At 33.7% G+C, this 144,179-nt stretch overlaps 12 protein-coding genes, 1 long non-coding RNA gene, 1 other non-coding gene and 1 pseudogene across 23 annotated transcripts; 9 read left to right on the forward strand and 6 right to left on the reverse strand.

Annotated features, from left to right (window-relative positions):
* Positions 1-20,387: 20,387 nt before the first annotated feature.
* Positions 20,388-22,315, forward strand: LOC112758419 (uncharacterized). The gene is made up of 2 exons (XM_025807091.3): positions 20,388-21,243; positions 21,903-22,315. The coding sequence occupies exons 1-2, from the start codon at positions 20,628-20,630 to the stop codon at positions 22,106-22,108; spliced, it is 822 nt and encodes a 273-aa protein (XP_025662876.1). The 5' UTR covers positions 20,388-20,627; the 3' UTR covers positions 22,109-22,315.
* Positions 22,316-22,885: 570 nt separating this feature from the next.
* Positions 22,886-30,696, reverse strand: LOC112754935 (uncharacterized). The gene is made up of 8 exons (XM_025802766.3): positions 30,156-30,696; positions 28,663-29,031; positions 28,115-28,374; positions 26,675-26,816; positions 26,145-26,516; positions 25,885-26,016; positions 25,683-25,811; positions 22,886-25,561 (listed from the first exon to the last, which is right to left on the reverse strand). Exons 1-8 carry the CDS (start codon positions 30,288-30,290, stop codon positions 23,282-23,284), a joined length of 3,819 nt encoding a protein of 1,272 aa, XP_025658551.1. The 5' UTR covers positions 30,291-30,696; the 3' UTR covers positions 22,886-23,281.
* Positions 30,697-39,338: 8,642 nt separating this feature from the next.
* Positions 39,339-40,044, reverse strand: LOC140179693 (large ribosomal subunit protein mL43-like; annotated as a pseudogene).
* A 16,951-nt stretch (positions 40,045-56,995) lies between these two features.
* LOC140179677 (uncharacterized) lies at positions 56,996-61,693 on the forward strand. Its single transcript, XR_011873441.1, has 3 exons — positions 56,996-57,621; positions 57,817-57,889; positions 61,165-61,693. It is a non-coding gene; the product is annotated as an uncharacterized lncRNA (long non-coding RNA).
* LOC112754946 (probable protein kinase At2g41970) lies at positions 60,297-62,954 on the reverse strand. Of its 2 annotated transcripts, XM_025802779.3 has the most exons (8): positions 62,818-62,954; positions 62,522-62,693; positions 61,839-62,092; positions 61,625-61,751; positions 61,195-61,468; positions 60,909-61,041; positions 60,702-60,788; positions 60,297-60,586 (listed from the first exon to the last, which is right to left on the reverse strand). In XM_025802779.3, the coding sequence occupies exons 2-8, from the start codon at positions 62,619-62,621 to the stop codon at positions 60,464-60,466; spliced, it is 1,098 nt and encodes a 365-aa protein (XP_025658564.1). In that variant the 5' UTR covers positions 62,622-62,693; positions 62,818-62,954; the 3' UTR covers positions 60,297-60,463. The 2 variants fall into 2 exon arrangements, with proteins under 2 accessions (XP_025658564.1, XP_025658565.1); XM_025802780.2 differs by lacking the exons at positions 62,522-62,693; positions 62,818-62,954 and having other exon boundaries at positions 60,315-60,586; positions 61,625-61,734; positions 61,839-61,912.
* A 1,638-nt stretch (positions 62,955-64,592) lies between these two features.
* LOC112758029 (E3 ubiquitin-protein ligase SINAT2) lies at positions 64,593-68,831 on the reverse strand. 2 transcript variants are annotated; one of them, XM_025806588.3, is made up of 4 exons: positions 68,546-68,831; positions 66,750-67,086; positions 65,803-66,189; positions 64,593-65,057 (listed from the first exon to the last, which is right to left on the reverse strand). In XM_025806588.3, the coding sequence occupies exons 2-4, from the start codon at positions 66,969-66,971 to the stop codon at positions 64,737-64,739; spliced, it is 930 nt and encodes a 309-aa protein (XP_025662373.1). In that variant the 5' UTR covers positions 66,972-67,086; positions 68,546-68,831; the 3' UTR covers positions 64,593-64,736. The 2 variants fall into 2 exon arrangements, with proteins under 2 accessions (XP_025662373.1, XP_072075325.1); XM_072219224.1 differs by having other exon boundaries at positions 66,750-68,085; positions 68,546-68,701.
* Positions 68,832-73,862: 5,031 nt separating this feature from the next.
* LOC112754953 (gamma-tubulin complex component 3) lies at positions 73,863-77,909 on the forward strand. 8 transcript variants are annotated; one of them, XM_025802789.3, is made up of 4 exons: positions 73,863-76,374; positions 76,476-76,907; positions 76,978-77,074; positions 77,258-77,909. In XM_025802789.3, exons 1-2 carry the CDS (start codon positions 74,069-74,071, stop codon positions 76,726-76,728), a joined length of 2,559 nt encoding a protein of 852 aa, XP_025658574.1. In that variant the 5' UTR covers positions 73,863-74,068; the 3' UTR covers positions 76,729-76,907; positions 76,978-77,074; positions 77,258-77,909. The 8 variants fall into 8 exon arrangements, with proteins under 8 accessions (XP_025658574.1, XP_029149322.1, XP_029149323.1 ...); XM_029293489.2 differs by having other exon boundaries at positions 77,690-77,909; XM_029293490.2 differs by having other exon boundaries at positions 77,693-77,909.
* A 264-nt stretch (positions 77,910-78,173) lies between these two features.
* On the reverse strand, positions 78,174-81,064 carry LOC112758851 (DNA-3-methyladenine glycosylase). Its single transcript, XM_025807627.3, has 6 exons — positions 80,641-81,064; positions 80,411-80,482; positions 80,106-80,229; positions 79,441-79,511; positions 78,727-78,784; positions 78,174-78,527 (listed from the first exon to the last, which is right to left on the reverse strand). Exons 1-6 carry the CDS (start codon positions 80,956-80,958, stop codon positions 78,361-78,363), a joined length of 810 nt encoding a protein of 269 aa, XP_025663412.1. The 5' UTR covers positions 80,959-81,064; the 3' UTR covers positions 78,174-78,360.
* Positions 81,065-82,366: 1,302 nt separating this feature from the next.
* LOC112756549 (uncharacterized protein At4g02000-like) lies at positions 82,367-82,885 on the forward strand. The gene has a single exon (XM_025805170.1). It carries the CDS (start codon positions 82,367-82,369, stop codon positions 82,883-82,885), a length of 519 nt encoding a protein of 172 aa, XP_025660955.1.
* Positions 82,886-87,384: 4,499 nt separating this feature from the next.
* Positions 87,385-88,149, forward strand: LOC140179959 (uncharacterized). Its single transcript, XM_072220329.1, has 2 exons — positions 87,385-87,777; positions 87,877-88,149. Exons 1-2 carry the CDS (start codon positions 87,385-87,387, stop codon positions 88,147-88,149), a joined length of 666 nt encoding a protein of 221 aa, XP_072076430.1.
* A 7,346-nt stretch (positions 88,150-95,495) lies between these two features.
* Positions 95,496-97,259, forward strand: LOC112754958 (uncharacterized). Its single transcript, XM_025802796.3, has 3 exons — positions 95,496-96,676; positions 96,768-96,847; positions 96,942-97,259. The coding sequence occupies exons 1-3, from the start codon at positions 95,771-95,773 to the stop codon at positions 97,033-97,035; spliced, it is 1,080 nt and encodes a 359-aa protein (XP_025658581.1). The 5' UTR covers positions 95,496-95,770; the 3' UTR covers positions 97,036-97,259.
* Positions 97,260-97,403: 144 nt separating this feature from the next.
* LOC112754959 (thioredoxin-like 3-1, chloroplastic) lies at positions 97,404-99,980 on the forward strand. The gene is made up of 4 exons (XM_025802797.3): positions 97,404-99,142; positions 99,365-99,439; positions 99,545-99,611; positions 99,698-99,980. Exons 1-4 carry the CDS (start codon positions 98,814-98,816, stop codon positions 99,812-99,814), a joined length of 588 nt encoding a protein of 195 aa, XP_025658582.1. The 5' UTR covers positions 97,404-98,813; the 3' UTR covers positions 99,815-99,980.
* Positions 99,981-100,032: 52 nt separating this feature from the next.
* TRNAS-GCU (transfer RNA serine (anticodon GCU)) lies at positions 100,033-100,114 on the forward strand. Its single transcript has one exon. It is a non-coding gene; the product is annotated as a tRNA-Ser (tRNA).
* A 33,522-nt stretch (positions 100,115-133,636) lies between these two features.
* On the forward strand, positions 133,637-136,746 carry LOC112754976 (protein trichome birefringence). Its single transcript, XM_025802822.3, has 5 exons — positions 133,637-134,884; positions 135,104-135,296; positions 135,398-135,591; positions 135,704-135,862; positions 135,965-136,746. The coding sequence occupies exons 1-5, from the start codon at positions 133,905-133,907 to the stop codon at positions 136,317-136,319; spliced, it is 1,881 nt and encodes a 626-aa protein (XP_025658607.1). The 5' UTR covers positions 133,637-133,904; the 3' UTR covers positions 136,320-136,746.
* A 5,110-nt stretch (positions 136,747-141,856) lies between these two features.
* Positions 141,857-143,915, reverse strand: LOC112758322 (homeobox-leucine zipper protein HAT14). Its single transcript, XM_025806960.3, has 4 exons — positions 143,136-143,915; positions 142,693-143,045; positions 142,526-142,605; positions 141,857-142,445 (listed from the first exon to the last, which is right to left on the reverse strand). Exons 1-4 carry the CDS (start codon positions 143,395-143,397, stop codon positions 142,127-142,129), a joined length of 1,014 nt encoding a protein of 337 aa, XP_025662745.1. The 5' UTR covers positions 143,398-143,915; the 3' UTR covers positions 141,857-142,126.
* Positions 143,916-144,179: the final 264 nt, after the last annotated feature.

A 144,179-nucleotide genomic window follows, 5' to 3' on the forward strand; every position in this document is an offset into this window, starting at 1 on the left:
GGGAAAAGTGTCACTTCATGGTGACTGAAGGAATTGTTCTTGGGCATAAAATCTTAAACAAGGGAATAGAGGTGGATCAAGCAAAAATAGAGGTAATTGAAAAATTACCACCACCTGCCAATGTTAAGGCAATCAGAAGCTTTCTGGGGCATGCAGGATTCTATAGGAGGTTTATAAAGGATTTTTCAAAAATCGCAAAACCTCTAAGCAATCTGCTAGCTGCTGACACGCCATTTGTGTTTGACGCAGCATGCCTGCAGGCGTTTGAAACGCTGAAAGCTAAGCTGGTCACAGCACCAGTCATTTCTGCACCAGACTGGACATTGCCATTTGAGTTAATGTGTGATGCCAGTGATCATGCCATTGGTGCAGTACTGGGACAGAGGCATGACAAGCTTCTGCATGTCATTTATTATGCCAGTCGCGTTTTAAATGATGCCCAGAAAAATTACACAACCACAGAAAAGGAATTACTTGCAGTGGTTTACGCCATTGACAAGTTCAGATCCTACTTAGTAGGATCAAAGGTGATTGTGTACACTGACCATGCTGCTCTTAAGTATCTACTCACAAAGCAGGATTCAAAACCCAGGCTCATTAGATGGGTATTGCTTCTGCAAGAGTTTGATATAGAAATAAGAGACAGAAAAGGGACAGAGAACCAAGTAGCTGATCATCTGTCCCGGATAGAGCCAGTGGAAGGGACGTCACTCCCCTTCCTTGAGATCTCTGAGACATTCCCTGATGAGCATCTATTTGCCATTCAGGAAGCACCATGGTTTGCCGATATTGCAAACTATAAAGCTGCAAGGTTCATACCCAAGGAGTACAATAGAATACAAAAAAAGAAACTAATTACTGATGCAAAGTACTACTTGTGGGATGAACCCTATCTCTTTAAGAGATGTGCAGACGGAATTATCCGTAGGTGTGTCCCCAGAGAGGAAGCACAGAGAATCCTATGGCATTGCCATGGATCTTAGTATGGAGGCCATTTCGGAGGTGAGCGAACAGCCACCAAGGTCCTCCAATGTGGCTTCTATTGGCCCACACTCTATAAAGATTCCCGAGAATTTGTACGTAATTGTGACAGTTGCCAAAGAGCTGGTAATCTGCCTCATGGTTACGCCATGCCTCAACAAGGAATCTTGGAAATAGAGTTGTTTGATGTATGGGAAATTGACTTCATGGGACCTTTTCCACCATCATACTCAAACGCTTATATTCTGGTGGCAGTTGACTATGTATCAAAATGGGTTGAGGCTATTGCCACACCCACCAATGATACTAAAACAGTGCTAAAGTTCCTCCAGAAACACATCTTTAGCAGGTTCGGTGTCCCTAGAGTGTTAATCAGTGATGGGGGCACTCACTTCTGCAATAAACAGCTTTACTCTGCCATGGTTCGGTATGGAATTCGCCACAAAGTGGCCACTCCATATCATCCACAAACCAACGGGCAAGCTGAAGTCTCTAACAGAGAATTAAAGAGAATCCTGGAACGGACAGTAAATACCCGTAGAAAGGATTGGGCAAGGAGCTTGGATGATGCTCTGTGGGCTTACAGAACAGCATTCAAGACCCCTATAGGGACCTCTCCATACCAACTTGTGTATGGTAAGGCATGTCACCTGCCCGTGGAACTGGAACATAAAGCTTATTGGGCAACCAGATTCCTAAACTTAGATGCCAAATTAGCAGGAGAAAAACGATTGCTCCAGCTAAATGAGCTAGAGGAATTCAGATTCACAGCTTTCGAAAATGCCAAACTTTATAAAGAAAAATAAAAAAAATGGCATGACAGAAAGCTGTCATCTAGAATCTTTGAACCAGGACAGAAGGTCCTGTTGTTTAACTCTAGACTTAGGCTATTCCCCGGGAAACTGAAATCCCGGTGGAGGGGACCATACGTGATTACAAGTGTGTCACCATATGGTTATGTGGAGCTTCAAGATATTGATTCTGATAAGAAGTTCATTGTCAATGGACAGAGAATCAAGCATTATCTTGAAGGCAACACTGAGCAAGAATGCTCAAGGCTGCAGCTAGATTAAAAGCTCAGCAAGGTCCAGCTAAAGACAATAAAGAAGCGCTTGCTGGGAGGCAACCCAGCCATGGGGCAACAATCCTCTAAGCATTTTGCCCTATTTCTATCTTTATTTTTTATATATAGTTCATTGACAACAAGGTAAATAATCATTTACAGAAGACCTCGGCACACAAAACAGAGTAAAAGAGCTCAATGGCAAGAAAACGCCAGTAAAGGGGCATTTTGGGCGTTCAGCGCCCAAAATGGGCATCCACTGGGCGCTGAACGCCAGTAATGGCAGCATTTGGGCGTTCAATGCCAGAAATGGCCACCCACTGGGCGTTGAACGCCAGGAATGGCAGCAACTGGGCGCTGAACGCCCAGGAGATCAGCATTTGGGCGCTGAACGCCCAAAACAGGCAGTGTTTGGGCGTTCAAACGCCAGGAGGACAGGGAGGAGCCAAATCCAAGCAATCCCACACGTATTTCCATTTTAATTTCAAATTTTATGCTTCAATGCATGATTTTTACATGAACATATCAAGAACCCTGATTTCTAAAAACCTTAATTTCTAAAAATCTATCTTTCCAAATGCAATCCAACTCTTTTCAAAATCTTTTCTGAAAAATCTATCTTTTTCAAAATCTATCTTTTTCACTCAAAAATCTTTTCAACTAATCCATATCTTTTTCAATATCTTTTTCATATTATCTTTTTCAAAATCCAGAATTATCTTTTTCAAAAATCTATCCTATCTTTTCAAAATTAAACTATATCTTCTATCTTATCTTTTTCAACTCAATCTTTTTATCTTATCTCCTCCAATTTTTCGAAAATTCACCCCTCCCCCCCCCCCTTTAAATTGGGTTCGGCCTTCCCCCTCCTTCATCAACAAGTGCTACTCAATATCCTTCTATCCCTCTCCTTTCTTTTCTTTTGCTTGAGGACAAGCAAACCTCTAAGTTTGGTGTGTTTTTCCGAAATCACTAAGATCATGGCTCCCAAAGGGAAACAATACACTCCTAGAGACAAGAAAGAGAGCGTTCCAAAACCACTTTGGAATCAAGGGAAGTTCTTATCTAAAGAACATTCAGACCATTATCTTAAAGTAATGGGTCTGAGATCAGTGATCCCGGAAGTTAGATTCGATCTGAAAGAAGATGAATATCCAGAGATCCAGGAGCAAATTCGAATCAGGAACTGGGAAGTCCTAGCTAATCCTGAAACGAAAGTAGGAAGGAACATGGTCCAGGAGTTCTATGCTAATATGTGGCAGACTGACAAGCAAAGACTATCTGGAACAGCCTGCTACGAATTTCGGACCATGGTCAGGGGAAAAATTGTTCATATCACCCCTGACAAGATCAGAGAGATACTAAAGCTACCTCAGCTAAAGGATGATCCAGACTCCTTCAACAGGAGGATGATGAGAGCAGACATTGGCCTGGATAAAATTGGGGAGGACATCTGTATTCCTGGAGCCAGGTGGACCACCAACACAAAGGGCGTCCCAAATCAACTCAAGAGGGAGGATCTCAAACCAGTTGCCAGAGGATGGCTGGATTTCATTGGGCGTTCTCTGTTGCCCACCAGCAACCGTTCTGAAGTCACAGTTAAAAGAGCAGTGATGATTCATTGCATCATGATGGGAAAGGAAGTGGAGGTTCACCAGCTGATTTCAACAGAGCTCTATAAGATTGCTAACAAAAATTCAAGAGAGGCCAGGTTGGCTTATCCAAGCGTGATTTCTCTGCTCTGCAAGGACGCTGGAGTCAAGATGGGAATAACTGAATATATCCTAATTGAAAAGTCAATCACCAAAGCATCAATGGAGAGACAACAAGCACAGGAGGATCCTATAAAGAAAAGAGCACAGGAATTCCTCCCAGAGATTCCTCAAGCAGAATATTGGGAACATCTTGAGACGTCTGTCACCAAGATACAGGAGACTATGGAGCAAATAATAAAACAACAGAAGGAACACAGTCAAATGCTGACCCATATGCTTAAAGAACAAGAGGAGCAGGGACGTGACTTAAGGGAACTGAAGCGCCAAAAGTCTCCTGTGATACCAAGTCTCCCAAGGATCAGAGGAACTCCCATACCTCCAGAATAAAGGTTGTTAATTTCCAATTTCTGCCGTAACTCTGTGACAGTGTCCTAAAAAAAAAAGGGTTTACCTTAGAAGTCATATAATAGTAATTAGTATCTATTTGATTTTATCTCCAATTAAGCTATAGTTTATTTTTCTCATCATCATTAGACATGAATAAAATAGTAGATCTTTTGAATAAGAAGCAATAAAATCTCGAGTTTAAATAAAACAAATTCTAATTGGTTAAATGTGGTGGCAATGCTTTCTGTCTTCTGAATGAATGCTTGAACAGTGCATATGTCTTTTGAATTTGTTGCTTAAGACTGTTAAATATGTTGGCTCTTGAAAGAATGATGAACATGAGACATGTTATTGATAATCTGAAAAATCATAAAAATGATTCTTGAAGCAAGAAAAAGCAGCAAAGAACAAAGCTTGCAGAAAAAAAAAAGTAGCGAAAAAAAAAATATAGAAAGAAAAAGAAAAAGCAAGCAGAAAAAGCCAAAAGCTCTTAAAACCAAGAGGCAAGAGCAAAGAGCCAATAGCCCTTAAAACCAAAAGGCAAGGGTAATGAAAAGGATCCCAAGGCTTTGAGCATCAGTGGATAGGAGGGCCACAAAGGAATAAAATCCTGGCCTAAGCGGCTAAACCAAGCTGTCCCTAACCATGTGCTTGTGGCGTGAAGGTGTCAAGTGAAAACTTGAGACTGAGCGGTTAAAGTCAAGGTCCAAGCAAAAAGAAGAGTGTGCTTAAGAACTCTGGACACCTCTAACTGGGGACTTTAGCAAAGCTGAGTCACAATCTGAAAAGGTTCACCCAGTTATGTGTTTGTGGCATTTATGTATCCGGTAGTAATACTGGAAAACAAAGTGCTTAGGGCCACGGCCAAGACTCATAAAGAAGCTGTGTTCAAGAATCATCACACTGAACTAAGAGAATCAATAACACTATCTGAATTCTGAGTTCCTATAGATGCCAATCACTCTGAGCTTCAATGGATAAAGTGAGATGCCAAAACTGTTCAGAAGCAAAAAGCTACTAGTCCCGCTCATCTAATTAGAATCTGAGCTTCAATCAAAAACTCTGAGATATTATTGCTTCTCAACCTATTAGTCTTCTATTTTATTTGTCTAGTTGCTTGAGAACAAGCAACAGTTCAAGTTTGGTGTTGTGATGAGCGGATATTTTATACACTTTTTGGGGATAATTTCATATAGTTTAGAGTATGTTTTAGTTAGTTTTTAGTCTATTTCTAGTAGTTTTTAGGAAAAATTTATATTTCTGGACTTTACTATGAGTTGTGTGTTTTTCTGTAATTTCAGGTATTTTTCTGGCTGAAATTGAAGGAGCTGAGCAAAAATCTGATTCAGGCTGAAAAAGGACTGCTGATGCTGTTGGATTCTGACCTCCCTGCACTCAAAGTGGATTTTCTGGAGCTACAGAACTCGAAATGGCATGCTTCCAATTGCGTTGGAAAGTTGACATCCAGGGCTTTCCAGCAATATATAATAGTCCATACTTTGCACAAGGATAGACGACGTAAACTGGCGTTCAACGCCAGTTCTCTGCCCAATTTTGGCGTTCAGCGCCAAAAAAAGGATAAAAAACTGGAGTTGAACGCCCAAACTGGCATAAAAACTGGCGTTCAACTCCACAAATGGCCTCTGCACGAAATCTCAGCCCCAGCACACACCAAGTGGGCCCCAGAAGTGGATCTCTGCATCATCCATCATAGTCCACTCATATTTTGTAACCCTAGGCTACTAGTTTAGTATTTAAACAACTTTTAGAGACTTATTTTGATCTCATGACATTTTCAGATCTAAACTTTGTATTCTCTGACGGCATGAGTCTCTAAACCCCATTGTTGGGGGTGAGGAGCTCTGCTGTGTCTCAATGAATTAATGCAAGTATTCCTGTTTTCCATTCAAACACGCTTGTTCCTATCTAAGATGTTCATTCGCGCTTAACTGTGATGAAGGTGATGATCTGTGACATTCATCACCTTCCTCAAACCATGAACGTGTGCCTGACAACCACCTCCGTTCTATATCCGATTGAATGAGTATCTCTTAGATTCCTTAATCAGAATCTCCGTGGTATAAGCTAGAACTGATGGCGGCATTCATGAGGATCCGGAAAGTCTAAACCTTGTCTGTGGTATTCCGAGTAGGATTCAAGGATTGAATGACTGTGACGAGCTTCAAACTCTTGAAGGCTGGGCGTTAGTGACAGACGCAAAAGGATAGTAAATCCTATTCCAACTGGATCGAGAACCAACCGGTGATTAGCCGTGCTGTGACAGAGCGCGTGAGCGTAGTTTTCACTGGGAGGACGGAAGGTAGCCATTGACAACGGTGATCCACCAACACACAGCTTGCCATAGGGGGACGTGCGTGCGTGAACAAGAAGACAGAGGAAAGCAGAGATTCAAAAGACAAAGCATCTCCAAAACTCCAACATATTCTCCATTACTGCACAACAAGTAACTTTTAATTTATGCTCTACTGGTTATTCACAATTCAACTAATAAACATAATTGACTTCCTGACTAAGATTTACAAGATAACCATAGATTGCTTCAAACCAACAATCTCCGTGGGATTCGACCCTTACTCACGTAAGGTATTACTTGGACGACCCAGTGCACTTGCTGGTTAGTGGTACGCGTTGTGAAAAGTGTGATTCACAATTCGTGCACCAGATTACTTGCTAAAATCCTTACTAAGTAAACACCAACAATCTATTAGCTTCCATGCCTTTACGAAACTGAGGCAGACCAGTGACGGGTAGCACGCACACATACCAGAAACAGAACAAGGCTAGAAGGGCTGAAGGGAAGCACAATGAAGGGAAGTTAATTTAGACTACACATATGCTCATTATTCCTGCCAAAATAGCCATCAACCTAGCATCACAAGCATCCCCAACAATCTCCAATATATTTGAAAACAATGCATTCAAATAGAAAGAGGAAGAAGCAGATAATATACGGACAAACCAGAAGACAAGAAAACACTAATGTGATTTAGATTTTCCTATCACTAATCTGGCATTTTCAACATTATTCAAGTCAATGTGCTGAAATTCTTAAACTCAACAAACATAACATTTTTAATCCATAATCTTATCTATCCAATGCTAAGACCAGCCAGTTAATTTTCAGATTATTTATTTCTCACCCTAACCAACAAACAGAAATCTGCTAACCAACAAACAGATTATTTATTTCTCATGCTAACCAGCAAACAGATTTTTTTATAGTCATGCTAACCAACAAACAGAGGAAATTCACAATTAAACTGAAATCTGAGTTCACAGAGGAAGTCGAAGTTCACAGAGGAAGTTCACAGAGGCGAAGAACAAAGAAGATGAGCAAAGGACGAGTCACTCACCTGGGGTCGATGGAGGGCTACTGGTCTTGACTGTTGAGGACCACACGACGATGAAGACGATGAGAGGGCTACTGCCTGCTGGTGTTGAGAAGATGAAGACGATGGAGATGGAGGGCTACTGGGCAGGGAATCAGGCGAAGATGGAGGGTTACTTGGGCTGAGGACCAGGCGACGCGGTGCTGCTGATGACCTGAGACCGCGACGACGAAGGAGGGCGACTGGGCGGCTAGGGTTCACGGCGGCTAGGGTTCACTCTTCTCTCACTGTGAGATGATTCAGAATTAGATGAATCATGAATGAATGGGATCGGGGGAAGAAAGTGGGGTTGGGGTGCTCCACGAGCGGGTCGGGTCGGGTTAAGGGTTTTTTTCTAAAAAAACAATAAAACGGCGTCGTTTATGCAGAATCGGCCGGTTCACCGGTTCTTCAGCGGTTCTTCCCAAAACGGTTTCTACAGGAGGACCGGACCGTTTGTATCGCCGGTTTGCAGTTAAACCGGTCGAACCAGCCGGTCCGGTCCGGTTATCAAAACCTTGGTAAAAAGATAAGATAAAGAGAAAAGGTTAACATGCCGCTTTTGTGTTAGTGCCTATGAATCTATGCTTACTACTACCTTAATCGCCCCTATCTTGTGAAAGATTTGGTGAGTAGTTTAATTTCTAAGTCTTGCTAGGGAGCCAATGGACTATTTGAGTACTAGGGATAATAAACATCTTTTCAAAAATTTAAACTAATTTTGGGGTTTACCAAGGATTGAACTCTTGAATTTTCAGATCTAAAGCTCTAATACCATGTCATAATACCACTCACCCCAAAAGTTTCAGCTGATGGAAAAAGGTAACACTAATGGTTATATCTCTAATACTTCCTAAACCTCCATTATACACATTGTACAAATATTCCATTGGCTCCTCATACTTTTCCTTAATTTATTTCATCCGGAACTACTAACTCTAACAAACAACACCACCTCAAAAGTAAAATAATCATTGAAATAGTAATGTTTAAAAAAAAAATAATTGAAAAAATAACAACATCAACAAGAACAATAATATTCGTATTAAACTATCTAATAATGTAAAAGTTATTAATTTTTTATAAATATAGTTATTAACACATACACACTCTTTATCATCAAAACACACACAAAAAAGTGTCTTTACCATCAAAATTGATAGTATAGATAAATATATATATCAAGTAATAATAAGCACATGAAATTATCAGTATTTGTTTCTCATAAAATTATGTCATTTTTGAAAATCTCAAAATTAATTTATTTAGTCCATAACATGCAAAATTATAATTATTTGTATAAAAATCATTTCATGCCATATAAAATTGACAAGATTAAAACTATACTAAAGTTTAACATCGGTGTTTAATTTCTTTATAGTTGTGTTTTGCATTTTGGGCGTTCAGCCCCAATATTAATAAAAAAAACATGAGTATTTAGTAAAATTCAAATCTTTACAACTAGGACAGTAACACAAAAACGTTTAGTTAATTGCATTGGATTACTGAAACACTTTACAAAATCTACTTGAATATACACTAGAATTTTATCCAAGTAGTATACTTTGATACAAAATAATATTTATAATAATAATAATCTTTTTTATGCGATACATATTGATTTAAATATTTAATGAGTAATGATAAGAACACTAGATTTTTTATATACTCACTTAAAACTGGCCACTTATTAACCAAATGATTGAAGTGGCTCCTAATCCATTTTAGGATATATACATTATGCATGGAGTAAAATATTGTTTTTGTCCTCAATGTTTGGGGTAAGTCTTATTTGTGTCTCTAACATTTAAATCGTCTTATTTGTATCACTAACGTTTATAAAAGTAATTCAATGTTATCCTACTATCAATTATACTAACAAATCAGATTATATTTTTCAATTATTCTCACTTAGATGTATTCAATCTCAATTAGATCTCACTTGGATGTGTTCGATTTTAATATTATACCTACTATTTGTGTTTAGATTCAATTATGTCCCTAAAAAAGTGAATTATGTAAATATTGTAGGAATTAATTTCAACTTTTGATGAGCTAGTTTTCGGAGTGGATCATCGATTTTATCCCAGACATTTGTATTTTAACTTCAAGAAGAAATTTTTAAAACTCAAACTAAATCATTCATGATGTGTAATTGACGGCAGGATAACATTGAATCACTTTTACAAACGTTAGGGATACAAATAGGACGATTTAAACGTTAAGAACACAAATAGAATTAACCCCAAAGAACAAAAATAATACTTTACTCTTATGCATGTTATCGTTCTTACAGCAGCCATTTTCCATGTCTAACATGTTGACGATGATATAGCACTTCGAAGATGGTTATGTTGTTGGTAAAATAATGAATAGTAGACAATAACAACTAGAATTTGTTATAGTTTCAACAATCAGATTATTGTTTGAGTTTAATTTTAATAAACTTACTATATAAATTTACACAATCATGTAATCACAATTATTCTTTTAGATATTTACGTAATCAATGTAAATGATAATTATTTTTGATAATGCAACATTATACGATTGAATGCACGTGTAAAACGGTTTTACACAATTCTTATTATTTTAGAAACATATTCGTCTCAAATAGAATTGTTATTGAGTTAATAACAATACTTTTTCAATTTTCATGGTGAAATTAAAAGTCATGTTAGTGAACCATTGCAACATTGCAACCAACGTTTTATTTGATGGATACTAACCAACTCAATGGTCACACATTTGCAACAAATGCAATGTTAGAGGATGATTGCATTCTCTTTTCTTTTATTAATGACAACTTCTGATAACTATAATACAACATTTGAAATTTGAAATTTATAAAATATTCGACATATATGCGGGTATTGATCACTTTATTATTCTTTATCTAAGCTCATTATGTTACTAACAAGCTAAGCAACTGAAACAAATTTAAACACTAATACTATAAAGGAGAAACAGATAAAATTTAAAAGGATTAAATATTAACATATATATCTCTATAGCATGGTGTTTTGGCTTATCGCTGTGGCTTAAATAATGTACAAAAATGAACTAATAATCAGTACGGTAAAGGAATAACATGCAGAAAAGAACGGATGGATACTTAAGTCGAAACCCCTACAAACTCTATTTATCCTTTAATTTAAGAGAATACAGATAATAATAAGGTTGAGCTCTAAACTTTGTTTATACAAATTTTGATAGGGAAAGTACGAAGAGCTAATGGAATATTTATATAATATGTACAATGGAGGTTTAGGGAGTATTAGAGATATAATTATTAGTGTTACCTTTTCTCATTAGCTGAAACTTTTGGGATGAGTGGTATCATGACATGGTATTAGAGACCTAGATCTGAAAGGTCAAGAGTTTAGTCATTAGTGAACTCCAAAATCAGTTTAAGTTTTTTGGAAGATATTTATTATCCCTAGTACTCAGATGGTTATTCTAAATAGTATGGGGATGTTCATTTTGTAACTCAATAGTCATTATACACATTGTACAAATAGTCCATTGTCTCCCTAGCGAAATCCATTTTGATATTATGTTATGAATAGTCAATTTTAAAATTTTAATTTATTAAAAAGTTACAAAGGTTCATCAATAATTATATATTTAAGCAATGATAATGTCAAGGTGATTAAACGAGAAAGAAAAACTAGATATACACAAGATTAAACAACACAAGAGATGGAATGATAACTAAGTAACGATGAAACTAGAAAGACACCCTTACATTTATAATATGTAAGAACCGGACAAACTAAACTAAATGAAAACTCAAATACTGGGAGTTAATAGTTGAAAATCGTTAAACGATGATGACTTAGTCAAATTTATTAAATCATTTAACAATTTTTAAATATTAGCTTCACAGAAATATAATAATATAAAACGCAAACTAAAATTACAAAGCATGACTCCAACAAAGACAGGACCAAATTCAACAGTAAAAGCAACGAATAACAAACACAAAAGACACCACACAAAAAGAAATTTGGATCCTCTAAATTTTAAATTTGTACTTTAGGGGGTAAAGTGTGATCTTCTACCCTTGAATAGTTTCTCTCTCATATCTATTATTGGTCCCACCTATAAAATAAATGGTGAGAGATCACACTTTATTCTCTAAAATAAAATTCAAACTTTAGAGAATCCAAATCCCACAAAAAGTCCCAATCATCCACAATCCAAACTCATTGATAAAACCCTAGATCTTCAATTCCAAATCAAGTTCCTCCTTTCCATTAGAACGAGCACCCGCCACCATTGCAGCACCACCGGCACCACCATATCTGACACCGTAAGCACTTGGTTGAGGAAACAGGAGTGACCTAGCCCATGCCCTAGAAGCATAGCCAGGGTCCATTAGGGACAAAAAGTCCCTTGTTTTCGCAGTAGCAGGTTCGTAATGTCTAAAACCACCGAGAATATCGTTCATTCCAACCCCGACTCGTTGAAAAGCTGAAGTGTTGCTATTGAGAGTGCGTGCAAGAGGCATGGGTGAGGGAGGTGTTAGGTTCATGAGATATGGATGATAATAATAAGACCTTGGTGAAGGTAATGGTTGAACAGGTGCATAATTAGGTTTTGTAGGTAGTGGGAGCCTCAACCTTTCAGAGATGTTACGGGGTTTCACGGCGAATCTGCATGATTCCGATTGGTGTTGGATCAATGATCTGTTGGAAGGAAACAATTTGTAACACTTGGAGCATTTGTACCAAACGGTTCTCGGAACAGGAGTGGCTGCACCGGTACTCACACTACTTGACCTACCGGTGCTGCTCTCGCTGTCCGAGACCGCAGGCAAATTAGATTGCATTTCTTGATGAAAAACTAGAACACCTAAGGATGTGAAGAAGAAATTGTATAGTGTGGTTGAGAGGGAAATGAAAGACTCAATTTATATTGATTTTGAAGGGTTTTGGACATGGGATACAATGGTTGATATGCTTTGTATCTAAATTTTTGCTTTATTTTATTCCTTTTTTTCTCTTTTTAATATTAATGGCTGGAGATTTATCATGTGAACAATTGTATCTAATTATTTATGATAATGCTGTCTATGAATTCAGGCTTTAGTGTAACAATAAATATGAGAGAGAGAAAATAGATGCAAAATGTTATTTTTCCATTGTTTAAATATTATGTATCTTTGATTTTTACCCAAAACAGGCATCCCTCAATTTGGAAGTTATTAATGGTTTGGGATTTTAGTAGCAAGGCCGAATAATAATGGAGTCACATACTCATATAAAGGCAAATTAAAGGCAGTGGTTTTGTTAATGACCACATACAGAAATTAATTAAAGGTGATGTGGCTTTGTTGTAGATTAAATAATTAATTAAATAGCTACCCTAAATGTCAAAAAAATAACCACTAAAATAGTCGTTCGTATAAAATATATGTTAAATATAAAATAATATTAAAATATATGTGATAACATATATTTTTATATATAAATATTTAATAATTAATTTTTTAGTATATATATAATATTTTTTATAATAAAAAATGTAAATAAATAATTTACTTTTAAAGATTTTTAAAAATATTCTGAAAATTTTAAATTATTTTAATTTTATTTTTAAATTAATTCTAAATGTTAAAATAAAATTGAAATTATTAAGTAAAAAAATAAAAAATGATATAACTTATATGCACACAAAAAAATAATCACTATATATTTAATTATATATAAATATACATATTATTTTATATATTTTTAATAAATATTTTTTTATTTTAATATGTATTCTATAGATGAGTGATTTTTGTGTTTACGCGTAACATTATTATAGGTAATATATCTTTACATATAGCCTATATTAATTGTGGTTTCCTCAACAAATATATCAAGAGTATGGTTCAAACAAGGCTAAAATTTTTATATATGAATAATTTTAATATGAAATATAAAAATATTTGATTATTTTAATATTTTAATTTATACGGTTGTGATGGTAGCACAAAATGTCATTAACGTTTTATAATAAAAGAAAGAGTAAAGTATTGTTTTTGTTTTCAACGTTTGGGGTAATTAAGTCTCAAAGTTGTCCTTAAGGTAGCGTTTGGTGGAGAGACAGAGACTGAAAGACTGAGACTGAGAGACAAAGACTAAGAGACAGAGACAGAAATAAATCTCAGTATTCTGTTTGGCGCAAAGTGGGAGACAGAAATTAAAACAAGAATGAAACTCTAATTTAATTTGTACAAAAGATAAAATTAGAATTAATTAATTGAAATGAGGGTATTTTAGGTATAAAATGTTATTAAAGTTTCAGTCTTTGTCTCTAAAAATTTCAGTCTCCTGTGTTCTCACTTTTTGGAGGTACTGAAATACTGAAATTTTAGGAACAGAGACAGAAATTTTAGTACCAGTTTCTGAGCCAACAAACATGATACTGAATCTCAGTCTCTTAGTCTCTCTCTCAATACCTCAAAACAAATGCTACCTAATATTTCAATCGTCCTATTTAAGTCCCTAACATTTTAAAATTGGCTCAATGTTGTCCTGCCATTAAGAATCTGTTAACAGAATTGACGGCGGGACAAAATTGAGACGATTTTGAAGCGTTAGGAACTTAAATAGAATCAAAATATTGGGGACAAAAACAATACATAGAAATAAATTTTAATTTTATCCTTCAATAATATCAATTTTTAACTGTACATAGTATTCAATTATTTTTTAATCACATCTAAGTAAATTACACTTAATCACATTACTTTCATTCTAAATAAATTTATTTTTTTATAATTTTACACTTAAAAATTTTTAGTCATCATGAAATATTCGTAGAATGACTAGTACATAAACTTGCGAAAAAAATGATATATATACAATAAAATATAAATTGTACCTTTTATCTCTAATGTATTAAAACTTTTTAATGTTTAATTTAGTTAAACTTTATTTTTAATTTTATTCTTTAATAATATCAAATTTTTACGATAAATAATTATTCAATTATTTTTTAATTTTATTCTTAATCACATTATTTCTAAGTAAATTTATTTTTTATTAAGAACAAAATTAGAAAATAAATTAAGTAACCGAATCATAATAATTACACGACGTAATTTAATTAGTTGTTATTATTACCATAATTATTTTTCCAAGTTTATTAAAAATTAAAGTTATTGAAATTATTTAATTTTACTCTTAATAAAAAATAAATTCACTTTAAAAAATAATGTGATTAAAAATAAATTTTAAAAAATAATTAAATAATTATCTACAGTAAAAAATATGATATTATTGAAGAATAAAATTAAAAATAAAGTTTAACTAAATTAAACATTAAAGAATTTTGATATATTAAAGACAAAAAAGTACAATTTATATTTTATTATATATATATATATATATATATATATTTTTTTTTTTTTTTTTTTGTCTACAAGTTTATGTACTAGTCATCCTACAAATATTTCATGATAACTAAAAATCTTTAAGAGTAAAATTATAAAAAAAATTATTTATTTAAAATGAAAGTAATGTGATTAAATGTAATTTACTTAGATGTGATTAAAAAATAATTGAATACTATATGTACAGTAAAAAATTGATATTATTAAAGGATAAAATTAAAATTTATTTTTATGTATTGTTTTTGTCTCCAACGTTTTCGTCCTATTTAAGTTCCTAACGTTTCAAAATCGTCTCAATTTTGTCCCGCCGTCAATTCTGTTAACGGATTCCTAACGACAGGACAAAATTGAGTCAATTTCGAAACGTAATAGGACAATTAAAACGTTAGAGACAATTTTGGAACTTACCCCAAATATTAGGGACAAAAATAATATTTTACTCTAAAAAAATTAATTATAAAAGAACAAAACGTCATTTGTAATAAAAAATATTATTTTAATTATTAAAACACAAAATATTACTGATGTTTTATAATAAAAAATATTATTTTAACGGTAAAAACACAAAATATTACTGACATTTTATAAATGATCATAGCAGTATTTATTAAAACATAATTTGGTTTATGAGAAAGATTATTTCACACCTAATAATACAATATAAAAAAGAAAAAGTTCCCCAAACGAATGAATCATTTCAGGTTTTTTTTTTTCCCATAGCTTGTCATTTGTATTTCTTCATGGGTTTTGTCACAGTAGGCATGATTTCGTTTGTTAAATATGTGAACAACGATGTTAAGATACAAAATTATGATATTTGGGTATACGAAAATTGGTATGTTAAAAGGCAAAGTTTGATGTCATTTGGTGCTATAACTTTAACATAAATGATAAAAGAAGTATGTCATATATATGAACCAACAAATTTTGTATGACAAAAAAGGTGTAAAAGCATAATATTAAGGTTATCCAACAAATTTCATTATTCACCTTATTGAATAATTTAAAATCAACCAAAATCTACAAAAGTGCGGTTAGTTTATTACAATAAATAATTTAGGGGGTTTAGATCAGAGCTACGTGATAGATTGATAATAATTCATTAAAAATTTCCCAAACTAGAATTAGTTGAAATTTTTTTATCAGCTTTGTTACGTATTTAAATTTTTTTGGTAACTAAATTTAATTAAGTTGGCCCAAACTCAACAAAAATAATTTTTATTACATTAACATGTACATACGCGCTTCATCCTTCTTTGTCTTCGCGTTTCTTCTTCTTCTTGTTCTTTATTTGCATTCCTCCTTCTTTGTCTTTGCGCGCGTTCTTCCTTCTTCTTCTTCGCATTCCTCCTCCTTCTTCATCGCGTCCTTCTTCTTCTCCGCATCTTTTCTCTCAATCGTTGTTCTTTTATTGCTATTGTTGTTGCTGCGTTTTTTCTTTTCCTCCTTAGTTTAATTGAGGTTCATATGGATTCAAAAATAAATTCGATATATTTTTGTTGATGATTGAATCTTTTTTATTGCTTGTTCAAAACTGAACTAATTTCGGTTCATTTGTGCGCGTTAATTGAGATTTACCTAATACTGCTGATAAGTATTGATCAAATTTTTTATTCCTTAAGTAATTTCAGTTCATTTCTCAGTTTAATTGAAGTTTATTTGGATCCTGAAATAGATTGGATGTGTTTTTATTGATAATTGAGTCTTTTTGACTACTTGTTCAAAACTGAACTAATTTCGGTTCATTTGTGTATTAATTGAGGTTCACTACTTGATGCTGCTGTTAAGTATTGACCAAATTTTTTATTCATTGAGTAATTTCGATTCATTTCTTAGTTTATTTGATGATCATTTGGATTCAGAAATGAATTCGATGTATTTTTGTTGATGATTGAGTCCTTTGACTGCTTGTTCAAAACTAAACTAATTGAATGGAATGGAGTGAAATCTAATGCAATTGAATAAAGTGATAATGAATAATTTCATTCTTCTTTGCAAAAAAATTTAGTCAATACTTATCAGTAGCATCAAGTGGACCTCAATTAACACACAAATGAACCGAAATCAGTTCAATTTTGAACAAGTAGTCAAAAAGACTCAATCATCAACAAAATACACATCGAATTTATTTCTGGATCCAAATAAACCTCAATTAAACTAATAAATGAATTGAAATTACTTAAAAAAAATAAAAAATTTAGTCAATACTTATCAGCAGTATTAAGTGAACCGCCTCAATTAATACACAAATAAACCGAAATAAACTAAAAAATAAACCGAAATTATTTAATAATGGCATCAGAGAAAATTAGAACTAATAAAAATGTTAGTAAAATATTGATGTTGTTGGTGATGACGATAACAAAAGAGAATAAAAAAAAGAAAAATTAGAAAAAGAACCTGCATGCAAAAATAAGGGAAGAAAACGTTAAAAAAAAAAAAAAAAAAAAAAAGAGAGGAGGAGGAGAAGGAAGACGAGAAAATCAAAAAGAAAAAAGAGAAAAAAAAAAACGCATGATTTAAAAAATAATTATAACAACTTAGTTACTAAATATTTTGTTTGGATGTGAGATTTATTCTTTCTCTATGGTTGTGACCATTATCCGTGTAGTATCTAATTATCTATATGGATACTGACAATAAAAAGTTGTAAAATTTTACCAAATACTAAAAAGTTAGTTCATGAATCTAACCGAATATTATTAATAATTAACATATCCTACTAGTTAGTTCTTTCTTAAAATTTTATTGGAATTGTCCAGTTCATCCTTTGAAACTATATTTCATTTCGAATATGATGAAATAAGATGAATTGAGACAGTATTTTATAAATACATAATTATCTTGAATATATTAATTATTTTTTTTATTTTGTAATCGCCCAGAAAGAACAAAGAATATATGTATGTATAGAATAAAATACACATAGTTATACCCGACCAAAAAAAAAAACCTTAATGCTAATGGAAAATGTTATGGAGTCAAATATTTTTAATGAAAAAAAAAAGAGAAATGTTGATTTTAACATAAAGCCAAATACAAGGAAAAAAAACCTCCACAATATTTGTGAATAATTAATAGGAGTCGCAAAAGGTTTCATCATGTGCCAAAGAATAATAATTTACGAGAATTTCTTAAATAATATTCTAAGAATAAATGAGAGGTTTTACTCTATTCTATATATATTCACGTTGTAACACACATTATTATTATTATTATTATTATTATTATTATTATTATTGTTGTTGTTGTTGTTGTTGTTGTTGTTGTTGTTGTTAAGTTTAGAATTATTATTGTACGTACAAATAGCCAATCCTATAGTAGCATTGTATTAGTAAAAATAATTATATTTAATATTTAAATAAACATCTAATATAAACTAACAAATTCAATTAAATAATACTATAAAAATCATTTATACTATTAGTATATTAAAATAAAATTTATTAATATTTGATAGCGAAAAAACTCATTAATTTAATTGCATAAGTTTGACTTACTCGTACTATAGAGAAAGCAATCTTTTTTTTTCTATATTTTAAGAGTGCAGAGAAAGAAAAAAAGAGTGCTTTTTTTTTTGGGGTTTAGCTAGTTAATTAAAATTTAAAAATATGTTTACCATAACGTGCAAATGGAGTTTTCGATAGAGCGGCCTTATTACCTTTTTTATGGTGTCTTTATAAATATTAAAATTTTTTACTATAGTAGTTTAACGTTTTTATTCTATTACAATATAATACTTTTGAGTTTTGATTAATAACCGAACCAGAAATAAAATATTAAAATAAAAATAAAATAGGCCAAAATCCAAAATAAAAGTAGAGGAAATTTCTTCTTCATTTAAAATATATATATATATATATATTTGTATAACCGAATGCTTTTTTTTTTGCCTTTGATAATTAATCCTATTAACTAATTTGGTTCAAGAAATGAATTAACTGTATCTTTAAGATTTTTATTTGTGTAATGTTCAAGTTTGAGAACATTTAGAATTTCACCAATTTAATATTAGTATTAAGAAAAAAATACTAAAAAATTATTAAAATTTATTATTAATTAATTATCAATGTTTAAATAAAATAATTAAGAAATTGAATATGTTTCAACTTTTTACTGAAAATTTACTGTAATTGTTACCGTAAATTAGAATTGATTAGATTTGAATCTTGTAATAATTATGTAAATCGCTACGTTTAAATAGGTTTAGTAATTTCTATGTAAATCTCTCTAATTAATTGCGTATTATATTGAAACATGAAAAAGTCATAAATCACTACCTATTAGTACAGTTTATGCATAAATACTTTTAAAATCATCAAATTACATATGAAAGAAAAAAATATAGTTTATTTATAGGAGATAATAACATCACTTATATTTTGATAATGTCACTCATTTTTAGTTTTACAAATTCATTACAAAATGTAATAAATAAAAATCATATAAAGAATGACATTATCAAAAATAAGAATGAATTGATCATTAATTTTTTTTATATATAATTTTAAATGAGTAATAGATAAATAGATAGTGGACATACTAATAACAATTTTAAATGCAGCAGTAATTCAATAGTAATCATCTTTATAAACCGTGCTAATGTGTAATCAGAGGGACACGAAGCTTAGTATACATGAAGAGGAGATAATAATTCCTATCAAATAAACAAATTTTATTTATAAAGTTTTCTAATTTTATGATTTAGCCCCTTTTTAATTTTATTTTTTATTTTTTATTTAGTTATATTTTTCATGTTAGTCCTTTTCTAAAAAGAATTCAAACTTCGCTCTTGCGTGTAGTAGTTTATGGGTTCTTTATACTTCAATGTAATCTGTGATTGACTAGAAAAATTTATATAGAAATTGATAAATTTCTAGATGCTATAGTAGTTTACATTCAATTATTATACAACCCAAATGTATCAATCCTTATTTATTGCATTTGTTTTTTTTTTATTTTATTTTATTTAAATATATGATTATCTTAAAAAAATATATGGTCCAAAATCTTTTCATAATTCTAAAAAGTTTGATTATAAATATTTTAAATTATCCAAGACCAAATTATAAATTTTTATTAAATGAGTAATTTAAATTAGTCTTCAATAAATTTAAATTAGAGATAGATTAGTTTTTCTACCGTTTTCAATAAAAGAAAATTTACTATGTATATAGAGTAAATAAATTTTATTATAAAATAATTTAAATAAAAAATTATCATAAGATAAGTTAATTTTTTACAATTTTGTTAGAACAAAAATATCGAATGTAAAATTTTTTTTGAGAATTATTTTTAATTTTCTGTAATTTGATTAAAAAAGGCTAGCCACAATATTTTTTTTTTTTTACTAAAGATATGAGACTCGAACCCACAACCTCTTAATTGAGTATGAGGAGACTATGTCATTTGAGCTATTATTCATTGGTTAGGCTAGAGACAATACTTGAATTAAAATAAAAAATTAATAATATCAATTTAAATGTAAGATAAAATTGTTAATGATCTGATGTTTTTCTTAAATCAATGAAAATTGCAGCACCTGCCACGAATATCCTGTCTTCTCTGAGTAAAACCTCTTTCGGCAAGTCTTCATATCCAAACCCAAGCTCTAACCTCTATTCTCTACTTCCAAGACACTAATTTGAGCATCAGGATCCGGTTTTAAGAGCAAACTCACCTGTAAAAATCAGTTCTTTCTTCCCATGAATTCTGTTTCCGTAGGTTCCTTCCACCCCATAACCCCACCACTATGCAAATTCCACCAAAACCTTCAATTGAAGCATCAACGTGTTTATCTCTGTGGCAGTGCTTTCAAATTTTCATCAAATTCGCTAAAATCAAAACCCACTAAGCCTATTTCAACTTTGCTGCAAGCCACTGAGTCAGACACAGATGCCCCAGTTTCAATCCCTGAGGGTTCTGCATCCGTTGTTTACATTGAAGAAGTTGTTGAAAAGGACTGGTCTATACTTGATTCTGTTGAGTCAAATTCTAATGTAGAATTCAAGAGAAGCATTGAACGTATTGTATCTGCTGGGAATGTTGAAGAGGATTCAAGGGTCTTAGTCTCAACTGGGTCTGAAGAGTTTGTGGATACATTGGTGGGTTTGTGTAAGTCTCTTTTTGTGGTGCACGATTCACTTCTAATATTGGCTCTTATTAAAGAGAAATATGATAAGGTTAAGTGTTGGCAAGGCGAGATTGTGTATGTTCCAGAGAAATGGGCTCCTCTTGATGTTGTTTTTCTCTATTTTCTTCCTGCTTTGCCCTTCAAACTTGATGAGATTTTGGGGTCTTTGGCTAAGAAATGTTCACCTGGTAAGTTTTTCTCTTGTGGTTGAAGTTTGCTCTTTTCCTTGTTACTTTGCATTGCTCTGCAAATTGTGTATTTGAAAATGAACTTGATTTTTATGCACCATGTTTTACACACATTTCTTAAAAATCATTCAAAAGAATCAATTTATCTGGATGACGAAAAGTTAGATAGTGCCAAAATTGGTTAAAAGAAGGATGATAGTGTGGATATAGTTTGGTTATTAATGATGTATTATGAGGTAGAAATTAAAACGTTTTGCAATTTTAACTGTACCATCTACACTTCTTCACACATCTTGTCTTTCATCAAGTTTTGAATAATGTTTTGCCCCATTAAATGAAATTGCTCTGGAGAGAATGCTATTTGCATTCCAGGATTTCTACACCTATTACCAAAGTCTGGCTCTTAATTTGCTTGAACTGAAGTTTGAATAAGAGGATGGATTAAAAATGTCAAATTTCTAATACTCCTTAGGTACTACTTTGGTATGGAAGCTAAAATTTTCTAGTGTATTAGAACAGTGCACCAAACATAGTAGCAAACTTGATAGATTTTCTTATTGCACATATATTTTAGCTCAATTGTTGTTCCCTCTTTTGAAACTTAGGTCAGAGCTCTGGATACTTCTTATTCTTTCTGTAATTTTGGATCTGACCTGTAGGTGGACGGGTGATTATCAGTCATCCGCAAGGGAGACTAGTGTTAGAACAGCAACGAAAGCAGTATCCGGAAGTTGTAGTTTCAGAGCTACCTGATAGGACAAGTTTACAAATTGTTGCGGATGCCCATTCTTTTGATTTGGCTGAATTTGTAGATGAACCTGGCTTTTATTTGGCTGTTCTAATTGCCCAGGAGCTTAAAAACTAGAGTAGAGATTCATAGCAGTAGACAATTTAGTTGGACTTTCTTTTTTATGGTTTTTGGCTTTATGATTGTTACCTTTGAATTTTTGGATGAAAAGTGAAACTATAGATCAATTCAATGTTGCTGGTACAAGAGGCTTCTCTTTCTTTTCTAAAATACATTGTCCATAATTTTGGAATTGTATACTAATATATTTATCCTTGTAAGTAACTTTGGTTTAGCACCTCCCCACTACTGCATATTAAGTTCTTAGTTCTATATACTATTATGAAACTATAACTCCAAATCAGAGTATTTGCCCCCTATACACTGGCTTACTAAATTGAAGATTGGAACTAAGTAAATGAGGATCACAAAGAGGTAGAGCAAAATATGACCTACAACTACCAGCTCCCCATAGGAATAGGATTGCAAACTTTGCATTCTCTTCATGTACTTAACACAATCTTGTAAGGATCTTTATTCAGCTTTTGATCTTGTGCGATGATACCATGTGAACTAACATAATGTGTGGATCAGAGAAAAGAGATTGAAGAAGAGAAGAGAAAGGAGAGAAGTTTCGTAATCATCAAGCAACTAAATTGGTTAGACATTCTACTTTATATTGAAAGAGTGCACATGTGATGGATATGTAGCATTTGTTAGCTGTGCATTGATGTTAGTAATTTTTATATATTAAAATTCTAAAATAATATAGTAATATCAACACATTTTAAATAATTGAACATTTTTCAAAATTCATAGCAATAAATAAAAAAGTTGTTCAGTTTAGAATGCATATTTCTAAAAAGAGAAATACTTTTAACTTGAATCAAACAAACACTTCAATAAAAAAATATATATCCACTCAAAAATCCCGATACAGCTTTCGCTATGAAGACTACTTGGCTAAAAAGAATTGCAAAGGAAAAAGCTTCATTTAAAATTGGAGGGTGATATGATCTCACACCAAGAAAACAAAAACCTTCAAAATACCAGCACTCTCAATCTTTCTCTACATCGACGGAAAAAACAAGACAAATTTGGCAACAATTGACTAATCAAATCTATAGGGTAAAATTGAAAATTGCTGAAGGAAGCTTATTGTTTACCAAATTACAAGGTACTCAAACCTTCATTTACTATGACAGGACTGGACTCCACAACAGCCACCTTATACTTCTCACTTTTATCATGCTAGAAAATTGAAAACCTTAAGTTATTACTTGCCGCAAACAAGTTGTATTCCTCCATGGCGGTTGTCTCTTTCTTATTGCAAGTATTGACTTCTTCGACAGGATCTACTGAACCTTTCAAGCTAAAATCCCCCGCAGTACTTCCTTGTGCAGATGCAAGACTCGATTTACAACCTGTTGAGACATCTACAGGCCCACCAAAATGAAACAAGGAAAAGCCACCGTTGTTCTCTCGCATCTTGGCAGGGTTATCAGGCCTCACCTCTCCACTCAATGCTGCTTTTTTGGAATTAGCTCCAGCTGGAACAGTCCTTTCTGGAATAGATCCAGCAAGATGCTCTTGAATGGATGCTGGCTTCGAAACTCGTGTCTGCTCCTCTGCATTCAAGACATTAGCTCTGGCAACCGGCTGATATACTGGCACAGCAGGGTTAAACATGGGAGTCGGCTGCTGCAAGGCACCATACTGCAAGCAGAAGTGCGGATCCTCATTCAAACCATATCCAAGAGGGCCAGCATATAAATAATGATTCGGGTGTGGGTAGGGCATCAAGCCATTTGTAGGAGCTGCCGGCCATGAAACTGGATTTTGATGGAAGTAACTCATTGTTGTAGGACCTTGGAACATTGGAAATTGCATATTCTGGTTTGACATGAGTGGAAGGATATTTTGAGGCTGAGAACACACATTAATGGTGGAAAAACCATTTTCAAAATTGTGGCCAGTTTCCACCGCAAGATTCCCCAATTTATCACTTCCTGTGCCATCCAAGGACCGACTATACAGTGTACATGACCTTGCCAAACCGTCACCATTTGCATCCTTCTCCCCAGCTTCATGACAGCCAGACAAGTCATTTTCGACACAAGTTGAACTATCTCTTACTTCAGATTGTAGACTAACATCTTCTGAATCTGATGTTGATGATGATTCAGTATTTTCACGAATTGAAGAGGTTGTATTATTATCACCCTCACTTAGGCACGAGGAGCAGTTGTCAGAACTGAAACTGCTACTCTGATTAGGATCAGAAGAACTATTCAAGGGAGAGCCTCCAGTCGTGCATATTCCAGTCTCTTCAGAAGCAACTTCTGTAGATCTACAAGAACCTTCAGCTTCCACTTGAAAACCATTGTTACACCCTTCATCTGCACTTAATCTCTTTGAATTACAATCCTCATAATAACGATCACCAGTGTGAACAGCTTCCCCAATTGACGGCTTGATTATATCAGACTGAAGTCCTTGATTCTCAGAAGACCTCAATATAACATCAGAGTCTGGAGTGCTACCACGATATTTCTTTTGAGATTCCATAGGCTCCCAAACTTTCTTTGATTGAAACAAATCCCTGCCGGCATAGTTCCCCAAGGTGACTTTGCTTTTGGGTCTCCCATTACTATCATGCATATATTCTACCTGAGAATGCTTACTACCACGAGAATACTGTTTAGATGTATCTCCTGCAGTTTCAGACTTACTTGCAGGTTTTGTCTCCCGGCTAACTCTTGTCAAAGAAGAATGTTGTTCAACCCTTGTCCTATATTCATGATTTAGGCTACAACTGCAAGAATGAAAATCACATCTCTCATTTACCCGGTTGCTGGAACAATGGAACTTCTCATTATACTTAGGACCAGCATTTCGACCATTGTGCTTTGTTGGAACATTTAATCTTGATTGCCTATTCAATCCATTAACTACCCTAGAAGATGCCACAAAACTTTCTCCATAATGTCTTAGATCAGATCTGCCAACCACCACACCATTTTCTGAAACAACTGCATGACGCCGTCTGTCAGACCATTTCATTGGCATATCAAGTTGGAATTCTTTTCTAAATCTTGGCCTTTGACGAGAAGGTGTTGATTGTTCAACTGTAAACTGACCTCCCCCATCTTTTGTACTGGAAATTTCTTCTTCACAGTCATTATAAGAGTGATCTTGTGTTCTCAAAGTACTGCACTCATCAGTGAACTCTTCGTGTAGGATATTAGGAGAATCATCCCTGGAAAGATTAGCTTCATCCGTTTCAATTACTGAACTCCTGCAGCTGATAGAATCATTTTGCTCCATATCATCAAGCAGAGACATTTCTTCTTTTGATTCAGGAGGACCAAGAGGATCATTTGATTCGGAACTCCTTTTTTCTTTATCCTTGTCTTTTCCTTTTAGTCTTTCCTTCCTCCTAAGTTTTTTCTCCCTTTCCTTTGTTCTTCTCCTCTCCTTGCGCTCCTCTTCTTCACGTTTTTCCTTTTCTTCTTCTTCAAGAAGTTTCATCTGCAGATAAAAACAAAATCATACAATTCAGGTATAGAAAATGGACATCCCATATGGAAGCAGAGGTACACCTTTTTTTAATCCCAAAACGTCTTCTTCATAACAATATAATAATTTATACCTGCTTTTCTAAGGTAATGATTTCTTTGCATGCTACATGCAGTCGTTCCTCCAGCAATTTCAGTGCAAGACATACAAATATGCTATGTGCATTTTGGCGTGCAGTTCCTTCTCTAAATGCCTTTTCAACCTGAAAGGATAACACAGTCAGCAGTTGAACAAGACAAACAAATACAGCAAAACAATGTTAATAATAAACCTACCTGTTCTTTAAAAATAACAGTGGCAGCATCTAAAAGAAATTCTCGAGCAAGTTCAGGGCTTTTTGCATGCTTTTGGGGACGAGAGCACTCTCCATCAAGATCATTTCCATCCTTGTCCATTGAATCATCATCCTGAAGGCAACATTTTACCATAACATATGAGGCTTATTCTGACTAATGCCTCATAAATGATTATCAAAATCTCATGATATATGGGCAACTAGCAAAGAAGGTTATTTCCTTGGTGAAACTCATGTTACCTCTTCTTCCTCTGCCTCTTCAGCATGCTCAAAAAATCTTCTAATACTTTCCCCTTTTGTGATTGTAACGTAACCATCTCCTACAATTAGCCTGCAATGTACACACTGTTGACCCTTCAACGAATGAGCTTTAACAGAAAGTTCAGTGCAGCGCCCATCTAGTTTCCAAGCTCGGAGGGTTATGAAACATGCACTTAAACCACCAAGATCCAGTCCATTGACTTGAACACATGCATTCATTCCAACATTTTCAAACTCCAAAATGTCACATTTTCCTTCAGTCGTCCCCACAGCCCACTCAAAGTGATGATAGGAACCCAAAGTCTCAGCAAATGTTTGACGCCAATCAGCTTGAATTGAGTCATCAGATACCTGATAAAAAAGCACAATGGATGCATGTTATGTGAAGCAAACATCGCCTTGTGGTAAGGCATGCATATTTTTCAATGAAATCACCTTGTGCCGCTCTAGAATATTACAATGAAATCCCAATCACGATATTTTACAGTTTATAAATACAAATGTCACACCTCATACTGAAAGGCTGTGTCAGCAACACAAAACCAGCTAGTGCAACGGGGATCTTTGCGCATGCGCTTCAGTTCTTTTAGTTCCTTGAATTCTCGAATAACATTTCTTCTACAATCTCTGCAAAATCTCTTGCTGTCAAACCTGGTAAATAAATGAAAACTCGTTAGTAAAACGGAAAACATAAGATATCTTTGTCATAGATCTTGACAAATAACCTTACCTTGAAGCAAGGGTTCGTGCCCAGTTTCAAACAATAAAAGATAAATAAATCACGCAATAAATTAAGCCATACACATTGTTTTATGTATTTCAATGAGCATAGAACAAAATGTTGAAAATACATGACTAAAGGATCGGAATAATTTCATTCTCTTAGTCTAATAATTGCATTAAGAGTTATTGAAGCCCCTACAACATGTCAGCCCGCCAGAAACAATGTGGGAAACTTTAAATAAACAGAATAAAGCTAAAGCTGCGCTTGATATCTTTTCTAGCACATCATGTAACTCCAGAGACAAAAACACGGGTAGAAAGCATAAAATAATGGGTAATAGCATGCAAAGAGCAAAATAACTATTCATATTACGTCCTTCCCATTTATATAAGAAAGTTAAAAGGAAATGTTAATATTCTTATCCACCACTATCAAGGTGCCTAGATCAAAATCACTTTGAAGATGCACAAGCTGAGTTCATTACTCCATAGTTATATATCCAATAAAATGTCATTCGGATTCTTTTCTAGTTTCTGTGTCTTTCATAACTCAAGTTCCATTCGACAATTCTCCTTACAAACAAGATCATTATGCTGTCCAGAAAAGGTCAGCGGGCATAAACCTCAATAAGAAACAATAATCACCGTTCAAGACAAGTGCGGTAAAGCTTCCATCTTCAGTTAATTTATCTTCTCAGGAAATTCATGAACATATCTCGACAACATCATTTCTTGTATAATTATCCGTACAACTCCTCAAAAGATCTCTAAGTACCAAACAGTATGCAACAAAGCCATACCTTATAATCTAATTAACCACAAATAGGTCCACAACTCCACAGCCTTACGTCATGCCAGAACTCATAACTGAATGCTATCCTATTAGTTATTATAATCTGAATCATTCTGTTTCTCTAGGTTTTAAAGATACTCATGAATTCAACAATTCTTTAAATCCATGCCTATCTAGAGTCTTAATGTCAATTGTCAAGCCAGCCGCTCAAGTGTCCTACAATCTGACAGATAGCTAGTCAATTAAAAATGACTCGCATATAAATGATATCATCTTTTTAATGGGGGGATACAGAAAAATGGGATCCCAATTATATACATGCTTAATTGTATATCAGTCTCAACTGTATAACTGCTTTTAGTATCAGATTTTATATTGTTATCCATTCTATCACTAACAGGTGTGACTGTGTGAGCATTATACAAATAGTCACCTGTACATAAGTCTTTCAATAAAATCCTCTTCCTTCATCCTTAGAAGAGAGAGACGAGTCTCCTCTCCCAATGCTGACCAGAAGTCCACCAGTGTATCACATGAAAGTCGTGCAGTGTGCAATGCACATGTTTCTCTTGTCCCATGTCCTCTGCCATAACTCACTATGCCTTGGCTTATCCATCCACGGCCTCCGCCGCCACAAGCATCAGGATATAGTAGTTCTCTTTCCCGTTCCCTTGCGCGTGCCCCATCAAAGACCTGATATATAATCAAAAGTTTAGCTAGCTAATAAAGAAAAAATTGCATCAGGACCCAAGTCCCCCAACTTAATGAAATTATGTCCTACGAAAAGAAAAGTTGTCGCTCTGTATCATGCAACATTTACCACCTCAGTTATATGTTCGTTACTTCTATCTCCCACTTTATCTACATTTTTAATGTTATTCCTGGGATGATGAATGTTGATATAGAGCAACACATTTTTCACACTACGGGGACATTAAAGAATTTCTTTTTTTTTACTTGGCATAAATGTGATGGGCTTACAATTTGAAGTCCTTTCAGAGACTTTGAATACAAATAGCAGTTCATAAGTGTCAAAGACCCATCGCGCGTTGTGGTCAAACCTCCCCATGGATGAACAGAAGGGTCTTGAATTTCATCTTGGCAGCCATTGGTAATGTTCAATCCACCATTATTTTGTTTTTTCAAACCTCCAAGTCTGTTGCAAATAAAGTGAGCACCCACCCCTTCGTGCTGCAGAGATTTCCCATACATAACAATCTGTAAGAAACCTTCAAGAAGCAACCCATTGCATCTGGAGCAGTACATGTTTTTACGAGCCTGCTCAAAAAGAGATTGTTTATCTATCCTCAATAGTTCTTGTCGTGCTTGAGGTGACAATTCACTCCAGAACTGCAACACAGGAATGTAAAACACCCAGTGAGAGGAATTTTAAGCATGTCGTGGGTTGCAGTTTTATCAAGAGAACAAGGTCACATGTGCCACATGTCCTCAGCTCAGAACTCAATCTCTACTATGCAAAATCAATTCCAATGGATTCTCATTGCATTTCTGCCTCCAAACATACCCATAATTGAGAGTTGCTTGCAATCCTTGAACAGCTAAGAAGCACGTATGTGAAGGGGGGCACAAATACAAAGCAAAATGAACAGATAACCCCCCAACATAGCAAAGGTGCAACATATAATATCAAGAAGACCAAAAAAAAAAACCTGAATTAACATGTCAAAGGTCCACATTAGCTTTACATGCACAATAAAGTGACATAATATTCCTCATTATTGTAGTATCCAATCCATAACGGTACAAATTGTGAAAACACATAAGTTAAAGCCAGGCAAATCATCGTCAGCAGCAACCAATGGTGTTTGCTTGCAGGCTAAGTGCCCAACATCAGCATGCATCCAACAAAGACTGGCATGTTAACCACATTCCCGCTAATATGGCATTCATTTTGTAATTCAGTGCCCCAGCAAGAAAATTACTCCCCCTCTATTTTAATATAATTGTCATTTGCAGATACGTTACATTGAAAAAGTTATTTAAGACTTTCTTCAAATTTCCTATTATTTTGAAACAGAGGTAGTGACAGTTAATCTCAGTCTCATACAACAGCACAGCATGCAAAAATGGTAACTATATTTCAGTGGACAATTAAAAATAAACATAAATATTAGAATCGACATGTAACATCATTCTTTTAATAGCCTTTACCAGGCACTGATGTGGAGATGGAATAGTGTACACTGAATCTCATCTACCAAGCACAAAAACACTGAATTAGAAATAGAAAACAAAATAACATAATTCTCATAACAATGATACATCCGAAAACCCTGTAAAGCAATCCAACAATCATTCCAACTGTAAGATCCAATACAGAATTCAATCAAACCATCAGTTGTAACACAAAAATCAATACAAAACAGTGATCTATCCACAATCCAAAAGCTAATAACAAAAAATACAAACAAATAAATAAACAAAGACAATTAAAACCGGAAACAATCCAGTACCTTCTGTAGCTGATTGTAGCCTACGTCATCCCGATTCTTAGACCAGAATCCATTTGGCGACAAGTGCGTGGTTGTCGCGGTGGCAGAGGAGCCATTAGTGAATTGCTCGTTCCGTTGCGCTGCTAACCCGGGCATTTTCAAACCCTGCGAGATTCATTCACCAATGCTTCCACTCCTCCTTAATTCTAATCGATTCTGAGAAATTCATATGAATCGGATGAGAAAGTAAAAGAAGCATGAATGAATAAAATCGAAAGCAGATACACCTAGCAGATCGAATCGGCAGCGGCGATCGGTGGTTCCGGATTGGAAGTGGATTCGTAAGTGGAAAAGATGGCGAAGATGAAAGAGCGATCGAAGAAGGAGCGAGAATTGGTAGATGGATAGAGAGAGAAAGGGTTTTGGTGCGAAGAGAGAGAAAAGGAGATGAAGGAGGAAACGATGAGAAAATGAGATTTGGAGCTGTGTGCGACTGCGTGTGTGAATGTGTATTTAATTGTGGAGAAAAAAGGATGAAATGAGGCCACGAGGAGGATTATGTGATGGAAATGGCAATGCTTTTTAGTTTTTGCTCCTTCTTACGACCCGCTGTTAAATTCCACAAAACCAAGCCCATTGCTGTAACTTCACTAACTTCATCAACTTTTTACATTTTCCACTCACTCCATCTCTGCATAAGGGTACAAATGACATTATAAATAAGGTGGAAACTCAGGTGCAGTCGACTTCATGTGAAGTTGATACCTGAGGGCCGTTAGATGATTTGACTGATTTGATTAAATTTTCATTTAACGGTTCTGAGGTATCAACTTCACGTGAAGTCGACTTCACCTGAGTTTTCACCTATAAATAATAATAATAATCTATCTATCTATTCTATCAATTAATCTCTACCTACAAGCAATTTAAACAAACAAGTTAATTTGACCTAATTCAACTCACGTGCCAGTTTCTCTAACAAACTTTTCATCCAACGCACCAATATATAACTTTCTTTTTCATGCGGATTTCGTTTCCTTTTTGAATTTTCTCAGCGTTATCTGTGTCTCTACGTTCCGTTCCATCTCCGTGTTCTCTGCATTTCTCCTCCTTCACTATGTTCTTTTCGTTCTCTACATTCTCTTCGTTTAAGTCCAATGTTCTTTGCTCATGTTTTTGAAATCAAACTGTGAAATTAGGTTTGAACAGGTATTTTATTATGGAAGATAATGAATGATTCAAGCTTAGACTGTCAATTGAATCAGAGCGAAGTGGATTATTGTTTTGAATCGAATGAAGCAGCTGAGGTGTGGTTCCATTCTAGTTTAATGTTTGTTAGTAGTTTATGATTCTGTAGGTGAATAATGATGTTTTTCTTTGTGAAAGTTGTTGTTCATGATTGATGGTTTGAATTGAATGTAACGTACTAGTTATGAATCTGATTCTATTATTTTAATGAATTTGTTTTCTCCCCCCATTTCGGTATATTTCGATTATAAATTAGTGTATTTTGGAACTCTTCTTTCGTTGTATTTGTAGGTTCAGGCTTTCAATTGAATCGAAGCGAATTCTATTATTGTTTTGAATCGAATCAAGTGGTGAGGTATGGTTTGAATCTAGTTAATATAGTTTGTTAGTAGTTTATGATTCTGAAGTTGAATCGTTTTGTTTTTTGTTTTTTTTGTGAAATTTATTGTGCATGGTTAATGATTTGTATTTGATTATAATGTACCAGTTCTGAATTGGATTCTATTATTTTGATGAATTTGTTTTCTCCTCGTTTTCGTGTATTTCAGTTACTTATATGGTTTATTTTGCACCAATTTCGGTTTATCTTCAGTTTCTATACAATGTTGATGAGCAACTTGTTCCAAAAGTTGGGATGACTTTTAACACGTTTGAAGAAGTTGAAAAATTCTACAAAGATTATTCTAAACTTGCAGATTTTTCTACGAAAATTTGGAGCACAAAGAAGAAGAAAAATGAAATTAAGAACCAATTCATTACATGTATTAGAGAGAAAAAATGGAAATCGAACATATCTTCAACTGAGAAGACAAATCTCTCAGCTAGATTTAATTGTCCTACAAGAATTTATATACATATATTGGTGTTTGGATCATTTCAAAGGTGTTGCATCATTCACATCCATGATGTCCAAATTAAGTAGAGATGCTTAAATAACAAAGGCAATTAAGCATGTCTATACAACATATAACAGAGAATAACGAGGAAGCCAGAATCAGACCAAGCAAGACTTATCAATCATTTGTCGCAGCAGCAGGGGGTCATCGTAAATTAAGTTTTATTGAAAAAGATGTGAGAAATTACATCACGAAAGAAATGTAAAATATTTCGGAATTAGAGGATGCAAAAGAATTTAGGAAATACTTATTAAGGATGAAAGAGAATAATCAAAATTTTTTTTCGAGCTTGAACTTGAGGTTGATCAGTCAATTAAGATTGTTTTTTAGGCTGACGCAAGAAGTAGGGCTGTTTGTGAGTATTTTGGAGATGCTATTTCATTTGATACCACTTACAATATAAACAGGTAATATGATGTTCTGGTTTATGTGTATTTTGATATTACTTTCAGTGTACTTAGATAGATTTTTGGTGTATATATGATTTTGTTTCTGTATCGTTATATTTAGGTATAATCTAGTTTTTGGTTCTTTTATTGGGGTGAATCACCACGGTCAGTCAACAGTTCTGGAGTGTGTTTTGATGAAAAACGAAGATATTCAATCATTCAAATGATTATTTTAATGTTGGCTTTGTTGCATGGGAGGAAATGCTCCGAAAGGCAATCTTACCGATTAATGCGCATCGATGCAAAGGACTATTGAGGCTTTTATGCCCATAAAAATTCACTAGTGGTGTATTTGGCTTATCATGAAGAAGATTCCAAGTAAATTAAATGGCTACAATCAACACGAAGAATTTGAACATGAGATGAGTCATGTTGTTTGGAACTCTTTTACAAAAGAATCATTTGATAAGAATTGGAATGATTTTCTGATGAAGTATAGTGTTGGGGACAACAAGTGGCTTTCAGGTAATTGTATCTTTATTAGGAATAAGTGGTGTTGTTACTTTTAGTGTGTGGATATTTATATATTTTTCTTCTGCAGTAGAAGTGTCAAACTGTACGTCTTTCGGTGAATTTTGGTTCTGATTGGTATTTTTCTAATTTTTCCAGAACTTTTCGAAGATCGTCATTTATGGATCCCGATTTATCTCGATCACCACTTCTGGGCCGGGATGAGAAGCACACAAAGGAGCGAGAGCATGCATGCTTTTTTTTAACAAGTTTATTACGTGCAACAGCTCCCTTATCTAATTCGTCAAATAGTACGATAATTGCCTAGGAAGTAGAGAGCAGAGAGAGAGAATTAGATGCTGTAGATTTTCATACCGTCATACCTTGTGCAACAAAATCCTCAATAGAATCTCAATTTCAGCATGTGTATACTCACGAGAAGTTCAGGGAAGTCCAAGCACAATTTAGATGAAAGGTAAATTGCATCACAAGATCAACGCAATCCGCTCTGGGTTATACGGTATATGAAGTTGTAGAACAAGTTTCTAACTCAACTTTTAACAAGTTTGTAGTTACGTATGACACGATACCATCTCAAGTTAAATGTCAGTGCTTATTATTTGAGTCAAGAGGGATATTGTGCCGTCATTCTCTGAGCGTGTTAAGCTTTGAGCGAGTAGATAAAGTGTCACCAAGATATATATTGGAATAGTGGAGTAAGAACATAAAGAAGATGCACACACATATCAAGAACAGCCATGACAAGCCTCTTTTGGAGCCAAGAAGTAGGAGATTTAATGATTTGGTGTTTCAATCACAAAATATTTGTGAATTTGCATCAAAATCTGAGGATTTGACTACGATTCTGCACTGCGCATATGACAATATTATGGTTGAGATGCAAGAATACAAAGCTAACAGCAAAAGAAAATATTCGTTATCTCACGAAGATGTTTCGTTGGAAGATATTAATGAGCTTCAAAGCCCTCCATGGGTGAGAACAAAAGGACGTCCAAAAAATAGATTGAGATCAAATACACAAAAACAGATTGCAAATGCTGCAAAGAAAAAGAAAAAGAAAGTTCTAACTGAGGTGAAACTCATGTTCTTTAAACAGTGGAAATTGAGTTTGTGCATGTTAATAGTTTTGCTAATATATGATTTACTTTTTGCAGTTGAACATTTTTTATGATGGTTCAGTAGTGCAGTCAAATTTCAGCCATTATCATGGACATATTATGAATTATAATTTCATAGATTCAAGAGAATAAGATAGATTTTCAGTGTTTTTATGAATCTATTTCGTTGTTATTTGACACAATTTTGGTGTAATCTACTTAATATTTTTTTTGTGTGTGAAAATGAGGTTTAGTGTTTATATTTTCTTGTTTTGTTATTTTTTATGATGTTTTAGGATTTATTTCTTTTAAATATACAGTACACAAACAATTCAATACTTAAGTAGTGTAGAAATTCAATATAGAGAATTCAGTATTTATCTGAATAATTTTCGGTGTATTCAAAAAGTAATTCGGCGTAGTACAGAATTTATTCTTCTTTTCCTACATTTTTTTTAACCTAGATTCATTTAGACTAACAGTATTTCAATACAGTATAAACATGTTTATAGAAGTTTAATTTTGTAAAGAAAATTATGTACTATCAACACAAAGATACAATTTATAATATCAAACTATCTACTATCAATGTCTAATGATTTCAATGTACAGTACGGACTTAGTAGTGCAGCAGATGAGTTGGATAGTCTGATTGCTTCACATTCTTCAATGGCTTTATCTCTGAGTTGATTTATTTCGTCAAGTAGAATGGTAGCATATTCCACTCTAAAATGATCAACTTCATCTTACAATTTAAAGAAATTTTTTTATTAAAGTTCCTTAATTTAGTAATAGAGAGTTATTTATTTTTAAAGATAGTTACCTGTTTCCAATTCTTCCACAAATATTTTCTCTTTTTGATCTTTTTTGGATCAATTAACTCCAGCCATTTCATAACATATATTGCGCAATCATAGCTAAAAACGAGAATAAAACACAATAAATTTATTAAATAGAAAGATTTGATACCTTGTCTACTGCCCACTGATGTTGATGTATGGTGCTTCGACATCCTCATCCTTGTCTATCAAAGGTTCTCTTACAGCAAACACTCTCATTTTTTAAATGACGAAGCCCTAAAAACCAAAACAAGGCAAGTATAATTTCAACCTTCAGAAATTGATGATTATTTTAATATTTCTCGGTGTATTTGCGAAGCAATTCGGTATATTATAGTATTTATTTTTCTTTTTTCATAGAACTACAAGTGCTCCTTATTTCAAAGAGACAGAAATAATAGAATTTATAGAGAAAACAGAAATTTGTATCAAATAAACAACTTATGACAAATTTGTTAATTGTTGTTCTCTCTTTTGTAGGAGCTTTTTTGTTTATTGGGTCGAGGACGTAAAATTTCTTCTTTTCAACGTCCACTATCCATAATTACCAATGCTGCACATAGCAAATTGGGACAAATATCTGAAGTTTAGCCAGAGAGAACAATTGTTTAGCTTAATTGCCACATAATGTAAGAATTATTTAATAAACTTTATAAATGAAAGCTTACAAATAGATGGGATACAAGCTTCTTCTCGTCCAAAAATGGGAGGTAGTCCTGATAGTCTTCAACCTGGAAGGGCTTCTTAGTTTTTGGATGAAGGAAGTTGCCTTCGTGACTCGACAATGTGTAATTCTTCAAAATTTGTATAACACCGAAAGAAAGTTATAGTAAACAATATATTTTAAAAATACACTGAAATTTTAATGTATTACAACTTACAACAATATCAAGGGGCAGACAATATACGAGTTTTTGAAATCTTTCAATTTTTCTGGTGTTTAGAATTTGGCACATTGCCAGACAACCTATGAAAATTAAAAACCCAAACTTAATACATATATGGCACAACAACTGATAAGAAAATCATTAACGTTATTCTAGGATTACCAGATTTTCGACATCTGATTCAGCTTTTAAGGATTCAAAATGCATTCTTCTTATTTCCAATAGTTTTTCATGCTTCAGTATAAAAATTGTCTCCCACTCATTAGTGTTTTCATCTTCATAAGTCTTGATATTTGTCACCCAATAAAAGTGTTTCTCCTTAAGTTCATCTGTTATTTGCTTCTGCCTCACAGGAGTTTGGAATTTGTCGAGAAAGCTCATTGTAGGCTGCACCTTTTCCAGAGAGGGACCTTTCTCTCTACCAAAATTTAATGCTGCTGCAATCCCAGTATCTATGACAGCTTCCACCAACTCTTTCAAATCTTCTACTAATATTGGGTTGTCCTGAGATTTTTCTTGACAGTTTGTGGTTCATCCTCTTGAGAAAGTGTAGCCTCCTCACTTGATTGAGTGAATCCAAGGCTAAATGAGGGTGCAGGAAAGTCATTCTTCAATACAACATTGGCAATCATCATTATTGCATCAGTCACTGTTTGAAGGAGTGGATAACTGCATGGTGACACATAAAATATCTTAAGATTACATATAAAATATTGAAAAAAATTTAAGAAGTAAAGCTTACACTTTAGTAGGAGATACTTCTTCATGAGATTCTTGTGGTAGTTGTTGAGGTTCTTCTTCGGTACATTTCTTTATTGGAGACTTTGCAGTAACTTGTTGAGGTTGTGTGGGACTTCAGAATTATAGCAAAGAAATTTAATTAATACAATCAAACCAAGTGCACCTCAATTCACATGAAATATACAGAAATACAAACTAAATACACAGAAATTTAAAAAGATACGCAACTCAATAAAACAAGCACAAAATGACAGCAGAAATACTACAACAAATTTCTATGGGCTAGTTACAACAAATGCATCAACTAAGTTCGTCAAAATGGACAAAATCAATATTCTTTTTCCTTAATTACAACAAAAAGAGGACAACAACACCAAGTGCACCTCAAATAACAAGAAATATGCCGAAATACAAACCAAATAACTGAAACTATTAGAAAAAGAATTTAAGTAATACTTACACATTAATAGTTTCTTCTTCTATATCCTCCTCTCCGAGTGACGTTGCAGTAGTTTGTTGAGTTTGATGAGGGCTTGAAGCAGGAGCAAATACTTGAAGTGGGATTCTAAGGAAAAGAAAAATGAAAAATTTAATATGGCATAAACATTCAGGTACAAATGGTTAACTCAATGAAATAGAACATTGAAAGTGAGTTGGAAAACTCACATGTCTAGTTGTTCTCATTGAGAATGAGTTTGTTTTGGAAAAACAATTATTTGTTCTGTAGGATTATCATTTATTATTCCTTCCTGAACAGGAGCTGGTTCATTCAATGATTCCTTTTATTCTGTGAACTTGAAATACAACGAAATCACATCACAATTACACCACAAGCATTCAATAAAAACACAACTTCTGTTGCATGAGAACTTACATAGTTACAAAATTTTCTTTTTTCTTCTTGCCTTTCTTGCATAAAATCTTAAAGGACTTTTTCTTTCTTAAAAAAATATATGAAATCAGAAGCAGAATATGGTAGCGCAAGAATAAAAGAAATAGTAAGAGAAAAAAATTACATTTTATCAATTGGTTGATTTACACTACTCTAATTGCTTGTCTGTGTTAGAAACATAGCATAATTTTTACTTGCCAAATTTACATGTGGCATTCTAAGGATAAAATAAACATTATTCAAAAATATTAGAGTAATTACATCAGGTTTAAACATTACAAGAAACACCATTAAAATCGACGGCCAAATCGACGGCTAGGTCGTCAATAATATTAAAAATCGACGGCAAAATCAACGGTGGATGAAGTCGCTATTAAACTTGTCGATTTTTCAAAATTCTAATAAAATCGATGGCTTACCAGGCCGTCAATAATAATTCATTAAAATTAACAATCTTCCCGTTTATAATATGAGTTTGAGGATTTCCCCTGCTCAATAAAATCGACAGTTTTGCCGTCGATATTATTATACAAAATCGACACTGTTTCCATCGATATTTGATTCGATAAAATCGACAAATGCCGTCGATATTATTATACAGAATCGACACCGTTTCCATCGATATTTGATTCAATAAAATCGATAAAAGAGCCGTCGATTTAATTATTAAAATATCGACAAGTTCGTCGTCTATATTTTGTTTTCGTTTGTCTATTTTAAATTTAAAAAGCGACAACTTTACCGTCGATTTTAATAGCCACATTTTTTAAATTTTTTTTCTATTTGAAAAATAGTAGACAATTAATGCAAATAAAATATTAAATATCAAAATAAAATTACAAAATATTAGATAACAAGACAAATAAACTTTTAAATATAATTTATACTAAATATTAGATAATGAGTTTACAAACTTATCAAAATAATAAATAATCCTCTAACATAAAAAACTCAAGACAAGATAAATAACTAAACTCGGACTTATATTCGTTTAAATTACAATCTACAAATAATACAAAATATTCAAAGCAATACTTGCTAATTCCCTTGGAACTTCCATTCCTATAAAGAACAAAATAAACAGTTGTCATGTCTGATCTTAATAATGGAAATTCATGATATGATGATTGTTACATCATCACAAGTTCTTACTTGTTTTTTGGATTTCTTGAGCCACGAGAAGAAGAAAATCAGCATTGATGGACTTGGCTTCCTCAGCTAAACCTCCACCCACTATGGAACTAAATGCCACTCTTGCCTCTATTAAAATATTAAATATTGTAGTTTAGCAGTAGTTGAATGCACTAAAAATGAAAAATGATTAGGATCCTAACTTATCTTTCTAATTTTTAAAGAATGTAAGAGTATCCATCAGGCTAAGAGCGACCAACCTCTTCAGGAAAATGAACACCATTTGCCCTTTTTATGGCTTCAACCCTGTAGAACAGAAACATATTATTAAAAGAGCTTCATAATTGGATTGTCTTAATAAATGCTTTGATTTCACTTCCTCAAACACTTGAGTTCAGTGTGAATCATGACTTACATATCTCCTCCTTCGCAATAACTTAAGATAATAGATACAAAATAACCCTGCAAGGAAGAATATGGTTTACACAACATTGGTAAATTGATCAGAAAGTAAATAACAAGTTTCGAACACTACACTCTGGACTTATTATTCTTAAAATCGAAGAGCGGTTGTCCATGTACCTTGCACACTAGGGCGCTTGGTTACGTGCCTTGTCCTCAGTTTGATCACCTTTCTTCCTGACGCATTCCTTAGCCTCATTGCGTGGTGAATACATATTCTGGATCCATGTCCTTCACGCATATAACTCGCTCATTTTTGTTCTCTGTAATTCCCATCACAATCACTCATTCAAATTCTAGTAATTAGCTAAGATAAGATCCCCATAGTGAGTTGTACAATCCAACTTTTGTTAACTAATTAAGAAAGAAGAAATTTTACTATAAAAGGCCTTCAATGTGGATGCTGACTATGAATGAGTCCAGTAACAATCTCTAATTGAGGATTCTTCTCCTTAAATACAGGCAATTCCGGCTCCATAAAATCCCTATTATTATTTAAAACAAAAGTAAGAATCGGCTCTGTAACCTAACAGTTATACAGTGATAGGAATCAGGGATTTTCGATTAGGAACGACGAAAGAAAGCAACATGTTAGTAAATGCAGCATAGAAAGAAGAAGAAGGACGAAATGAAGGGTACCTTATACCTCTACTGCTTCCGCCCCAATTGCAATAGCTAACAATGAGCTTCTGAAGTTGCCATACTCCTCCCAGAGCCATCACACAAAAACTGGAATGAACATAGCTATGAGATTATCAGAGCTTAGTCCTAGTGTGTCTCTCTCTGTGCAAGGGATGTATATTATGAAAAGTGAAAATAGCCAACTTAGAGGGAGCTTGTGATTGACTATCAATATTGGAATCTGGAGAATTATCAACCAAATTATTACAAGATGCAATGTTATCCACATGTGCTTCTTGTTAATATTGTCCATAACCGAAAAAGAAAATGATAACTAAATCTAATTCTAATAACCAACAATAAGAACAACTAACATAGCAACAATAACAGCATAGCAAAATTTCACTTAGATATTGAATAATATTTAGATGATATTATATAAATTACATCTCATAATATAAATCAGTCACAAAATAATCTGATAATTTAAACTATACTAATTTTAAGTTAATTGTTGAGATGAGAGGCAGCAATCAGCATAAGAGTAAAAGTAATGATTCACACACCAATTATTTAGTAGCATTTCTAGTTGAAAGTAAGTAGTAACACATAATTGTGCCAAAAACTCAAATTATAAGACGAGCAATATGAACATAGCAAATAAATTAAAAACCCAAAACTCAGCACCCACAACACAGCAAGGGATCAAAGAGGAGTAGAGGACCTACCTCAGGAACACGAGAAGGTGACGGCGATGACAAAGGGAAGCTCCCCTGGAGAAACCACTACTTCTCCTACAACAAGGAGGAACAACTACATAGGTTTACTTGCTTGCTGCATTAAAATGTATTTAAATATGTATAACAGGCCAACTCAGGCATAGTAAAACCTTCGTAGTGATGTAATAAATTCAAGCTTCCCCACATCTTTCATTCAAGTAAAAGACTATTATTTTTAAGTACAGGTGTTGCATATAAAAGGTGAAAAAGGCTATCATACTAGCACAAGACACAAGTCCAGCTAAGCATGGCCATCTCTATATACTAATTCTACCTATTGAATATGAGTTGTTTGAAAGCTTTGAAGAAGCAGATAGTTTGTACCCTAAATTAAGTATTAACTCGTGCTTACTCACGCTTTTCTTTTTTTTTTTTTGAAGAAAAAAATAGCAAACTTTTATCACCTTAAGTTAGTTGAAAGTATTGTGAACAAATTAAACAAAATCATGAAAAAATGAGGAAGCTTGACATACTTGCAGAAGTTCTTTCTCTCTAGAAGTTTTCCATTGCCGAAACTATTCTCATTCTTGTTTCTAGATTCCATATTAACAAAAGCAAAATAAACAACAAGCGCAAGAAGAATTGATTATGCTAAACTAGGTTTCAATAATATTGATGCGATTGTTATTAACAAACGTAAATTCAGAATTTTATGATAAAAATAGCATATACAAAACTGAAAAAATAAATATAATTATCAGAGAGAGATAGGGAGTGTAACATCCTAACTTTTTGAATCAAGTCATTATTCAATAACTAATTAATTAATTAAAATGGTAAGGATTTAAGATTTAAATTCAAAATAAAAAAATTAGAAAATAATTTATTTGAAAAACTAACATATCTAATTTAAAATTTAAATATATGAGAACACTAGTGGTAGTGAATCTCTAACCGACAATAAACAACCTTTTAAGATATAGTCATAGTTAATTCTATATTTATTAGATTTAAATGATCTTTAATTACATGAAAATATAAGAAAATTAGCTTTATTATTTAAGTTCAGTACAAAATCAAATTCAAATTAAATTATGTAGATAAATCTGTTACAAGTCCATAGTAGAAAATCGTGCTCTTATCAGCCAGCCTGATATACTAACAGTATTTTGAGAATATCTCAATCTGTTGTTATCCGATTGACTTTGTTTAAGATTTGTTTTAAAACTAACTCAATTCTCTATAAATTTGTATCTAATAGCTATCTCCAAATTCCAAACATAGAAAATATTATAGGGCTTGCAAAGGGATGATTCAGATTGGAGATTTCACCTAAACGCGAATTAGATTCTTCTAACACAATATGTACATACCTAAGGGCTATTTGAGTCCTTCCTTTTCCATTCTATTCCTTTTTTTCTATACAAAATATTCTAGCCAAAGTATTCACAAAGTCCACTCATATATTATTCAAGAAAATATCCTTTAGAATTATGCGAACTACGGAATATGAAAATTCTTTCTATCCAGTCAAGGATTCATACCTACATCAAAATACACACAAAGTATAGTCATGAAATAAAATTTTCTTCGCTAACAAATCGCGTCTATTTGCATTAGAATACATATAGGAACTTCATTCGAGGTAGGGGGTTTTATACTAATTCTTATGTGTCGTATCTTAAATGTTTTTTAATATAGATGTTAGCATTGCATGTCATGATATAATGTCTATTTCCTCATATGTATCATGCATTATAATAATCTTATGTGCATTAAAGAACTGAAAAAATGATCCTTCGATAAGGGAAGGTGACCCTTAAAGACAAGATAATCGATATGATCATTCGGTAAGAGAAGGTGATCGAATCGAGATGATCTTTCGGTAAGAAAAGGTGATCGGCAAACTTTTGGGAACCTTCGGTAAGGGAAGGGGACTCCCATCAATTTTATAATAATATATCTTTGTTAACATAACTCCCTTCTTGTGTATGTCTAAATAACCTTGATTGTAACTTGAACTGAGGGAATGATCATTCGGTAAGGGAAGGTGACCCCCAAAGACAAGATATCGATATGATTTTTCGGTAAGGGAAGGTGATCGATCGAGATGATCCTTCGGTAAGGGAAGGTGATTGCCAAAACGTTTGGGATAAGAACCTTCAGTAAGGGAAGGGGACTCCTACCTTTTATACCGGTTTGAGTTCAATACCTTCCATAAAAGCTACGAGAAAAAATAATGAAATGTACAATGAAAAGTGTGATCATGATTGTTTTTCTTTTATCCTTTTTTGATTTATGATTATGTTTATTATTGCATTCAAAGATCCTTCTTTTATCCAAGGTTCCTCTTTGTTTGATTTATGATATTGGTTAAGATCTTTATTTTATTCAGATCTATTTTGTTTGACTTATCTATGCCAACGTTACTATTTTTTTTCTTATTTATTATTTATTTTGCATTGCTTTATGGCCTATGAGAATATCAAACCAAGGTTTATGAGTTTACATTTATATGTTTTAACGCTATAGGCATTTTGTATGCATCACACATGTCATAAAATAAGTAAGTGAAAAGCATCTAAAAGTCACACCACTCCAACTAACAAAGACTTTTGAAAATAATAATTAAACAATATTGCATCATCACTGTTTTTATTTAAAACTCGGAGTGACTGGAGATGGATACGATGACACCATATAGATAAACTACTGAGAAATTTTTGTTTCTCACCCCTCTCTCCGTACCATCTTCAGGAACGATGCAGCACAAAGCAATACACTGCTCAATTGAGGTGAAAAGACAAGTACACTATTAGGAGCGAGCTATCAAGGACGTAGATACGAAACATTAAGCGTTTACCTTAAGAAGGAAGAATAGGCGATTGTTTCAGTCATATTTAAACAAATCAAGAGAATTAGGATTTTCCATGTGTCTTGTTTTATCCTTATTGAGTGATTGCAATTGTGATTATGATGTTTCTTTTTTCATGATTATTTGACATGAGTAAAATTTGTCATTGTTTGTATCTTTATAGATTAGCACGCCCGTTTTTTATGTTAGTATTTCTAGATCCACTTTATTTTTCAACTAGTAACAATTATAATAAAAACTAGTTATTCAATATTTTTACACATGTAAATTATTTTATCAAAAGATTTCATATTATTTTAAAAATTTTGCAAGGTTTTTGAATATCAACGAATAATATAATCCAAATAAGGCGTAACCAAGTTTAAAAGCATTAGGGTGTTACGGGGAGGAACTTACAAGAAGCCGCGACAGCAACGGGCTCATTACGACGGCGACCAGCAAAGATGTTGCAACGACGAATCTGTGAAAGAAGAAGAACTTACATGCAGATTCACAAATCACAATGCGACAGAGTTATATATATATATATATATATATATATATATATATATATATATATATATATATATAGAGAGAGAGAGAGAGAGAGAGAGAGAGAGAGAGAGAGAGAGAAACTTACATGAAGAGGATGGTACGGCAGCGGACTCGACGGCGGAGAAGAAGAAGAAGAAGAAGAAGAAGAAGAAGAAGAAGAAGAAGAAGAAGAAGAAGAAGAAGAAGAAGAAGAAGAAGAAGAAGAAGAAGAATCACAATGTGACAGAGTGATAGAGAGAGAGCGCGCGAGAGAGAGAGGAACTTACATGAAGAGGATGGCGTGGCAGCGGCAGAAGAAGCTCTGCTCTCCGGCGGCTCTCTGCCTCTCTCTGTGACCATGACTTCGTCTATGGCCTCTACTCTTGGGCATTGGAGAAGAAGAAGCAGCTTCACTGAGATTTTGGGGTTAATTAGTGTATTTTCTGAATCTCTTAAGGTGTGGGATTAATTTTGGGGACATTGAGTGATACAGTGGACGCGGGAAGTAAACGCAGGGATGATTTTTTGTTGATAAAAATCGATGGTAGTTTTGTCGATTTTAATTAAAATAAAAATCAACACTTTAGCCGTCTATTTTATTTAATAAATTTACACTATCCATCCAATTTTGAAAAGAAATCTCAATCGTCTAAATTTATCGACAGTAAAAGTTGTCGATATTATCATTATTAAAATAGACAATTAGTCTGTCGATTTAAAAAAAATTCACCCACTATTTCGTCGATAATGTGACGATAAAATTAAGGGGTTAAAAAGTTACTAAAATAATAGACAACATGGTCGTCGATTTTAATATTTTATTTCTAATAATTTCTTTTTCATTTTATCGGTGACAAGCCATAAAAAATTATCGACGGAAAATCTGGCCGTCAATTTTTAGTGTCGATAATTACACTATTTCTTGTAGTGAAGGAAAATTTAACAAAGAAAGAACTTCAAACAATAAATCTTACGTTGGTGAAGAATCATAGTGAGCTTCCATGGAGTGAAGTCCAATTTCTAGAATGTCAGTGGTTTTTTACTGCATCTTGGAAAAGAAATCAATCATCAGGCAAAAAAATAGTAAAATTACTAAAATACACCGAAAATTGACAAGCATAGCATTTTACAATGATAATTTCTTAATCTTATTCATTATCAGATTCAATTTCTTTTTGTGAGGATGAGTCCTCAACAACTTGTTTCCTTTTCTTGGATTCAGTTCTGCAAAAGCGAACAATCCTTAGGCAAATGAACACAATAAAGAAAGCATGACAAAAGCATGACAATGATAGTTTTGGAATCTTACTCATTCTCAGATTTGGTTTCTTTTTCGGAGGATGAATCCTCAATAATCTGTTTCTTTTTTTTGGATTGCATCCTGGAAAAGCAAACAATCATCAGGCAAATAAATACAATAAAATTGATAAAATAACTGAAAAATAATACTTACTTTTTTGCAGGCTTGTGAATTTTTTTTTAAATCTTTGTTTTCATAATTCCTCACTTTCTTCACCAAAAAATTCTATTAGTAAATAAATTTTTGACGAAAAAGCAAAACATAGTATTTTCAATTATAGTTTTTGAATCTTATGCATTATCAGATTCACTTTCTTTTTTGGAAGATGAATCCTCAGTAACGTGCTTTAATTTCCTGGACTCCATCCTGAAAAAGGAAACAATCATCAAGCAAGAAAACATAATAAAATGGTAAAAAATACACCAAAAAAATACTTGCTTCTTTGCCGTTCTTTTAGGTTGTTTTCTTGTTTTTGGTGTATCCTCCGAGTCATCTTCAGAATTGGACTCGGATTCCATAAGACTTTCACTTTCTGAAGAAATAGTTTTCTTCTTCTTTTCCTTCTTTCCTTCCTTATTTTTTCCCTTATTTTTTCCTTCTTTTAATTGTTTTTTCAGCTGTTCCATTTTCACGATTTTTTAAAACAGAAAAAAATATTTGTTTATACAATATATTTAAAAAAAATACACTGAAAATAAAGAAAAAATTCTGTTGAGTTACCATCTCATCATTGATCTCAGCATTTATTCTTTGTACCAGCAACTTCTTGGTCCAATGTTGGACCTAAAGTGGTCCAAAAATTTCATCCACCAGGCTATATTTGTATGTCGATTCGTGAAAATATACAATCATCAGAGCATAGAGGCAACCATTAACAACATATTTCTTTTCTAATATGTGCTATTTAATGCCCTTTATTAGGAAGTTGAGCACATGATCAGCCCAATTCCGTTGATGTATTACGTCCACGTGAAGAATGGACGACATGTGAACAGAAGAAATTTTGTTTACAGTTGTCGGTAACAAGAAGGACATCTAAATGTATAGGATGAATGTCCTCTTGAATTTCATTCGATTTTTCTCCCCATCGACATTCATATCCATCACAGAGGTTGATAATTGCGACAAGGTCTTGCTTTGGAAGCTTCTAACAACTTTCTTATTCTCCTCACTAAGTTTTTGAAAGTTAATTTTTGCTAGATAGTGTGGCCCTACAAAAGCAGCAAGAAATATTTCAATGACACATAAATGATTTGATAATATACCGAAATTTGATTCACAAATATATTAGGAAATTGATTTTTATCAGCTATACTCAAGCCAAGGGCAATTGCTATATTTTCTTGGGTGATGTTGATTATACCATACCATGTGTTCAGTCTGTAATGGGACAGATTAAATGAATATGTCAATTGTTTCAATAGCTTATGTGGCACATTCATTAGAGGGATATGCATCAAACCACCAAATCCCAATTCTCGGACAATTACTTTCTTGTCCTCGCTCATATTCTTAAATTTATCATGAATTGATCTTGTGGAGCATCTCAAATCATAGATTTTTTGTAAATAAATGAGAATCATGTAAATAAACTATATTTAAACAAAATAAATTGAGTTGTTCAAACATATATATGATTACACTATATTTTGGTGCCTTTGGTGCCATTTTTTCTGTAAAGAATAAAAAAAAGTTAATACACAGAAAGACAAACCAAATACACCAAAAAAATACAAATCAAATACACTGCTATTGTTTTTTTATTACATCATACAATATGAGATAAAAAAGACATGCAACTGAATCAAACATGCATAAAATGATACTAGAAATACTAGAATAAAATTCTATGGTTTGTTACAAGAAATCGATGAGCAAAATTCCTGATAAATGGACAAAAATAGTTGCGAATTACTCAAACATGTACATAATAACATCAGAAGCACAAAAACAATATTTTGTTGTCTAGTTACAATATAAAGAGTACAACACTATCAAGCACACCTCAATTCTGATTAAATACACATAACGGCAGACCAAATACATCGAAAGACAAACCAAATAGACCGAAACACAAACATGAATACAATGATACCAGAAGCACTACAGGCACTCATTTCGAAACATGCAAAACTCAAACATACACAAAAACACATTCAAATCCCTCAAACGCACGCAAATATAGGTTAAACTACACAACAAATACTACATAGTATTTTTACACCGGCCTAATATAGTCATCACCAAATGAAACGTATAATGAGAATAGTAACGCAAGAACACAAAATAAACTGCAATATTACTGCGTAGCATTTTGCGATTAGAATGAGAAAGAGAAAAGTGAGAAAATTGCAAGATTAGTGAATATTACCTTCAATAATCTTTCGTCTTTTCTTTTTGTGTTTGTTGGTGAATTGACTTTTTGCGACGATTTTGAGAGATTTTTGAGAGGTTTTGATCGTTGTTTGAATTTTGAGCGTTACGTGTAAACCCTGGGTAATTAGTAAATAATTAACTAATAAATTAATTGTTATTTAAAAAAATAAGAAATTTAAATTTTATAGTTTAATGAAGTAGACATAATTAAAACATGAGTTTTGACACTAATTTTAAAGATTTTGGACCAAAAACGGGTCAACAGACCGAACCGATTGGACCGGACCCAAGGCCCGCTTATATAATCATGACTCAGCCCCTTTTCTTCCTCATTACTTCAGTAGAAGCACGCCAAAGAAGAGATTTAACGTGCGTAACCCACTTCCAATTTTCAATCCATCATAACTTTCAATCCGAAGCTCCAATTGACAAGCTATCAGCGACCACGCGTTCGTGTCGGAATTCTCTACAAAATCCATTGAACAATTTGTTAAGAAAATCACGTTTTCTCATCCAGTTCTCTCATTTTTAGTTTGTAATTTGGGTTTTGGTAATTGAGAGATTTTGTGATTTTGATATTTTATGGGTACTCAAGCAGTAGTTAATCACTGAATTTTATCAATTTGACTCGTGGATAATGGTAAGAAAACTCTAACTCTTGTGAATTAGTGATTTAGTAAGCTCAATGTTGATTATTGTGATATTGTATGAGTTAGATTGTGTATCTTGTTGAATTAGAGTTAAATTAGTGGATATTGGAAGCTTGAAATTGAATCTTGGGAGCTGAAAATTCAATTGGTGAGGAGTTGGAGCTTTGGAGCTTAAGAAACGGTGGATAATTGAGGTGTTCCGGGCTTAGGGAGGAATTAGCCAAGGTATGATTTTGGTTTCTTGTAGTTAATGTTTAATGTCACGTGAAAACTTATGCTAGAAGGCCTTAAGATAGGAATGAACTGAATGAATTATTGATGGATTGTGTATATGGTATGTGATGTGTGATTCAATTTCGTAAACGGTTTGCTATTGGAGTTGGTTGATTTTTTGAAAAGATTTAATATTAGAATTGGTTTGATTTTGAAATAATTTGATACTGAAAATGATTTGAATGACCGAGAGGTATTTCGTTTGGTGGTTGGAACCCTTGAGGGGTGGCAAATGTCCAAGTTTTAGAGATGCTGACGAAATTTTTATGAAAATAGGAGCCTTCTTTTGAAGTGATTATTTAGAAAGATTTGAATTTTTAAGGATTTTATAATTTGATTTTGAGTTAATAAAAAAAATTACGTTTGAGTTTGCTTTATTTAGAAAAGAATGAATTGTGTTTTGAGTATGAATTGTTGATGAACGAAATGGGAGGTGTGATAACAAGGAATGAAGGATGATAAGTTTTTAAGTCTAATTGTTGAATGAATATGAATGAATTTTAATCATAATGAGATATATGTGACTGAGTAAGAGGCAGTGGCGTTGTCCACTTGCTCCGAGTATATGTTGAGAAAGTCAGGTAAAAGGCAGTGGCGTTGGTTACTTGCTCTGGATAAGAGTTCGAGACTTCGGGTAAGATGCAAGGGTTGAGTTCTGTCGCCGCTTGCTCCGGGTTGAGAACTGTAACACTACCTGGGTAAGAGGCAAGGGTGAAGTTGTCCCCTTGCTCCGGGTATGTGGGTAAGATACAAGGATTGCGGCGTTGTCCCACTTGCTCCGTGTTTGGTGTTCTGTCCATGGTTAGCTACCAGGACATGTCAGATTGACTATATAACCGACAGATGATATCATCAGCCATAGGGCAGGCATACATCATATGCATATGTGCATTTTGTTTAATTGTGCATTAATTGGCCTTGCCTATGAGATTATTATACTTACCTGCTATATTTGCTACCTGCTGTATCTGTATTCTACTTGTGTTTATTTTGTTTGTAGTTGCTTGTCTGTGCACCGGAGTTTTGGAGGAATGGAAGAAACGAAAAGTGAAGGATTGGATCACAATTAGATTGGAGGAAACATATAGTGAATTGTACGGTTAGAGTTTAATGAGATAGAAAGTGAATTGTAGAATTAGAGTTAGATTGAGACTTGGATACCTTAGAGGACTTTACCAAATTTATATTTTAGTTTATTCCTTTAAATTTTAATCTAAGTGTCGGAGTTATAGGATTCCTTCTTGCTTTTTCGGGACCTTATATATTATCTATGCGGGTACCTTTACCATACTTAGAACCCCTGGTTCTCATTCCATACATATATTGTTGTTTTCAGATGCAGGACGCGAAGCACTGCATTGAGCATTCTGAAGACTCTTGGAAGCGAAGAACTATCTTGGGACTTGGTGTTTGTATTTAGTTTATGTTTAAATATGTTTATAGATTCTCCATCTTGTATACATTATGTTTTGTCCCTCTTAGAGGTTGACTTTGAGAAACAGGATTTAATGTTTGTTTGGACACCATTATCTTGATAAAAAAAGATTTTTTTTTATTTTTATTTTTAGTGTATTTGGCAAATTTCTAGTAGTAAAAGTAAAAGCACTAGAAAAAAATATCTTTTTTGATAAGCTATAATTTACATCTTTTTTTAAATATCTTTTTTTCTAAAAAAAAAGATATTTTTCATGTAATAAATAATTAAAAAAGTACTTTTATATTGTTATACCCAAACATAATTAATAGATAAAAAGACCTTTTTGCATGAGATACTCAAAGATAAAATTACTTTTACTTTTTTATAAAATCTTAAAAAAAAAGATAACTCGAAAAAAGATCTTTTCTTAGAAACTCATCCAAATAAGCCCTTATATATATATATATATATATATTCTAGCCGACCTTTGCTTCGCAGGTCGAGTTTAGAGCTTGCTTATGTATCTATCTTTTGACATTCTGTTTATATACTTGTCTCTTTGGTTTTCTGTATAAGCCTTCTATCCAATCTCGTTTTGAGTGTGACGCACTTTCGGTCTTGTTTTGTTCAACCTTTTTTCCAAAGCTCCTAGTTAAACTATTCTTCATATATATCTATTTACGTATTTTTTATTTTAGAGGTCGTAGCGCCTCACTACCTTTGATTTATGTCCTATGCGTAAAGCTTTCTGTAGTTGGGTGTTACATATCACGTGACCTGACATGTCAACCAATCATCTTATAACACGTGACATTAACCTTTCATGTCATCATATTACGTGGTACTTAATACGTCATCATCTAACTAATGGAAGGATCAATTTGATTTACGTTTTATCTTTTAAGGACTAATATGACTAAAAAATCATTTAAGAACTAATTTAAAAAATAAATAATCTTTCATAGATAAATTTGACTATTAATCCATGTTATGCATACAAAAATGAAATTTAAGTTCTATACGAAAATCCAATAGTTAAGTTGTTTATGAAACTAATTTAATTTGAATAGTTATGCTTTTTATACCCAGGCCAAACGAGTTCTTCTATAGTGCCTAGAAGATGAAAGTGAGAATATTAAATGTTACAGCTAATTAATTAAGTTCCAAGGTACTTCTGTTTCAATTTGATCTTCTAGTCACTTAATCAGATATCATATTTATACAATTATATTAAATACACGTAAAAAAATTATTAAATTAATTATTTATATAAAATATATATTAAAATATAAAATATATATTAAAAATAAATTAAATAATATATATTTATATATAAATATATAATAATTAATTTAATAATTAAAATTTTTATGTGTATCTAGTATTTTTTATATTTATACTTTTATCAAGATATATTTTTTAATTTCATTATTATTTTATAGCCGATATTTTAGATTTATTCGTTTTGGGTTTATTTCTTTAGAGTGGCATCCGTATAGCATCTCATCAAAAGAAGAAACTAAGATTCAACCACAAAGTCTATTTTCTTAAAAGTAGGAATGGTCCAACAAATTTTTAAAAAATGCAGACTCTAAATTCTAGCTTTTTAATATAAATAAATAAAAAATCACATTTATTCTCTAAATATGTGGGAATTAAAAGTGTTCTAAAAATACGCATGACATTTTCCAACCCTCCGCTGAACACGAATTTGGTCAATGGGACCAAGATATTATGGGTGCCCACTAAATGAGCAATTAAAGGGGGACAAACACGAAATGGGATCCAATTTATGGGTACTAAACACGAAATGAAATAACTAAGGTGTACCGCATGTGAAATGGATTCTGGATTTGTTTCTCTGTGCCACTCACTGCATCATGATGCTGAGCAATTGCTAAAGCTTCTGCTAGCAAATTAGTATTTGGTCTAGATGTGTTCCTCCCTTTGAAAAATTCTAATTGTCTTGCTGTCTAAATGTCAACAAGAAAGTAACAAATGTTCTAAGAAGGAAGTATGAGAGAGCTCACAAAGATGACAACAGACTAACTTACAGGTAAAAAATGAGCATAAGATTTTACCTGATAGTAACCACTCATCACTCTCACATAACCCTTTAAAGCTATCCTACTTGTAAAATAGGCAGTCCAATATGCATTCGATTTATCAGTATATCTGAAATTATGTATCTTGAATTAAAACTGATCTATTTCAATAATGTATAGAAATTTTAGGAGAAAAAGAAATTATGGAAAGTGACAGAATGGTAGTGGTGATGAACTGCCTTCCTCCTGTTTGCAAGTTAAAGTAGAGGAAACGACTGTTTATTACGTTATTTGAATTATAAGGTTATCAGTGTAGATAGATGGTGTTGAATATAATGCATTGACGCGTCCATCCTGAGTGTATGACCCAATTCGTGTGTGCCGCCTCTGTATTGGTCCATTTCGTTGCTGCCGAGCCTGAGCTGCCCCATTTCGCAGGCGCCTGTCATGAGGATGTCCATTTCGCGTCTGCCGTCATTGGGGTGGTTGGTCAACCCATGTCAGCACCATTTCATGGGTGCCATCCTTGAGTTGGAGGCAAAATCTATTTCGCGGGGCGCCTAACTTAAAATGGCCATGCGTATTTTTATAACACTTTTTATCCCTACGTATTTAGGGAATAAATATATTTTCTTTATTTATTTATATAAAAAAGCCATAAATTCTTGTATCTCCATCAATGATGTACAGATACTGATATAAACACAAAATACGGCACGATACAGAATATACAAATTTTAAAATCTTATAAGACACAAGGATACGTCATATATAGAAAGCGTAAAGTATTTTTTAGATAAATTACAATGATATTTTAATATTTTATTAATATTAAAATAAAAAATTATTTTTTAACTATTTTTAATGTTTTTTAATTATATAAAGTATTTAAAATATTTTTTATTTTAATAAATAATAATATATATTATTTTTAAATTTATTTCAAGAATACGTGTTAAGAATAAGACTTGACATGTTGACACGTGATTGTATTTAGATATGTCCAAGCGTGTTCGAAAAAGAATTTTTATTTTTTATCTAGACATTGTTGGATACAGCAGACATGCGTGTCAGACGAATGTCAATGAGTGTCGTATTCAAAATGTATCCGACACGTGGACATGATAACTCAACGAAGTGTCCGTGCTTCATAACTCTCCACAATCCCACTTAAATTTACAAATGTTTTTCATGCAATATTAAAAAAAAAATATTAAAATAAAATAGAATTTAAATGATAAAAAATTAAAATAAAACAAAATGACATGAATTGAAATAAGAAAGTTACATTAAAATTGAAATAGAAAATAAAAGAGATAGATTGACATTGAATATAAAGAAAATTACTATACTTTCTATCAAATTTCTTGATACAACAAGAAAGGGACTTCTCAACCTTCTATCCAACTTTCCGATACAACAAGAGATGAACTCACTCAACCTTACTTGGACACACCATGGCTTCATCATAAAACCAAAAGGGGGGGGAGGGGGTTCACACCTCTAATCATGCGGCTACAATAGTTTATGAGGTATTTATAAGGTCTAATTAGGTTAAAACAAAGAAAATCCTTAACTCACAAGTCACAACATATAAAGTCCAATCTATTAACTAAATAAACAAAATCAAAATACACCAAATTAAATTGAATATTCTAAAAATATAAACTAATAAAATCTTTTAAATACTATTTGAACTCTTTATATCACGAATATTTGAAGCACGTATCATTAAATATTTTTAATTTCTTGATTTTTTTAATCAATAAATTATTTTTTACTTAATTAATATTTAAAAAGAATATTAAATATTAAGAGTATATTGCGTCTATTATATTATTGGTCACTTAAAAATAGTAGTATGAAGATTTTATATTGTAAATTAATTTGAAATACTAACAATATTTTTTTATTTTTTATAGAGACTAATATAAATTAGGATAATTTACAAAACTAAATAATTTAAAATTTAATATTACACAAATACAATAAATAAAAATTAAAAAATAGTTACATTCGAGTCATGTTTTCTAATTTATAAAAGCCGCTACAACTTTTAAAGTTTTAAAGTTTTAAGAAATTATATGTAAACCACAAACTCTAAATTATTTAAGGCCATTTTAATAAAAATACTAAAAATATTTTTTTAAAAAATGTTTATATGATCATATTATTATTGGACGTCTTTATTAAACTGGTTAATAATTTATTTTTTAATAAATCAGAACAAAATTGATTTATTATGGCAACAATAATAAATCCAATTGTCCATATTATACTTAATAGACTCGACTCGATCCGATCGATTTACATAATTTGAACCAAATTATGCTTAAATTTTTGAAAAAAAAAGATAAATATATTCCTAATTTTTTGTTTCGCGGACATTTAAATTCCTAAAATTTTAAAAATACAATTAGGTCATTGGAAAAAAAACACCCTAACCCTAACACTTTGTTTGGATGTTTGATGGAAAATAAGAGGAAAGAAAATGAAAAGAAAGAAAATGAAAGGAAAAATGGATTTCTTTGTATGTTGTTTGGATGTAGAGAAAATGGATAAAAAGAAAATAAGAGAGAAAATTATAATAGAGTAAAATTACTTTATTACCCTTACATATATTATATATAAATTATAATTTATTAATATATTTAAATTATTTTTTCAATAAAAAAATCTTTCAAATTATTTTTCAAAATTTTAAATGTCATAAACAAAAAGTTATATATTTATTTTTCAAACAAATACATATATTAAAACACCAATTAGAAGAAAAAATTAGAGTGAGTTAGGAATTTTATTTTTTGTTATTGAAAGGGTAAATATGAAATTTAACATTGTTTTCCATCCCTTTTCAGTTTTCATCGCAGGAATAAGAAGAAAAAATTTATATGGACCCCACATCTACTTTTTTATTTTCCACCCATTTTCCACTCTAATTCAAACAAAGAAAAATGGACTTTTCTATCCATTTTTCTCCCCTTTCATTTTTCTTCCTTTCAAAATCTGCTGTTCCAAACATAGTGTAAGCACAAGTCCAATCTCTCACTAATCTCCCAATTTGACTCAGAAAAAGAGGAAAAAAAAAAAACTTAGCCCTTAATAGACAAGACAATTTCTCCGTTGGAAACGAATTGGGGAACAAAATCTTCTTGCAGAAGATGAGGACGGAGACCCGAAAAACAAAAAGGACCAAGACGGAAATAGAGGTCCTCACCTCGTAGGAACCCATATAATCTTCGTCATAACAAAGGACCAAAATGTCCTTCATATACATATATTAGTTTCTGTAACCCAGAAATAGAAATAGTAAGAGTACTCGAATTCGCAGATATCACCCCATCCCTTATCCGGTCGGGATAGGGATGGCAACGGGTCCCCATGGGGGCGGGGACATGCCCCCCGCCCCCCGCCCCCGCCTCCATTATTCGTCCCCGTCCCCGCCCCATCCCCGTGACGGGTAACGGGGGCCCCATATCCGCCGGGGACCCGGGTCTCCGCGGATTTTTATAAAAAAATAATAAAAATTGAAAAAAATTAGAAAAAAATTTAAAAAATAGTGTATTGTATATAATTTAGTATTTTACTTACATCAATATCTACTTCAATATTATGAATTACATGTATAGCACTCAAATGCTTAACCAAAAATTCAAAATCAGTAAAATAATAAAAATTTTAGAATAATTATAACAAATGTTTATCCAAATCACAGTAATTATAATAGAAAAAGCAAACAAAGATAATGAAAATGATAACAAATGCTTAATTATAATCATATAAATTATATTTAACTTAATTCAATAATTATAACAAATGCTTAACAAAATCATAGTACACACAAATGGGGTATTCTAGTCTTTTTACATAAACGGAGTTTAAACGGGTCTCCACGGGGCGGGGACCTCTATCCCCGCCCCCGCCCCGTTTAATATACGGGGCCCCGTCCCCCGTCCCCGCGGGTACAAAATCGTCCCCATATCCGCCCCGTGACGGGTAAATCCCCGCGGATATCCGCCCCGCTGGGGATTTTTGCCATCCCTAGGTCGGGACGAGTTAAGATCGAGGCGGGGTGTGTTAGCGGGACGGGGCGACCTCGACCCGGTATATATATATATATATATATGAAAATTAATAAATATTAATACTATATAAATAATTTTTTTGAAGTAATTTTAGAGTTTTACCCTAAATCCCTAAGAGCACCTCCAACGGTGAGTCCCTTATTTACTTTTTTCTGACACACAGGGACTGAAATCATTGGAGAGTAAATGAGTCCTTGCACAAGTCTCAAAAAGAAGGAGTTTTTCTTTAGAGAGACTCTATATCACTAATAATAACTTGTCACGTGGCAAGTTATTTTTAAATAATAATTAATTAATTAATTATATTAAATAATTATTAATTAATTAATTATAATTTAATTATTTAATATAATTATTATTTAATTAATAATTTATATTAATAATTTAAATCATAATTAATATAAAAAATTATATTAAATTATAATTAATTAAATTTATTTATATAAAAAATAATTTAATTTTTTACACATTATAAAATAATTTTTAATAAATTATTTATTTTTATTTATAAAATTTAAAATGCTAACTACATTACAAAATTATAGAATTTAACTATGTTTTTTTATATTAAATAATTTTATAAATTAATGTAATCTTATTATATTATATATTATTTTTTATATATAATTTTTTAATATTAATATTTTTAATAATAAATTATTTTTAAATTTATAAATTTAAAAAATATTATTATAAAAAAATAATAATTATATTAATTTTAATTATTTTAATTAATTAATTAAGTGAAACTACAGTAAAAATTAAAATTAATTCTTTCTAATAGAAATGAGAAAAATGTTGAATTTTTATTTTTATTTATAGTTTATGATGTAAAAACTGATTTGGATTTACTTTTTAACCATAAATAAAGATTGAGATGATTTCTCTAAACGGAGATGGTCTAATCTTCCTGAAATGGTGAGAGGCGGAGAGCACAGAGCATTGAGAGCAGAGCTTCTTCTCCAAGACTCCAACGCCGGAATTAACCCGTCAGCTGCCGTCAGAAGAGCTTCTTCTTCTTCACTATGTGAGTGAGTGAGACGGTGAGACCAGATACCAGAGCACCAAAGCTTCTTCTTCTCCAACGCCTGAACTTACCCGTCGTCCTCCCGTCATCGTCGCAGCTTCCATTGACAGCATCGCTGTCTTCCGTTGACCGCTTCATTTCTGGGCCAGAAACCCTTGCCTCCTCTATTATTCGTTCTTTTCTTCAGTCACATGAAAGTGTTGAAACCCTAACCTCTCTACTCTCCAGAAGTCCACCTCTCTTCTTCCAAATCTCACCGCCGGCCGCCGCCTCCCAAAACCCCTTCACCGTCGCACTCTCCCAAAACCCCGTCAACGTTGTCGCTGTCTTCACGCGTCATAGATGTTGTAGCAGGACTGCAGGAGCGTCGCGTCGTCGCCATTCCGTGAGCAGCGCTGTGAGCAGCAAGAGCGTCGCGCTGTCGCCGTTCAGTGAGCGTCACCATTTTCGTCGTTCTGCTTCTTTGTCGTTCAGTGAGCGTTGTTCTTCTTCGTCTCCTATGGTTTCCATTTAACTTAAAAATTTGTTAATTTCTGTGATCTCTGTAAGATCTGTGATTCATGTGATTTTTGCGATTTTCTGTAATTCCTGTGATTTACCTTGAAGCATTTGTTAATTTAATTTCTGTCATATCTATGATTTTTTGCAATTTCTGTGATTTTTTGCAGAAGTAGCCGGTCCCGAGGCTGATTGTTGGAACCAAATAGAGATGGGCATGTCTCCCTTGACAATTTCAAAATGGTTATCTACTACTTTACTATTAACTCTTGCAAGTGTTGTTATGATTGATAATGTGGAGTTATATTTGTGTGTTGTGTGTGATGATCATATCCTTCAGTAATCTTGCTAGCTTCTGCATATTTTTAACCATAGATATCAACATGAACATGTACTTTGAAAGGTCGTGGTCAATTGGTCATGCATTCCTCCCATCATTTCTTTAGGACTTTTTCCGTCGTTGATTAAGTTTAAATTTGAAATTTGTAGGCTCTTGCACCTCATGCCACTGATGCCATGAGGGAGTCAAGGGTTCTCGAAATCATACATGCCGTGAGCTATTCCCATTGCTTTAAGAGGGTGTTAAGGTGTTAACAACTTTGATTGATAAGAGAAAGGAAAGGAATGAAAAAGTTTAACTTTTAAAAGAGATTTATTCGAAGAGTTTTTAATATTCTCATTTCATAATTCCTCCACATCAGTAAGTTGTTTAAATGCCAAAATGCTAATTAATTAATTAGCTAATTATTAACCAGATTTCAAATGATACACCTATATGTTTCACTTAGTTTAAATTGTGATTAGCTTGCTTTAAATTGTAGCCTGGACTAGATAGATTAGAAGCCTAAGCTATGATTGAATTATAGAGCACTAGCCGACACTAAAATTGGAGAGTATTGTTTAAATAAATTGACTAAGTTAAATTTAAAATTCGAAGGTAGCTAAAATTTAAATCACTGCACTTTGATTTTAATTTGTTGAAATTCGTTGCTGAAAATATCACTGAACTAGTTTTTTTGGCTGAAAATAATCATTTACATGAATTTGTTCCCAATTATCACCACTGAACCTTGAATAATTTGTTGAGCTAGTTTCTTTGTTGCTTAAAATCATCACTAAGATGAATTTTTTACTGATTATCACCAGTGAACTTTGAATTTGTTGCTGGCATGCTCAAATAATTACTTAGCTAAATATTGGTCGTTCTTACCAAGTTGACCCTGTTTCTGATGGTGAGGAACCATACAATGAATTGGCAAAAAATAATTTCAAATTAATTCACGAATGGAGTGATTGAAAAATTTCAAACCTACTTAATTAAATAGCAGAAGTGGAATGAAGTCATTGAAAATGTCAAAGTGGGAGTTGGTTTTTAGATTTTTTTTTTATCTATATTACTTTTTTTCAGTCAGATTGCTTATAGTTTGAAGCTAAATTAAATTAATTTTTTGTTATTTGAAACATTGATATCATGTTGATCAGTTGTAAATGCACCTCATTGTGGGAAAATTGTTCGTTTTTTCACATGGTGGTCAACTTAGCGAGAGAGACTATGCTACTGTTGATTGATGCAGAGGAGAATTGGTGTATGGAATATTTTTGAAAGAATGGTTTCCTAAGTCAGATCTTATGAAGGCTGAAGAAACAGTGAAAAAAATTAAGAAGTTGAAAATTCCGGTTTTAATTTCAGTTTTGAATGCATTTGTTTGGATGTACGGAGGCAATATGGAAGTAGAAGGGGTTGTCATTATCAGAATTGACAAACAAGAATCTCAAATTGACTGAAAAATGTAGTCCAAATATTCCGTGAATTAATTTAAGATTTTTTCTTGTCAATTCCGATAACCATAATCCCTTCTACTTCCGTGTTAGCCTCTCGTACATCCAAACAAATGTATTCAAATCCGAAATTAAAATTGGGATTTTTAACTTCTTCATTTTTTTTTTTTCACTATTTCTTCGGCCTTCATAAGGTTTGAATTAGAGAAACATTCTTTCAAGAATGCCCCGTACACTAATTCTCCTTGGTATGATTTCGGGATTCCATCTATATATAGTTCTGCATCAATCTAGCGAAACCTTGGACAATTGTGACATGGTCTTTTTCGCTTGTCAAAAAACAACGAACAATAATATGAATGTTCCAAATGACATGTATAGAAATTAATTTAATTTATTTTTAAACTAGAAGCAGCCTTGACTGAAAAAGGTAATCTAGATGAAAAAGGTCTAAAAACCAACTCTCACTTTGACATTTTCAATGACTATTTCACTTCCGTGATTTGATTGAGTAGGTTTGAAATTCTTCAATTACTCAACTATTCCTTCGTTTCATTGTGTGATTCCTCACCATCAAAAGTGGGAGGATATGTTATGATTCAGTTAAACTTTTGTGAACACTATTTTTTATGTTTGCACTCCTGTTTATGTCATCATACATGTTAAGACTTAAATAGTTACATAAGCAACACCATAAGAAGAAAAAAAATAAATAAATTATAGTTTAATGATGTTGTCATTTGCTAGTATATATTATAACCTCTCATTCAATCAAAGAAACAAATGCAATTTCTACAAAATATATACTTTCACAGTTGATTATTTTAGGCCAAAGGATGATGATGTATTAGATGCGATTACAACACGTATGTTTCGGAATATCTGGATATATGTAGAAGCAGACTAAAAATCATCATTTGCAATTTTTCATAGATTAATACAATCTCTACTAGAACAATGAAAACGAGATTAGAAATAATTTAGAGTCACAAATTGCAAAAAAGAAGAAAAAATGGTCACTCTTGGTAATTGTAATTATCAAGCATTTGCTTCAGGACCAGGTTTTGCATTCAGAAGTGGCTGGAGAGCTTTGACTACAATAGTCATGTTTGGCCTGAAATCTGCTTCATACTGAACACAAAGTGCTGCAACCGCTGCCAACTACATATATCCACATAAATAATCACTTAGTCTCAAATGCAGTTATATGAAATATTTTGGACATTTATGAATCTATATGAACTTAAGTGAAAGACTAAAAACTAAAGGAACTAACCTTAGCAACTGCCTTTGGGGGATAGTCATCGTTTAGCTTAGGATCCACACATTGTTTCACTTTGTCCTCACTCAACCTTGGAGTTGCCTGAATTTTTTTTTTTTAATTTTCCAATTTTTTTAAAGAAAAATCATATTAGTTCAAGAATATACAATATATATGGAACAATAACACAAGATAATTTAATCCTTAAATTTGCATGCATACCCAAGTTACAAGACTTTGTTGCCCTTTGGGCATTGTGTGATCTACTGGCTTTCTTCCTGTTAAGAGCTCTAAAAGCACAACTCCGAAACTGTAAACATCACTCTTCTGTGTTATCTGTCCAGTCATTGCATACCTATCATTAAGAAAAACAAAACCATGAAATTAGTTAACATTTATATTGTTTGCTTTGCATGGGATGATAAAGCTTGGGCTACAAGAAAGCACAAAAGAATGTGAAAAGTTATATATTTTGCAGAGGGATTTAGATTATAATTGAAGGGCATACTCTGGAGCATGATAGCCAAATGTTCCCAACACTCTTGTTGAATGTAGGCGAGCCGCGGTGTCAGAAGACTGGTTTGTCAAGCTGAAATCTGCAATCTTGGCGTCATAGTCATTGAAGAGTAATACATTGCTGGATCTAACATCACGGTGAACTATAGAAGGCTGACACTTTTCATGAAGATACTCAAGTCCTTTTGCCGCACCAAACGCGATTTTCGCTCTCTGATTCCAGCTTAAAACTGGACCTGGTTCAGCCCCTTGTACACCCTTCCTTCCTATAACAACAAAAAGAAATAACAAAAGCATAGCATAAGTTTCTTTTCTTTTCTTTTGAGTTTTGTTCTTGTAACCTCTGCTCCATCCATTTTGAATAAAAGAGGTTCAACAAAATACTATTTCATCAATAGAAAAAGTTATATAATTTGGCTTACCGTGTAATATGTCATGCAAAGAACCAAGACTTGCATATTGATAAATCAAGATTTTGTTATTTGCCTCTAGACAGTATCCAATCATCTCCACAAAATTATCATGCTTCAGTCTTGAAACAACTGATAACTGCATGATCCAATGTGACGTCAGGCATTGTAGAACAACACTATTATAGGAGTCAAAACATTGCATCAATGGACATTACAATCTTACCTGAGCTGTGAAATCAGTGTCAGATTCTGTTGAAGAACTGGTATCCAGCTTCTTGATTGCAGCATCTGTTCCATCATCCAATTTTGCATAGTAAACCCGTCCATAGGAACCTTCTCCAATGAAAGACTTGGAACCAAAGTTTCCTGTTAACCTATTTAACTCATCCAATGGCATAGATGGAATCTCAATTGGCAGCACTTTCTGTGGAGCACCAGTCTTGGCAGCATTGCCCCTTGGCTCTCCTCTGTCATTGCCTGTTTTCGAATAAGATTGTTGCAAATTTGTTATTCCATAACCTTGGAGATCAAACATAATATTGAACCGATTCAAATATTGTATATAGAATATATACAAGCTCTTCTTGATAGTATTTGAGGGATTACATATGCTAACTTTCTCTCTATTTCATAATAGATTGAATTGATACAATTTAGCTTAGATATGTTCCTCATTTTCACAAAAGCAACATTGGAGCATTAGATGCTCTAAGGTCTAAACAAGGGCAGCAATTGCGAATGAATCAATTACATTGTTAATGTAATAGAGGTGAAAAATCGCTCATGTTACATTAGCTACCTGTATAGAATATATGTTGAAATATGTAAAAGAATGCATATATTTATGCACAAATTGTGTTAACGCAACCACAATTTAAAACCATAACATAGTGGAAGAAATGTTACCTCCTCCACCGTATGTGTTTCCCCCTCGAGGCGGTGCAGTGGTGGCTTGGTTGGCAGGCGGGCCACTGCTCTCCTCCTCTGCACCTCCGCAGCACAACATACTTGTTTAAAAGTATTCCAAGCTGCTGCAGGCTTAACAAGCCATTCAGTAAATGATATCCAGTTAAATCACCTGAAAATATAGAATACAATATAATAATGTTCATGTATACATGAATCGAATCTAAAATTTTAAAATTTTGTAGATGAATGAAGCAATTATAAAAAGAAATGAGATGAGGTGATTAGGTTGTAACCTGTGCCTAATGAAAGTGGAGGTGGAGGAGGAGGGGGAGGAGGAGGAAGAAGAGGGAGAGGCAATTATGTTAATAATTATTAGAGAAAATAATAATAAAGAAAAATAATGTGAGGCTGAGGGTGAGGCTGATTGATGATGCATAAGAATGGGTGTTAACTGTTAATTGTTGTTGTGGTTTTGGTAACAAAAGGGATCAGGGAAGGGCGGTTATTGTTTATTGCGGGAAAAACGGTTATGAAGATGCATCATGCATGCTCTTCGCTCCCTTTCTATTTTTATGCTTTGCTATTTCATTTCTTATTTACACCATATACACAACCTAGCATGGTAAGGATTGTTAAATTTTTCACCTTAAAATACTCTAATGTTGTATATTTTGTATATAAAGCTAGCTATACTGAAATAGTAAGTTAAATATAACAAACCTCAAGTTCAATTCATTAATTAAGCAAACTCGTATTTCTTTTTAACTTCGACTCATGGATTTATGAGCTCTATTTATCTATATTTATGAATAATTTGGGCACAAATATTTCTTAAACCAACTTTTTGGTGGATTATCAAACATCGTGTGAGAAAAAATACAAGTGAAGTGTAATACCAAGCAATATGATAGGGCGTATGGTAGTGCTATCTGATGTATAAATTAAAAGTAGAGTCAAATAATATCACACTTTTCTTTTCCTTTTTTTTTTTTTTTTTTTTCCCTTTTTGCACTATTGGTATAACTCAGAATTTAATAATGCAGAGGGCTATCTAAGCTTGGCCATTATCATTTTTTCGTGGTGTTCGACTAAGATTACATTTTGTCAAATAGACCCAAATTAAATCAATTTCGGCTTAAGAAATACAAGTTTCCAAAGAAAATGTTAGGCCTAATTTACATGAAGGTGGTGCTTACTTTTGAGTTTTGACACTTTCATTTGTATCTACTTACTGAATATAATTACTAATTCAACCTCTTTGGTTTTATTAAATATCTTTTACCAGCTAAGTATTAATAATATCTTTTTTTTTTTAAAAAAACATCATTTATTTATTAAAAATATTATTTGTACACTAAAATCAACCATCAATGTATTTAACTATTTATGTATAAATTACATCTATTCAATTTATTTTTAATGTATATTTATATTCCAATATATATTTTATACTCGTGACTAATGTTAATATATACCTAATATAGTTATGAAAGAAGGGACAAAAATACACCTATAAGTTCACACGCTGGACACAACTACACTTCAATCATTTAATGAGTCATGCGTGCACAGTATTTATACACTCCGGCAGACACAGTATTTTCGTGTTTATTCTTTTTAGGAAGAAGGGATAAAAATACACTTGAAAGTTCACACGCTGGACACGACTACACTTCAATCATTTAACGACGCCACACGCAGATGGCCGGAAGGGTGAATGTGTCCACCAGAGTGTATACTTACTTTGCACACATGACTTATTAAATGATTGAAGTATAATCGTGTAACTTTTAGGTGTATTTTTATCCCTTCTTTCTATAATTATTTATTTATTATTATTATTATTATTATTATTATTCATGTCCTCGATTAAACTAGTTTCATTTCATTGATTATTTACCTCAACTTTTTGGGTAGATTAATGTATCAAACAAATAAAAATTTGTAGACAGTGTAATTTTCCATGTGAATTTCAATTCCAACATGAAAAAAAAAATCATAGAAAAAGTAAATTAACCCTCAAGTCCTAGACACGCAGAGTATGGAATCGAAAGAGAATCTATGGAGATACGGTTAAGGACACTAGTAGTAGTTCCTCCTTCATTCTCTGGCAATGAGCAAAAATCATAGAAGAAAAATCGTTACAGGCTCTATACAACAATAATCACTTGTGGCATATCCCTAATAATAGTATATTTACATCTCTCAAATCTCAATCTTCTTTCCATATACGACCAGTGATCCTCAGCTTCAACTCTTTTCCATCCCCACCAGAGAAATAAAGAGCCAAGCTCCTCGGAATTATTAGTCCATCTTGACTATCTCTAACTTTCCTATGACTGTCGCGAATGCTCCTTGGAATTCCTTGCCATATAAGTTTGCGTCCACTCGCGCCGACTTCCAGGCTGTAGCTGAATTTCTTGGCTTCGTTGTCATCACCCATGAACCGAAGAAAGGCCATATATACCGGAGCTGTCCCGAGCTGGAATGCCTCAAAGTGCAAGCAAAAATACCTTCCAAAACTATTGAAAACCTGCCAACAAGAAACTTCATCATGTGACTGGGAGTTTTTCTAGGAGGAATGTTTGTGAAGCCATGTTGGTATAATACTATAGGCATCGTAAATGTATTGAATATTAAGAGGAATGTATTGTAACCCAAAAAATTTACAACTCCTCTTATTCATAATATAACTTCTAAATATTATTATAAATAGAAAGAAGTAATTTTAAAATGTTCTTAGATCACGCATTTAAAGGTAAGCATGCAAATATTATTGTATATTAATGTCGATATAAGTACAAAAGTATGCTTGTATATTAATGATTTTATTGTTTTAATAATATTGGGCGAGTACAGAAGAGCTATATTAGGATGTCATGATAAGATTTATGATGATCAGCAATTTAGACAAAGGTTAAACCTTTATATTAGTTTAGGCCTTAAAGAAATAGTCTAGTGTGCAATCAAATTAACAATACCACATGCCTACGTTAACGTGTTAATCATGTGACCCATGATGCAATACTATGCGGGCTACTTCTAATAAAAAAAGGACTAAAAAAATTCCCAACATCACTTGCAGAGAAATAAACTTAGTGCACAAGCATATTTCTTGTTTCAAACAGAAACAACCATGGCCATGTGCACACATAATCAACGCTGCATAATTGAAGATGTGATTTGAGAAGCTACCAATTAAATAATAAAAAATAGTTACATGCAATAAATCAAACCATCAAGCAAAGGCATATATTTTTGTTTATTAAGTGACTTACAGTTAGCATCCATGTGGCATTTTCAACTTCATGTGGATTTGCTTTGACATATCGATGATTGAAGGTGCATCCATTGTGCATGTCTACCTTGTGATCATCCTTGAGATGGGAAACTAGACTTGGGATGTCACCCATCACAGAGCACTCGGCTCCAGCATAGGGACAACTGAATGGACGGAGTCTGCAATTTTGCTCGTGTTTGAGCTTTGTGTAGTATGGGAATATATCATGACAACCTAGACTCTGATATCTGCAAGGAAGCTCCAACGATTCTGCAACTTTCTCCAGTGCCAAACACCTTATGTTCTTGAGATCATGGTGACAGGTTGGGCAAAGATTATGGACTTCAATCTTACAATTGGAACATAATGTATGGCCATTTGGACACTGAAACACACAATGCAGCCATAAACGAGATATTATAATTTTAAGTGTGGATAATTTACCATAAAGATATGATGTGAACATTACGATTAAAGAGTTTCCACAATAGGTTCTATTGATCATCTATGATAATCTAATTGTTAACTGTATTCTCAAAATAGAGTCTGCAGCCCAATGAAACATGGTCAGGAAAACAGCCTCTTTTGGGAGATCCAACAAGGAAAACTAAACTAGCAACACATGTAGTTGATTTTATCTTTTTGTTGTTGCCTAGAACTCGCAGATGGAACAAGAAATTGTGGAGCAAGTTCTATGAAAAATGAATAGATACTATGATGAACTGAAGCAATCCCAAGGATTCCAGCTATTGAATTTGTTAATCCTGCTACATCTCTCTCATTCAAGACCAAGCATGGTGCATCATATATTTGATATGGAGATAAAGGATTACAATGGCACTATCAAGATGAGATTGTTTCATTAATGCATCGTGCGTTATAAGAAAAGGGTTTTACTTACTAAAAGGAAGGGAAGAAAAAGGTAAAAGTTTGCAGGAACTGCACCTGGTGAATTGGAGGGTACATCAGATTCTTGCAAACAGGGCACTCAAGTAAGTCATACACGCCATTCTTTGAACTAAGTCCATTCTTTCCATTCAACCCAACACAAGATTTCATAACTGTACTACTAGTCTTCGACTCATATTTAGCTTTGCCTGTTTCATAATCTGAAGACATCAGGTGAGATTCAAGAACTTCTTTGAAAATACTGCCTCCAGGAGCCATTGCAGGCTCAGATCTACAGTATTTAGTTCTAAATGACTAGGAGCTAGAACTCCAAGATACTCCAATATCTTCTGTTTCGTTTTTTCTTCCTTTCGCTCTTTATTGCGTGCTATATCTGTTAAACAATAAAATTGTCAACGAATAAATACATAGATATTAAATGCTTTTACATTCAAATTTTAATATTCTTTAGTTCAAAATGTAGGTGAAACCTACAATGTGTATTTTCTAAAAAAAGAATCAGAAACACCAAACACCGATGGCGTTCTAGAGATTTTGTACTGCTCTAATGCAACAGTAACTAGAGTAACTTCAAACTTGATTAAACAAGTTGCAACACCACTCTTATCATGTAAATATTAAGTCTTTATCAGTAGACTACAAGAATGATGGAGTTATGGAAAGAAAATATGACTGAAACTGAGATCATTCAACATGGTTACTCCAAACTATAATATTCAGACTGAAGCTCACAGTATCGAAGCATGCACAAAATACTAAGCAGGTAGAAAACTTCGCATCCTAAAAAATTTAAATGAAGTCCATATTAATATTCATTAAAGCATAGCAAAAAATCAAAATCTTTGTTTGCATAATTATCAAGCAGATGATATCCTCATATACCATTCCATATGCGAACTTCACTTGTTGCTACACCCTTCTCAAGGGACAAGTAGAACATAAATTTGTTAACAAATAACGATGTTCCGATTCCTAAACTAGGACGACATTGTTAAATTGCTATTCAAAATTTTCAAACTGTTTCAGCACAAGGTAAGAGAACAGAACAAGAAGTAACACAGCCAGAGCAAGAGCTTCATTGCATCCTAGAAGGGACTCATTTTACAGCAGATCTGAGAAAATCCAAAAGTGGATCAATATCAAGACACGAATTTCCCAACATAACATCTCTCAATATTCACTATGATTGACTCTCATTCCGGTGCTTCAGTTTCTAACACATTAACATAGGAGCAAAGAAATCCTACTTTAGTACTTCATTAAGCCTTTAATTTCATACAAAACTGAGTTATGCACTTATGCAAGAGATCAACAATGACCAAGTCTGAATTCTTCCTCCACTTGAGTTATCCATCAAACATATCAGAGAAAACTATAGAAAAGAAAAGAAAAGTAAGAAATTGAAGCAAGCAGATAAGGCTATACCGGAACACTACCTTTTCCTACTGAATCCAAATTGAAAGCACACAAACAAGGACAAAGAGTTCAAATTTAACCTCTCAAACAAGAACTAGCATCTAAAACATCATCACATGCAATTTACAATGCAAGCATACAAAACCTCATATCCAAAACCAACCAATGCCCCGATATATAGAAACAAAGCGCAGTAATAATAAAAAATAAAGAAGGCAGAAGAGAGACAAAGAAGTAAAAGACGAAATGTAGCATTGAAAATCAAAGGCATGAAATGAAGCATGAGAGGAGAAGAGAACAAAGCGAAAAACAGAAAATTTGATTTTGAAAAATAAAATAAAGGGAGAAAGAAGACAGAAAGCGAGAATTGAATAATAGATGGAGATGAAAGTAGAGACGAAGAAAGAGTATCGTACCGCGAGCTCCGGAAGTTGCGGAGATGGGTGGTGTTGGTGTCCATGGAGATTGAAGAAGAAAAAAAAGGGTTCCGTTGTTGGTATCGGTTGCTACTTACTACTACTTACTACGATTTCTCCTTGTATTCTGCTCTCCGTGTTTTCTTTTAATTATTTAATAAAAAAAGAATTGATATTTAGATGTGCGTGATGTCTTCTCGTCCCCGAGCGATACGGTATACTGAGTTACTGACAATGGACAACCACGGTGGGGCCGCTGCCCCTTCCCGCACGCGACGTTTAAAAACCCATCACGTTGCCCTTTTGTTTAGGCCAATATCATGAAAAGTGAAAAAATAGGGTACTTTACTTTACATGAACAAGTAATTTGTGGTTAAAAATTACATAAATGTCTTAAATTAATTTTTGTTATACCTTTTTATCTGAATATTTTTATGTAAGCTGATTCAATTTATAACTTGATTTTATTTATTATTGTACATGTACATCACATGCATAGTTATTTGATTCGATTTATTATCTGCATAAGTTATTGACTTTAAAATATAAATATTAATAAAAAAATATTTTATTTAAATTTAAATAAAATATTAAAAAATTAAAATAAACAAAAATAAAAATTTAAAACAAAACAATAAATTACTTCTAAAAATTTATTAAAAAAAATTATTCTTTGACAATTTGATTCATTAGCATATAAAAAATTGTTATCAAAATTTTTTATGTTAAAAAAATTAATATAAAGTATAACTTTTTAAGATATCATAGGAGTTAAAATTTAGATTTTTTCAGAATTAAAAGTAATAAATAGCTATACAATATAAAATGACTAATTATATTTAAATAGTCATAATTAAAATATTATATCAATTAAATTATTATTTAATTTGTGAAATTAAGTGTAGAATTTATATTTTGATAATATTACTTCTAACTCAAACTTAAATTTTTTCAAAATATAAGATAAGTTCTACACTTAATTTTATAAATAGATACAATATTTTTGAGTTAAGTACGATTTTGGTTCAGGTTGATGGAAATAATAAATAGATCCTTTATGCTCTCCGACGAGTGGTTTGGTGGTGAACCTCCTGGTTGTTGATGGCAATGCCGAAGATGACTAGGGGTACTTTACTTATTGTGTTGATTGATGGTGGTCTATACGTTGAGTAGCCTGTTACTTATGTTCTGCTGCTCCACCTTGTTGTGTTTAGCACTTTTTATTTCAAAAAAAAAAAAAGTACGATTTTGGCTCCTAAGATATAGGTCAAAAATTTTTTTGTTCCCAACTTATTTTTGCATACAAAATAGCCCCTAAGGTTTAACTTGGTTTTAAAATTTTGGCGGCAAAAGCAGAGGTAGAAGTGAATCGTGGACAACTTCTTCTTCTTCCTTTCCCCTTTTGCAGGAACAGAAACATTTTCCTTCTCTTATTTTCTTTTTTTTTTTAAGTTTATAATTTTTTTGTTATGGGTAATTTAGTCTAAAATTTTAATATTTAAGTAAAAAGAACAATTTTAACACTTAATTTTAAACCTTAAGAACGATTTTATATAGATAAAAAAAAAAAGTTAAAAACAAAAAAAATTTCAACCTATATTTTAAAGACCAAAATTATACTTAACCCAATATTTTTTCTTTGGATACTCTGTCTTTGGGTGTCCGTTGACTTGAGCTTTGTTGTTTTTAGCCTCGGACGGAGGTTAGTAAACGGTAACTACTAATGTCATTACTTGAGTAAGAGATATTTGCTTCAATTACTTTTGTCTTTAACGAATTTCCCCACGTTAATCAATTGCATTAGTAGTTTAATTGTTCCTTCTCAGCAATAATTTTACCAGTACTAGTCTACTACATATATAGTTATAGTTAAAAAAAAATATCGAATACTATGAATTGATTATGATTGATGACCTCCAAATTCAAATTCAAACCATGAAATTGTCAAAAGTTGATGAACTAATTCAATTGTGAAATTATTATTACTACTTTTGTGTTGATCATGGTGATGCTTTGGTAGAAAGAAAAGAGTGAGTGCTCCTCTTCTGTTCTGGGCTGCCCCACAGAGAAGGGGGTGGTCCTAACAATTTGCCAATGTTAGCGAACAAAATGGCACAGGCTTTAGCATATTCATGCCTTTATCATTTGGGACCAATTCAATCATCAATACGTTCATTTCATGACATCAATGCCACGGGACAGTAAATTACAAATATTGAATAATGATAAAATAACTGTTTTGAGAGTAATTCAATGTTTATGTTTACTGTTCTGGACAAGAATAGCAAGCTTAAAATTTAATTAAAAGAGAATAATATGTTATCATCAAGTTAAGTAAATAACAGAAATATCATTAAAGAATAAAATCACTAACTAGTAAAATCGTCAGATTATGACATCAAAACGTATATTTAGAGCAGTAAAATGTCTAACAAATATTTTAGGAGGATATAATATAAGAAAAATGGACAATTCATAAGATAGAAGACAATTTGCTAATATCATTTTAAGCGCATTATTAATTTAAGTATCGAAGTCTTTTTTTTAGGTTGTCCTCCTAACTAATGTTAAAGTAGCTTAAGTAAGGATTTTTGAATCTCATAAACTCACAAGTAATTAAAAGGTACGAACATTTATATTGTAGTTTTATTATTATTTTTTAAATTAAAAATATTAATAAATAAAAATTAATTTTGAACTAGTCTATATTATTGAGATGAAATGGAAAAAAAAAGTGCAAAATAAAAACAATTTCTTGTGTGTATTTAATTATTTATCATTGTCTCTCGCTTGCATATTTTTTAAAAATAGAGTAAATAAATTAAACAATACTAAAGAAAATACAAGGAATTAACAACTTGAGGCAAGGAAAACAGTTCAATTTATAATTTAGTGGTTAAATTTTTAACATTTGAGTTCACCAAAAGATCATGTATTCTACTCTAATTTTCTTTTTCCTGTTATTACTTATTGCCTTTGGTGGAGACATACATTTATTTTGTTTTATGGTCATGATTGGGCATTTTAGGTCAAATAGTGAGATTTTCAGTTATGTAAAGCCCATGCCACGAAATAAGGACATAATAGACAACATAGATACAACTATTACAATACGGGGCCCATGGCAAAGCAGGTAGTTACTAATTATTCAACATGACATAGAATTCCCCGACCAAAAAATATAACACGACATAGAATTTGGCCCAAATAATTAGTCCAATCTGATCAAACCAATCTTACATCAATGACATGTGTATGCTGCCCAGATCAAACATTATACTACAGTAGCCACTCCTTTATCTATCTGAATCATTTTTTTCCCCCTTCTAATTAACGCAGCAACAAATAGGTCTTTAAAGAAAATGGTATTATCCAGCCCAAAATAATAAAGAAAACAATCAAAATACACTCATAATTTCTTTTTAAGAAGTAGCCTCTAGGACAAGGAAGTTGACTGGTAAATTTTTAGTAATAAAAATAAAAGTATTAAAAAAATAAAAAATTAAGAGAAGTTATAATTTATATTTTTTAAAAGATTTAAAAAAAAAGATGTCTTTTGACTTTTATATAATAAATAAACAAAAAAATATTTTTATATTATTATATCAAAACATAATTAATAAATAAAAAGATCTTTTTATATGAGATATTCAAATATAAAATTACTTTTATTTTTTCGTAAAATCTTTTTTAAAAAAAAAAAATTTTTTTAGCAACTCACCCAAACAAAGCCTAAATGTTAGAATATTATAGTCGATTTTAGATATTATGGTAGTGTTTGGTTGCTGTCCATGTCTCAAAGAGACATAGACACGGTGGTGACACACGTCTCCTGTTTGGTTTACTGAGACAATTTTTTTATGGATACGGAAAGACACGGATGGATACGAGACACTAAATTTGTGTACCTCCAAATAACTGAGACACTGAGACATAGCTTGTGAGACACTAATTTTTTACAATTTTACTCTTATTTAATTTTCAAAATTTCAAATTCAATCCCCCCTCTTCTCAAATCTATCTCCAGTTACCTCATGCATCACTTCCCTCTCTGCAACTTCTCATTGTTCTCAGCAGCTCCATTCTCTATCCTTTCTCACTCCCCACCGCCGATTGCTGCCTCTCCCTCTTCGCAACGCCTACTGTTGCTTCTCTCCCACTTTCTCTTCTCAGCGCCAGCACTCCTCTCTTCCACTCTCATCTTTGTCCACTGTACCTTGTCTCTCTGCCTTGTCCTCTTCCTCGAATAGTCAAATATGCGTTCATTTTTTTTTTTGCCATTGCTCCTCCATCAAGAACCGCTGCGTCTGCTCCTCCTTCTCTCTCGAAGGGTTCGGCTACGGAAGTCCAGTTCCATCGTCATCCAGATCCGCCAGCGATTTCAAGTTTCAACGGCGGTTCCCTCCACATCCTCTTTCTAGCCACGTCGTTCATCCTTTCCAAAAAGAACGTCTCCGATCTTTTTCTCTTTCTATTACCCCTTTATTAAAAAAATTAAATCTGTGTATCTTATTTTACAGATATGCAACAAATTGAATTTTTTGTTGATTTTATTAAATTTAATTTAGATTGGCATATTATTGCTTTTGTATTTGGTTGAAGATTATAGTAGTATTGATGTTGATGATAACTCTGAAAGAGGAATTGGACAAAAATAGTGGTGGAGAAAAATGGTGGGATAAAATTGACATCTTAATAAAATGTTGAGTTGTATATTCTGTTGTGTTTAAGTTACCAAACAAGATAAAAAATTGATTGTCTTTTTGTGTCTATGTACTTATGTGTATTTGTGTCTATATCTTTATTATTTTGAGACATCAACCAAACACAGCGTATAATACGCATATAATACGCTGGGATATAATGCTCGTGTAAAATTAATTCGCTTGGCATTATCATCGCAATAATTATTGTAATATATAAAGAGAGTGAAAATTTATATGCAATTTATATTAAGAAGATTGTTAGGGGTTGTAAATTGTAATCATTAATTAGTTATTATTAATGTTTTAAATAGTGTAAAATTATATTTAATAGTGTAAAATTATTTTTTTTGCTGATTAAATATTGATCAAATTTTAATAATGATGCTAATTCTGTAGATTTTTTTTATATTAATGTTAAGTTAATGATTAAAAATTATGATATAATAATTTAGTAAAATAAATTTTTAATGATTAAGTTAATATAAAACAGTAGCATGTGAATTTTTACTTAAATAAGCATAAAATCTTCCCTCGTCTAAATGTTTATTATTTATGATTTATAATTTCGTATTGAATTGTACTACTTATTATATTTTTTGTTCTCTTCTGTAGGAGTGTATCATTCATATTTAGTTTCTGTCGTCCGTTCTCGTTTTCATTTCCGCGCCCATAATATATCAAATCAAAATTAAAAAAGGGAAAAAAAAAAAAAAAAACCCAATCGGGGAAAAAAAAGGGTTTTCCTTTTTCCCCAAAATTTGCAACTCCTTTTTCTTTTCTTTTTCATCACTTCACTTCACTTCACACTGCACACAAGATGGAGGACGAAGAAGACCAGCAGAAGGTTTCAGATCTGGTGCGGGAACTCGTAATCCGCCTCCTCTCCTCCCCCGCCGACGACGGCTCCGCCACCACCAACTCCAAGCCCAACCTTAACTCCCCTCACTTCGTCAACTCCCTCCGCTACGCCCAACGCATCCTCTGCAGCCGCCTCACCCCCTCCGTCGCCCCCGACGCCGCTGCCATCGCTGACTCCGTCAAGCGCCGCCTCGCCTCCCACGGAAGCTCCTCCCTCGCTCTCTCCTTCGCCGACCTCTTCGCCAAGTTCTCCTCCAAGACCGGCCCTGGCAGCGTCAACAACAAGTGGGCCGTCGTCTACCTCCTCAAGATCATTTCCGAGGATCGCAAGGGTGCGAAGTCCCAGTATTGCCCTTCTAACCTCTTGCCCAATTTGTCCCTCTCCGACGACGCCGATTTTGGTAAGGGTAAGGGTTCTTCTTCTGTTAAGCCTTTGGGGGATAATAACAAAAAGGGATGGGATAACGGGGTTCTATTGGTTTCAAAGGATCCCGAGAATAGGCGCGAGCTTGCGTTTAGAGAATTTGTCAATTTGGTTAGGGAAGAGAATGAGGTTTCTGAAGAGGTTTTGGTTAGGGATGTGTTGTATGCTTGCCAAGGGGTTGATGGGAAGTATGTTAAATTCGATGGTGGTAGTGATGGCGCTGGGTATGTGTTATCAGATTCGATTAGGGTGCCTAGAGCTACTAGAATTATGGTTCATAAGCTTTGTGAATTGGGCAGATTGTTTAGGAAGGTTACTGGGTATATTGCGCAGAGTATGGATCGGTTTCCGGCCGAAGACGTAGGTACTGTTGGGCAGGCTTTGTGTTCTGCATTGCAGGATGAGCTTACTGAGTATTATAAGTTGCTAGCTGTGCTTGAGGCGCAGTCTTCGAATCCAATTCCTTTGGTATCCGAAACTGCTAGCTCGGGAAATTATCTTTCACTGAGGAGGTTGGCTGTTTGGATTGCAGAACCAATGGTGAAGATGAGGTTGATGGCTGATTTGGTTGACAAGTGCAGGGTTCTGAAGGGCGGTGCAATGGCCAGTGCAATTCATTTGCATGCCCGACATGGCGATCCTCTGGTTCATGAGTTCATGAGGAGGTTGCTGCAGAGAGTGTGTGCACCTCTGTTTGAGATGGTGAAAAGGTGGGTTCAGGAAGGGGAGTTGGAGGATATATTTGCAGAGTTTTTTATTGTGGGGCAAGAGGTGAAAGCTGAGTCTCTTTGGCGTGAAGGTTATAGGCTCAACCACTCGATGCTTCCTTCATTCATTTCACCCTCGCTTGCACAGCGTATTTTGAGGACTGGGAAGTCCATCAATTTCCTTCGGGTGTGCTGTGATGATCGCAGTTGGGCTGATGCAGCAACCAGAGTTGCCACTGATATAGGGGTGACAGCAAGAAGAGGGGGTTTTGGGTACGGTGAAACTGATACCCTTGCTTCACTAGTTGATGAAGCTGCAAAGAGAATTGATAAGCATCTGTTGGATGTAATTTACAGACGGTACAAATTCAAAGAACACTGCCTTGCAATTAAGCGGTATTTATTGCTTGGTCAAGGTGATTTTGTGCAATATCTAATGGACATTGTTGGGCCTGATCTTTCTGAGCCAGCAAACACGATAAGCTCTTTCAAACTCTCTGGACTGTTGGAAACTGCAGTTCGGGCATCCAATGCTCAGTATGATGATCGTGACATGTTGGATAGGCTCAGGGTCAAAATGATGCCGCATGAAAGCGGTGACAGGGGCTGGGATGTATTTTCACTGGAATATGATGCAAGAGTTCCGTTGGACACTGTGTTCACGGAGTCTGTGATGGCAAAGTATTTAAGAATTTTTAACTTTTTGTGGAAGCTTAGAAGAGTTGAACATGCACTTACTGGTGCCTGGAAGACCATGAAACCAAACTGCATCAGTTATCATTCCTTTACCAGATTGCAAAGTGCAGTAAAGAAGGAGTTGGATTCAACATTGAGGCGCTGCCAGGTTCTATGGGTTGAAATTAATCACTTCATTTCAAATTTGCAATATTATATAATGTTCGAAGTCTTGGAAGTATCATGGTCAAACTTCTTAAGTGAGATGGATGTAGCCAAGGATCTTGATGATCTACTTGCAGCTCATGACACATATCTAGATTCCATTGTAGAGAAATCCCTTCTTGGTGAGCTCTCCCAATCGCTTTACAAGTCATTATTAGTGATATTTGACCTTATACTACGTTTTCGGAGCCATGCGGATCGGCTGTATGAAGGTATTCAGGAGTTGCAAGCAAGGTATTCATCTTACTCTGTCTTCCCTGCATTTTTCAGCTTCCTCCACTTCCTAACTCCTAAAATATACTTCCATTTTAACATTTTATATGAATCTGCTCCAGAATCACAAGATCCTCCCAATCCTCTTCTGAACAAGGATCCTGGACTGCTGATGGAAGGAAAGCCCTAACACAACGTGCTGGCGAATTTCTTCGAAATATGGGACATGATCTGGAGGAGATTGCAAAGGAGTATTCGTCATTGCAAGAGGAATTCATATCTCAGTTCCCTGTACAGAAGCATGTTGATCTAAAGTTTCTCTTTTTCCGTCTCGATTTCAATGAATTTTATAGGCGGGTGTCTCCTAGCTCATAAGTAACTTGTGAATAAGGCTGAGGATCAAGTTGAAGCATTATTACTTCAAGAAGATGATGAACTATCAATGCTCTGCAAGAAGCTAACCACCATTCTGTGTTTGAGTGGAATGATTCTATTGGTCTTGGTACTAACTTCCTTCCAGACCAACTCTTCCATGGGTCATTATTTGACTATAGGTAAGATGTATATACTGTCACTTTGTCATATATTTCTTTCAAGGACGATCTAACACACTCTTGTTTCCAGAGTCCAGATGATCAATTGTTGTGGTTTGGAAGGTGGTTTGTGGCGGATGTGAAGCTACTAATATTCTGATTGGATGCTTACTGTGAGTAGTACACACGTAAGTGTCTGAATATCTGATTATTTGATTCGCGTTTCAGCGGCTTTTGTAGGCTGTGCTTCCGGATAGTGTTTTATGTGTATCTTTGATTTTTACCGGCTGAATGAAATATGGGTGTCTGAAAATCTTATTTCTGCATTTTCTTGAACTACTTCTGGTTTACTATCTCTCCTCACTCTGCAGTGTGCTTGAATTTTCGCTCTGTGGCAATAAAAATGAAGCCATGGGTGACTCAAGCATCAAGATGCTTGCATTATTATTCAGTGCACTTTATATGCGTGTAACTTTGTAAGCTAATGAAGGTGCTCCATTTTGATTTTGTATAAACTCAGTTCCTAGATCAACGATTGTAAAGCCTTCTCTCTCTCTCTCTCTCTAAATGGAGCTGCACTTGAAAAGAAAAAAATAGAGCTTAGCAGTGATTACTAGCTTGGACACATGCTTAAGTATTACAAGCTATCGTATTTCAACATGTAGAACTTGGTTTAGAGGTTACTGAGGTTACTATTACTATAATGTTTATGCGTGTCTATGTTCATTGTTAGAATGAAATGTAAATAGTTATCTCGTATCTTTCTGGCTGAAAATGTAGTTATTAGAGATGTTTATTTTCAGTAGTGTCACGAGAAACGCAAGAGGGAGAAGGATTGAATTTATTTTGCAGGGGGATGCTTAAACATCAAGAATGAGGCATGTGGACCAAATTGCAGTGTTCACGAGTTTCTATACAATGGTACTAGTCACTGAGTGAAGATATTGTTAACAATTGTGGTTTGTAAATAACAAAGGTGATTTACTAGTTGAGATATTAAATCAGTTTATGTTTTACATTCAAGTTTTTTTCCCCCATCAGTCATTTGTTAAGACTTAAGAACCTTAAAAAAAATAGCTCGAGGCCTCACATGCCTTCACCGGAAAATTTCGACCAATATACACACGTCAAAGCCGGAAAGCCATTTATTGGATAAAATCAAATGGCCAATTTTATATTTTCTAATTGATTGATAATATATTGGTTCACTGAATGCTCATTATAGTTGCACTTAAAATGTTTTATCTTCATTTTCCAGTCTAAGTAGTAAGCTAATGAACTCTTTACTTTTTCAAAAGTAAACAAACTTGAAAGTAAATTATCAAAAGTTCAAAACCATAGTAGACATTGTGTTAACTAGCATAAGTAATATGCGGCCAGCTGTACAAGCATGTGCATACAAAGTTCAAAAGTGTTAAACGTGAGAGTATTCATGTGTAAATTTACCTAATCTGCCACATTACAGCAGACATAACTACAATGGGGCCCTGAGAGTATTTTTTGGAGCACTAATCCAAGGTGATCCGGCAATGGCGAATCTCCATAATGCATTGATATGCTCTGGCGAAGCATATTGTATACCCACACGTGGACCCACTAATATGTTTTCTGGCTTTGGACCATCTAAGAGTTCCAAACCACCTGTGTATCCATAAAGATAAGCTATCATACTTCAAGTCCAAAGAAGAAAAAAGACTTTGAATATTAAAGTATGAACCATACTGTAATTTATGCATTAAAAATTATTTTCTTATACGCATGCACTTTCCTTTCCTTTTAAGCAACACATTAACAATCATGTGTCGAATTTAAGGTTTGGACAATAGTAATATAAGCTTACCAGGGGTATAAAGAGGATGGTTGGACCACTCCGTTGAAAGACCCAGTGCCTGACCTACCTACCATTTGGAAAAACAAATCATATTTATCAATTTCGAAATCTGGTGAAAAAATTCTTAGGTCATTAAGAACAAGCATGGAAAACTAAATTATGGAATGTGTTATCCTTTTTCTCCTTACTGACTTTTGCCTTCTATGGAAGAATCTCAAGTAATCATGACCATGGTAAGTTCTGATATGTACCAGATTGAGATCTCACATGGAATTCACGTTTTACAAATCTTTAAAAACCCCACATGAAATATTTTATTTCACATTACAGAGAATGAGATTACTTTTGAAAATAGCCATAGTACAAAACTTAATGACCTTGACAACAAGTTATTTCACAAACTACAGCAATAAAAATTAATCATGTGGTTATGTAATGGAAATATTCGAATCTAGGGAGCAAGTATGAAACTGTCCTCTCATCATTATTCACTACAAGATTAATAAACACTTTAACCAAAGTGAAATTTGTCACTTTGGTCTCTTAACCAATGGTATTGGATTCAAATCGTAAGAATAGAAAAAATAGTTTACGATATTTTAAAAAATCTGATAAGGGTATTTTAAGGGTGGAAAAAAAAAGTAAATTGGATACCAACTCCACACAAACAAACATAAGCACCTGAAGAAAACATATTAAAAGGAGGAAGGAAGAGAAGTAAACCTTGCCAGGGCCAGTAAGAAGTATAGGTTTATCAGTTTCCAGACCTCGACGCTGCTGAATGACATTCAATCCTGTTAAATTGTTGAATATTAACAAGGTACTAAATCTTTTAACTAATACAATGCAGAGTTTCCACATAATGAACACTGGTGAAGATATTGAGGTCTTTTGCAACAACAAGTTAAATTGTTAGGACATGTCTGGGAAATCAGAGCTTTACTTCAAGTTTTGTTGAAAGTCTCACCATTCGAATTAATTAGCCAGTTTTGGCACACCCAAAAGATGAATACTTGAAACTAGACGACACACTGGGTTCAATAATTCAGGGTTTTCCCCCTAAACCCTTCGGTTTGTGCGCAGCCAAAAAGAGAAAAGATACTATCTACAAGCCTGTGATGGTATCTTAGTTCGACATGACCAAATCATTACTCAGGATATCTCTTCAAGCAGTTCATTTCTTTAAAAGAGAGCAAGATATCCAATTTTAGAAGCCCGACAACAATATCAGTATCTCTTCATTCATGAATAAATTGAATCAATAACAGAGAAAAAAGCATGTAGCGAGACACCGTGCTGAGCAGAAGGGATTCAAAACAGCAGGACGCAACGTGTAATAGAACGGTTACACTTAAATAGTAGCTTTTGCAGAGTATAGAGAGCATTACCGCTAATGGGAGCACAAGAACGTATCAAGACAGCAGCTCCAGCTCCTTCCTTGTCAGCAACAACATTGAGCATCATGTGGAGACCATAGCAAAGATAAACATAAGCATGCCCACCTGGTCCAAACTACAAAAACACACACCAAAGTTGCTCCAGCTACACTACCACCAATAATCTTCAATAAGGGAGTATATATATACAGAATTACAGATATACTATACAAGTCCGTGATTCAAGTTGAAGAACTCGACCTATTTTATTTTCATTGTTCTATTAAGAATGGCAAAGAATAAAGAAAGCATCTTACAACAGGGGCAGTCCTTGATGTAATGCCAAACCGCCCATGACAAGCTGAATCATTTGGTCTGTAAGCTTCAACCTGTCTGATACATTTCCCTCGTTAAATCACTAATGCAAACCAAATTTATATATATATATAACTTTTTTTTTAACCTAGTTCGGATGAAAGTATGAAACGGATTTAACAGTTATAAAGGAGTGCAATTTCAGAAAGGAGAATGAGGGATGCATAGCTACCTCAGTAATCTGAAGAACGACGTCGTCACGGCGAAGGAACTTTCCGAGCAAACGAGGGGCAAGGTCTAAAGCATCAATCTGGAAGAAAGAGGAGGGTAAAATTTCCATTTTTGTGGCTGATTTGGATTCTGATATGCGTTTGGGTTTTGCAGCGCTGAACTTGGATGATTTAGTAGGGCTGGGTTTCTTCTTCTTCTCCGGTTCGGCTACTCGTTTGAACCGCTGGGTTCGTCGTGGGTTCATTAGGGTTCCGCGGAAACAGAAGGAATCAAAGAAAGACGATGCTGTTTCTGTTTCTGTTTCTGTTGGGAGAGACATGCCGCATGCTGGGATTAGCCACCACCCTGTCCCTTAGCTTTTCAACCTTTCTTTTGTTCTCTCAAATTTTCCCACACTTTCTACTTACACTCAATTTATCAATTTCCTTCTAAAATTAAAACTGTAATAATAACCTTATAAAAATTTCACATCATAATACTGGCGCACAGGAGGTGAGTAAAATTGGGTTTATTTGTATCCGAATCCAATTTTAAATAATCACTCAGTGTACTTTTAAGAATTTTATTCGATTCTAGATTGGATAAAATTATATTATTTTTAGGCCACATTAAAATTGAATCTAGATCAGATAAAGTTTAAGTTTTGATAAATTTTATGTCAAAAAATTATAATAATATTTATTTATAAAAAAAATTATCTATTACCAAAAAATTAATATTCATATTTGAAATTAAATTTGTCTGTAAATTTTAGTTTTATAATTTTTTAACTTGTTTTTTAATTTAACAAATTTGAAAAATAAAATAAAATAATAGACTTATAATTAATATAATATAATATTATAACTAATTTAAAAGACATATACTTTTTTATAATGCATCACCATTCCATTAAAATTTAGATCTTGCATCTTTTGAACATCTAAATTTTTAAAATAATTATTTTATAACATCGAACATTCACATAATAATAATTTAGAGTAATAATAATAATTTAAAATCTTATAATAATAATTAGGTCAATTACACAATAAATATAATGCATATTTTTGTTTTCATTTATTATATGGGTCCAACGGTTTGGTCTGCTTGACCCGAACTTTGTTTTGAACCCAATTTAATAAATTAGCATATCTATTTATTGAAACTTTCAGCCTAACTGAATCACAATAAAATTGGCCAAATTAATCCCAAAATGACCGAGCCAGCTATTCGAATTGGACTCTTATAATAATTTCTCTCAACTGGATAACAAATTTCTCTCAACTGGAGAGAAGTTGGTACAAGTAGAAGTTTTCTGTAAGAGAGATTACGTATCACAAAACATAAAACAGCCATTATGAACTAGAACCTTTTTCATCAATACAAAATAACACATACAGAACCCACACACATAACAATACATCTACATTTCGCAACATCCACACACAAGACCATCAGTTTAGCACGGTTTCGAAGGCAAGAGCATCAGCGGAGTTAAATTCAGCTAGCATGGCATTGTTCATCAGTGACCCTATAGATGGAAAGATAATAACAATCAGATAGGAGGATAAAAAAGGTTTCAAGCCGGAATGCATCAACATAGTTGAAAAAGTCATAGCAGATAAAGAGATTAATTTCAAGACAATCAAGAATGCTTTAATGGGAATATGTAAAAACCTGAAAAGATTATCCATCTCTGAAGTGGGGCGGAACAAGGTGTTAATAAGCATTGAAGACAAAAGAATATGGCAACAGATCTTAAAAGGGGACCATGGAGTGTAAAGGGCTATCTGATTAATCTAAAACTGTGGACACAAAATGAGTCAATACATGAAGTGGATCATAGCTTTCTAGAATTCTGGGTACAGATTCATGGCTTGCCTTTGGAATACATGAATGTTGAAACAGGCAAATTTATAGGTGAAAGAATGGGGATAGTGGAGGAGGTGGAGGATCCGGTCAAAAATAATATTTTGGCAAGGTCTTTTCTCAGAGTGAGAGTGGCTATGGAAGTGACAAAGGCATTACCTACTGGATTTTGGATGAGAAGGGATAATCTTCCTGATGCTAGGATTCACTTTAAATACGAAAGATTGCAAGATTCATACTGCTTGAACTGTGGAGTCTTAGGGCATGGAAGGAAAGAGTGCAACAAGAAAAGGGTGATGGCCTCATGGAACTTAGATATGCCCAAATACACAGCAGGAATGGGGGTCAATCAAGCAAAAGCAATACATGTTGCAATGGAGAAGGAGGAGGAATAGTGCAATGAAGGAGAAACAGAGAAAGGAGGGGAGGCGTGTGGAAGAACAGAATACAACATGCATGTGGCAGAGCTACAGGAGTCTGCAGCCAGTGGAGTAGGTATTGACCAGGCAAAAAATACTGAGAAGAAGGGAGAGCAAAATTCTGGAAGTCAGGAAAGTAGAGAAAAAGTAGGAATGGAAGGAGCGGAGCAGGTGGGAGAAATCCCAAAAAATCAACTAACTAATAGAGGAAATCAAGGGAAAGAAGATCAGAGATTGATGGGGATATTGGGTAAAGCTACACAGCAACAAAGATGTAAAGAGGTCAAGTGGAGTATAGACAAAAAATGGGCCTGGCCCAAAGAAGGCAGGACAAGACTTAGAAGGCATAAGAATGTTTCAAGAAGGAGAGCCCAGTAAAAAGTGTCCAAGCAATGCAGATTGTGAAGAAGAAAAAAGCTACTCATGCACTAAAGGCCCAAGCAAGGATAATACAAGGCTGCCAATGTATACTGGGTATGGGAGTAAAAAAATGATGCAGCAGGAAAAAGCTACTGAAATATAAGGGGCCAAGACAATCAGGGAGTTATTAAGGGAGAAATTTGGGAAGAGAAATGAAGCCAATACATAATAGAGGATGATTGAGCATATGGAAGTCATAGTAGCGGGAACTAGGGAGGAGACACAAAGTGAAAGCATATGGAATTGCAGAAAACAGAATATGAAAGAAGTGAGAAAGAAGAAAGCCAGGAAAACACAAGTCCATAGAGATGGTAAGGGAAGCTTTTACTTGGTGGAGTTGGCTAGTGAAGATGATGAAGAGCAAGAGCAGCAACATAGTAGGGAGAGTACAAAAAAATGGAAAATTGAATTGGCAAACAAGATGCAATACAAATTAAACATTAAAAGGAAAAGGGATTCGATAGAGAGGCTCACAATTCTGGATTCAGATGAGACAAAGATGGAACAGCAGACCATGATAACGAGAAGCAAAAGGGGCAAAGTTGAGTACGAGATCGAAGAGAGAAGCACCAGAAAACTGACTATCAGAGGTGATCACAGCAACTTTTCTCTTGATATGGCTGAGGAAGCGGGCCGACACATGCCCCACCTAGAGCCATGAGTGTTATAAGTTGGAATTGTCGCGGGGTTGCAGCCCCTGCGACAACCTCAGAGACTCAGGACCTCTGTAAAAAATTTAAACCAGATATTTTGTTCTTGATAGAAACAAGGGCCAAGGAAGGTAGAATTATGAAACTTAAAAGGAAGTTACATTTTGAGAAATACTTTTGCGTTGAACTCCGGGGCTTGTCAGGTGGTCTATGCCTTTTGTGGAATAAAAATATTGATGTTGATGTTTATGCATGGTCTAATTATTATATAAAAGCTAAAATAAAAGAAGATAATAACTATGACTAGAGCTGTTGTTTTTTGTATGGGAACCCAAAATTTCAACATAGAAAGGCTTAATGGAAGGAGTTGTTAGTACAGAATAGGTCAACGGATGATCCACAAATATTTACAGGAGATTTTAATGATATTTTAGAACAAGAAGAGAAAATAGGATTGCACCCAAAGCCTCGAAGTCAAATAGAAGAATTTAGAAAGTTTATTAATTATAACGAGCTGATGGATGTAGACTTAAAGGGTGGTAGATTCACTTGATTCAGCAACCCGAGAAATGGATTTGTCACCAGAGAGAGGTTAGATAGAGTCTTGGCAAACTGGGCTTGACGTATGATATATCAGAATGCTACGTTAACTGCTCTACCGGCAATTAGCTCAGACCACTGTCCGATACTTCTACAGCTAAAGCCAAAGGGAAGAAGCTCCAAGCAGTTCAGATATGAGGCTTATTGGGAAGACCATGAAGAATGCAAGGAAATTATCAAAAAAGGATGGAATAATAATAAAAATCAAGGAGGAAAATGGGAAGATCTTTCAGGAAAAATAAAGAATTACAAAATTGAATTGAGCAAATGGAGCAAAAAAACTTTTAGAAGAGCAAATAGGGAGATTAACGGGGTGAAGGAAGAGCTAAAGCAGCTGCAGAAAAGGGACCTAACTGAGGAAGTTCAGCAACGTATTATAACTCTGAAGAAAAAAATTGAAGACTTATGGAAGAGGGAGGAGAAGTACTGGGGCCAACGATCCATAATCAAATGGCTGAGGTGGGGTGATAAAAATACTTCATTTTTTCACGCTTCAACAATACAAAGAAGGGATCGTAATAGAATTGAAAGATTAAAAAATCAAGAGGGATAGTGAATCTGTGAAAACAAGGAGATAATGTCTTTAATTGAAGAACATTTCACAAATCTCTTCACAACAACAGGTGGAAGGAACTTCGAGGATATCATAAAGAAGATTCCGAGGAGAGTAACTCAACAAATGAATGAGGAGCTACTACGGGGCATCACTAATGCAGAAATTAAAGAAGCGACATTTTCGATGGAGAGCCTAAAGGCTCCAAGCCCAGATTGTTTAAATGGACTCTTTTTTCAAAAACATTGGGATGTAATTCATAAGGAAGTTATCGCGGTGGTGAAAGAGGTTTTTGCATCTAGAACAATGCCAGAGGAAATGGGAAAAACTACAGTTGTGTTTATACCAAAAATCAAATAGCCTGAGAATTTCGATCAGCTGAGACCAATAAGTTACTGCAACTTTGTCTACAAGATCATAACGAAGGTAATTGTAATTAGGCTGAGAAAGATACTAGACAAGATAATCTCTCCAATACAAAGTGCGTTTGTTAGTGGAAGATACATTCAAGATAATATTTTGATCGTGCAAGAAGTGTTCCACAGCCTTGGGAAAAAGGGGAAAGGAGGATCACAAAGTCTACAGTCAAGTTAGATATGAATAAGGCACATGATAGACTAGAGTGGGATTTTTTGGAAAAGGTGTTGCAAGCTTTGGGCTTTGATCAGAGATGGGTCAAGATTGCTATGGAATGTGTCAAAAGTGCCTCCTACAGGATTAAAGTAAATGGAAATCTCAGTAAGGTCATTAATCCACAGAGAGGCCTCAGGCAGGGCGACCCACTATCTCCCTATCTTTTCATATTAGCAGCTGAAGTTTTTACCATTCTCATGAAAGAGGCATACAGCAAAGGAGAGATTACAGGTTTCAAGGCAGCACCTACCGCACCTGCCATTACACACCTTTTGTTCGCAGATGATTGTATAGTTTTGGCTGAGGCAAGGGAAGATTAACTTTATCAAATCATACAAATTTTGAATTAGTACACGAAGGCATCGGGACAGATGATAAACTTGGAGAAATCAGGGATTATTTTCGGAAGCCAAGTTTCTATACAAACAAGGGTAAATATTGAAGAGATATTAGGAATGCCTACTTGGGAGGAACCAGAAAAATATCTTGGGCTATCGGCACAGTAGAGAAGATCCAAAAACAAGGCACTAACATAGATAGAGGAGAAGGTGATGAACAAGTTAGAAGGCTGCAAAGAAAAATTATTAAATTAGGCGGGTAAAGAAATCTTGATTAAGTCTGTGATATAAGCAATTCCAGCATATGTTTTGAACGTTGTGATGTTGTTGAAGAATTTCTGTCAGAGAATTTGCACAAGAATAGCAAAATTCTGGTGGGCAAGCTCCGGAAAATAAAAAGGGGTACATTGGTAGAGTTGGACAAAAATCAGCATGAGCAAAGAGGAGGGAGGCTTGGGTTTCAGGGACATGCAAAGTCAGAACTTGGCGTACCTAGCGAAGCAAGCTTGGAGAGCAACGAGGAATCCTGATGCCACTTGGGTTAAAATACTGAAGGGTATATACTTTCCAGAAACAGATTTTTGGGAAGCGAAGGAGGGGAAAGGAGCATCTTGGGCTTGGAAAAGCATAATACAAGGAAGAGACTTTCTAAGAAGGAAAGGAAGACGGAGTATCAGACAAGGCAAATCAATTAAAGTAAGGAAGGATAACTGGATTATGGGAATGAATAGAATTCAAGCAGCCATAAACACAACGGTGGAAAGAGAGAATGATTTAATGGAGGAAGGTGGATGATGGAATGAAAACAAGAGCAGACAAGTTTTTCCACAGAACATAGGAGATATGATTATGAATACACCTATAAGCTTTATTAATAAAGAAGATCGGATAATATGGCCCTACAGATATGACGGAACATACACAGTGAAGACAGGCTATTATGCGGCTAAGATGGAGAAAAGAGAACATGAAACAGGTTTAGCATCATCAAGTACAGATTTAAAGGAACTTTGGAGGGGAATCTGGGAAATGCGAGTCCCAAAAAAGATCAAAATGTTTGCTTGGAGGGTTGCACATGATATAATTCCAATAAACTATAACCTTTATAAGAAGAGAATCATAAGAAGCTCTATATGTCAAATTTGTGGAACTGAAGTAGAAACAACGGAGCATGCACCCTTACTATGTCCCTGGACGAGAGCTATGTGCTTTGGAGCTCAAAATCAATGCATCCCAATACCAGAAAATGTTATTTCATATTGAGAATGGCTACTAGAGAACATGAGGCAAATTAACAAGGAAGGAAAAGAAGCGAAAGAAACTATGATAAGCAAATTGGGATACCTAAGCTGGGAAATTTGGAAATCTAGAAACTATGCAATTTTTCGGAATAGCAACATAGAACCAATGGCAACGATCACAAGGGCGAGAATTTCAGAAATGGAATTTGAAGAGGCAAATAAAATAGATGAACAGAAGCAGCCAATCACAGACAAAAGAAATAGTATTGAAAATAGAAATCTGTATAGAAGAAGGGTTACCTGGAGGCCGCCAATAGGAGACAGGCTCAAAGCAAATGTTGATGGAGCTTTCAGGAAGGAATCCAGAAAGGGTGCAATAGCTGTTGTAATTAGAGACAATGAAGGAAAGGTGGTAGCAGGATCAACTGAAATAGTCAGAGCAACATCAAGTCTATTAGTGGAATCAATGGCATTAAGGAGTACTCTTATTCTAGCAAATAATTTACAATTGGAAAATATCCTATTTGAATAGAATAGTTTACCTCTCATCCAAGCAGTGAAAGCGAAAGAAACAATTGGTGAGATAGATCTGATTCTGAGGGATATCTATGTCCTGATGGAGGGTATACCAAATAGTGGTTTTACGTGGACACATAAGAAGGGCAATCAACTAGCACACCAAGTGGCAAGCCTTGCGATAAATGGCAAACTGAATCGAAATTGGACTTGGGACCAACAAGTGGAAATCAGAGGGATTGCAAGAAGAGAAACACGGAGTACTTTCAAACAGGCCATGATTGAGTAGCAACATTTTCAACAGAATTTTCAAGCTCTGCGGATAGTGAGAGGACAGTAAGATGACACCTGAAGTGTCGGCGCTAGATATCTAAAGACTCTGAACCAATCTTGCATCATGGCATCCTTGTAAGTAGCAAAAATCAGACTTGCGGGAGAAGATGGATTAGAGCTGTGGGATTCTCCAGAAAAGAAAAGAAAAGAAATCAGCCGCAGAATTTTTTGGCTTGCTGTCTTGGTGCGATGAAGGCGTCATAATTGAGGACACGATTCCTCTGCTGGCTGGAGGTGCTTTAAACGGACGAAGAGGATGGAGATCCAGCTACACCTCCCCTAGTGTCGTTAATCAGAGTGACGGCCGCATAGGAGCTAGAACGCACCAGCTATCAGGACAACACAACCACAAAACCAACTCTGACTGGATCGGCGGCAACTTACCCTGAGAAGAGGACATCTGCCAAAGTCCAAGTGAAGGCGCGCTTCCCGACTTCGGTTTGGCATTTAAAGTAAGGCGAGATTGAAGGGGAGCGTTGGACAGAGTAGTAGTGACGATGTTAAAGACCCAAGCGAAAGCTCCGATACAGGGAACGAACGGCGAAAAGATAGGCTTCAAAACGGGATAAGGCACTGGTATAGAAGCAGCAGCTGCAGTTTGGGAAAGAAGGATGCATCCAGTGCCGAGTCCAATACCGAGTCGTGTATAGGGTTGGAGCTTCGATTTTCTATGGTCTGAATTTTCTGTTAGTTTGAACCCTGACAAAAAAAAAAACGAATTAGAACTAAATCATGAGCACTCCTGCATCATAAGTTATTTTTATTTAACATCAGTTAAAAATATAAGCATTTATTAAAAATTTAAAATTCATTAAAAACAAAAATAATTTGTCTTCATCACAAATGAAGAGAAGAAAAAGGAGAATTCAGTAAAGCTAATTTGAAAATTAAATTTTTTAAAAAGAAAAAAAGGATCAAATTATAAAAATAAAATTTTCTTTGCCATATCAACAAATCGTTATTGTGTCCACGTAACAGAAATTAGTCTAATTTAACTTTTCGATAGCAAGAAATAAAGAAAAAATGTCTTACATGTTGTGATAAGGATTCTATCACACCTTACGTGGATGCCCATTTTCCATGAGGTGTAGTTTCTCAAGGATGACTTAGAAGACCACATTTAATATGAACTTGAAAAGCTTTCTCATGTACGTGTATAAATAGAGGCTTAAGCCTCTGAATGGAAATACACTACAAGCAATAACAAAATACTATTCTCCCTTCCTTTTCATACAAATCAATCTTATTTTATGCTGCAATCAAATACTCTTCTTCTTATATTTCTACTACAATTCTTTCTCTTCTTTTATTTTATAAGTATTTTAAATTCTATTTTCTATTACTCTTTACATATAATATTAATAGCAATATTAACCATCTTTATTATATTGAGATTGCAACAATAAACAGATGCGATTCTCTCTCTCTTTATTTTTAATACTTCTTTCTATCTTTGTATATATATACACATTACAACATATAATATTATTATATATATATAAATTATTATTGGGCTAATTATTTTAATACTAGAGTCTTCTATTTGTACATCTCTATTATATATATCTTTTATTTCACAACACGTTATCAGCACGAGACTCTGATCAAATTTTTAGGAAGACTCAGGTAACAAATTTTTATTATGTCAAAACTCTCTCATCTTGAATTCAATGCTCTTGACATATCTGGAAACAATTATTTATCATGGATACTAGATGCTGAAATCCATCTTGATTCAATGGATCTTGGAGATACCATTAAGGCTGCAAATAATGCATCCCAGAAGGATAAAGCCAAAGCCATGATTTTTCTCCGTCGTCATCTTGACGAAGGATTGAAAAATGAATATCTTACATTAAAAGATCCTGCAGATCTTTGGAAAGACCTTGAAGAAAGGTACAATCATCAGAAAACGGTGATACTTCCTCAAGCCCGGTATGAATGAACGCATTTGCGTTTACAAGATTTTAAATCTATAAATGAATATAATTCTGCAATGTTTCGGATCACCTCACGAATGAAATTGTGTGGGGAAAAAATAACTGATCATGATATGTTGGAGAAAACTTTCTCAACCTTCCATGCCTCGAATGTGCTCCTGCAGCAGCAGTATCGAGAGAAAGGGTTTAAGAAATATTCTGAGTTAATTTCTTGCCTTCTTGTTGCCGAACGCAACAATGAGTTGTTATTGAAAAATCATGAAGCGCGCCCAGCTGGCGCCGCCCCATTTCCTGAAGTAAATGCGGCAAATCATTACCCCAGAAGAGGTAAATGGCAAGCTTTTAATAACAAGAAAAATTATGGAAGGAAAAAGAATTATGTTCAAAAGAGAGGATCTCACCAGAAGTGGGACAAAGAAAAGAATATCGGGCAGAATAAATCAATCGAGGAGAAGTGTTTCCGCTGTGGTGGAAAGGGCCATTGGTCACGTACCTGTCGTACCCCAAGGCACCTAGTCGATCTTTACCAGGCATCTTTGAAAAAGAACGACAAAGGAAAGGAAACAAATTTTGTTTCAAATGATGCTGAGAACTCCACCACTCATTATGATGTATCTGATTTCTTTGAGGACCCTGAAGGAAATATTGGCCATTTGATCAATGATGGAATAGTTTAATATGTGAAATTGTGAAGTATCTATGTAAATAAATAATGTAAAAAATTTATTGTTAAAGTTTTATTTTCTATGTATTTAAGTTTCAAATGTGATGTACATAAATAATGAAATATTAATATTTATGAATTTTGAAATTATTAATTGTGTCAAATTTTAAAATAAAATTTTGGTATATGACATTATTTTATGTACAGTGTTTCTTAGAAAATAATTCTGATCAAGTATTCAATTTAACTGTGCATACTACTCATTTTATTATTATTTGTTTTTGAAGAGAATGGCAAGGATATGTAATGAAGATGTATGCCTTGCGGATAGTGCAAGTTCGCACACTATTCTCAAAAGTGATATATATTTTACCCATCTTGTGCCAAAAGAGGAATATGTTAACACTATTATTGGCTCAGGCAATGTGATAGAAGGCTCCGGAAGAGCTATAATTTTGTTTCCTGGAGGAACAAAATTTATAATAAATAATGCACTATTATCTACCAAGTCTCTGAGAAACTTGTTGAGTTTCAAAGATATTCGCCGAAATGGATATCATGTTGAGACGATGAATGAGGGAAATCATGAGTATTTATGTATAACAACTCATGATTCAAATAAGAAAGTTATATTAGAAAAATTACCCTCACTTTCATCTGGGTTGTATTATACCAAGATTAGTGCAATTGAATCACATGCCACTGTAAACCAGAAGTTTACTAACTCAAATGAGTTCATAACTTGGCACGACCGATTGGGTCATCCGGGAACAACCATGATGAGAAGAATTATTGAAAACTCTCATGGACATTCACTAAAGAACCAGAAGATTCTTAAATCTAGTGAATTTTGTTGTGCTGCATGTTCTCAAGGGAAATTAATTTTAAGGCCATCACCAGTAAAGATCGGATTTGAGTCCCCTGAATTCCTAGAAAGGATTCAAGGTGATATATGTTGACCTATTCATCCACCATGTGGATCTTTTAGATATTTTATGGTCCTGATAGACGCATCTTCGAGATGGTCACATGTGTGCTTATTATCTTCTCGCAACCTGGCGTTTGCGAGATTACTGGCTCAAATTATTCGATTAAAAGCACAATTTCCAGAAAATCCAATTAAAGCAATTCGTCTTGATAATGCTGGTGAATTTACTTCCCAAGCTTTTGATGCTTATTGTATGGCTAATGGAATAAGTGTTGAACATCCAGTAGCTTATGTTCACACATAAAATGGGTTAGCAGAATCACTTATTAAGCGCCTCCAATTAATTGCTAGACCCTTACTTATGAGAACAAATCTCCCAACCTCGGTTTGGGGGCATGCTATTTTACATGCCGTAGCACTTATTCGTTTGAGGCCAACGAGTTATCATCAATTCTCTCCTATACAATTAGCTTTTGGCCAGCAGCCAAATGTTTCCCATTTAAGAATATTTGGGTGTACGATATATGTTCCCATTGCACCACCTAATCGCACCAAAATGGGACCCCAAAGAAAATTGGGGATATATGTTGGATATGATTCTCCCTCTATAGTGAGGTATCTTGAGATACAAACTGGTGATGTGTTTAAAGCCCGGTTTGCCGATTGTCATTTTGATGAATCAAAATTTCCAACATTAGGGGGAGAGAATAAGTTTCCTGAAAAGGAACTTAATTGGAATGCATCATCGTTGATGCATTTAGATCCTCGATCAGCGCAATGTGAACTAGAAGTTCAAAAGATTGTACATTTGCAAAGAATAGCAAATGAATTGCCTGATGCATTTTCCGATACAAAGAGGATAACCAAATCTTATATACCAGCGGAAAATGCCCCAATTCGAATTAATGTCCTAGTAGGACAAGTAGCTACTGAAGCGAATTCACGCCAGAAGCGTGGCAGGGCGGAAAATGTCCCAATTCGAATTGATGTCCCAGCAGGAAAAATAGCCACTGAAGCAAATACACGCCAGAAGCGTGGCAGGCCTGTCGGTTCTAAAGATAGAAATTCTCGAAAGAGAAAAGAGGTAAATACTATTCCTGTTGAAAAAGACATAGTAGAGACACCCGCAGTTGTCCAAAATTCTGATATAACGCCAGAAGACGTTCAGGTACCTGAAAATTGTGAAAATGACGAGATCTCGATAAATTATGTCTTTACAGGAGAGAAATGGGACCGAAATAAGACAATTGTCAATGAAATATTTGCATATAATGTGGCATTAGATATCATGCATGAAAGTAAGGATCTTGAGCCAAGATCAGTCGAAGAATGTCGACAAAGAAATGATTGGCCAAAATGGGAAGCAGCCATGAAGGCTGAATTAGACTCACTTGCAAAACGTGAAGTCTTTGGACCTGTAGTCCGTACACCTGCAGATGTAAAACCTGTTGGATACAAATGGGTATTTGTGAGAAAACGAAATGAGAAAAATGAAGTTGTGCGCTACAAAGCCCGACTTGTGGCACAAGGTTTTTCACAAAGGCCCGGTATAGATTATGAAGAAACGTATTCCCCTGTAGTGGATGCGATAACATTGCGTTATTTGGTCAGTTTATCTGCATATCATAAACTGCATATGCATTTAATGGATGTGGTAACAGCCTATTTGTACGGCTCATTAGATCGGGATATCTATATGAAAGTCCCTGAAGGACTAAAGATATCTAAACCATCCAATGAATATTCGCAAGGGTTATACTCAGTTAAATTGCAAAGATCTTTATATGGTCTAAAGCAATCTGGACGAATGTGGTATAATCGTCTTACTGAGTATCTGGCAAAAAACGGATTCAAGAATGATGATATCTGCCCGTGTGTTTTCATAAAGAAATCTGCATCCGGATTCATTATAATTGCTGTGTACGTTGATGATTTAAATATCATTGGGACTCCTGAAGAGATTCCAACAATTATAAAAACTCTAAAAGAAGAGTTTGAGATGAAAGATCTTGGAAAGACTAAGTTTTGTCTCGGCCTACAGATCGAGCATATAAAAAGTGGGATCTTTATTCATCAAACAACATACACAGAAAAGATCTTGAAAAGATTTTACATGGATAAGTCACATCCATTAAGTACCCCAATGATTGTAAGATCTTTAGATGTGAAAAAGGATCAATTCCGTCCTAAAGAAGAAAATGAAGATATCCTTGGTCCTGAAGTACCATATCTTAGTGCCATTGGAGCGCTAATGTATCTTGCTAATAATACGCGAGCTGACATATCATTCGCGGTGAATTTACTAGCAAGGTATAGTTCCTCTCCAACCAGAAGACATTGGAGTGGAATCAAACAAATTTTTCGATATCTTCATGGAACGTTTGATATGGGATTGTTTTATCCCTATGGATCCAAGTCACAACTAGTTGGCTATGCAGATGCCGGATACCTGTTTGATCCACATAAAGGGAGGTCTCAAACAGGATACCTATTCACATATGGTGGTACAGCTATATCATGGAAGTCCACGAAACAGACGATAGCAGCAACCTCCTCTAATCATACTGAAATACTGGCGATTCATGAAGCTAGTCGCGAGTGTTTTTGGCTGAGGAGTCTGATTCAATATATTCTGTCATCATGTGGACTAATTGATCATAAGATAGCTCCAACTGTCCTGTTTGAAGATAATACAGCATGCATTGCTCAACTTAAGGGTGGATACATCAAAGGTGATAGAACAAAGCATATTTCTCCCAAATTCTTCTTCACTCATGATCTTCAAAATCAAGGGACAATTGATGTCCAACAGATCCGTTCAAGTGACAATCTGGCAGATTTATTTACAAAGTCACTCCCAAAATCCTCCTTGGAAAGATTGGTACATAAGATTGGGATGCGCCGATTTCGAGACATTAAATGATGTCGGCAAGAGAGGGAGACTGTACTCTTTTTTCCTTGGTCAAGTTTTTTTTCCCATTGGGTTTTTCTTGACAAGGTTTTTAATGAGGCAGCCCCATCATTAAAGGATATTGTACTCTTTTTCCTTCACTAAGGTTTTTTTTCCCACTGGGTTTTTCTTTAGTAAGGTTTTAACGAGGCAATAATCCTAAATGGTCATCTAAGGGGGAGTGTTGTGATAAGGATTCTATCACACCTTACGTGGATGCCCATTTTCCATGAGGTGTAGTTTCTCAAGGATGACTTAGAAGACCACATTTAATATGAACTTGAAAAGCTTTCTCATGTACGTGTATAAATAGAGGCTTAAGCCTCTGAATGGAAATACACTACAAGCAATAACAAAATACTATTCTCCCTTCCTTTTCATACAAATCAATCTTATTTTATGCTGCAATCAAATACTCTTCTTCTTATATTTCTACTACAATTCTTTCTCTTCTTTTATTTTATAAGTATTTTAAATTCTATTTTCTATTACTCTTTACATATAATATTAATAGCAATATTAACCATCTTTATTATATTGAGATTGCAACAATAAACAGATGCGATTCTCTCTCTCTTTATTTTTAATACTTCTTTCTATCTTTGTATATATATACACATTACAACATATAATATTATTATATATATATAAATTATTATTGGACTAATTATTTTAATACTAGAGTCTTCTATTTGTACATCTCTATTATATATATCTTTTATTTCACAACATTACAGATTATTATAAATCTTATAGGGCAATTTCGAAAATAAATTTAAATAATTATTATTTATTAACTACATAAACTACTTTAAGGTTTGAGTACAGTTTCTAACACCACTGTGAAGCTTAACTCCATCGCGTGAGATGCCCAATCCAAGTAGTTAATGAGTGGTTTCTAGTTTCTAGAGGCTTCGACAGTCAACATTTTCAAGCTTGAAGCTCCCTGATTTCTTCGTGGCACTTTCTTTCTAGACCTTTCCACACTTTCCCTTTTTAAGTTTTTAATTAACGCCCCCTTCTTACCAGTTACCCCGCAGTCCGCAGTCCGCACCCTATCAAGAACCCAAAACCCTCACTCACTCACTCACTTGAATGGCTCGTTACGGCGAAGGAGACAAGCGCTGGATCGTCGAAGAAAGACCCGACGGCACCAACGTCCACAACTGGCACTGGTCCGAGACCAACTGCCTCGATTGGTCCAGAAACTTCTTCAACAACCTCCTCAACGACCTCCCTATTCTCACCGGCGAATCTAATCTTTTCATCGCCACCACTAAGGTCTCCTCCGTCGACGGCGAGGCCTACGTCAACATCCGCAAAGGCAAGATCATTCCTGGATACGAGATCTCACTCACCCTCGCCTGGCAGGGCGAAGCCAAGGACTCCGACGGTAAGTCTCTCTTGAAAGTTGATGGCACCGTCGAGATCCCTTACATCTCCGACGAGAACGCCGGCGAGGATCCCGAGCTCAGGGTTACTGTTAAGGACGAGGGACCGATTGGAAGGACGCTCAAGGATGCCATGCTCTCCAAGGGGAAGCCCTTGATTTTGGACAAGATTAGGGTTTGGGTGCAGAGCATGGCCAAGGGTGGACCTGTTAAGGACGAGCTCGAGACCAAGAAGCCAACGCCGCCGCAGCAGCAGAATCATGCTGCCGCAGCTGCGTCGGCGGCTGTGGCGCCTTCTTTGGCTTCAGCTGCGACCAAGAAGGAGGGTTCGGCGGAGAAGGAGGCGAAGAAGAAGAAGAAAGAGGGATTCAAGAGTATTAGCATGACGGAGAGGTTCAATTGCAGGGCGAGAGATTTGTATGAGATATTGTTGGATGAGAACAGGTGGAAGGGTTTCACGCAGAGCAATGCGAAGATCAGCAAGGAGGTTGGTGGAGAGTTCAGCATCTTCGATGGTTCTGTTACCGGAACCAACGTGGAGTTGCAGGAAGCTAAGTTGATCGTTCAGAAATGGAGGTTCGGAAGCTGGCCTGATGGTGTTCATTCTTTGGTATGACCTTGTTCATTTCATTTCATTCTTTTGTTAATGTAGAGATTTGAATGCGTGCGTGTAAATAAAATGGTGATTGAAATTGTTACAGGTGAAGCTTGTGTTGGAGGAGCCTGAACCTGGGGTTACTGTTGTCAAGCTCACACATAATGATGTTCCTGAAGAAGATAGGTGAGCCTTTTTTTTTAATTGCAATTGGTTATTGGAAGGTTTGTTTTGAGTTTTTTTATCAATTTGTTAAATGATATTGTTATGGTGTGTGTAGGTATGGAAATGCCACTGTGGTGGAGAACACGGAGAGAGGGTGGAGGGATCTCATCTTCCAAAGGATACGTGCAGTTTTTGGGTTTGGAATTTGAGATTTTAATTCTTACCAATGTAGGGTTTTTCTTTCTTTCTTTCCTTTCCTTTCTTCTTCTAGTGTCATGTGTTGTAGAATTTTCACGGATTTTGAATCATTTTAAGTGAGGGGAAAGGTGAAATTTTAATGGATTGACAATTGCATAATTGTTGAACTGTGATTGAGGCTCTGGTTAATCTTGCCAAGAGTGTCTTTCTTAAAAATACTTTCTTTCTGCTTTTCCATCTTCTTCAATGTTCTATGTTGCTTCATATTATTATTTACTAGTAAACACTAAAATTTCCTCGTTAAAAAATAAAACCCAAGATCAAAGATAGAAATATTTTCAGAAGATTTAAAAATGTGACAAAAGTTTCTTTATTTGGAGTAAGCCTTTGCCACTTTCCATCTTTGGAGAAGATTCTTGTCAGATAATATTATTGGTGGTTTACTCATCATTTGTTATTCATTCTTGCATGTCATCAACTTGTGCAATAGAATGTATATTTGATACTTTCAACGTGACTTGTCAGTATTCTTGTTGCTGTTGGACACTGCACCTATTAGAGAGGACTATATGATTCATTGCATATTTTAGGCATAACTTGCGCAGAGAAAAGACAGATAAATTATCTAGAAATTAGTATGCTTACTTTCATATCATTGTCGAGAACTCGACATCTTAGAGATTCGTTCTTAACTGAGTTGTTATACGGTATTTGGATTTAGACATGGAGTACTAATTTAGAAGGGTTGATTCTTAGGCCCCCCAACTTTCATGTAGGAATGTTTAGGAGAACTTAGCTACGAACATGTGGCGATTTGATGGAAGTTGTTGCAGTGATACGCTATGTATAATTGCATATGCGCTTACGTAATGAAATTTAGTAATTCTGATTGATTAGTGTTAAAGTGTTTAATAAGCCAGCCAGTGTTCCCACAAGAACAAACACAATTATCTCCAAGTATTTTCATGTTTGAATTCGAGCTCATTTATATGCAGTTGAAGAAAAGGGTGAGAAATGTTTAATGAGGAGGGTGTTTTCCGTCCATAAGGGTTGCAATCACAATTAAACGAACTTGCATTTGCCTAAAGCTTGGTTCAATACTGATTACTGAAAGATCCTATTGGCCAAGTAAACGAAAAAACAAACTATTTTAAACACTATATTGTTCTCTGTTGAAAATACGATTAAAAGAAATGTAATCAATTAATCATAAGTGTGCTAATTATATTCCGTGTACTTGCTCTTCTATTCATTAAATAAATGATAAGTAATCACTAGGTAAAACGGGGCAAGTTGCAAATATGGATCACAAAGTTCAGGCCACTGAAAAGGAACTGTGTTATATAATATGTATTGGTTTAAGGGTTTAAGCTCATGCCTGTGTTTCCTAAATCTGAACTCAAAAGCACATAATGGGCCGGATCATTTTGATTCTTATTTAACCCATATTGTAAATCAATTTAAAACGAGAGCCTGTGGCATTGGGGGGGGATCTATCCGGAATGATTGGTCCCGTGATTGGTTTCCCTTGTCATATGGTTTTCTTTTCTCTATCTTGTTTACGTTGTCGTTGAGCACACCTTTTGGATAAGCCTCACTCTCACTTTCCTTAAACTATTTATTTTCATTTTTCTTCTTCTTTCCCCTTGTTTTGACTCCAACACCATTATCCCACACCACTTTCCATCGTCACTACACCAAACTTGCAAGATCCGCAAATGATTCTCTTATTGTTCTCTTAGCTATCACCAAGCATAATCGCCATTGAAAGAGAAAAGTGAAAAGGGGTATGTCTGCTACAGGGTTATTATATCCACATATTCTCTATGGTGAAGTCGTAGTTTACCAGAGAGATCAACAGCACCAGCACCAGCACCAGTGCTTGGTAAGTAGTAGTAGTGGCAGATACGTGTTTTTATCTTCATTGAAGAGTAGTAGTGGTTGCGGGAACGCTTCTTTTGGGCAGAGGATTAGGCGGAGGAATTTCAGAGTTGAAGCGACGTGGCCAGATTTGTCAAGACCAAGTGTCATAGAGATGGAATCCATTGATGATAGTGAGCAGCTTGATCAAATTCTGCTTCATGCTCAGCAAAATTCACAACCCATCATCATTGATTGGTATTTATGTTCTTTCCATCTTCTTATTCTTAATTAGTTCTATGCTATTGCTATACACATAACAAGATATTTATGTCAAGCCGCATCTACTGTAGCTAGATATTTTTTAGGACTTTTTTGTCTTTTTCAATATCTAATATCTAAGATTGTTGAAAGAACATTGAGAATGAAGTTTCTTGCTACTTTAAAAAAATCAACTTGTATTTATTTTTGTGAATATAGGATGGCTGCTTGGTGCCGTAAATGCATATATTTGAAGCCCAAGTTGGAGAAATTGGCTGCGGAGTATGACACAAAGTAAATTATTCTTCTTTTAAAATTGAGCCTTCAATGACATTAATATTAACATCATCTTGAAATGGTGATAATTCATTTGTTTTTCTTACTTTGTCACTGTTTCAGGATCAAATTTTATTACGTGGATGTGAATAAAGTGCCTCAGACTCTAGTGAAGCGTGGCAATATCTCTGTGAGTATGATCACTAGAATGTCATAACATGTTCTTTGATGCTCTTCCATAATTTCTTTTCTGATGATGTTGTTATGCCACTTTAGAAAATGCCAACAATTCAGTTGTGGAAAGATGGGGAGATGAAAGCAGAGGTGATTGGAGGCCACAAGGCCTGGCTAGTCATTGAAGAAGTCAGAGAAATGATCCTAAAGTTTCTATAGTGTGTTCTATTATTCTTCATTCTTCTCTTTTTCTTATTTTTCACAACCTCAATGAGCACATATGTTTATTCATATAGTAATTTCTTACTCCCACGAATCCTCCGAGCTCTGACATTTTTTTATATCATTCGGGGTAGTTCCCTCGTTTGTTCAGATTACACTCAAAGAATGGTGTTATGATAATTAACTACAAACCATAGCAACGCCTTTTCAACCTCGTCGCTTTGGCCGAGTGGTTAAGGCGTGTGCCTGCTAAGTACATGGGGTTTCCCCGCGAGAGTTCGAATCTCTCAGGCGACGCTTCTAAACTTTTTAATTTTTTTTTTGGGCGGGTTTGGACATGCCATGTTTAATATTGCATTAAGCCCATAAAATAAGCATGGGCTTAAAGTTTTGGTGGCATACAATAAATAACATGGGAAACTCTTAAGATGCATAAATTTTAAATATTTTTCTTTTAATGCCTGTCTTCACAAAGTAGTAATCACTAATCACATGCAATGTTTGAATTTTGAGCCTCTGTCATATCATATAAAAAAGCCAATCACCAGTTGTTTTGATTTACAAAATAGAGGATTCGAATTTTTCAATTGAATCACAGAGTCCAATTAAATAATTAATACACGCTCTTATAAATTGATAATTATATGGCCTAATTTAACAAGGAATAAAGACAGATTAAAGTAGGCATGGAAGGGATGCTATTTGACACTCTTTTTGGTAGGCAAGGAATTTTAATATTTGATACTGATATCTATAAGTAACATAACTCATTTAAAAAATGTTCATATACTTTTCATATCCTATAAAAGGCTGTGACGCTTTTTTCCCCCTTATTTGAATATGTGCCAAAACAAACTGCAACAATCTGTTCCATTTTCAACAAAAAATAGGAAACTTCAAAAGCCGAAATTTTCTATCAAGAAAAGAAAGATGAAATTGATCAACAAAATATGTGCAGCTACACGTGACTTGATTTCCACACTGAATATATATATATATATATTATTAAACTACTCTTCCACCTTAATCCATGACAATAATAAAAAAATTTTGTGGTCCACAAATTCACACTCTTCAATCTTCAAACCTCACATCCCTTCCCTGCTATTTATATCACACATTTTTCAATTCCATTGCAATCACCACAATACACTTTTCATTATTCTCACCATTCTCACCCAATCCAAGTATTCCGAACTCTACGTCCAATGACTTATACTACGCATTTCCAAGTTCCTTTTTTCCATTACTTTGTTGTTATTCTCTTCACGGCTGCAACCGTCACGTTCTTGCCACTGCTGCCTGTTGAAGCGGCTGGTGCCACTCCTACAGAAAAGCATTGGCATTGTGGCCATGCACATGCAGCTTCTACACAATGACCATGTCGTAATCTTCGACCGCACCAACTTTGGATTATCCAACCTCTCATTACCCAATGCCAGATGCCGTAGAAACCCGCGAGAGATGGTCGTTAAAAACGACTGCACGGCACACTCAGTCGAATATGACGTCGCTGCCAACGTCGCTGCACACTCAGTTGGATACTTGTACTGCCTATGCGTTTATTGTAGCTTGTGAGAGAAGAATCAGACTAAAAGCACCAAATGATCAAGATAAAAAACTAGTGGAACTTAATGTTAATGATTTAATAAGAGGAATGGAAGGAGATACTTATTATACTTACTACGCAGTTAGATTCATGATGCGAGAAAGAGTTAGAACTAGAAGGTTAACTGAATTATAGGATATTATGTCGTTATTATTTGGATTCTCTTAGCACCTATAAATACCTTTTTATATTGTATTATTCTATGCAAGTTGATTACCCTCAAATCCTTTTTCTATTGCTCTCTTTTACCCTTTCAAACATGGTATCAGAGTCATGGTATCCTTCTTGAGAAGGATAAATTTATTTTCTTTTGGTCAAATTACCGTACTTTTCATACCGTTCTTCTTTGCTATTTTTTGTTTCTCTTTTGTCAATGCCTTGATGTTTTTCTTACCTCACCGATTAGTTCATCCACTACTACACCCATTTTATAAGTTTTTGTAATTTTTATTCTATATTTCGTTGTTTTAAATAAGTTTCAAACTCAAGTTGTCACTTGAGCTTGAGGGGTGTTAGAATATATTAGTATCAATTAGCTTTCATTAGAATAATTTAGCATATCTGAATATTTATTATAGGATAGTATGTCTTTATTATTTGGATTCTCTTAGCACCTATAAATACATTTCTATATTGTATTATTTTATGTAACTTGATTACACTCAAATCCTTTTTCTATTGACCTCTCTTGTCCTTTCTAACATAGTATCAAAACCATGGTATCCTTCTTTAGCAGGATAAAAGGTGGTGTCGCACCCACCTCCTTTCCCATTAGCAGTGTTACATTTCCACGTTCATTTTCTTCTTCTCCTCATTTCTCCTATTCTTTTATAAGACACAATAGCACTGACTCAACGAGCCTCCATCAGCTTCTAAACTCTCTCAAGAGAACAGAAAAAGTCTCAACCTTTACAAATATGTTTCATTGGAAAAGAAGAAAAAATGGTCCTAGAAGAGTCAAGATCCTTCCCAATGTACAGGATTAAGAAAATCACGATATTATAGCTTATGAGAGCAAAATCAGACTAAAAACATCAAATGATCAAGATAAAAAACTAGTGAAACTTAATGTTAATAATTTAATAAGAGGAATCGAAGGAGATACTTATAATACTTACTACGCAGTTAGATTCATGATGCGAAAATGAGTTAGAACTAGAAGGTTAACTGAATTATAGGATATTATGTAGTTATTATTTGGATTCTCTTAGCACCTATACATACATTTCTATATTGTATTATTCTATGCAAGTTGATTACACTCAAATTCTTTTTCTATTGCTCTCTCTTACCCTTTCAAACATGGTATCAGAGCCACGGTTTCCTCCTTGAGAATGATAAATTTATTTTCTTTTGGTCAAATTATCGTACTTTTCAAACCGTTCTTCTTTGCCATTTTTTTCCTTCTCTTTTGTCAATGCCTTTATGTTTTTCTTACCTCACCGATTATTAGCTTATCCACTACTGCACTCGTTTTATAAATTTTTGCAGTTTTTATTCTATATTTCGTTGTTTTAAATAAGAACTTGAGTTTGAGGGGGTGTTAGAATATATTAGTATCAATTAGCTTTCATTAGAATAATTTAGTATATCTGAATATTTATTATAGGATATTATGTCTTTATTATTTGGATTCTCTTAGCACCTATAAATACATTTTTATATTGTATTATTTTATGTAACTTGATTACACTCAAATCCTTTTCCAATTGATCTCTCTTATCCTTTCTAACACGGTATCAGAGCCATGATATCCTTCATTAGTAGGATAAAAGGTGGTGTCGCACCCACTTCCTTCCCCATTAGCAGTGTTACACTTCCACATTCATTTTCTTCTTCTCCTCATTTCTCATATTCTTTTATAAGACACAGCTGCACTGACTCAACGAGCCTCTATCAGCTTCTAAACTCTCTAAATAGAACAGAAAAAGTCTCAACCTTTACAAATATATTTCATTCGAAAAGAAGATAGAATGGTCCTAGAAGAGTCAAGATTCTTCCCAATGTACAGGATCAAGAAAATCACGATACTTGTACTGCTTTTGCGTTTATTGTAGCTTATGAGAGCAGAATCCGAATAAAAGCATCAAATGATCAAGATAAAAAGCTGGTGGAACTTAATGTTAATGATTTAATAAGAGGAATGGAAGGAGATACTTATAATACTTACTACGAAGTTAGATTCATGATGGGAGAACGAGTTAGAACTAGAAGGTTAACTGAATTATAGGATATTATGTCGTTATTATTTGGATTCTCTTAGCACCTATAAATACCTTTCTATATTGTATTATTCTATGCAAGTTGATTACACTCAAATCTTTTTTGTACTACTCTCTCTTACCCTTTCAAACATGGTATCAGAGACATGGTATCCTCCTTTAGAAGGGTAAATTTATTTTCTTTTGGTCAAATTATCGTACTTCTCATACCGTTCTTCTTTGCTATTTTTTTGCTTTTCTTTTGTCAATGCCTTGATGTTTTTCTTACCTCACTGATTAGCTCATCCACTACTGCACCCGTTTTATAAGTTTTTGCAGTTTTTATTCTATATATATTTCGTTGTTTTAAATAAGTTTCAAACTCAAGTTTTACTTGAGTTTGGGAGGGTGTTAGAATATATTAGTATCAATTAGCTTTCATTAGAATAATTTAGCATATCTGAATATTTATTCTAGGATATTATGTCTTTATTATTTGGATTCTCTTAGCACCTATAAATACCATTCTATATTGTATTATTTTATATAACTTGATTACACTCAAATTCTTTTTCTACTGACCTCTCTTATCCTTCTAACATGGTATCAGAGTCATGGTATCATTCTTTAGCAAGATAAAAGGTACTTCCTTCCCCATTAGCAGTGTTACACTTCCACGTTTATTTTTTTCTTCTCCACATTTCTCCTATTCTTTTATAAGATACAGCTGCATTGATTCAACGAGCCTCCATCAACTTCTAGACTATCTCAATAAAACAGAAAAAGTCTCAACCTTTACAAAATATGTTCATTGAAAAAGAAGAAAGAATGGTCCTAGAAGAGTCAAGATCCTTCCCAATGTATAGGATCAAGAAAATCACGATACTTGTACTACCTATGCGTTTATTGTAGCTTGTGAAAGTAGAATCAGCCTAAAAGCATCAAATGATCAAGATAAAAAACTGGTGGAACTTAATGTTAATTATTTAATAAGGGGAATGGAACGAGATACTTATAATACTTACTACGCAGTTAGATTCATGATGCGAGAACGAGTTAGAACTAGAATGTTAAGTGAATTATAGGATATTATGTCGTTATTATTTGGATTCTCTTAGCACCTATAAATACCTTTCAATATTGTATTATTCTATGCAAGTTGATTACACTCAAATCCTTTTTGTATTGCTCTCTCTTACCCTTTCAAGCATGGTATCAGAGCCATGGTATCCTTAACCCATGACAATAATAAAGAAGTTTTGTGACCCACAAATTCACACTCTTCAATCTTCAAACCTCACATTCCTTCCCTGCTATTTATATCACACATCTTCCAATTCCATTGCAATCACCACAATACACTTTTCATCATTCTCACCATTCTCACCCAATCCAAGTATTCCGATCCCTACATCCAATGACTTATACTACGCATTTCCAAGTTCCCTTTCTCCATTACTTTGTTGTTATTCTCTTCACGGCTACAACCGCCACGTTCTTGCCACTGCCACTTGTTGAAGCGGCTGGCGCCACTCCTACAGAAAAGCATTAGCATTGTGGTCATGCACATGCAGCTTCTACACAATGACCATGTCGTAATCTTCGACCGCACTAACTTTGGATTATCTAACCTCTCATTATCCAACGCCAGATGCCGTAGAAACCCGCGAGAGATGGTCGTTAAAAACGACTGCACGGCACACTCAGTCGAATACGACATCGCATCCAACGTCGCTACACACTCAGTTGGATACTTGTACTGCCTATGCGTTTATTGTAGCTTGTGAGAGCAGAATCAGACTAAAAGCATCAAATGATCAAGATAAAAAACTGGTGGAACTTAATATTAATGATTTAATAAGAGGAATGGAAGGAGATACTTATAATACTTACTACGCAGTTAGATTCATGATGCGAGAACGAGTTAGAACTAGAAGGTTAACTGAATTATATGATATTATGTTGTTATTATTTGGATTCTCTTAGCACCTATAAATACCTTTCTAAATTGTATTATTCTATGCAAGTTGATTACACTCAAATCCTTTTTGTATTGCTCTCTCTTACCCTTTCAAACATGGTATCAAAGCCATGGTATCCTTTTTGAGAAAGATAAATTTATTTTTTTTTTGTTAAATTACCGTACTTTTCATACTGTTCTTCTTTGCGATTTTTTGCTTCTCTTTTGCTTGATGTTTTTCTTACCTCACCGATTAGCTCATCCACTACTGCACCCGTTTATAAGTTTTTGCAGTTTTTATTCTATATTTCGTTGTTTTAAATAAGTTTCAAACTCAAATTGTCACTTGAGTTTGATGGGGTGTTAGAATATATTAGTATCAATTAGCTTTCATTAGAAGTATTTAGCATATCTGAATATTTATTCTAGGATATTATGTCTTTATTATTTGAATTCTCTTAACACCTATAAATACCTTTCTATATTGTATTATTTTATGTAACTTGATTACACTCAAATCCTTTTTCTACTGACCTCTCTTATCCTTCTAACATGGTATTAGAGTCATGGTATCATTCTTTAGCAAGATAAAAGGTACTTCCTTCCCCATTAGCAGTGTTACACTTCCACGTTTATTTTCTTCTTCTCCACATTTCTCCTATTCTTTTATAAGATACAGCTGCATTGATTCAACGAGCCTCCATCAACTTCTAAACTATCTCAATAGAACAGAAAAAGTCTCAACCTTTACAAAATATATTCATTGAAAAAGAAGAAAGAATGGTCCTAGAAGAGTCAAGATCCTTCCCAATGTATAGGATCAAGAAAATCACGATACTTGTACTACCTATGCGTTTATTGTAGCTTGTGAAAGTAGAATCAGCCTAAAAGCATCAAATGATCAAGATAAAAAACTGGTGGAACTTAATGTTAATTATTTAATAAGGGGAATGGAACGAGATACTTATAATACTTACTACGCAGTTAGATTCATGATGCGAGAACAAGTTAGAACTAGAATGTTAAGTGAATTATAGGATATTGTGTCGTTATTATTTGGATTCTCTTAGCACCTATAAATACCTTTCAATATTGTATTATTCTATGCAAGTTGATTACACTCAAATCCTTTTTGTATTGCTCTCTCTTACCCTTTCAAGCATGGTATCAGAGCCATAGTATCCTTAACCCATGACAATAATAAAGAAGTTTTGTGACCCACAAATTCACACTCTTCAATCTTCAAACCTCACATCCCTTCCCTGCTATTTATATCACACATCTTCCAATTCCATTGCAATCACCACAATACACTTTTCATCATTCTCACCATTCTCACCCAATCCAAGTATTCCGATCCCTACATCCAATGACTTATACTACGCATTTCCAAGTTCCCTTTCTCCATTACTTTGTTGTTATTCTCTTCACGGCTGCAACCGCCACGTTCTTGCCACTGCCGCCTGTTGAAGCGGCTGGCGCCACTCCTACAGAAAAGCATTGGCATTGTGGCCATGCACATGCAGCTTCTACACAATGACCATGTCGTAATCTTCGACCGCACCAACTTTGGATTATCCAACCTCTCATTATCCAACGCCAGATGCCGTAGAAACCCACGAGAGATGGTCGTTAAAAACGACTGCACGCACACTCAGTCGAATACGACGTCGCTTCCAACGTCGCTGCACACTCAGTTGGATACTTGTACTGCCTATGTGTTTATTGTAGCTTGTGAGAGCAGAATCAGACTAAAAGCATCAAATGATCAAGATAAAAAACTGGTGGAACTTAATATTAATGATTTATTAAGAGGAATGGAAGGAGATACTTATAATACTTACTACGCAGTTAGATTCATGATGCGAGAACGAGTTAGAACTAGAAGGTTAACTGAATTATAGGATATTATGTCGTTATTATTTGGATTCTCTTAGCACCTATAAATACCTTTCTAAATTGTATTATTCTATGCAAGTTGATTACACTCAAATCCTTTTTGTATTGCTCTCTCTTACCCTTTCAAACATGGTATCAAAGCCATGGTATCCTTCTTGAGAAGGATAAATTTTTTTTTTGGTTAAATTACCGTACTTTTCATACTGTTCTTCTTTGCGATTTTTTGCTTCTCTTTTGTCAATGTCTTGATGTTTTTCTTACCTCACCGATTAGCTCATCCACTACTGCACCTGTTTATAAGTTTTTGCAGTTTTTATTCTATATTTCGTTGTTTTAAATAAGTTTCAAACTCAAATTGTCACTTGAGTTTGATGGGGTGTTAGAATATATTAGTATCAATTAGCTTTCATTAGAATTATTTAGCATATCTGAATATTTATTCTAGGATATTATGTCTTTATTATTTGAATTCTCTTAACACCTATAAATACCTTTCTATATTGTATTATTTTATGTAACTTGATTACACTCAAATCCTTTTTCTATTGATCTCTCTTATCCTTTCTAACATCGTATCCTTCTTTGGTAGGATAAAAGATGATGTCGCACCCACTTCTTTCCCCATTAGCAGTGTTACACTTCCACATTCATTTGGATCTTCTTCTCATTTCTCCTATTCTTTTATAAGACACAGCTGCATTGACTCAACGAGCCTCCATCAACTTCTAAATTTTCTCAATAGAACAGAAAAAGTCTCAACTTTTACAAATATGTTTCATTGGAAAAGAAGAAAGAATGGTCCTAGAACAGTCAAGATTTTTTCCAATGTACAGGATCAAGAAAATCATGATACTTATACTGCCTATGTGTTTATTGTAGCTTGTGAGAGCAGAATCATACTAAAAGCATCAAATGATCAAGATAAAAAACTGGTGGAACTTAATGTTATTGATTTAATAAGAGGAATGGAAGGAGATACTTATAATCAAGGTTCTGAAAACCGGACCGTACCGGACGATTGAACCGGTTCAACCGGGAATCGGCGATGCAAACGGTCCAGTCCTCCCCTATAACTGCTCGCAGTAAAACCGCCAGAAAACTGTCAAACTGGCCAAGAACCGGTCAGTTGGGCCGGACCGATAACCGGCCGGTTCGGATAAAATAGCGTCGTTTTTTTATTTGAAAAAAAAAAAGAAAACGGATCCAGTGATCCACTCGTGAGTCGTGACCCAACCCCTCTTCCCCCAATCATTCATTCATTCCTAACCCAGGTCCTCAGAGAACAGAGATGAGAGAACTCTGAATCGAAGAAACCCTAGCCGCCTAGCCCTCCATCGTCGCTGCCTAACCCAGGTCATCAGTGCCGCCGCCGTCCCAGGTCCTCAGCACCGCCGCTTCCTCCTCTTCCCCGTGTCCGGAACCCAGTAACTTGGCAGGTCCTCTTCGGCTCTTCATCTTCGCTGGCTTCTCGGCACGGATCCTGGTTAGTGGCTTCTCGCCTTCATCTTCACTGAATGTTTGGTCATCTTATTCAATTTTTTTGTTCTTCTTCTTCTTCACTGAACCCTAGTCTGCTTCGGTCTTGGTTTCAATTGTTTCAAGTTTGGTTCTGAAGGTTGGTTCTTCAATTCTTCTTTTGGTTCTGTCTTGTATTTGCTGGTTGCTAATGGTGGAAATTTTACAAATTTGCAAATTTGTATATATGGTTCTGATTGTATGGTTCTGTATGTATGGTTCTGATGGCAATTGCTGATAGTGTTTTACCAGTTGCTGTTCGTGGCATGGAGTAGCTTGCCGTCGGGTCGCCGGTTGCCATCGTCTCGCCTATCGGCTCGTCTCGCCGGTTGCCGTCTGTCGAAGGTTAGTGGCCTCCGCTTCTTCCTTTTAATTTTTGAATGTTCGGTCTTCTTCTTCATTTGAAGTTCTGAAATTACGGATGACTGGCTCTGTTAGTCTGATTTAGTGTTTTCTGTTTTGTAATTGCTGTATTTAGTTTGAAATTTTTGTCAAAAACTTTAATAAGATCATTAACTTGTTTTACTGTTATCACATTCAAGAACTTTAATAAGAGCATTAAGTTCATCAGATTGTGCTTTCCATCTTGCTAGACTGAAGGAGGAGTTTGTGGTGCTTCATTGCTTGATTAAGAACTACTCTTGGTGTGCACTGAGCCATTGATTTTGTGTTGTTATGCTGTTGCTGCTATTTTTTTTAATTTTGTTGCTAATTGTTCTTGATTTCTAAATGTGAAATTATTTGATTTGTGTTACTAATTAGAGTTTTTGTGAGTAGTTATGACCAAACCAAACATAATTAAGCAGTTAAGAAATACTCATCTCATAGAAAAGTCTCATCTTTTGAGACCGAAGATTCTCGATGTGTAGGAGGAATGAGTGCTTGACCTCCAACTCTTGATTTTGTATCCTATTAGCCTAGACATGCCATGTTGTATCAAGTTTGTAACCAATACACCTTCTAGTTTATATTTATCAACTTGCATTGTCATCTTTTCAATGTGTAGACAAATCAAAATTGATTTTTGATTTCTTCACATCCTAGACAAACAAATGTTATGTTTGCAGTGGAGAGTCTCTTTTAAATTCAAATAATAAATTGTTCTTCTCTCGGTTAGTTTTGCTTTGATTTCACTAAATACTTGCATACACTTCAAGCTTTAATATGTTTTGAGCGATAGTATTAATATGTTTTGAATTATCTACTTGAAATTTTATTAGGGAGCAGCTCAAAGTTGGGAGTAGAGTAGCTTGCAGCATTGAAAACCATCAGCACAATGAACTGGACAACACTAATGAATTGGACAACACTGAGTGCTTCAGGAAGTATGGTGATAAAACAGAGGTTTCTTAACAAGTATCCTGAATTTTATGTTTTAGAAGCCAAATGATTGATCCTATTTTAGGTATCTTTCTAAAGATGGTTTATATAGACTCAATTTATGAATTTTCACCATCATCTGAAAACACATTTGATTGGAAGCTTGGAAAATATTTAATACTATCAATGTATTAACTATTAAACAAACATGTTCTGAAATTTTATATTATAGCAATAAACATGTTCTATAATTTTTATTGTGTTGATGATTTATTGATTATTTTTTATTGTGATGATGAGAGTTGTTTTATAATTTATTTATTATTTTATTTTAAAATGGTTTTTTTTATTGGACCACAGTTAGACCGGTTAGACCAATGAACCAGTGAACCAGTGAATAGAGCGGTTCGATGACCGGTCCGGTTCTCAAAACCTTGCTTATAATACTTACTACGCAGTTAGATTCATGATGCAAGAACGAGTTAGAACTAGAAGATTAACTGAATTATAGGATATGATCCTTATTATTAGAATATATTGTATAATTCTATACAACTTAAATGCACACAAATTCTTTTTCTATTGCTTTCTCTTACCCTTTCAAACATGATATCAGAGTCATGGTATCCTTCTTGAGAATGATAATTTTATTTTCTTTTGGTGTAATTACCATACTTTTCAAATCTTTTTTCCGTGCCATTTTTTTTGCTTCTCTTTTGTCAATGCCTTGATGTTTTTCTTACCTCATCGATTAGCTCATCCATTATAGCATTTGTTTTATTAGTTTATGCAGTTTTTATTCTATATGTCGTTGTTTTAAATAAGTTTCAAATTCAAGTTGTCACTTGAGTTTGAGGGGGGTGTTAGAATATATTAGGATTAATTAGCTTTCATTAGAATTATTTAGCATATCTGAATTTTATTATAGGATATTATGTCTTTATTATTTGGATTCTCTTAGCACTTATAAATATCTTTATATATTGTATTATTCTATACAACTTAACTACAGTCAAATCCTCTTTCTGTTGCTCTCTCTTATCTTTTCTAACATGGTATCAGAGTCATGGTATCCTTCTTGAGCAGGATAAAAGAAGGTTCGCACCCACTCCCATCCCCATTAGCAGTGTAGCACTCCCACGTTTATTTTTTTTCTTCTCCGTATTTCTCCTATTCTTTTATAAAATACAGCTGCATTGGCTCAACGAGCCTCCATAAGCTTTTAAACTCTCTTAACAGAACAGAAAAAAATCTCATCCTTTATAAATATGTTTTATTGAAAAAGAAGAAAGAATGGTCCTAGAAGAGTCAAGATCCTTTCCATTGTACAGGATCAAGAAAATCACGATACTTGTACTGCCTATGCGTTTACTCTAGCATGTGAGAGTAGAATCAGACTAAAAGTATCAAATGATGAAGATAAAAAATCGGTGAAACTTAATGTTAATGATTTAATAATAGAAATGTGAGGTGATACTTATAAGACTTACTACGCGGTTAGATTCATGATGTGAGAACGAGTTCGAACTAAAATGTCAACTGAAGATGGACATTTAGTACAAAAAAGACCGTGAATTTTTTTTATATAACATGTGTATATAGTAATTAGCTCTTAATTATTAAAGATTTAGATCACAAGAATGTTTATATCATTATCTTATTTTATCATATACACTAAACATAAGATTCCAATATCTAATAATATATAATGACATTCAAAATTTAAAATAAATCAATTCATCACTTCATAGACTTACAAATATCATAGTTAAGCATTTAATACATTTTTACAAAAACAAAAACTAATCATTAGTGGAAATTCAAGACATAAAATTCTAATATTTTAGTCGTATATATATTAAGTTAACGTTCGAATTAGATAAAATACAAAAATATTTATTGTTATCCTCCACAAATTTAAGGTGAGGATTGGGTACCAGAATGACCTTATATATATTTGTGAAAGATAAAAAATACCTTCTTGCTTGAAATATTTGTGATGATATGATTCTTATTGTTAGAATATATTATAACACTCTATACAACTTAAATATACACAAATTCTTTTTTTATTGTTTTATCTTATCCTTTCTAACATGGTATTAGAGTCATGCTATCCTCTTTGAGAAGGATAAATTTATTTTCTTTTGATCAAATTACCGTACTTTTTATACCTTTCTTCCGTGCCATTTTTTCCTTCTCTTTTTTCAATGCCTTTATGTTTTTCTTACCTCACCGATTAGTTCATCCACTACTTACTTATTCTCATGAAAAAAATCATATTTTTTTGTCACCTTCCAATAATTTGCTACCTATTCACACTTTGTCACTTTTCAGCCGTTTTCTGGCAGTCTGCCATATTTTCAGCAGTTTTTCGACAGTTGGCCAGTCTTGCGGCAATTCCTTCTGCGTTTCTTTGTAGCAGTTCCGTCTACGCTTCTTTGCGGAATTTTGTCTGTGTTTCTTTTTGACAGTTTCGTTTGCGCTTCCTTCTGGTAGTTCCGTTTGCACCCCTTTTATCAGTTTATGCAGTTTTTATTCTATATTTCGTTATTTTAAATAAGTTTCAAATTGTCACTTGAGTTTGAGTGGGGTGTTAGAATATATTAGGATCAATTATCTTTCATTAAAATTATTTACCATATCTGAATATTTATTATAGGATATTATATCTTTATTATTTCGATTCTCTTAACACCAATAAATACCTTTTTATATTGTATTATTCTATACAACTTGATTACACTCAAATTCTTTTTCTATTGCTCTCTCTTATCCTTTCTAACATGGTGTCAGAGTCATGGTATCCTCCTTGAGGAGGATAAAAGAGGGTGTCACACCCACTCCCATTCCCATTAGCATTGCAACACTCCCACTTTCATTTTTTTTTCTTCTTCTCATTTCTCCTATTCTTTTATAGACAGAGCTGCATTGGCTCAATGAGCCTCCATCAGCTTATAAACTCTCTCAACAGAGCAGAAAAAATCTCAACCTTCATTTGTTCGTTTTCTTCTTCTCAATTCTTTTATAAGACACAGTTGCATTAGCTCAACGAGCCTCCATCAGCTTCTAAACTCTCTCAACAGAGTAGAAAATGTCTCAACCTTCATTTGTTCATTTTCTTCTTCTCCTTAATTATTTCTCTTATTCTTTTATAAGACACAGTTGCATTGGCTCAACGAGCCTCCATCAGTTTCTAAACTCTCTCAACAGAATAGAAAAGGTTTCAACCTTCATTTGTTTATTTTTTTTTCTTTTTCTTATTTCTCCTATTCTTTTATAAGATAGAGCTGTATTGACTTAACAAGTATCCATCAGCTTTTATTTAAACTCTCTCAATAGAGCAGAAAAGTTTCAACCTTCATTTGTTCATTTTCTTCTTCTCCTCATTTCTCCTATTCTTTTATAAGACACAACTGCATTGACTCAACGAGCCTCCATCAGCTTCTAAACTCTCTCAACAAAACTGAAAAAGTCTCAACCTTTACAAATATATTTCATTGGAAAAGAAGAAAGAATGATCCTAAAAGAGTGAAGATTTTTTTCAATGTACATGATCAAGGAAATTACGATATTTGTACTGCCTATGCGTTTACGGTAGCTTGTGAGAGCATAATCAGACTAAAAACATCAATAATAAAATAAAAAACTGGTGAAACTTAATATTAATGATTTAATAAAAAAAATGGAAAAAGATACCTATAAAACTTATTACACGATTAGATTCATGTTGCAAAAAAGAATTAAAACTAGAAGGTTAATTGAAGATAAACGTTCAGTGCATAAAAGACCGTAATAAATTAAAAAAAAAAAACTAATTAATCCTGGTAATACTTATTAACATACAACTAACCCTTAGATGATGAGGCAGTGTGGTTTTGGCTTCATAACACGTTCAGGGTGAGTGATTCATAATACTAATATAATATAAGCTTAACAAAAAAAAAAAAGGAAGCTAATTAAGAAGAACATACATAATCGCCATGTTTGCTGGGAGTGACTGCAAATTAAAGCATGCTTAAACAAAGAATAAGTCGGTGAATTATTTGATCTTTTTTTCCATTTTTAATTTATGAATGTGGCAGCAAGCCTCATCATCATGTGACGAGTCCCAATCTTTTCTTGTATATAAATAAATATGATAAGGTCTATAAAGGCCAAAGAGTTTCTCTAATTTTCAAATTAAATTGACAACCTTTTCCTTTTTCCTTTTCTTTATATTATAGAATAAAACAAAAGAAAGTGGTGCTCTTAATTAGTTAAATTAATATATGGCCTGGGACTACCCACCCTTAACAAACTTTGAAATTATAATATTATTGAATGTGTAATGTAAACATCAAGACTGAGGATTAACTTGTCCTTTAACCTTCACCCTTTCTCTTTTTGGAATGTATAACCATTCCAGAATTCAGACTCTAATCTTAGGGGTAAATATTTGTAGTAAAAAAAATAGAATAAATTGATTTAAATATAAGAAAAGAAAAGATATTACTTAATATTTCTTAAAGAATAAATCAAAGATTAATTTAATGTTAACTTTAAGCACCATGTGATAACAAATTAGTATTAGTTTAAAGTGAAGATAGTTATTACTTGTTAGGCATATATACATACTAATATAGGATAGTTATTACTAGCTTTCAGATGACTAATAAGTATGTGTTTGGTTTAACTTTTGTAAATTGAAGTTGAGTTAAATTTGATTATACTATAATTGATTTTGATTAAAATTGAGTTTATTTGAACGTGATTTATGTTTGAATATTTTAATTATTATAATTGATAATATATTATTTAGATAACAATAACCAAAATTACTTTTAATTAAATATAAAATGACCAAAAAAATAAAAATTGGATTAAATTTTAATATTATTTTAATAAGTTTTATATTACATCATTTTAAATTATAATATATGATTATATATATAAACTGTTATCATAAATATTATATGTATATTATAATAAATTACACATAATATATATTGGATATATATTGATAATGTTTAATAATTATAAATTATAATAATAATAAAAGACAAACAAAATAACAAAAATAATAATAAGGTACATAAAATACAAAAATGCATTACAACATATAAATATAAATATAACACTAAAATAATAAAATAAAGATAAAAGATGGAGAAAGTAAACTAAAAAAAGATAGTTGAGAAATAAAAATAAAGATGATCGTGTATATTAAAAAAAGAAAAAAATAAAAAAGAGTAGTTAAAAGAAAACTTTTACTTCAACGACATAAATGAAAAACCAAAATTATAAAATATTACTTTAAGTAAACTTATATTTAAAAGTAAAAATTATGTTAAAAAAATTATTTAAACAAATTTAGTCTAACGTTCAAAATTTTTATTCAAAACTTTTAAACTTGCGTTCATGTTTCTGAACCGTAAACCAAACATACACTAAATCAACTTTGAATATTGCGTTGTTCATCAAATTTTGATAAATCGAAAGAAATAAATAAATAAACAAAAGCAGGGGCCAATGCAACACCAATAGAACCTGAGTCCCCATCAATTGGGAATAATAACAAACTAAAATAATTAAGGAGAGTGGAGGCAGGCCTTCTCTTACTTTCACTGCATGCAAAGGCTTGACATTTGTCACTCATTAACTATACTCAACTCAGAATATAATGTTTGTGCTACTTCTAACTCATATGTATATCTGTGTAATAAGTAACGAGTGTCAGAGAACCTTCCTTTTAAGTCATAACCACCTAACTCATTAATTTTACTTCACATTAGGGGTGACAATATGTATCTTACTCTCAGGGACTCAACCCGACTCCATCTGATTGGGTAGGGTTGTTAACCCGATTCACAGCGAATAGGGTAGGGTGCGAGTAGAGTTCTCATGCGGGTTGAGCCTCAATCCTATTCGACCAACTCGCACTCTATATATGTTTATGTTATATACTTATATAAAAATATGTTTTAAGTGGATGTTAAATCAAATATCTCTTACTAAATACAAAAGATCCTTAACTATTAAAAGAAAATCATTAATTGATAATTTAATATTTTTTTTACATAAAAATCAGTTCTATTTTAAATTATCATCAAATTATATAATAATATTGTATATTTTTTGTAACCCGCGGATTGAGTCGGGTACCCACGGGTTAAGAGCAGGTAGGGTTAGGATTGGATCTAAACCCTACCCTACCCTACCCTACCCTATCCATTGTCACCCCTACTTCACATCGTCACCCCAACTTTGTTTCAGACAATCAATTTAGGTTGGTCGAGTGGTTAACTCACTTGTTCGCTTAAACAAGTGTTAGGGGTTTGAATCCCGCCTTTTGTATGTAACAATTCATTAGTCAGTGACAAACTCTTAAATGAAGCTCAGATTCGTAACAAATTAATCTTTAGCATGTCGAAGTTGAAAAATACCGTGAAAAAAAAAAAAAAAAACTTTGTTTCAGACATTTATTTATGTTTTAGCACTCACCACTAGTCATCACTGCACTGGCCTCTCAATTGGATTTTTTTTTAACTATAATCTTTGCTTACTGCTAATAAGTCCAATTGACAGATAAAGAATATTTTTAAAAATATTTAATTTTGATTAATTTTTATATATTGTTATTGTAAAAAAATTATACAAACATTTAATTATATATTATTATACGTTAACAAGTGCTTGGCTTAATTATTTATTATTTATAAAATTATATTTATCGGTAATTCTTTACTCATTGTTTGGTACAAATGTAACTAATGCTTTAAGACGAATTATTATCAATAAAAAAAAATACTTATAATGTTGGTCCCCCAGAAAAAGGGAATAAAAGTAAAACTGTTCAATATACGTGTCACGGAATGAAGAAGGGGATATGCATGCATAGGGATAATAAGGAATTGTGCCCATAAACTACGACCATGGCTATCATAACACTTTGCTTCAGGATAGAGGATAGAGGATTGAGGATGGAGAATGCATGTGGTTTACCCTATCCCTTCATATTTGCCTCAGGATGTTTTTTTCTTTCCCTTTATTCAGTGTACTCGAGCCTTCGTTTATATTAAATGCAATAATGCATGTACCTGTGAATTGATTATTTTATAGGTTTATATGTATTTCGAAATTATTAATTCCGGAATATTTATTAAAAAGAATATATATTTTAATTTTTATGATATATTTATTATGTATTTATTAAAATATAAAAATAAAAATTTTTATTAATAATAATTTTAATATGTATTTCTAAACCATTATTTTAATTAAATCTTTATTTTATTATATGCATATGGTATATATAATCTTCTTTAATTTAATTTTCTCCCAAATTAAATATAGAGTTTTACTAATAGACACTAGTTAACATTACTTATTAAAAATTTAATGTTACACATTTTTAATACAATAAATATTTTAAAAATTTAAAATTTGTATATTTAATATTTTAATTAGTCTTTAGAACATTTTTCAGTTAAATCCTTATATTGTTGCCTAAATTTTTATATATGGATTATGGATAGGGGTGGCAACGAGACAGGTAGGGGCGGATTTTTGTTCTACCCGACTCCGCCCCGCGTACAACAACTTGTATAGAACCCGTCTCGCTTCTATCTACGGGTAGTAAAACATTGAATCCTAACTCGTCTCTACGGGTATCTGTCCCGCCCCTACCCGATCCTATAATTATTAAAATTCAATAAATAAAATTAAATTTCAAAATTTATATACCTATCATTATATACATAACATAAATTAAAGTAAAAATTTAAATATAATATAATATTATTAATCATTTACTAATTATTTTACATATATTATACATATTATATATTAAAATTATATATATTATATATATAACGAGGCGGGTAGAAGCGGGTATTACCTAAATCCAACCTCGTCCCGCCCCTCCCAAATCCGCCATGCTAAAAATCTGCACCGGTGCGAGACGGATAATTACCCACCCCGAACAGATAGAAACGGAATAGATACTCACAGATTCAGGTGGTATTGCCATCCTAATTATGTATCGCCTGCCATATGTTCAATTGTAGATTGCCAAAACGCTAAAAGAACATGTAGAGTGCCGTAGATGTTGCAGGGTTGTGTGTTGACTGTTGACAAATGCCCAACAAATTTGTCAACATAGTTTGGAATATATATACTTTGAACAAATTAAATATAATATTTAATATAAAAATGTGACTAAGAGATAACAAATTATATTATTCAATGAAAAAAAATGTATATCTTTGACTCCCCTTATTTAATTTGATTGTTTATGTGAAAGGAAGAAAGGAGCCTGCACCATAGGGCCACTGACTGGGTACATGAATGATATATAGTTCCTTTCTTAAATCATAATTTAAAAGGACAGAAACAAGTAGAGTGAAAGAAAAAATGCCTTCATCTTCTTATACTAATATTATTCGGATTCCTTTTTTAGAAATGACTCCTAGACTAGACTGGACATACTTAGGGTGTATTTTAGAATGCTTAAAATTTAATTTATTTAATAATTATAATTTTATAATTATAATTTTATAATTATTTTTTAAAATAACTATTGATCATGTCACTATTATTTATATTTAAATATTTTAACTTAAATATATTAATATATAATTATATATATACTCTTTTTATTAATTCAATTTTTTTAGATAAATAATTTTATAATATAATATTAGAATTATGAGAAAAATTCTTAAAAGAGGGACATGATTTTTGTTTTTTAATGCTTCTTTGCTATACATGTTATGTTTTTACTTATATGAGTAAAAGAACGAAGTGTTATTTTTTATTTTTGTTAAATTTAAATTGTTAGAAGTGAAAATAATAATAAAGTTTTTATAACTAAAATATTTAAAATTTAATTTTTAGTGATCTAAAAAAATTAATATAAAATAAATAAAAAATTATATAAAAATAATTTATATAAAAAATATAATAATTAATTTATATATTTTCTAAAATCAACTTAAACTTTTGAAAAGAATCATATTAGATGAAAATTCAAGTGCAGTTAACTTTATGTGAATTTAGTCAAACTTATCAAATCATTTAACGATTTTTGAGTATTAACTTCACATAAAATTAAAACTAACTGTACCTGAATTTTTACCGACTAGCTGGTACATATACATCATGCATGATACATGTCTACATTATAGAGATATATTTTGACAGAGGCATGTAAGAAGCGATTTGATTTGTCACACGAATATATACATAGATGTGAATGTGATCCATACATACACTTACACTGCTACACAACGGTAAGTTGTTAGGATGTTCAGTTGTCGGTGGCAAACGATCATGACTTTGTTGATTGATAATTCAGACCCAATTCAATGCACCATTCTGTGCGCACCACAAATTATGCCACCAGTACCCAATAAAATTACATAATTATTTTAATAATTAATAACTGAAATACTAATATTTTTAGGTGGTTTTGTAATTTCAATTTAAAATAGTCTTTATATGTATATATCCTTCTCAAACTCAAATAAAACAATTTCTTAATATTAATACTATCGAGTCTGTTGGAGCTTTATAAGTTATTATACGATCATGACTGGTATTATAGTGATGGCTATCGTCAACTATTTTTAATTATATATGAAAAAATATAAAGAAACAATGATGATTGTAACTAGTTAAGGTTTATTTGAATGGGATCATGATCGTGACTACTGTATGTATGTATAATTGTGTACGTAGCCTATGCATTGCTACGTACGTACAAATATAATATAGAATGTATGTGACCATTTAGGCTTCTATATATCGTCACTTTATATACATAATTAAACCAATAATTAAAAAAATACATTATATTTTAATCCGAATCTATTTAATAGAACAACTTTATTTATTATTATTGCTGCAGTATGCAGTGAGATAGTAAAAACATAGATCTCACTTGTTAAAGCAACAGGTACATTCAATATATTTGATATGAATTTAAAAAGGGGTTAATAATTAAATTTATTCTTAAAAAATTATTTTTTTAAATTAGTTTTAAAAAATTAAATTAGTTATATTATTAATTTTTAAAATATAAAATATAAGTTAAATTAATTGAGTTAATATTCAATTTGACTTTTGAAATTTGAAGTGAGATTTAATTTGATCTTTAAAATTTGATAGACTCAAATTGGACTCCAAATTTTATAATCGCAATTCATGTTAACTCTTTAACTAATCTCTATTTAGTATGTGTTAATTTAGTATATTAACTTCTTGTGATTTGGATTCTTCATCTAAATTCCATGTAATCAAGATTTATTAGAGCTTTAGATATTTGATTGTTGCTCCTACTAGAACAGCAAAATTTTCAAATTAAACTTATTATTATCGTCTTCGTGAGAATGTTAGAGAACCAATTAAGTTTTTAGGAAATTTAGTAGGTCTTAGATAGTCACGAAAAATCTAGGCGAGAAATCCAAATCTTAGCAAATTAACGTGCAAAATCAACACCTCATTTACAAAACTCAGTTTAGGGCTAACGTGAGTTACTATTATAAATTTTCAGACCAAATTGAATCAATTATAATTTTATGGGTCAATTTGAATTCGATCTCAAATTTCAGACGTCAGTTCAATAATGACGTGTCATGTTAATTGTCACATGACATAATAACATAATATATTAATATTACGTATCACAAGATGATTAGCTAATACGTCGCATGTATGTGTATCTGACATGTTATAAATTTATTTGCAATTAAATTAGTTCCTAAAAAATACATACATAAATTATTTTTATCTCTAAAATTTTTAAAAAAATTAACTAAATTAATCCTTATACAAATCTCTTTTATTTTATTTATAATATTAAATTTTTTATATTTTTTAATCCTACTGATTTTAGTCTCATTATTTTTACACCTTAATAAACAAAAATTTTTCAGATTAAATAATAAAAATAATCAAATTATTACAAAGTTATTTTTTTATTTGTATTTTAGATTTTATATTTTTAAATTCTATTTTTTTAGAAAATTTTTATATAAATAATTTTATCAAATTATTATTAATAATATACTACAAATTTTAATTTTTGAATTTCACCCGATATTTAGTCCAATCTATCACTAATTATATATAATATTAACATACTAGATCATCATATTACATAGTATTTAATATGATATGTCATCATTTAATTAACAAAAAGACCAATTTAATTTATATTTTATCTTTTAAAATTAATATAACTAATTTAATTTTTTAAAAATCAATTCAAAAAAATAAATTTTCAAAGGTAAATTTGACTATTAACTATATTTAAAAATATTCATATAGTCCTGTCCTCCTATTGTATATGCATGACACTTAGAAAATGAATTAAAAATCAAAACTAGAGAGAATGGACATTAGGGTTGTGGCCCCAGAATGAATTGGCAAGTCCTCACAAACCACACACACATTTCATGATTTCAAAAAGGAGACACATGTCTACAGTATTTTTTTTAAAGAATATTTTAAATCCAAAAAATAAATAATAAATGGAAATAAAAAAGAAATAAAAAATATTACAGTGAATAAAAAAATTAAGTAGGGATGTCCATGGATTGGATCATATCCGCAGATTCGCAGTAAATATCCACATCTGATCCGCAAATTGATCGGATCAGATCGCGGATATCTGCTCTACATCCGCGTATCCGATCCGCGGATCCGCAGATCCGCACTATAATAATTAAAAAATAAATAATATTGATGGTTTCAGTGGCTAAGAGAAGGGGGGGTTGAATCTTAGCCCCTTTTTTTTTTTTGCTAACACTTGCTGGATTCAGAGGAGACTTTTCTGTTTTTAGCTCGTACCTAGCCACGAGACATTTTCATTTTGTCTCGTCACTTGGCACGAGACATTTTTGTTTTTGCTCCTGTACAGTAGAAAACAGAGATGAAGTAGGAGAGGAAGAAAATCACACCAAGATATATCCTGGTTCGGCTGCTAAGTGCAGTGCAGCCTACATCCAGTCTCCATCACAACAATGATGGAATTTCACTATAATCAAACAGATTACAACTTGTAAAGTGCTAACCCAACTTACAAGGGGATTCCCACAGAATCATGAAACACAACATAGATGAACAAAGGAACTCTAAGACATCTATGGCTTTTTCTTTTAATTTTGCACTCTCTGCCTTTTTCCGCTCTATGGCTTTTTCATTACAAACCTCACTGTTTGCCTTTTACCATGAGACTCAAGACATGACAAAATTAAACAGAAAAATACAAAACAGAATACATTGAAGGAGAAGAGAAAACTGTTAGCTCAGGTAGCTCTGAGAACACTGTGCCTTGCACTCTCAAATCTTACTCCTTGCTTCAAACAGTGGTTGTTCCCCCTTTTTAAAGAAGAGGAAAGCCTCCACACTTGAAGCCAAAACCGAACTAACTTCTTCCTCCTTCAACAAAACCGGTTCGGCCACAAAGAGAGAGAAGAGATAACCATGCATTAACCAACATGCAATTACCTCTAGTCCTTTCTTGATCATCACCCTTCATCAATCCGAGCTCTCCATCCTTGGCTTGCTCTCCAAGATGGAATTCTGGCCCTTGATGCTTCATGATGATGATGACTTCATCTGCTTCAATCTCTGCCTTCAACCATCACTTCGCCACTCTAGCTACTTCCTGTGGTGGTTGAGCAGAATCGAAGACAAGCCATGCTTCAAGAATCTCCTCTAGCTGGCCGAATCTTCTTCTTCCATTTTGAGCATGAAAGACTCAAGATAACCTCACCAAATCTAACCACATTTGGTGAATATCTTAGCCACAGCTCATTTTTATTTTAGTATGTTTTCTTGCCATCATTGTGATGGTCTTGTAGCTTGCTCTTTCTTCATTTTGATAGCTCAAAGTAGTTTCCATGGCTTCCATAATTTCTGTTGAAGTGACTGAAGAGGAAGCAAGAAAGAGATGAGAGAGAAGAGAGAATCTGAAGAAAAGCAATTCAAAGTGATTAAACACATTAATTGAAAATAGCTTGCTTTTACTTCCCTGGGTGGCGTGTAATGTTAATGCCATCAATCATGTCAATGACACTCTCTCTCATATTTCCCATGCACTTATTAACTTTACTCTAATAAATTTTGAAATCCATCATGATGAGTAAAGGAGTTCCGTTGGAGCATGCAGTGCATAATCAAAGGAATGGATTTCTTTTGTTAAGTGAATAAAATAATATTGTGCCCCAATTCCTTTTAATTTCGGACCAAGCATTTTTGGTCTCATACCAAGACCTTTAATTGGGCTTCTTATCACAATTGCTAGCCCATTTAATAAAACACTTGTTTCAGCCACCATCCTCATAATAATTTTAACATCAAGGCTGAATATTGATTTTATTGGGCTTGGGATCTCTTCTTTTCATTTCGGCCCAAATATAAAATCTGCAACACAAAATTATTAATTAACATATGTTAAATGAAAATCAAATTAATAATTTTGTAATTAATTATTTTAATAATGTTTAGTCATCACAAATATTAATTTAGAGTTTTCCAAACTCATCAATCTCCCCCTTGATGACAAACATTATTAAAATTGAAATGGAAGAAATTTAGAAATTGAGTAAAGATTACTCCCTTTGAATTTGAATTTCTCCCCCTTTCAAAATGTCACATTGCTCCCCCTTGATGTATGCTTATCTTACCATGGGAAGCACTAACCTGTAACACTTTAATCAAGCTTCTAATGACAATGTTATTTAGCATATTTTAAGATGCTAAATGCTTGATTTATGAGCAGTTTTAATTGATAATCAAATCTCTTTTGATATCACAAACTGATTTACTGCTCAAACTTTTTTCAATCATAAAAAATATCCAAATATTTTTCAAATATTTTTCTGTTTAGGATATCAGAGCAAAACAACATGATGAAAAACATTTGAGTAACAAAACAAGGCAGTTTTAATACATTACACAATTTAAAGGAACTGCCAAAAATAATTCAAAATAGCAACCTAAACAACAATAATGTTATCAAGGTAAGTCAAATGTCATACAACAAACATTTTATCAAGATAAATATTAAATTACAAACTTCAAAGCTTCAAGCATCAACTCAAAACAGCAAGCATCAATCAGATGCATTATTAACATCAAACACATAATAAAATATTGAAGCTTAAAACGAGGGAGGTCATAAATCCAAAACAGGGATGTATTGAAGCTTAAAACGAGGGAGGTCATAAATCCAAAACAGGAATTTCATCCCTGTTTTGTTAATTTCAATTTTCAACACTTTCTCCCCCTTTTGGCATCAAGGGGCACTGCAAAATAAATGAAAACAACATACAAAAGGCAAAATATTTATTTTTCACCAAAACACAATGGTCCAGTCAGCACACATGTATTTGAGCACATGACAATCAAAGCTTAACTCGAAATTAATCCACTAACACAGAGTGTTCAAAATAGAGACAGATCAGAACAAAGCAAAATAGGACAACACATTATACAAAGCAAAATAAGTTAATGAAACATAACAGTTTCAATTCAGCCCTTTTTTTTTTTTTTTTTTGTCATCAAGGAGGGACCCTGCAAAGCAATGCAATCCATAATAATTCAAGTATAAAACAAAACAGCATCGAGTTAAGTTTGGTACAGCCATCCAAGACACATGAAAATAGTTCCCGTGAGTCAAATACACATAGAGCAAAATAACAGAGCATTCAGCAGCAGCAACAGGTAACCAAAACTCAACATGTTCAAAAATATTTCCTGCCAAACAATTCAATCAAGCAAAAATATCCAGCAACATAAAGTTCAGCCAACATATCAGATCAAATAAAATTGGCAGGCAATAAGCATCAGAAAATTCAGAGTATCATTAGATCAGTCACTCTCTTTTTCTACTATCCTCCCCTATTAAGATATGATGTGATAAGACCACAGAAAGATTTTGATTTTCAGAAAAAATGATGAACTAACAAAACGGTCAGAGTGAGATCAAAGAGATTCAGTGGGCCCAATAGGAATTAAATTCTGCGTTGCCTCCCCCTTGACCACAGCTCTTCCATTATGCCATTATTTTATCTCGTCCAAACCTACGAGCAAAACTGAGCAGAGTCACATATTCACAAATTTTCAATGAAACTTAAATCAAACATTCCCAAACTTTTTCTTAAGGTGCAGAATCTGTCTTCACAGAGAGGTTTTGTAAAAATATCAGCAATTTGGTCTTCAGATTTTACAAATTGAATATCAATAGTACCCTTTTGCACATGTTCCCTAATAAAATGATATTTTATCTCAATGTGCTTTGTTCTTGAGTGCAGAACAGGATTCTTTGAAATGTTTATGGCACTCATATTGTCACAAAATAAAGGAATACTATTGATTTTTAATTTGTAATCTTCTAATTGTGTTTTTAACCAAATTAATTGAGTGCAACATGCAGATGCGGAAATGTATTCAGCTTCAGCTGTGGATAGAGCCACTGTGGCTTGTTTCTTGCTTGACCACATGTTGAGTGAGCTTCCAAGGAAGCAACACATGCCGGACGTGCTTCTTCTATCCACTCTATCTCCCGCATAATCTGCATCACAAAACCCTACTGCACAAAATTCATCAGATTTAGGATACCACAAGCCATAATCACAAGTTCCCTTAATGTATCTAATGATGCGTTTAACAGCCGTAAGATGGGATTCTTTTGGGTGAGATTGAAATCTTGAACATACACCCACACTTTGAACAATATCCGGTCTAGAGGAGGTAAGGTACATGAGTGAACCTATCATTCCTCTATACTTTGTTTCATCCACATCTTGACCATCATCATCCTTTTCAAGTTTTGTGTTGGGATGCATTGGTGTTCCCATTGCTTTGGAGTTTTCTAGGCCAAACTTTTTAATAAGTTCTTTTGCATATTTTCCTTGGTAAATAAAAGTACCACTAGGAGTTTGTTTAATTTGGAGGCCAAGAAAGAAAGTAAGCTCTCCCATTAAACTCATTTCAAACTCACTAGTCATGAGTTTTCCAAACTCTTCACACAAGGAAATGTTGGCCGAACCAAATACAATATCATCAACATAAACTTGAACAAGAAGTATATCATCATTAGATGCTTTAATAAATAAAGTAGTGTCGGTGGTACCCCGTTGAAATTTATTTTCCAACAAGAAGGCACTAAGCCTTTCATACCAAGCTCTTGGAGCTTGTCTAAGACCATAAAGAGCCTTAGTTAATTTGAAAACATGATTTGGAAACTCTTTATGTTCAAAGCCGGGGGGTTGAGCCACGTACACTTCTCTATCAATAAAACCATTAAGGAAAGCACATTTAACATCCATTTGAAACATTTTGAAACCTTTATGGGCGGCATAGGCAAGAAGCAAACGAATTGCTTCCATTCTAGCTACCGGAGCAAAAGACTCATCAAAATCTATACCTTCTTCTTGATCGTAACCTTGGGCCACTAATCTAGCCTTGTTACGAATAACTTGTCCATCCTCACCAAGTTTATTTTTAAAAACCCACTTAGTACCCGTTACCTTCATATCATCCGAATAAGGTACTAATGTCCAAACCTCATTCTTGTCAAATTGAGCTAGCTCCTCTTCCATGGCCTTGACCCATGATGGATCTTCAAGAGCTTGTTTGACATTGTTGGGCTCCATTTGTGACAAGAAAGCAAAGTTGCTAGGTTCGGTTTGCCTTTTGGTGGAGGATCTTGTTGTTATGCCATGAGAAGGATCACCAATGATGAAATCATGAGGGTAACCTCTCATAGACTTCCATTCTCTAGGCTTTCGGACAGGTGTAGAGCTTTGATGAACTTCTGGTGGTCTCACTGTTTCAGTTGCTCGTGCCTGTTCAGGAGACAAAATGGAAGTGTCTCCTCCAATCTAACGAGACAGAACAGGGCTGACAGATTCTTCATTCTGGACAGATTTGGGAATTTCTTTGCTTGTTCCATCTTCACAATCTGAATCAATATCCTTCACAATACTGGGAATTAAGTTAGAATCACAAAAAGTAACATGTATGGATTCCTCTATTGTCCTATGCTCCTTGAGATAAACTCTATAGGCCTTGCTTGTGGTGGAATATCCAACAAACATTCCTTCATATGATTTTGGATCAAATTTTCCAAGGTTTTCCTTATTATTAAGCACAAAACATTTGCATCCAAAAATATGAAAGTACTTAAGATTTGGAGGGGTTCCTTTCCATAGCTCATAAGGTGTTTTCTTTAACCCTTTTCTAATGATTGTTCTATTCAAAATATAACATGCTGTGTTTACAGCCTCAGCCCATAAGAATTTAGGAATTTCACTCTCACATAACATAGCCCTAGTCATTTCTTGAAGGCTTCTATTCCTTCTTTCAACCACCCCATTTTGTTGGGGGGTTCTAGGACATGAGAAATTGTGAGAAATCCCTAAGTCATCACAGAATTTTTCAAAATCTTGATTTTCAAATTCTCTTCCATGATCACTTCTTAAATGGGCAATTTTCAAATCCTTTTCATTTTGAATTTTCTTACAAAGGGTGGAAAAGGCATAAAAGGCATCATTCTTATGAGCAAGGAAAAGTACCCAACCAAATCTAGAGTAATCGTCTACCACCACAAGACCATAATGTTTACCTCCTAAACTTTGAGTTCTAGTAGGACCAAAAAGATCAATATGTAACATTTCCAATGGCCGTTTGGTTGAGATTCCATCTTTTGATTTAAAAGAGGATTTTACTTGTTTGCCTAATTGACAAGCGTCACAAGTAAGATCCTTATCAAACTTGATGTTTGGAATCCCTCTAACCAAATTTCTTTTAACTAGCTTAGAAATTTGATACATGTTAGCATGTCCCAACTTTCTATGCCAAAGCCATTTTTCAGATTCAAAAGATGTGAAGCATGTTACATTTTGTTCCTTTAAATCCTCAAGAGTTAATCCATACACATTGTTGCATCTTTTAGCTTCAAAAAGAACATTCCCAGTTTTTTCACACACAACTAAACAAACAGATTTCTTAAAAATAACTTCAAAACCCAAATCACAAAGTTGACTAACACTAAGCAAATTATGTTTCAAGCCATGTACAAGGAGAACATCATTTATACAAGAAGAAAAGTTTTTACCAACTTTCCCAACAGCCACAATTTTTCCTTTTGCATCATCACCGAAAGTGACAAGTCCTCCATCATAGTCATCAAGCTTTATGAAGAAGGTTGCCTTTCCGGTCATATGCCTAGAGCATCCGCTGTCCATAAACCACACATTTTCCTTCCTTTTGGATGCTAGGCACACCTGATCTATGTGGTCTGCCATGAGACATGTTTGTGACTTGGTCTCGGTTTCTTCATCATCATCGTCAGAATCATTCTCCAAGTCTTCCCATGTGGCCATCAGTCCTTTCTTCTTTCCTCTTTTTGGCTTTTCCTCCTTCTTCAGCTTGGGACAATCAGATTTGAAATGCCCCATTTCCTTGCAATTGTAGCAAGTTACCTTGCTGAGGTCTTTCTTCACTTTCCTTGTGCTGCTGCCTTTGCCTCTGAGCTTAGCCATTTTCCTGAATTTTTTTGCAAATAAAACAAACTCATTTTCAGAAGAGTTATCACTGGATTCATCATCCAGAGGGTTAGTCACAGAAGAAAATGCAATTCCTTTCTTTTTTGTATCCTTTTTCAAATAGGTATTTTCAAAAGCAAGAAGATTTCCTCTCAAATCATCAAGAGTCATAGAGTCTAAGCTACTGCTCTCAGAAATAATTAAGGCTTTAGTTTCCCACTCTTTTGTGAGACATCTCAACACTCTTCTCACTAGCACAGAATCAGAATGTGTAATTCCCAGAGCATCTAAGCCAACAATGATAGCATTGAAACGTTCAAACATTTCATCAATGGACTCTCCTTCCTTCATTGCAAACGTTTCATATTCTCTGTTTAGCATATCTGCCCGAGTCTTCTTGACAATGGTGGTTCCTTCATGGGTGATTTGCAATTTGTCCCAGATTTCCTTTGCCGTTGTGCATCTTGATACCCGTCGGTACTCCTCAAAGCTGATAGCACAATTGAGCAGATTTATTGCCTTGGCATTTAATTCCACCTTCTTCCTATCTTCCTCGGTCCATCTTGCTTCTGGTTTGAGAGAAACAACTCCTTCTGCACTTGTGGTAGTTGGAAATTGAGGCCCTTCGAGAATAATCTTCCAAAGTCTATAATCCACTGCTTGTACGAATATCTTCATCCTCTCCTTCCAATAGGTATAGTTTTTCCCATTGAAAAGAGGAGGTCTGTTGCTTGATTGACCTTCAGTTAGATTATAGGACACCACATTTGCGCCACTGTTTTCTGCCATGAGGATCTTTACTCCAAGCTGCAAAGCTTGATCTCTTTGAGACCAAGCTCTGATACCAATTGATGGTTTCAGTGGCTAAGAGAAGGGGGGGGTTGAATCTTAGCCCCTTTTTTTTTTTTTTTTTTGCTAACACTTGCTGGATTCAGAGGAGACTTTTCTGTTTTTAGCTCGTCCCTAGCCACGAGACATTTTCATTTTGTCTCGTCACTTGGCACGAGACATTTTTGTTTTTGCTCCTGTACAGTAGAAAACAGAGATGAAGTAGGAGAGGAAGAAAATCACACCAAGATATATCCTGGTTCGGCTGCTAAGTGCAGTGCAGCCTACATCCAGTCTCCATCACAACAATGATGGAATTTCACTATAATCAAACAGATTACAACTTGTAAAGTGCTAACCCAACTTACAAGGGGATTCCCACAGAATCATGAAACACAACATAGATGAACAAAGGAACTCTAAGACATCTATGGCTTTTTCTTTTAATTTTGCACTCTCTGCCTTTTTCCGCTCTATGGCTTTTTCATTACAAACCTCACTGTTTGCCTTTTACCATGAGACTCAAGACATGACAAAATTAAACAGAAAAATACAAAACAGAATACATTGAAGGAGAAGAGAAAACTGTTAGCTCAGGTAGCTCTGAGAACACTGTGCCTTGCACTCTCAAATCTTACTCCTTGCTTCAAACAGTGGTTGTTCCCCCTTTTTAAAGAAGAGGAAAGCCTCCACACTTGAAGCCAAAACCGAACTAACTTCTTCCTCCTTCAACAAAACCGGTTCGGCCACAAAGAGAGAGAAGAGATAACCATGCATTAACCAACATGCAATTACCTCTAGTCCTTTCTTGATCATCACCCTTCATCAATCCGAGCTCTCCATCCTTGGCTTGCTCTCCAAGATGGAATTCTGGCCCTTGATGCTTCATGATGATGATGACTTCATCTGCTTCAATCTCTGCCTTCAACCATCACTTCGCCACTCTAGCTACTTCCTGTGGTGGTTGAGCAGAATCGAAGACAAGCCATGCTTCAAGAATCTCCTCTAGCTGGCCGAATCTTCTTCTTCCATTTTGAGCATGAAAGACTCAAGATAACCTCACCAAATCTAACCACATTTGGTGAATATCTTAGCCACAGCTCATTTTTATTTTAGTATGTTTTCTTGCCATCATTGTGATGGTCTTGTAGCTTGCTCTTTCTTCATTTTGATAGCTCAAAGTAGTTTCCATGGCTTCCATAATTTCTGTTGAAGTGACTGAAGAGGAAGCAAGAAAGAGATGAGAGAGAAGAGAGAATCTGAAGAAAAGCAATTCAAAGTGATTAAACACATTAATTGAAAATAGCTTGCTTTTACTTCCCTGGGTGGCGTGTAATGTTAATGCCATCAATCATGTCAATGACACTCTCTCTCATATTTCCCATGCACTTATTAACTTTACTCTAATAAATTTTGAAATCCATCATGATGAGTAAAGGAGTTCCGTTGGAGCATGCAGTGCATAATCAAAGGAATGGATTTCTTTTGTTAAGTGAATAAAATAATATTGTGCCCCAATTCCTTTTAATTTCGGACCAAGCATTTTTGGTCTCATACCAAGACCTTTAATTGGGCTTCTTATCACAATTGCTAGCCCATTTAATAAAACACTTGTTTCAGCCACCATCCTCATAATAATTTTAACATCAAGGCTGAATATTGATTTTATTGGGCTTGGGATCTCTTCTTTTCATTTCGGCCCAAATATAAAATCTGCAACACAAAATTATTAATTAACATATGTTAAATGAAAATCAAATTAATAATTTTGTAATTAATTATTTTAATAATGTTTAGTCATCACAAATATTAATTTAGAGTTTTCCAAACTCATCAAATATATATATGTTTGGTATTATATTTACTTGTTTGTATGTTTTAGTTAGTAATTATTATTCATATATTGTATTATTTTATTTTTGTTATTTAGAGAGAGTTTGATTAAAAATATTTAGGAATAAATAAGTTTAAAAGTATGAAAGAAATATTTTTATCGAATTTTTTTACATAAAAATATGATTAAAAAGAGAAGGTTTAATTATGCGGATATATCCGATATCCGATCCGATTGGTCCGGCACTAAAAAATACGGATATCATATCCGATCCGATTCGATGGAAATTGTGCGGATCGGATCGAATTTTCGGCCATATCCGATCCGATCCGATCCGCAGACAGCCCTAAAATTAAGTGAAGAGTAAAAATTATATTTTTATAATAAAAAATAAAGATATCATAATTTTTTTTATTTTTTATTAAAAGATAAATAATTTTTAATTAATTAAAAATAATAGATATTTTTCATTTTTTAAAATATAAAATATTTAAATCCTTACGAAAAAATTATTTATCTTTACTATATTTTAAAAATAAGAAATATTTTATATTTTTAATTAATTAAAAATATATTATTTTCAAACTAAAAAATAAATGACTTGCTTTTTTTTTCCAATATCCCTCTCACAAAATATAATTATAATGTTCCGTCTTCATCAAAAAAATTTTCAAATAATAAAGCAAACAAATAAAAAAATGAAAGAAAGGACCGACAGGTAAAAGGCGCGTGAGGTTCAGTGAAAGAGAAAGGAGGGTGGTCACTGAAATGGGTAAATCGATGCCGTTGGATTGAAAAGCATGGATGGTGGATGCAAGGTACGCGTTGACACGTACGGAAGTCTTTGGGGTACGGTGGGTACAATATTCAACACAACAGAACAGAGTGTGAGTGACGATAATATATTGATATCGTAATTAACTAAGTTATTTTTACAGTAAAAATTAACTATGAAATTAGTAATTTTTATAAAATATATATTGAAATATGTTTCGGACCTGACGTTTGGATTCTTAATAAGTCCAAACACGATCCAATCTATATAAAATTTTATTATCTTAATTATTAAAACAAAATTTGTATTTTAACCACTTTCTGAATTGTAAGAGGTGAATCTTCTTTGAGATATGATAACTCATAATCTTATAGAAAAAGAATTTCGCCTCTCTTTGAGATATGATTTCATTCTATCTAAACACATAAATTTTACTTCATTAACTCTCTAATTAAAGTGTTGGAGTATCTTGTAGTTGTAGATACTATTTTCACTGTTTCAAGATCCAATTCAAATTTGATGAGTTCCAGATCAAATTCAAACAAAATATAAAAATATATATTGAAAATAATAAATATTATGTATTCATATACAAATAATTAGGGATTATACACAATATTTTTATAAAACAATTTATTCCCCACGCCAATGGTCCCACATGCTACAGACCGAAGAATTTTCTTAATTTTGTGGTTTGGTTCTAAACGCATTTAATATGATTCGCACTAATTTGTTGATGGGTAGGACATTTATCATTTATGTTTTTTCAAAACAAATTACTTTAATTTTTATAGAAGTTCGTTAACATCTGCTTTTATGATATATTTTATGAAAAAAAAAATCACTAAAATTAATAACTTTATTTATCAGTATTAAAATAGTAAGAGAAAATGATAAATAGGTCTCTGACTTTTTATTCTGTGAATATTTTTGTTTTTGACCATTGAAAAATACTTTTAAGTCTTTGATTTTCATAAAATTTGGACGGATCAGTCTCTCTATCTAAATACCTCTGTCAGGGACTGATCCATCCAAATACCTCCGTTAGAGACTGATCCGTCCAAATTTTATGAAGATCGAAAACTTAAAAATATTTTTTAATGATCAGAGACAAAAATATCCGCAGGGCAAAAGATTAGGAACATATTTATCCTTTTCTGAAATTGTAAATTACTGCGTTGATGTGTTTTGATGATCCAAGATTGTTTAAGGTGTGGGTGGAGATATGGAAAGGGTATGTATATTATGGGCTTTTGAAGTCCATAATAATTGAGCTCCAAACGCGGCTTCACCGACATAAACGCCTTTTTTATCTCTTATTAAGTTATTATATCTTACTAAGAAGTTCTAAATTTAAGGTAAAAGAAAATATGAGAAATTAATAAAAAAATGATTTAAAATTAAAAGCATAAATTTGATTGACTAATAAAAATAGCAAAGTAGGGTAAAACTGAGAATGCATGAGTATGAGAAGGAAAATCGTCGGCACTAGTGTGTTCACTTTTTCTCTTTCTGTTGTTGAGTGTTGTACTCTGTACTTTAACATGTTCAGTTCTTCTTCTTCATAATCTAATTAATTACAAACATAATCTACTCTTTCTTCTTCCATGGCTGAAGCCACCAAGTACTCGCCGATCGGTGCTGCTTCCAACAACAACCTCAACCTCGGCACCGACCTCAAGACTCTCTTCCCCGTTCTCAAGACCAGAAGAGCCGTCACTTTCGCCTACGCTTTCACCATCTTCTTTGTTGCCGTCACCATCTTCCTTGCTTTCTCTCCTTCTCAAAACGCTTCTTCTCCTTGGTTCACCAACATCTTCTCCTCTTCCACTCTTCCCACCGCTCCTTCCTCCTACAAATCACAGTTATCTTCCGTTTTCTCTTACTTCTTCAACACCACTTCTTCTGATCATGATGATAATAGTAACAATCCTTTTTACCCTCCTGATCCAATCACCAACACTACTTCTTCTTTTACTTCTACTTCTAGATCTGCCAATGCCACTTCTCAAACTCATGATAACACAACAAGAGCAGAGCCACTTCAACCTGCAACAACCGCTTTACACAACACCACTCTTGTAACTTCCACCACCAACACCACCAACAATTCTTCTCAATCTCATGCTGACAACTTCAAGGTAAAGCCACCACCCCTTAAGCAAGAATCAGATGCTGCAAATCACACAAGCAAAACCGGTGGAGCCAAAGGTGAAACCACGGCGAATCTAACTTCAAATGCTGTTTCAGCACCTGCACCTGCTGCAAGCCATGTTCCGGTGGGGACACCTCATCAGAATCTGAGTTCTGGTTCTGCTCCTGTGAAGGACAATTATTCCGTGAAGGGTGTTGTGTCAGGGAATTACACGGCTTCCCTGGCGAAGAAGCAGAGTTATGATGAATTGATGGAGTCACTTGCCAAGTGTGATTTTTTCCATGGAGAATGGGTTAAGGATGATAGTTACCCTCTCTACAAACCGGGTTCTTGCCCTCTGATCGATGAACAGTTCAATTGTATTGGGAATGGAAGGCCTGACAAAGATTATCAGAAGTATAAGTGGAAGCCCAAGGATTGCACCCTCCCAAGGTATCTCAACCTCTTGAATCTGGGGTTCTGTTGTTCTATTTAGTGGTTTCATGATTTAATATATTAGATTTCAAAGTTTATGATTTGATGAATGTTTCTGTTTTTAATTGTTCTAGATGCTTCTGAATTTTTTTTTCTTCCCTTTTGGGGTCCCAATTTGGTTGAATTGATGAGCTGATATCTGTGTGGATATGCAATTTGTTGATCTTGCTTTTATAGGATGGATGCACATCGGATGCTGGATTTGTTGAGAGGGAAAAGATTGGTTTTTGTTGGTGATTCACTCAATAGGAATATGTGGGAGTCTATGATTTGCATACTGAGAAATGCTGTAAAGGATAAGAAGAAGGTTTATGAAGTAAATGGAAGAGTCCATTTCAGAGGGGAAGCCTCTTATTCATTCATATTCGAGGTAAGTGTTCAATTCTTTCTGCCTAGATCTTTTACTATTTTTCCAATCTGGTTTTTGTTATTCTTATACTCAGTGTTGGTTTTTGCATGATGGCCTTGTAGGATTATAACTTCACAGTGGAGCTTTTTGTATCACCATTCTTGGTTCAAGAGTGGGAAATGCCAGACAAGAACGGAACGAAGAAGGAAACGCTTCGTCTCGATTTAGTTGGCAGATCTTCAGATCAATATAAAGATGCAGATATCATTGTCTTCAACACTGGTCATTGGTGGACTCATGATAAAACTTCCAAAGGGTAAGTATTGCAATTTCTATGAAATTAGGCCAACTTTGCTTTGTGTTTTTCATAATATGCCTTTGTGTTCTATGCTAATTTGATCTCTTTTTTTGTCCATGAAAATTTCCAGGAAGGACTATTACCAAGAAGGTAGCCATGTCTATAATGAACTAAACGTCCTCGAGGCATTCCGAAGAGCGATAACTACTTGGAGCAGGTGGGTTGATGCCAAGGTAAACCCATCCAAGTCTATGGTCTTCTTCAGAGGCTACTCTGCTTCCCATTTCAGGTAAATTGATTATGGTGATCTCTCACATTACTTGATTTGCACTTAGTTGAGAGACTTCTCTGATCATAGAAACTTTTCTATTTTGAATCATGCTTACTGCAGTGGTGGACAATGGAATTCGGGTGGAGCATGTGATAGTGAAACCGTGCCTATAGACAATGAGAAGTACCTAACAGAATACCCTCCTAAAATGAGAGTTTTGGAGAATGTGCTGAAGAATATGAAAACTCATGTATCTTACCTTAACATCACTCGAATGACGGATTTCCGGAAGGATGGTCATCCCTCCATATACAGGAAGCAAAACTTGTCACCGGAGGAAAGGAAATCGCCGTTGAGATTCCAAGACTGCAGTCACTGGTGCCTTCCGGGGGTTCCGGATGCATGGAATGAGATCCTCTATGCTGAACTTCTGGTGAGGCAGTACAAAAAAAAGCAACAGCAGAAGAAAGCATAGGTATTAAACCAATCATCACCAATGTTCTTCCCCACAATGAGTTTAAGCTGAAAGCTTAAGCTTTATACAGATGCAATATACCATTTTTGTCCCATCCATTTTCTTGGATAGGGAAAGCAAGATTCCATATAGAGAATTCCATTTCCACATCTACATTTTCCAAGGTTCATATAGTTAATGTCAAGTGCAAAGATATATACACATATATAAATTAAGATATGTGATTACCTTGAAACTCTGCAATAAATTTGTCCATATGAGAAGCTTAGGTTTGTAAGGCTGGTGGTGTTTGTTATTGCAAATCATCTCCTTGCATTGAAGGGTTGATCCTATTGTACATCTCAAATCAATTAGATTTTGTTTATTTTTAATGTAATCAAATTATTTAAATATAATACGTTCTTGGGGGTTCTATATAGTTGATTAATTTATCTGACTGCTTGTTGATTTGAAATATGATGTTAATTAGATGCAATATGGTTTGCTATAAGATACAATGGTTTTTATTTGATCCACAGTCAATTCTAGATGCCATGAATAAGATTGGTTTTATTAGGAACGATGCAATGGGGTCCGATAATTTAATAATATAGATTAGAGTAAAGCCACAATTAGATCTTCGAACATTTTGACTTTAGACTAATTAGTCATTGAGAAAAAAAAGTATCAATTAGGTCTTCCACAATAGTAAATAGTGGATATGTATATCTTTTTCTCTAGGAATAGTGCGAAACAAAACGGAATTGTCCATATATTTCGTTTTTTACAATGGTACATATCTCACTGCTGTCACATGAGCATGGAAACAATGTAGTTTTAGACAATGAAATTTTATTATCTTAGCTATTTATTTATCACAAATTCTACTAAAACAAATGAAATTTTTCTCCAAAAATTATTATCTACACAATCTTTCATAAATAGATACATCAGAGTAGTTAACGGTACTATCGTGGAGAACCAAATTGATATTTTTTTTCAGAGATTAATTACTCCAAAATCAAAATTTTTAGAAATCTAATTGTCATTTACTCTATAGATTATAACAAACTTATATTAAACTAAAATCGTTGGCCTGTGTGAAAAGCAGTCTTTGTTGGTCAGTTAAAAACATTGAATTTGAATGGGTGCCTTAATCCACATTGTAAAGTGGAACTTTATCTTCCTCATCAACACATGGAACCTTGACTATTGCAATTGCAATTGCATGTCAATGCATTGCATAGTAGCTTGTACTTTTCTTTCTTTTCATTTTTTCTAAAACAAAAAAAAGTCGTAAACCTTCGAGTATCTGTACCATATTGGATTAAAGGACACGTTGGTTGAATGGGTTATGATCCGTGAATATTAGCTATAAACTCAGTTACTTAATACTTATGCTGGGTAATCCCTGTTTCTTCATATTATCAGCAAGTTAGGCCAATAGATCGTGTACAACTTTACCTTAAAACGATAAATTAGACATCTATGGTTAAGATTTACAGATTTACGGTCCAGCGAAGCACGTGTACGATGTGAGAAAAATAGTCTTTGCCACTAACAAAGCATTGAATGATGGAAGCATATAGTTGGACACTCGTATAGTTGTAAAATTTAGCATGACGATCATAACAAGGTATGTGCAACACGTGAAATTAACAAATACCTAACATAACTAATTAATAAACTCACGTCATGTGTCAAATGAAACAACATGCTTGTTGGAAACTTGGGATATCAAACAACAATGTAGGAAAAATTAGAAGAAAATAGCTAAAACAGAGTTTTTGGAACTTGAGTTTCTTTTTTTTTTTTTGGTAAGAGTATGGGCTGGAAAACCCAACTCACAAAAAAGCACAACCAACATAAGGCACATACGTTGAGTTTCTTTTATTCTCTTTTTGGGACTGGAAGTTGAGCTAAGTTTTGGTCCACTTTTTGTGTTGAAATGGGCCAAGCCCATATTAAAAAATTAAAAAAATAAGGGAAAAAGGTCCCTAGACAGTGCTTAAAAAAAAGAATCCCAAAAAAAAAAAAACAAAAATATCATTAGGACTAGGGTTTGGTGTTTAGAAATTAGGATTTTTACTTACCAAAAAAAAAAAAAAGAAATTAGGATTTTTAATTTTCAGTGTACATCTTGAAACGAGTACGATGAAAAATACATTTTTGTATCAAAACAAAAACATATTTTAAGCTTCGGAGCTTATTGAAAAATAATAATTTAAAGCTTTTAATACATTGCATATAAATTTTTGTTTTTTTTTTATTTATGACTATGTTTGTTTGAATTGAGAACGAGTGAGCCTCAAGACACCTTGATTTAATGAGATTTTAATTTCTTTTTCACTTGTGAATGTGTTTATTCTTTATAGTTTTTGTTCTTTAAAAAATGATCTTATTTTAGTTTATTCAATTATGAGAAGTGATACTCATAGAGAGGGAGTGAAAAAGAGAGAAAGTTAGAGAATGTTTAGTTTATTTTATTATAAAGTTGGTTTCCTTAGACAAAGCTTGGGCATGTTGCTAAATGGGAAAAGAAAAGAAGGAAGCAAGTGTTTGCATAAATGAGAAATTAAGAAGAAAATAGGGTGGTTTTTTTTGGCAGTGGGAGTGACAGTGCGCAGTTAAGAGGCTGCTTCATTAAAGAATGACAAGCCAACAATGAAGCCGTAGAGCTAAGTTGACCTTATTATATATGCATGGTTATTGGTGATCACCATAACTTATTGCTCTTAATTAATTAATTATTTTAGCTACCATCCAACACCTATATAACCTACCTACATGCATGCTGCATATATAGCTACCCATTAGCTTCTATATGGGTCAACAACATAATTTATTTGATTGACAAAACAATACAGAATTTTTAGGGTTTCATTAATAAACTATTTAAAATGCTCCAATTATGTCTAGCTTTTGGTATTATTCAATAGAAATTTTTGGGCCAATAAATTTTAGTATTTTTTGTTATTATTTGATCAATATCAATATTAAATTATATTTAATAAATAAATTTTATTAATCTATGTATATAAAATTCTGATAAATAAATACAAATAAAAATATTTACTCATAATAATGTAATATATTATTCATTATTCAATTGTATTAAAAAAGAAAACTAAATTGTAAAATTATATTTTATAAAAGACTAAAAGACAAATATATATATATTTTTTATCTATCATTTACGTGGAGTTATCTATATCTATAAGACTTATGTAAAGTGTAAAATAAATCAAAACTTTTAATCTATTATCATATAGCTCAGGCAAAATTACATCCTTTGAAAATACTAAAATGATTGTTTAAATAATTGGACCATAAAACTAAATTAATTTAGATTAAAAACAAATGACCTTTTCTTCCGTTGAAGCATAACCAAATCAAAGTGGTAACCATAAAAAACTAAAAACCAGACATAAATGGCATTATCCTCGGCATATACGACTCATATATGCATATATAAATATATATATATAGGTATAGAATAGTAGCAGTCAGAGGAGAGGACACAAAGACAGGTCTCACTCGGAACCAAATATTTGGTTGAAAAAACAGATCATGGTGTATCTTATCATAATCTGACAAATATTAATATTACCCACTTCATCTTATACTACATAGCCTGATGTATAGGCAAACATAGAGGGGGGCCTTTGTAATAGCACCACCCTCCATGTTAGGATCTTCTTCAAACAGATACATAGATATCCCCTTTGATTCAATCTACAATAATGAATAATAACCCTTCATCAGAGTTTCAGACACATATAAAAGCCAAACCCTACTTTTTAACGCCGCTTTGTCACTTCTTCACACTTCCACACACATTACTAAGTTGGCTGCTACTTTCACAACTACTAATCACATATAAACAACCCCATCTTTATATTCATTCATTTGTTTATAAAAGGAATAATAATGTTACAGATACTACATATTTTATGGCAACATAAAGTTACATGATCATCATTCTTCATTCCCTCTCTTTGTCTCCTCAATCAATGGCCATCTGTTGAGTATTGATGATCATTTTGTGTGGTATCCATATACTTGAGATTTTGTGTCAACATCATGATCCTCTTCCGAGATCGTAATAATAATAATGGATTATTGCCTTCTCTCTCTCACACGTTCTGTGTATATAATAATAATAGGACTAGCTAGTAGTATACAACAATAATTCTATTCCGATCCAGTTCATTCTTTTTTTTTTTTCACGTTCCATTATTCTATTTAACTATATATATAAGACATACATATATTCAAAACCGAATTCTAAATTCTTATAAGCGGAATGCAATGATTTTTGTTTAACTATATATCAAATATATATATACATTTCTTGACATACATGAAGATATAATTCAATGGGTCTTAATTAAACTTGTGAAAATTATGTGTATATAGATTTCATTTACCTCAAAAACTAGTTTAGGAAGTAAAAAATGTTTCCTTGTTATAAATTTTAAAAGATATAAAATTTGTAATAAAATTCTTTGACAAGCTTCATTTTCAAAATTTGTGGGTATGTGCATATGTAAAAAGTATAACTAAATTGTTTTTTTATTTTCTTTTTAAGATTTAGATTTTAAGGTAAAATTTTAAAATTTAGAATTTAAAATTAAAAAAAAAAACCAATATTAACTGACCTATTTGAATTCATAGTATTATTAATCCATGAGGTTCCAAACCTCAGACTCATGTTTTGGCTGCAGAAAGAAACAATGTTAATTTGCATGCAATTCCCTTGCTCAACACACAATATTCACAAACACGGTAATGTTTAAAAAGAGATAAACTAAAAGCTAGAATTTGTCTTATTTAACATTTATTAATTACTATAACAATTAATAAATGTTAAATAAAACAAATTCTAACTCATCTTGACTAAATTTTTTTTGTTACTAAACATTTTCAACGCACAAAGAAGAGAAATTTTTTTTGTTACCAAACATTTTCAACGCACAAAGAAGAGACGTTATCGATCACCAACAATATTATAGTGTTGACTATTGATGAGTTCCATCTGAAGATTCTGCCACAGCAAACCCGTAATATATTGTCAACCATTTTACACACCACGCTATTCGTGATCATAATTTGCGTCAAATTTGATCCTCATTATCGTTTGTCTTTTGATAGTCAACCATTTACCAAATAAGTCAACCAAGCATAATAGCGCATTGAAAAATTATGATGTGTTCCGGTTTTTCATTCATCTTAACAATAAATACCACCACTTTTGTAAGGGAAACATGGTTTATCTTCCAATGATCATCGGTGTCGTCATATAATTCATAAGCATCAATCAAGAATGATCAACTAAAAGAAAAGCTACATAACAATGTCTTTTATTTTCTTGGAAAAATAACAGTAAAGGGTTGCAAGTAACTCGCATATTTTGGAATTTACGTGCGAAATTAGAAAGAACATAAATTTAAAACGAGGTTGCATATAATTAAATAACTATAGCAGTAGTGAGTAGTGACCTTAGTAAAGTTAAATAAGTATGGACAAACTACTACAAAACACAAAACAAGAAGTGATGATGAAAAACAAGGGTTTCATTCCACATTTGGCTTACAAAATCTGTGCTACTCCATCCCTCAGTGATCTCGACAAAAAGGATCATCATGTTCTTTTAATATAATCCAGAGTAGCTATCAAACAAAAACAAAAAAAAAAAGAATGGAATAATAAAAGATAAGGTCTAAAGTTCAACACAAAAAGGGAAAACTATATACAAATGGAAAATGAGGGGGAGGAATTAGCTAAGCGAAAAGACGAAAAAGGGTCGCGAACGATGATGATGATGATCATTGATGGGCCTTTTGGGCCGGAGGAGGATGGGCCTGAGTATTAGGAAATGGCAAGATTCTGGGCTTGTTACTAAGAGACAAAGCGGAAGCAATCTGAGAAGCGTCATTGTTATTAGCGGCGGTGTTGGTGGCGACCCTTTCACAAGAAGGACACATTGTGAGAGTGGTGGCCGGAAGCTGCATGTAGAAGGGTTGAGAAGTCTTTAATGCCCTCAGCTCTTGAAGCTCCTTCTGCAACCTCCGATTCTCTTCCGTTAAGGTGTCACAGCACCTCTTCAAGTACTCGCAATCCACCTCCGTTTGCTTCAACTTGGTCCTAATCAAATCAAATATACAACTTCACATACATACATACATGTTTTCGAATCATCATAACACTTTTATCACATAACATACCTTGCTCTTCTGTTCTGAAACCAAACTTCAACTTGACGGGGACGAAGGTTTAACTGTTTCGCAAGAGCCAGTTTCTGCTTCTGCAAAATCACACGGATAATCATTAGTAATGTTGATAACAGTAGGTAAATATTGATTAGATTAGGGTTAATTATCTTTTTAATTACAGGATTAAGGGTGGTGTGTTCTTTGAAGCTCTCTTCAAGAAACGCAGATTGTTCCTTAGAGAGCCTGAGCTTCTTCCTGGTGGATCCGTTCTCGTCGTCGTCGCTGGTGCCTCTGTCGTTGCCCTCACCACCTTCCACGTCTCTCCTGCTCCTCATCATCGCCGCCGCACCATCACCGCCGTTACCACCGTTTCTCAGACAGAAATCCATCTGAAAGGACGATACGGCGCTGTTAGGCGAAGACAGTGCAGCGCCGTCGTCCCCGTCTTCTCCCGCCGCAGGAGCCACCGGGAAAGAGTTCACGTCCAACGCCCTCGCCGCCGGTGCCTCCGATGTCACCCTCTCCAAACCAACTGCAATAACAAACACGTTAGCCAAAAAAAAAAAAATAGTACTCAAAACTACAAAACCGAAAGAAAGAGGGAAGGGGAAGGTTTGCGTACGTGCATCGTTGAGCCATGGAATTCGAAGGTGTGAAGATGGATGTTGGGAGCGAAGAACCGGCGTTGAAGGGAGAAGGTCGAGCTGAACTGGCGGATCTGAGGATCCTCTTCTCTCTTCCTCGGAGGATTTTCCGGCGGAGGAAGCAGCAGCACCAAGTGCTATGCAGAAACCCACTGGATCCTTGTTGTTAGGTAGTTTGGAAGTGTTGTCAAGCAAATTGAAGGACTTAGGTGCTTCCCCTAAGCTCAAAGCAAGCTCCATGTGTTGTTGTTCAAAGGTTGAGAGTAGAGAAAGACAAGGTTTTATGGAGCTGAAAGAGAAAGAAAAGGCTTTCTTTTTCTATCAGCGTGGTGGTGGCAGTTATTTCAAGAGCATGGAGCAAAGAGAGTAGAGTAGTTTATAGACTTTGAAGGAGCCAAATGCTATTTCTGCTATTACTATTATATATATATATATATATTAATTAAATTTCTTGTATATAAAATTGCGGTGTGATGAAGCAATTTGGCATAGCCTCTCTGCCTTTTTTCCCTTTTGCTTTAAATCTCTCCACACTGGAAAAATGAAATGGAATGAAAGGAGCAAGGGTAGTATAGTGTATAGGGTGGTGGCTTTTTATTTATATATATAATATTTTTTTAAGTTAGTGTGGCGTTGCGTGGAGTAGTAAAGATTGACCGACAAATCCAGGTTGACAAACACACGTGAATGTATTTAAAATATTACTCAACGGAACCCTTGTCAATACGAAATAAAGTAAGGCCCTCATACATGCTTTACTTACTATTTATTTATTTAATCATTCTCTTCTCTTATACATACATATAACATACATACATTCCCATTCCATATTCCTCACCTGCTGTGATGTGATCCTCATCATATTTTTGCTTGCCGCATAAATCATAGTACTATTTTGTATTTTCACCTCAACTCTATTTTTTTTTTCTTTTTGTTAGAAAATCAATTGTCTTTAAATTAATAATTATCTAATAAAATTGAGAATTACTGATGATTGAAAATAAATTTGAATTATTATTTTT

This window comes from Arachis hypogaea, chromosome 16 (genome assembly GCF_003086295.3).
Source record: "Arachis hypogaea cultivar Tifrunner chromosome 16, arahy.Tifrunner.gnm2.J5K5, whole genome shotgun sequence".
NCBI classification, from domain to species: Eukaryota; Viridiplantae; Streptophyta; class Magnoliopsida; order Fabales; family Fabaceae; genus Arachis; species Arachis hypogaea.

Bases quoted from the DNA above. Each gene is read 5' to 3' on its own strand.
- LOC112758419 (XM_025807091.3), top strand. From the start codon at position 20,628: ATGAATTCTGTTTCCGTAGGTTCCTTCCACCCCATAACCCCACCACTA. The intron at 21,244-21,902 runs GTAAGTTTTTCT...TCTGACCTGTAG, and splicing joins GGCTAAGAAATGTTCACCTG to GTGGACGGGTGATTATCAGT.
- LOC112754935 (XM_025802766.3), bottom strand. From the start codon at position 30,290: ATGCCCGGGTTAGCAGCGCAACGGAACGAGCAATTCACTAATGGCTCC. The intron at 29,032-30,155 runs GTACTGGATTGT...CCTGTGTTGCAG, and splicing joins GCTACAATCAGCTACAGAAG to TTCTGGAGTGAATTGTCACC. The intron at 26,517-26,674 runs GTGTGACATTTG...CTTTTTTATCAG, and splicing joins ACACAGCCTTTCAGTATGAG to GTATCTGATGACTCAATTCA.
- LOC112754946 (XM_025802779.3), bottom strand. From the start codon at position 62,621: ATGTTGTGCTGCGGAGGTGCAGAGGAGGAGAGCAGTGGCCCGCCTGCC. The intron at 60,789-60,908 runs GTATGCATGCAA...AAAAAAATTCAG, and splicing joins AACAAAGTCTTGTAACTTGG to GCAACTCCAAGGTTGAGTGA. The intron at 60,587-60,701 runs GTTAGTTCCTTT...GGATATATGTAG, and splicing joins CCCCAAAGGCAGTTGCTAAG to TTGGCAGCGGTTGCAGCACT.
- LOC112758029 (XM_025806588.3), bottom strand. From the start codon at position 66,971: ATGGCTCCTGGAGGCAGTATTTTCAAAGAAGTTCTTGAATCTCACCTG. The intron at 66,190-66,749 runs GTGCAGTTCCTG...TGTGTGTTTCAG, and splicing joins TGTACCCTCCAATTCACCAG to TGTCCAAATGGCCATACATT. The intron at 65,058-65,802 runs GTAAGTCACTTA...TCTTGTTGGCAG, and splicing joins ATGCCACATGGATGCTAACT to GTTTTCAATAGTTTTGGAAG.
- LOC112754953 (XM_025802789.3), top strand. From the start codon at position 74,069: ATGGAGGACGAAGAAGACCAGCAGAAGGTTTCAGATCTGGTGCGGGAA. The intron at 76,375-76,475 runs GTATTCATCTTA...AATCTGCTCCAG, and splicing joins ATTCAGGAGTTGCAAGCAAG to AATCACAAGATCCTCCCAAT.
- LOC112758851 (XM_025807627.3), bottom strand. From the start codon at position 80,958: ATGTCTCTCCCAACAGAAACAGAAACAGAAACAGCATCGTCTTTCTTT. The intron at 80,483-80,640 runs GTAGCTATGCAT...TGTATCAGACAG, and splicing joins TCGTTCTTCAGATTACTGAG to GTTGAAGCTTACAGACCAAA. The intron at 79,512-80,105 runs GTAATGCTCTCT...ACAATTTAACAG, and splicing joins TTCTTGTGCTCCCATTAGCG to GATTGAATGTCATTCAGCAG.
- LOC112756549 (XM_025805170.1), top strand. From the start codon at position 82,367: ATGGCAACAGATCTTAAAAGGGGACCATGGAGTGTAAAGGGCTATCTG.
- LOC140179959 (XM_072220329.1), top strand. From the start codon at position 87,385: ATGAGGCAAATTAACAAGGAAGGAAAAGAAGCGAAAGAAACTATGATA. The intron at 87,778-87,876 runs GTCAGAGCAACA...CTATTTGAATAG, and splicing joins TAGCAGGATCAACTGAAATA to AATAGTTTACCTCTCATCCA.
- LOC112754958 (XM_025802796.3), top strand. From the start codon at position 95,771: ATGGCTCGTTACGGCGAAGGAGACAAGCGCTGGATCGTCGAAGAAAGA. The intron at 96,677-96,767 runs GTATGACCTTGT...AAATTGTTACAG, and splicing joins CTGATGGTGTTCATTCTTTG to GTGAAGCTTGTGTTGGAGGA. The intron at 96,848-96,941 runs GTGAGCCTTTTT...TGGTGTGTGTAG, and splicing joins GATGTTCCTGAAGAAGATAG to GTATGGAAATGCCACTGTGG.
- LOC112754959 (XM_025802797.3), top strand. From the start codon at position 98,814: ATGTCTGCTACAGGGTTATTATATCCACATATTCTCTATGGTGAAGTC. The intron at 99,143-99,364 runs GTATTTATGTTC...TTGTGAATATAG, and splicing joins CAACCCATCATCATTGATTG to GATGGCTGCTTGGTGCCGTA. The intron at 99,440-99,544 runs GTAAATTATTCT...TCACTGTTTCAG, and splicing joins GCTGCGGAGTATGACACAAA to GATCAAATTTTATTACGTGG.
- LOC112754976 (XM_025802822.3), top strand. From the start codon at position 133,905: ATGGCTGAAGCCACCAAGTACTCGCCGATCGGTGCTGCTTCCAACAAC. The intron at 135,592-135,703 runs GTAAGTATTGCA...GAAAATTTCCAG, and splicing joins CATGATAAAACTTCCAAAGG to GAAGGACTATTACCAAGAAG. The intron at 135,863-135,964 runs GTAAATTGATTA...TGCTTACTGCAG, and splicing joins TACTCTGCTTCCCATTTCAG to TGGTGGACAATGGAATTCGG.
- LOC112758322 (XM_025806960.3), bottom strand. From the start codon at position 143,397: ATGGAGCTTGCTTTGAGCTTAGGGGAAGCACCTAAGTCCTTCAATTTG. The intron at 143,046-143,135 runs GTACGCAAACCT...TTGTTATTGCAG, and splicing joins TCCATGGCTCAACGATGCAC to TTGGTTTGGAGAGGGTGACA. The intron at 142,446-142,525 runs GTATGTTATGTG...TGATTTGATTAG, and splicing joins TTTCAGAACAGAAGAGCAAG to GACCAAGTTGAAGCAAACGG.